Genomic DNA, 144,179 nt, shown 5'->3' with positions numbered 1-144,179 from the left:
AGTGTCATTCAATGTGTTGTGATAAATATGTACACCTATGGTGTACCATTTTAAAACTTAAGCCTGTAGAATAAGGAATTATTACCATTTCCTAAAATGTGTGTGACTCTTTCGTACTTCTGCACAAAGTGCCAATGTCTTTTCTCCTTTGACCTGGAACATTTTTTCTCTTGTCACCTGTCAGAAGACACCTCCCAAAATTACTTTCTGGGCAATGTATCCATTCTCTCTTTTTGCTTTTATAACTAATACATAAGTGTCATGGTACCCATAAATCTTTATTGTCCTTATAAATCTCACGTTTATATTCTCCACCAGATTGTACACCTGCCCGAGGGAGGTTCATTTTTAAAATTTTCTGTGAATATTCAATACTTAACACCAAGTAGGTACTCAATATTTATTTGTGGAATAAAGGTACAAAATTAATACTGAATGCATAATTTTTTTAAAATAGGGCAGTTCAGGTGCATGGTGAAATGGTTAAGGGAAGCAGCTGAAGAATCTGACTGCCTTTACAAATCAGGGCCCAGCTTCATATTACCTGTGGGATTTGGGGAAACCTAAATATGACTCAGCTTTTGAATATGTAAAATGGGAACATTCATTGCACTTATTTCATAGGTTGTTAAAAATTTTTTGAAAAACTAACCTTTTCCATAATGCTAGGAACACTTTCTAGCACCAAGTAAACACTCAATGTTATTCTGCTTACTATTTACCTGATTAATTATTAAGCAATAATTAATTTACATAAATTAATGTTACAGTAAAGATATTTAAAATTCCAGCTAATCTAATGGATGATCAAATATTCTGTCTTATAAAAGTCATTTACTTTTATTAACTGGGAATCTCTTTCACAACATCTCTTATAGAAGGTAAGAAGAAACCACTGAAATATCAAAATCCTTTTATGACTGGAGTGAGAATGTATTAGTCTGCTCTCACACTGCTAATAAAGACATACCTGAGACTGGGTAATTTATAAAGGAAAGAATTTTAATGGACTCACAGTTCCACATGGTTGGCCTCACAATCATGGCCTCACAATCATGGCAGAAAACAAAGGAGAAACAAAGGCACATCTTACATGGTGGCAGGCAAGAGAGAGCTTGTGCAAGGGAATGCCTATTTATAAAACCATTAGATCTCATGAGACTTATTCACTACCACGAGAACAGTATGGGGGGAACTACCCCCATGATTCAATTATTTCCACCTAGCCCCGCCCTTGACACGTGGCGTTTATTACAATTCAAGGTGAGATTTGTGTGGGGACACAGCCAAATCATACCAGAGAATAATTGCGGATTCCTAGAATCAAAGTTGTTAATATATGTTATGTGGGCATTTACTTTTTATTGTTATCATTATTATTTTTATGATTATTTCATCACTACCTAATACATAAAAATCACTGTAACAAACCGAATTTAAACTATATTGCCAGTATTCAAGATCACAAGAAGCCATATCAGCATATGTAACAGGATGATGTAAGCAAACCCCACCATCTAGAGCAGTTCAGGGAAGCATGGGCAACTGATCAGTTTTTGAAAAATGAAGAAGGATAAAACGTTGGAAAGTAGAGCAAGGAGAGTGTGCACAGTTGAGAACAGGTGGGATTGATTTAGAATGCCTTCCAAAGGAGATGTTGATTAGAAAGGAAATTCTTTTAATGTCCAAATCTGGTGGTAGCTTGTTTTTAAAAATGATTCTTTTAGAAGGCAGCATAATCTAACTGATGGAAAAATAATGAGTTGTCAGCCCATTCAAATGAAAAAATTTTGTTAATCAAAAGTTTTTTTCTTATTTAACACATAGCAAAATTTTGCTGCAATGTATTTTTCTGTCTGTTCAACTAAAAATAAAATCAGGATGGAGACTGCAGTTAGTTTTTTCTGTGTATAATTTGAATCTTTAGATTCTAAAATACTGTAGCTTTATTTCTGCCATCTGGTGGTAGAAAATATTGATGTTCTTGCAGTCTGTGAGGCTATATTAATTCTACATACACATGTATTAATATACATTGCTTCCCAAGGAATAATTTGTCTTAACTGAAATTGGCATGCATTTTAGTATAGTGCACATGGAAAAATTGAATATATTTTCTGTCTGAATTCTTCCATCAAAATGTAGGATGACCTATTAAATTATTTGCACACAATTATGTTTTATTGTATCAAATCCTATAAATAGGATTTTTTCTGTAGGGGGGGTGGATACAGCTTAAAAAATAATTCAACATGCTCTAAGGCAGTGGTCCCCAACCTTTTTGGCACCAGGGACTAGTTTCGGGGAAGACAGTTTTTTCCACGGATTGGGGTGGGGGTGAGGGGGATGGTTTCAGGATGAAACTCTTCCACCACAGATCATCAGGCATTAGTTAGATTTTAACAAGGAGCACACAACCTAGATCCCTCACATGCACAGTTCACAGTAGGGTTCACACTCCTATGAGAATCTGATGCCACCGCTGATCTCACGGGAGGCAGAGTTCAGGCAGTAACACTCCCTAGCCTGCTGCTCACCTCCTGCTGTGCAGCCCAGTTTCTAACAGGCCGTGGACTGGTACCAGGGTTTGGGGATCCCTGTTCTAAATATGTTTTTCTCCACATTCTTCTACTCAATGCATTTTCAGAACATCAATACATTTTTAAGTAGCTTTAGGATAAATTATTAATTTTGGCTAATATCTATTCAAGAATGGGCAAGTAAAATTGAACCCAAGATGTAAAAGCAAAGTGTAGTTATCAGTGGAGTAAAAGACAAATAGCTGGAAGATCGCTTTTGAGCATTTGGTACTTACTTCACTTCTGCAAAGTCCAGTTTATTGTATGCCTTCCTAATTATACAAAATAGGTAATGCAGCAGAAGTACATGTAGTAGCAACGTGGGGAGTGGGAGACTATAGACATTAAAGTCATTGCAGTAGAAATAAACTTTGGATAGCTCAGGCTATATAGTCAAGGATCTCTTCTTCCCAGTTTCAGGGTGAAACCTAATTGCTTACCTCTTCTAAGAACCTGACTCTGCACTCATGACTCCCCTTAAAATATTTTTCTCTTAGGCTGAAGCAGGAGAATTGCTTGAACCCAGGAGGTGGAGGTTGCAGTGAGCCAAGATCATGCCATTGCACTCCAGCCTGGGAAAAAACAGCAAAACTCTGTCTCATATATATATATACATATATATATATATGAAATATATATATATATGAAATATATAAAATATATAAAAATATATATAAATATATATAAAAATATAAAATATATATAAATATAAATATAAATAAAAAAAATATATAAAAAATATAAAAATATATATATGATATATATATATATATGAAATATATAAAAAAGAAATACATAAAAAAGAGAACCCCTACTGTTCTTTGGCTACCAAGAGGACTTTTCAACGCTGTGGAAAGCTCCTCCTCTTAGAATAGTGTTAGTCCTGTGTGGCTTATTTCTTTGTTTAAACCTTTGCAGCTGCACGTGCAAGAGAAGTGGTTCAGCCTAGACAAAAGCATGTTCAATATTGACTGAAGATTTATTTGCTGCTTCCTTTGAGGTCTCTTGATCTTTTTTCTTTATTTATTTTGTTTTATTTTTTGGAAGGGTGGGGAAGAACATGGAATTCGGAAGCAAACTACGTAGATTCTAGGCCTAGTTCCTTCTCTTAACTGACTTCATTGAAAGATTTGAATCTCAGTAGATTCATCTGTGAAATGGGAATAATGGCCACACACACCCTACCTGCATCAGATATTTTTTGGTGATCCATAAATACCCTGTTTCTTAAAGATTTTTAAAATTAGATTGTTAAAAAATGTAAACAATATTCCATGTCAACATTTGTTCTTTTCTACTTGCTTTTTTCTATCACTGGCACTAGCCAGTTCAAAACAAAGGAAGGAATATTTAATAGAGAAAGAGAATATTGTTTGAAAGAGAAAAATTTTCCACAAAGGCCAATTTACGATGTAGCCTAAGTGTATGAGGAGCTCCAGAATGTGCTTTAAGAATAGCAGGCCGGGCACGGTGGCTCACGCTTATAATCCCAGCACTTTGGGAGGCCGAGGCCAGCAGATTACGAGGTCAGGAGATCGAGACCACCCTGGCTAACACCGTGAAACGCCGTCTCTACTAAAAATACAAAAAAAAAAAAAAAAAAAAAATTAGCCGGGTGTGGTGGTGGGTGCCTGTAGTCACAGCTACTCGGGAGGCTGAGGCAGGAGAATGGTGTGAACCCGGGAGGCAGAGCCTACAGTGAGCCGAGATCGCACCACTGCATTCCAGACTGGGCGACAGAGTTAGACTGTGTCTCAAAAAAAAAAAAAAAAAAAAAAGAATAACAATGACTCCCTTTCCAAATAGCAACCCCATCTATAGCTGCCAAACTCAAGTGAAAACATGCAATTAATGATGTATCCTTTTTACATCTTCATGACACCTTTTCTTCAAAACATCTCTACCACAGTGAAAACACTTTGAAGGGGTCCAGAATTATTAGTTATCAAAAGCATCTTGACAGAAATAGACATTGGATTCTATGGGTCAGAGGCCAAGCAATGTGTGTTGGTAAGAAAAGGAGAAGAGATGCTTTTCCTTCACTTTCAACTTCTTAATAAATTTTCCCAAGCCCAAGCCCTATTTCCATGATTTTTTTTTTCCAAAAAATTACACAGGTTCACTAGAAGATAATTAAAATAACTCTTCACCAGAGATATAAATACTTAGGTTTCCTTTCCTTCAATATTTTCTAAACTTTCTCTGAGTTTAAGTTTGTTTTTTAAAAACATAGTTTTGAATTTGTACTGTGTGTAATTATCACTGTGGTAACCTTAGAAATAAAAATATCCCTAGCACATACAATATATCCAAAAACATTTCTGTAGATAACCTTGATATGTTGGTGATAGCACAGAAAATTTTCCATTCTCATTTAAGAAATCAGGGTGATAATTTTTGTCTTCCTAAAATTATTCCCCACCAAATATATTGTGTTCACAATCATAAAAATGGTGTTTAGTATGGTGACAGGTTGTGATCACAATTTTCTCTGTGCCAAGGATAAATTTTTTAAAATACCAGTCTTGCAAGATTGCCAATTATCATTTTATATTCCTTTCTCAATATGTTTTTGAGAACTGGTTCTCTGAAATAGATAGAAAGGAAACAATTACACCTCAGATGATATTCTCAATGTAGTAAAATCCTCTTAGACCTTGGAATTAGAAGGGCATAGAATTACAAATGTGATTCTTCATTAAATATCATCAGAATATCTGTACATTCATTTATTGCTAGACCTAAGCCAAGAATTGTGCTGGGTGCTAAATATACAAAATGAAGTAAGTGGTAAGTCCAGAGATGCCTAAATTGCTACATGCTTGGATATATGTGTAAATATTCAACATGGACCCTGCCTTCAAGAAGCTCATAATTTCAAGAGAATGTAAGGGAGATAATATACTATGCAGCATAATAAGAGTAATATGGCAGATACTCAAAGGGAAAGATAAAATCAGAAAGAATGACAAATTCTTCTGGAGAATAAGAATGAAGAAGGCCGTAAAGAATAGAAAAAAAGATAATTCCTGCATGGAATAGATAAAAAAGGAACAGAGACTTTAATGAGGAAGAGCATATATATTTTATTCACCAGGTAAATTTGGTGAGTGGAAATGTGGGTAAGAATTGGCATTCTGAATACATAGGGTAACATATATAAGAACTATATATTACATAAACTAATATTTAAATAATAGATTCCAAAAGAACAGAAAATTAATAACATGACATTATACATCTAATGACCCATTAGTTATTTTTAAAATTCCCTCATCGGAGTAATAGCTACAAAAAGAATGAAGTTATTGTAAAACTTAATCTTTAGCCATTTTACCTATTTTTTCAGATCTAATATTTTAAGATGTCAGTAAATTATATATGGTATAGGCATATGCAAGAATGTGTTTGAATGCTAAGGAAGCATGTGAGAATTTATAAATCTTATATTCTCTCCTCAAGATATGTTACCATGTTATAAAATTAACTTTGATATTTTTCCATCAAAACATGAGACTGTTTTAGTATTTCAATAATTTTGAAGTGTATTTTTTCAAATTTTATTTAGGTGAATATGAAGACTATGATGAATAAAAATTTTGTAGATGAATAGAATGACTACCAAATACTTATAAATCTGATTGCACACAGGACTAAAAAGGGCTATTTTATTATTAAAGAATTATTTATAATAGTAAAATACTAAAACTACCCTAAATATTCAATAGTAGTGGAATTACTATATCAATTAAGGTATATCCATAAGTTGTAAATACTATGCAGTTATTAAATGTTGATTTTTAACGACAATTTTTGGGAAAATTGTCAGAGTTAAATATTAAGTATGAAAACTGAACAAAACAGTTTTAAAATTTATTTTTAACAATTACTTTTTTGGCCAGGTGTGGTGGCTCATGCCTGTAATCCCAGCACTTTGGGAGGCCGAGGCTGGCATATTACCTTGGGTCAGGAGTTTGAGACCAGCCTGGCCAACGTGGTGAAACTCCTTCCCTACTAAAAATACAAAAATTAGCCAGATGTGGTGGTGGGCACCTGTAATCCCAACTACTCAGGAGGCTGAGGCAGGAGAATTGCTTGAACCCAGGAGATGGAGATTGCAGTGACCTGAGATCACACCGCTGCACTCCAGCCTGGGTGACAGAGAGAGACTCTGTCTCAAAAAAAAAAAAAAAAAAAAGAAAGAAAGAAAGAAAGAAAGAAAGAAAGAAAGAAAGAAAGAAAGAAAGAAAGAAAGAAAGAAAGAAAGAAAGAAAGGAAAAGAACTATTTTTTTGTTGCTGTTGCAGACACCAAATCACAAAAGAAGAAGGCTGAAATAGTATTTTGTAGAGCTGGAACTCTGCTGACAGGTTGGCTCCAGGGAGATGCTCTTAGCCACTATCCAATACTGTCTCCCTAGCAAGTTACTACAATGTTAGTGATCATACTCTCTTAATGTGCAATTACAGTTGCTTTTAATTTTTCTTTTTGCTTCATATATTGGCTCAACTCTTAGTAATCAATATGTATTAACAGTTCTACTATAATATACCTCATTATTTTTTGGATAAACAAAAGTATGACAAAGGAGTTAGTACTGAATTTATCAACTAGACTAACTGGAAATTTTTCTTTGTCTTTCTCACCTATATTAGTTACTCTTGAAATAAACATGAGTGTTTATTGCTTCTATTCAGATAATAGATGAATATAGATGAAAGACATCTCATTTATTCATTCATTTATTCATGTGATAGCTAAAATTGTAACCACCGCATTTCCTATCGTTGTCTATTAAATGATATAATTAGATTCTACTTTCAATGTATATTTTGTGAAGGAAACATTCCCATTGTTCTTGGTAGTATCCTTTAGAAGTGACACCATTTTCTAACATACTGAGTTTAATATCTAAATAAGCAGCTACATTTGGAATAGCTAACTGCAAAGTTAATCTAGGTATAAACCACCAATCAATGATTGAGAGTGATAACACTACACCAACTTATGGAATGCTAGTTGCACCTTAGAGATAATATAATTTAACTTTATTCAAAACTCTCATTTTTACAGATAAATAAATTACAACCCAAAGGCTTCTGTAAAACAATTATTCTGGCTAATCAGTAACAAAATTAAAATGAAATTCATTCATATTTAACAGCTTCCATGTCAAATTCATTCCATTCTATAATATTGCCTCCAATTATTCTGATGTTTTACATATTTGTTTGCAAGTATTTTAATAATTTTTTTTCAGTCTTCTAATGAAGACATTACAAATCTAAATGCAAATGTATTTGTTAAATGAAAAAGAAATCCTAATGAATCCTGTACTGCTTTGCGTCATTTTGAGGGAGTATAATGTTTTTACACTGTCTATTTTGTACTACAATGATGAGTGAATTTACAAAGTTTCTCTGTGTTGTTAACATAAGTTATTTGAGGTGCTTATGTGATAAAATATACACAACTATATACATAATTCTTAAATATATATCAGTTTAAGGCCATTAACGGGAGACATCAAATGGACAATGTATTTCATGGGAAAATTTTTATAAAAAGGAAACTTGGTAGCTATTATGTAAAATAGGTATGTATAACTTTTGAAAATAAACCACATATTTTTCTTCTTAATAATTTGAAGAGTCTATGTAAGGTTATAATCTGTCTCACTTTTTAAAACTGTTTCTCACCCACAGCATCCTTAAATTTAAAACTGTAATAAGTATGCTGGAACTATTTCTTACACTATGTCTCAATACAGACCAACCTATTATGCAAAAGAATGGTTCACTAAAAGCAATTTGGGAAAAGGGGGAAATAATAAGCAATTCAGGAAACTATCAGAATCATATGGCCTGACTTAATCCATAATTAAATTTTTGAGAATCTGTAAGAATACTGCATATCCCCTGGGTAATACTCCATAGTTATTGTTTTGTTCAACTGAACATTGAAAAATATTAAACAGTAACGAATTTTATTTTTTCTTCCTTACTGGCATGTACATTAATAATTTTCCAGCTGCCAGTTATTTAAGTGCAGTCATGTTGTAGATTGCTGGCTATAGAAAACAGTTGCGTAATGCAGGATTGACTTCTGATATGGCTTGGGTCTGTGCTCCCACCCAAGTCTCATATCAAATTGTAATCCTCAATGTTGGCAGTGGGGCCTGGTCGAGGTGATTGGATCATAAGGGCAGATTTCCCCTTTGGTGCTGTTCTTGTGATAGCCAGTGAGTTATTGCTAGATCTGGTTCTCTAAAAGTGTGTAGCTCCCTCTTCTCTTATTCCTGCTCTGGTCAGGTGAAGGTGTGCCTGCTTGCCCTTTGCCTTCAGCCATGATTGTAAGTCTCCTGAGGCCTCCCCAGCCCTGCTTTCTGTACAGCCTGTGGAATCTTGAGCCAATTAAACCTCTTTTCTTTGTAAGTTACCCAGTCTCCGATATTTCTTTATAGCAGTGAAAGAATGGACTAATACAACTTCTTATGGAAATTAAATTCCTAACAAGGTTGTTTCTAAATAAAGGTTACCCCATTTCTCCTAACAGTTGAGCCAGGTAGAGAAGCGAGATAGAGATAAAGAACTGACACTCATTGATTCACAGGTGCTATTAGAACAGAGTTGATGGGATTTATTCAGAGAAAGTCTGAAAAAAAAAAAAAAAAAACCCAGAGAAGTACTACATGAAGTGTATTTAGAAGCTAGAAGTCATATAAACAGCTTGAACATCAGAAAAATATAGTGCTTTGGTAATCAAGGATGAAAATATTTCAATAATAAATTGGAGGCTGGGTGCAGTGTCTCATGCCTGTAATCCCAGTACTTTGGGAGGCTGAGGCAGGCGGATCACTTGAGGTCAGGAGTTCAAGACCAGCCTGGCCAACATGGTAAAACCCATGTCTACTAAAAATACAAAAATTAGCTGGGCATGGTGGTGGGTGCCTGCAGTCCCAGCTACTTGGGAGACTGAGACAGGTGAATTCCTTGGACCTGGTGGGGGCATAGGTTGCCGTGAATCGAGACCACACCACTGCACAACAACCTGGGTGACAGAGCAAGATTCTGTCTCAAAAAAATAAAAAAAGAGAATAAATTAGCCTCAAATATAAAATACAAAATGTCAAAGAGGAGCCAAATGAGATTAAACCGAAAGTTAGCTGTTATTTAGGCAATTAGGATATTACTGTTGACATTGTCTTTGTCAAATGTCTCTGACAAGACAGATTATCCTGAACTTAGCACTACATGAGATATCAGAAGGTTCCCAGTCTTCAGAGAAGTTTGGCTAGCAGATGTTTGTTTGATCGTGATCTAGGGTAGATTTAGGACATAGGAACAGAGACTATTTGTAGTCTTAAGAGGGGAGGGTTTTATAAAGGCACAAAAGGTAGAGGAGATGCTTGATGGAGCGAGTCCTGGGAAGGTGGAGGTATAGACAGTATACCTACTAGAGAGAAAACAGAGATTCTAACTACCAGATAAGGTAATTGTAGTGAGCATAAAATAAATATATACAGATAGTGTTCAAGATTTTATTTTATTATTTTTTATTTTATTATTTTTTATTATACTTTAAGTTCTAAGGTACATGTGCACAACGTACAGGTTGGTTACATATGTATACATGTGCCATGTTGGTGTGCTGCACCCATTAACTCGTCATTTACATCAGGTATATCTCCTAATGCTATCCTTCCCCCTACCCCCCTCCCCATGACAGGCCCTGGTGTATGATGTTCCCCATCCTGTGTCCATGTGTTCTCATCATTCAATTCCCACCTATGAGTCAGAATATGCAGTGTTTGATTTTCTGTCCTTGCAATAGTTTGCTCAGAATGATGGTTTCCAGCTTCATCCATGTCCCTACAAAGGGCATGAACTCATCCTTATTAATGGCTGCATAGTATTCCATGGTGTATATGTGCCACGTTTTCTTAGTCCAGTCTATCATTGATGGACATTTGGGTTGGCTCCAGGTCTTTGCTATTGTGAAGAGTGCCACAATAAACATACATGTGCATGTGTCTTTATAGTAGCATGATTTATAATCCTTTGGGTATATACCCAGTAATGGGACGGCTGGGTCAAATGGTATTTCTAGTTCTAGATCCTTGAGGAATCACAACACTGTCTTCCACAATGGTTGAACTAATTTACACTCCCACCAACAGTATAAGAGGATTCCTATTTCTCCGCATCTTCTCCAGCATCTGTGGTTTCCTGACTTTTTAATGATCACCATTCTAACTGGTGTGAGATGGTATCTCATTGTGGTTTTGATTTGCATTTCTCTGATGGCCAGTGAGGATGAACATTTTTTCATGTGTCTGTTGGCTGCATAAATGTCTTCTTTTGAGAAATTTCTGTTCATATCCTTCACCCATTTTTTGTTGGGGTTGTTTGATTTTTTTCCTGTACATTGTTTTTAAGTTCTTTGTAGATTCTGGATATTAGCCCTTTGTCAGATGGGCAGATACTAAAATTTTCTCCCATTCTGTAGGTTTCCTGTTCACTCTGATTGTGGTTTCTTTTGCTGTGCAGAAGCTTTTTAGTTTAATTAGATTCCATTTGTCAATTTTGGCTTTTGTTGCCATTGCTTTTGGTGTTTTAGTCATGAAGTCCTTGCCCATGCCTATGTCCTGAATGGTATTGCCTAGGTTTTCTTCTAGGGTTTTTATGGTTTTAGGTGTGACATTTAAGTCTTTAATCCATCTTGAATTAATTTTTGTATACTGTATAAGGAAGGGATCCAGTTTCAGTTTTCTACATCTGGCTAGCTGGTTTTCCCAGGACCATGTATTAAATAGGGAATCCTTTCCCCATTTCTTGTTTCTCTCAGGTTTGTCAAAGATCAGATGGTTATAGATGTGTGGTATTATTTTTGAGGGTTCTGTTCTATTCCATTGGTCTATATCTCTGTTTTGGTACCAGCACCATGCTGTTTTGGTTACTGTAGCCTTGTAGTATAGTTTGAAGTCAGGTAGCGTGATGCTGCCAGCTTTGTTCTTTTGGCTTAGGATTGTCTTGGCAATGTGGGCTCTTTTTTGGTTCCATATGAACTTTAAAGTAGTTTTTTCCATTTCTGTGAGGAAAGTCATTGGTAGCTTGATGGGGATGACATTGAATCCATAAATTACCTTGGGCAGTATGGCCATTTTCACAATATTGATTCTTCCTATCCATAAGCATGGAATGTTCTTCCATTTGTTTGGTCCTCTTTTATTTCATTGAGCAGTGGTTTGTAGTTCTCCTTGAAGAGGTCCTTCGCATCCCTTGTAAGTCGGATTCCTCGGTATTTTATTCTCTTTGAAGCAATTGTGAATGGGAGTTTACTCATGATCTGGCTCTCTGTTTGTCTGTTATTGGTGTATAGGAATGCTTGTGATTTTTGCACATTGATTCTGTCTCCTGAGACTTTGCTGAAGTTATCAGCCTAAGGAGATTTTGGGCTGAGAAGATGGGGTTTTCTAAATATACAATCATGTCATCTGCAAACAGGGACAATTTGACTTCCTCTGTTCCTAATTGAATACCCTTTATTTCTTTCTTCTGCCTGATTGCCCTGGGCAGAACTTCCAACACTATGTGCAATAGTAGTGGTGAGAGAGGGCATCCCTGTCTTGTGCCACTTTTCAAAGGGAATGCTTCCAGTTTTGCCCATTCAGTATGATATTGCCTGTGGGTTTGTCATAAATAGCTCTTCTTATTTTGAGATGTTGAGAGTTTATTTTGAGTTTATTGAGAGTTTTTAGCGTAAAGTGCTGTTGAATTTTGTCGAAGGCCTTTTCTGCATCTATTGAGATAATAATGTGGTTTTTGTCTTTGCTTCCATTTGTATGATGGATTACATTTATTGATTTGTGTATGTTGAACCAGCCTTGCATCCCAGGGATGAAGCCAACTTGATCGTGGTGGATAAGCTTTTTGATATGCTGCTGGATTCGGTTTGCCAGTACTTTATTGAGGATTTTTGCATCAGTGTTCATCAGGGATATTGGTCTAAAATTCTCTTTTTATTGTGTCTCTACCAGGCTTTGGTATCAGGATGATGCTGACCTCATACAATGCGTTAGGGAGGATTCCCTGTTTTTCTGTTGATTGGAATAGTTTCAGAAGGAATGGTACCAGCTCCTCTTTGCACCTCTGGTAGAATTCGACTGGGAATCCGTCTGGTCCTGGACTTCTTTTGGTTGGTAGACTATTAATTATTGCCTCAATTTCACAGCCTGTTATTTGTCTATTCAGGGATTCAACTTCTTCCTGGCTTAGTCTTTGGAGGATGTATGTGTTCAGGAATTTATCCATTTCTTCTAGATTTTCTAGTTTATTTGCATAGAGGTCTTTATAGAATTCTCTCATGGTAGTTTCGATTTCTGTGGGATCAGTGGTGATAGCCCTTTTATCATTTGTGTGTGTGTGTGTGTGTGTGTGTCTGTTTGATTCTTCTCTCTTTTCTTCTTTATTAATCTTGCTAGTGGTCTATCAGTTTTGTTGATCTTTTCAGAAAAGCAGATCCTGGATTCATTGACTTTTTGAAGGTTTTTTTTGTATCTCTAACTCCTTCAGTTCTGCTCTGATCTTATTTATTTCTTGCCTTCTGCTAGCTTTTTAATGTGTTTGCTCTTGCTTCTCTAGTTCTTTGAATTGTGATGTTACGGTGTCAATTTTAGATCTTTCCTGCTTTCTCTTATGGGCATTTAGTGCTATAAATTTCCCTCTACACACTTCTTTAAATGTGTCCCAGAGATTCTGGTATGTTGTGTTTTTGTTCTCATTGGTTTCAAAGAACATCTTTATTTCTGCCTTCATTTCGTTAAGTAGCCAGTAGTCATTCGGGAGCAGGTTGTTCAGTTTCCAAGTAGTTGTGCAATTTTGAGTGAGTTTCTTAATCCTGAGTTCTAATTTGATTGCACTGTGGTCTGAGAGACAGTTGGTTATAATTTCTGTTCTTTTACATTTGCTGAGGAGTGCTTTACTGCCAACTATGTGGTCAATTTTGGAATAAGTGCAATGTGGTGCTGAAATGAATGTATATTCTGTTGATTTGGGGTGGAGAGTTCTATTGGTGTCTATTAGGTCTGTTTCATGCAGAGTTGAGTTCAAGTCCTGGATATCCTTGTTAACGTTCTGTCTCTTTGATCTGTCTAATGTTGACAGTGGGGTGTTAATGTCTCTCATTATTATTGTGTGGGAGTCTAAGTCTCTTTGTAGGTCTCTAAGGACTTGCTTTATGAATCTGGGTGCTCCTGTATTACGTGCATATATATTTAGGATAGTTAGCTCTTCTTGTTGAATTGATCCCTTTACCATTATGTAATGACCTTCTTTGTTTCTTTTGATCTTTGTTGGTTTAGAGTCCGTTTTATCAGAGACTAGGATTGCAACCCCTCCTTTTTTTGTTTTCCATTTGCTTGTAGATCTTCTTCCATCCCTTGATTTTGAGCCTCTGTGTGTCTCTGCATGTGAGATTGGTCTCCTAAATACAGCACACTGATGGGTCTTGACTCCTTATCCAATTTGCTAGTCTGTGTCTTTTAATTGGAGCATTGAGCCCATTTACATTTAAGGTTAATATCATTATGTGTGAATTTGATCCTGTCATTATGATGTTAGCTAGTTATTTTGCTCATTAGTTGATGCAGTTTCTTCCTAGCATTGATGGTCTTTACAATTTGGCATGTTTTTGCAGTGGCTGGTACCAGTTGTTCCTTTCCATGTTTAGTGCTTCCTTCAGGAGCTCTTGTAAGGCAGGGCTGGTGGTGACAAAATCTCTCAGCATTTGCTTGTCTGTAAAGGGTTTTATTTCTCCTTCACTTATGAAGCTTAGTTTGGCTGGATATGAAATTCTGGGTTGAAAATTCTTTTCTTTAAGAATGTTGAATATTGGCCCCCACTCTCTTCTGGCTTATAGAGTTTCTGCCAAGAGATCTGCTGTTAGTCTGATGGGCTTCCCAATGTGAGTAACCCAACCTTTCTCTCTGGCTTCCCTTAACATTTTTTCCTTAATTTTAACTTCGGCGAATCTGACAATTATGTGTCTTGGAGTTGCTCTTCTTGAGGAGTATCTTTGCAGCGTTCTCTGTATTTCCTGAATGTGAATGTTGGCCTGCCTTGCTAGGCTGAGGAAGTTCTCCTGGATACTATCCTGAAGAGTGTCTTCCAGCTTGGTTCCATTCTCCCCATCACTTTTAGGTACACCAATCAGACATAGATTTGGTCTTTTCACATAGTCCCATATTTCTTGGAAGCTTTGTTCATTTCTTTTTACTCTTTTTTTCTCTAAACTTCTCTTCTCGCTTCATTTCATTCATTTGATCTTCAATCACTGATACCCTTTCTTCCACTTGATCGAAAATCGGCTACTGAAGCTTGTTCCATGCATCATGTAGTTCTTGTGCCATGGTTTTCAGCTCCTTCAGTTCATTTAACGTCTTCTCCATGCTGTTTATTCTAGTTAGCCATTCGTCTAATCTTTTTTCAAGTTTTTTAGTTTCTTTGCAATGGGTTCGAACATCCTCCTTTAGCTCGGAGAAGTTTGTTATTACCAATCATCTGAAGCCTACTTCTGTCAACTCATCAAAGTCATTCTGTGTCCAGCTTTGTTCCATTGCTGGCAAGAAGCTGCCTTCCTTTGGAGGAGAAGAGGTGCTCTGATTTTTAGAATTTTCAGCTCTTCTGCTCTGGTTTCTCCCCATCTTTGTGGTTTTATCTACCTTTGGTCTTTGATGATGGTGACATACACATGCAGTTTTGGTGTAGATGTCCTTTCTGTTTGTTAGTTTTCCTTCTCACAGTCAGGAACCTCAGCTGCAGGTCTGTTGGAGTTTGCTGGAGGTCTACCCCAGACCTTGTTTGCCTGGGTATCACCAGCGGAGGCTGCAGAACAGCAAATATTGCAGAACAGCAAATGTTGCTGCCTGATCCTTCCTCTGGAAGCTTCATCTCAGAGGGGCACCCGGCTGTATGAGGTGTCAGTCGGCCCCTGCTGGGAGATGTCTCACAGTTAGGCTACTTGGGAGTCAGGGACCCACTTGAGGAGGCACTCTGTTTATTCTCCTATCTCAAACTCTGTGCTGGGAGAACCACTACTCTCTTCAAAGCTGTCAGACAGGGATGTTTAAGTCTGCAGAAGTTTCTGCTGCCTTTTGTTCAGCTATACCCTGCCCCCAAAGGTGGAGTCTACAAAGGCAGGCAGGTCTCCTTGAGCTGTGATAGGCTCCACCCAGTTCGAGCTTCCTGATCGCTTTGTAATGGTGGATGCCCCTCCCGCAGCCTCGCTGCTGCCTTGCATTTGGATCTCAGATTGCTGTGCTAGCAGTGAGTGAGGCTCCGTGGGTGTGGGACCCTCCAAGCCAGGTAGGGATATAGTCTCCTGGTGTACCGTTTGCTAAGACCATTGGAAAAGTGCAGTATTAGGGTGGGAGTGTCCTGATTTTCCAGGTACCATCTGTCAACGGCTTCCCTTGGTTAGGAAAGGGAATTCCTCGACCCCTTGTGCTTCCCAGATGAGGCGATGCCCTGCCCTGCTTCAGCTCACACTTCATGGGCCACATCCACTGTCCAACAAGCCCCAGTGAGATGAAACTGGTACCTCAGCTGGCAATGCAGAAATCGCCCATCTTCTGCATCATTCACGCTGGGAGCTGCAGACTGGAGCTGTTCCTATTCAGCCATGTTGGAACCCCAAAATTAGTGCTCAAGATTTTAAATAACTACTTAGAGATCAGAGTCTTGGGTAAAGAACTAGTAAGATCTAGTAAATAACTAGAATTCTAAACAGAGTATGGGCTCATTCAAAAGAAAAACGTTACTTAGTAATCATGAGGAGATGGAAGGCTTCCTGATTCCCCCTAGCAATGCTTGGCAACCAAAGATTTGGAGTAGAGGAAGGAGATAGATTTTTCTAGAAATGGGATTATTAGGATAGTTGTGGTCAAAAGACAAATAGACCAAAGAGATAATTGAACTGAAGAACAAAGGCTCTTTGGATGATCTGAATGAAACTACAAGCATTGGGGTGCCAAACTAAAGGTGGATTCAGGAAACCTTTGAGGTTTAGGCTGTTGCTTCCAGTTTATTTTCTATATAGCTTTATCTCTAATTTTTTGTCAAAATTTGTATCAGGACTTGAATGATTTGACTACAATTACTGCAACTCTAATTATTTATTTTCTATAAACACAGGCCAAAGAGAGTGGAAAAATATCAAGCACAAAATGGCATCCAGCAGTTCAAAATTTTTGCTAATCTATACATGTGGTTGATATAAAGTAATGATGCAGGAGGCAAGTTTATTATATAAATATTCACCATGCAGTTAAGCTTAATGATGTAACAATGAAACTTTATTAGAAAGTATAGTTTAAATCCTAATTACCCCCCAAAATGACAAGAGCCAAGGTCATTGTTGGTTAAAAATACAAAATTATGTTTGATTCATTTTGCTTGTTCACAGTAGATTTCTTTCTACTCAGGAAGGCAAAGAAGAAGTGATGATATAAGATGACTATTTAATATATTCAGCACATTTTACCCTTAAATGTGGCCTAAAGCCAGCTGGAAATGTTAATTTCTAGCTTTAGGCATTCCTGTATGTTTAGTCAATGACACTTATAAATATATTTCTCCGATAATAGGAACACTTTTACACTGTTGGTGGGATTGTAAACTGGTTCAACCATTGTGGAAAACAGTATGGCAATTCCTCAAGGATCTCGAACTAGAAATACCATATGACCCAGCCATCCCATTACTGGGTATATACCCAAAGGATTATAAATCATGCTGCTATAAAGACACATGCACACGTATGTTTATTGCGGCACTATTCACAATAGCAAAGAGTTGGAGTCAACCCAAATGTCCATCAGTGACAGACTGGATTAAGAAAATGTGGCACATGTACACCATGGAATACTGTGCAGTCATAAAAAAGGATGAGTTCGTGTCTTTTGTAGGGACATGGATGCAGCTGGAAACCATCATTCTCAGCAATCTAGCACAAGAACAGAAATCCAAACACCACATGTTCTCACTCATAGGTGGGAACTGAACAATGAGATTACCTGGACTCTGTAAGGGGAACATCACACACCGGGGCCTATTATGGGGAGGGGGGAGGGGGGAGGGATGGCATTGGGAGTTATACCTGATGTAAATGACGAGTTGATGGGTGCTGACGAGTTGATGGGTGCAGCACACCAACATGGCACAAGTATACATATGTAACAAACCTGCACGTTGTGCACATATACCCTAGAACTTAAAGCGTAATAAAAAAGAAAAATATATATATATATTTCTCCAAATAGGTCAGTATTATACATATCTCATTGAGAAAAATTACTAATTAATTTACTTCTTGCTTATCTCGGATTTATTCTAAAATGTATTATGTTATTACGATAGATTGCAAATAGAAAAACATATCTTTTTCTCTCCTTAAACGGCTAACATTTTCTGGACACAGTGGCTTATCCCTATAATCCCAGCACTTTGGGAGGCCAAGAGAGGAGGATGGCTTAAGCCCAAGATTACGAGACCAGCCTGAGCAACATAGTGAGACCTTGTCTCTATGAAAAAGTTTTAAAATTAGCCATGTGTGGTGGTGCATGCCTGTAGTCACAGCTACTCTGGAGGCTGACGTGAAAGGATCACTTGAGCCCAGGAAGTTGAGGCTGCAGTGAATCATGTTCATGCCTCTGCCCTCCAGCCTGGGTGACAGAATGTGACACTGTCTCAAAATAAGTCAATAAATACATAGCAGTTGAGAGTTTGGATTTTTGACCTATGGAGCTGTTGTGAGGACTGAAGTTCAGTCAAGAGGGTGAGGATAGGCTTTGAACTTTAAGTATTAATCTTTATCAATTTTATCTTAAATGTGTGCATGAGGTGTTCTGAAAAGAATACAGATTATTACTATTGACTTAAAAAGCAAGTAATGATTGTGTAATTCTCTTTACTCTGAATGGTACCCCTGGTCAATGGGATGAAACCTAATTACAGTGTCCTAGAAAGACAAACTTCTATCATAAGAGAAAAAGGGAGAAAAATTGATTTTCTCTGCTTGTGTACAGGAGAAAGACATAGCTGCCTCCTCCTACCCTCCCAAAATAAAGGAGAAAAATCTTTCCTTCTTAGACATGGATGAAAAAGAACCCATGTTCTCACTGTAATCTTTTGGAATGTAAATACATCTCTCCAACGCCACTGGATTTTATGACAGAAATATGTGTACATAGTTTCAGGCCTTTTTTTCCCTTGAAATATAAATTCATACCTTTCGAATTAGGTCCATCTCTGGAGTTTTTTTTACTGTCTGTACAGTTGTAAATAAACTTCCCAAGTCTTGCTCTCACGTGAGGATCCCAACTTTCAGAAAAATTTATTTAGAAGGCCCCGCTCCCCAGAAACACAAAAACGTTTCCTCTTTCTCCACAGTAGATTATCTAGGGCAATTTTGGAAAGAAGTGATAGGAAAATTGGAAAATAAGTTACAGGCAATATGCAGAGGCCCATGAACACTTAGCCAGGATGTCAGCTAGAGTGACTACTTGACATGTGACATGTTTAGAACACAACCCCAGAGCAGTCCAGGGACAGCTTCTAGGCAAAAGTTCTCACGTGAAAGAGGTCAGCATCAGGTATAAAAGCTTATAAGATAAACTTTGTTTCAGGATGCAGAAAGATTCTTTGAAAATGTAAAAATTGTAAGGGAGTAAAATCAAAAACAAAGTAGAGAAATAGGATAGTGTTCTGTGTTGAGCAGGTATGTACAAACCTGTCCCCAAAGGCGACTGGGGCTAAGAAGCCAAAGAAAGAGGCTGACAAATCCAGTTTCTCAGAAAGAAATATTTAATAGGGACTTAGGAACAGAGCAATATCCAGGTCAGCCATGAGATGGTGGATCCCTGCACCCACTCGCCATTAAGTACCCTTTACTTAGCAAGCTTTTATGGTAAAGACATGTGCAGTTGGGCAAGGGGGGCAGTTAGATAAGCATCCTTATGTGGTGTTATTTATGCTCCAGGCATTGTTTAGAGACCTTGCTGCAGAACAGCTTATTATGCAGGAGTGAAATATCGGTTATCATAGCAGTTTCGCTTTAAGATGGCGTCACTCTTGCCATGCAGCAGGCTGTTTCCCAATAGATAAGAACTTGGTTCTTTATGTTAGGAAATTTCTAAATTATATACCTAGATGGGTCATTTTAAAATTCATTCTTTCACACTTGTATGCCCTTTCCTTTTGAAGACTCATGTCTCTTCCCTTCAGTCCTGGAAAGTTTTCCTTTATGATTTTTTTTGATAATTTCTTTCCTTCTCTGTTTTCTATTCTTATTTTTAAAAATTTCTGTTAATTAGGTCCCAGATTTATTGGATTAATATTCTGCCTCCTCTTATATTTTCTGTGTTTTTTTCTTGACTTTTGTCCTATATTCTGGAAGATTTCCTTGACTATTGTTCCCTCTTTCTAATATTATTAATTTACGCAAATATATATTTAAGTTCTAAAATCTCATTATTATTCTGTTTGTCATAACTTTATATTTTGTTTTATGAATGGAATATCTTCATACATATCTGAGGGTAATATTCAGAATATTTCATTTATTATTTTTTAAATCATCTTTTTTCCCTACAGTTATTTTTTCCTGTGAGGAGAAAAAAAAGGAACTCAGAGCTGTCTGAAGAATATAAAGTGTGAAAAACTTACCAAACTCAGAGAGAAATGAGAATGAGCCTTCAGTCATGAGGCTGGGGGACACCCACCTGCACATACCTCATATGGGGAATTGTTTAAAGGCAATTTGTTCTTTCTTTCCTCCCTTGTAGTTTCCACACTCACTGATAAATTTCCTAAAATGCTATCACAAGTTGCACAATGTGACCCTCACCCATTATCTTCATGTTCCTGGAATCTGCAATGCAAAGAACACCGTACACTTAATCAATAGCTTATGTTCAACTTAGAAGCTGCCCCTTCATTTTTCCTTTAAAAGCTCATTTTCAACTGTTGCTAATCAAAGCATATGATCAGGGCAATTTGAATCTGTCTCTCAAGTTGAAGGCCTCAAATTTGGCCCAAAGCAACTCTCTACTTATAATAATATTGCCCCAGTTTCTTTCTTTAAGTTGATACCTGTTTGGCTATGCTTTTACAATAAAGCTTTTTTCAAATGTCACATGATCCATTATTATCTGTCCGTATTTAACAATAAAAAGTGTGACTAGGGGCTGCAAAAAGTAGTTGGGACTTCCTAACAGACAATGTCTTCAGTTTGGTGTAAATGTTACAGAGCCAGCAGTTCTGATGGTGCACCCCAAATGCCAAAAGGAAGGAGTTTCTGCTCTGTGGTGCTAACTTTCACACAAATTTTCCTGGTTCTCCTAGACACTTTTATAAAAAGAAAGATTCCTGACAATTTTTGTTAAACTTAGCAAGTGACTGTAGGTCAAGTATTGAGGTATTGGAGGACAGGATCTTCCTTATAGACTTCCAGTTAGTTCAACTCTTTGATGCACCAACCCTCACTCCAGCCCTTCTTCAATTTACACTCCTTGAGTTCTTAGTTTTTCTGGAATTCTCCTTTACTTTATGGCTTCTCCAGTTATAGCACCCATTTAGAATACTGTAGGTGAAGTTTGCTCCTCCCTTTATCAGCTGACACCCTTCTCTCTGCCTTCTGTATTCTGCATCTTTGTTGTAAACTTGCACCTGCTAAGATGCTCTTTCCTGCTGTGCGTATTGCTGTTATTGTGACAATTTTTATTAATTTTCATCAATTTTTGAGTAATCAAACATTCCGAATGTAAACACGTGTACTTGGTCACAGGCTAGGCACTAAGCCCAAGGTCTAACCTCTATAGCTAAACAAAAATATTCTATGAGGTGCTTTGTGAAAGAATTCAGAGGGAGAAAGAAATAAGGAAGCCAGATCCATGTTAGCTAAGCCTTAAACCAAATTTCATTCATCCTGAAAAACAAACAAAAACAAAATACACCCCAACAGGTAGAGGATGAGATGTAGCTGAATATAAAATCTAATATTCCATAAGCCATGTAATATATGTGACTGTTTAACAGCTAAATACAAGTGAGGCAGCCAACAAATATGCTAAAATAATCTCTACTGTAGGAATATTCCAGCTATGTGACTCTTATAGATCAATCCTGTTCCCTAGAAAGCAACTACTTTGGATTTCACAGCTGAGTTTTGGTGATTATCCCACTTACATACTTTCCTAGTAGACTAACCATTCCTTGTAAACATTTACATGCTATAGATGTTATCTCTGACAATTCCATCAAATCAAATGGAACAAAGCACAGTAATAAAAACCAGGATTGTTCTATATTTTAGGGGATCTATTTTTTCCTAGCATCTGTGGGAAATCCTTGGATTAGGATAATGCTTTCATTATAGTTTCAGAAAAAGTGAATTATTACCGATTTGAATGGACAGTAGATAGTACATTTAGGCACCTTGGTTGTCAACAATTAATGGTTTGATTCTCTGCATGGTAAATCAATATGTACTTGGGATATACAATTTGTACACAAAATAAAATATGTGGCTTAGTTATACTTTATAATTAAATTTTACACTTTTTGAAATGCTGTAATTAACACAGACCAGATTATTTTCTAATTGTGTGTATTAAGTAAAATAAAGTACTTTGCAAAATGAGCAATACTTTGAAATATATATAAGTATTATTCTAAAAAATCAAATAACCATATAATTTTAAAATCATAGTACTAAAGCAATTATAATAAAATGTTTAATGAAGTTTAAAATAACAAATACTTATGTAGTTTTAAATTTCATAATGCTTAAAAGTTTATAATAAAAAATACTGTTGCTTTGTTCCCCATCCTCCCATATAATTCCTTGGGGAAATTAACAAGCTAATACAGGTGTACATTAAGTTTTTTGTCCTAAAACACATATAGGCATATTCTTTTTAAATTAAGTGGATAGAATTCACATACCACAAAACTAACCAATATAAAGTGTACAATTCCAGATTTTTAGTCTATTCATAAGTCTATCACAGAGTTCAACAATCACCATTATCTAATTTCAGAACATTTTCATCACCCACACCACCCACTAAAAAACTCACATACTCATTAAGCAGTCATCTCTTTCTAACCTACCTGTCCCTGTGAATTTGCCCTTTCTGGACATTTCAAATATAAATGGAATAACACATATGTGACCTTTTGCATCTGGCTTCTTTCACTTACAAAAATGTTTTCAAGGTTCATCCATGTTGTAGCACATATCAATATTTCGTTCCTTTTCATAGCTCAGTAATATTCCATTGTATGGATATACCATATTTATTTATCCATTCATCAGTTCATATAATTTGTTTGGGTTGTTCTGTTGTGATTTTGATTTGTGTTTCCATAATGATTAATGATGTTGAGAAAAATTTCCATATACTTGTAGGCCATTTGTATACCTTCTTTGGAGAAATGTCTACTCAGTTTCTTTGCCCATTAAAAAAAAGAAATGAATTATTTGTCTTCTTGAGTTGTAAACACTCTTTATATATTCTAGATGCTAGACCATTATCAGATATAGGATATACAAATATTTCACCCATCTTGTGGGTTGTCTTTTATCTTTTTTTTTTTTTTTTAAAGTTACCTTAAATTATGGGATACATGTACATACAGAATGAGCAGGTTTGTTTCACAGGTATACATATGCCATGGTAGTTTGCTGCACCTATCAACCCGTCATCTGGGTTTTAAGCCCCACATGCATTAGGTATTTGTCCACATGCTCTCCCTCCTCCTTGCCCCCAACACCCCCCCCAACAGGCCCCCACGTGTGATGTTCCCCTCCTTGTGTCCATGCATTCTTCTTGTTCAACTCCCACTTATGAGTGAGAGCATAAGCTTTTTGGTTTTCTGTTCCTGTGTTAGTTGGCTGAGAATAATGGTTTCCAGCTTCATCCATGTCCTGCAAATGCCATGATCTCATTCTAATTAACGGCTTCATAATATTCCATAGTATTCCACATTTTCTTTATCCAGTCTATCATTGATGGGCTGGTTCCAAGTCCTTGCTATTGTAAATAGTGCTGCAATAAACATACATGTCCATGTGTCTGTAGAGTAGAATGATTCAAAATCCTTTGGGTATACACCCAGTAATGGGATTGCAGAGTCAAATGGTATTTCTGTTTCTAGATCCTTGAGGAATTGCCACACTGTCTTCCACAATGGTTGAAATAATTTACACTCTCACCAACAGTGTAAAAGCCTTCCTATTTCTCCATGTCCTCTCCAGCATCTGTTGTTTCCTGACTTTTTAATGATCACCATTCTAACTGGCGTGAGATGGCATCTCATTGTGGTTTTGATTTGCATTTCTCTGATGACCAGTGATGATGAGCATTTTTTCATATGTTTGTTGGTGGCGTAAATGTTCTCTTTTGAGAAGTGTCTGTTCATATCCTTCACCCATTTTTTGTTGGGGTTGTTTGATTTTTTTCCTGTACATTGTTTTTAAGTTCTTTGTAGATTCTGGATATTAGCCCTTTGTCAGATGGGTAGATACTAAAATTTTCTCCCATTCTGTAGGTTGCCTGTTCACTCTGATTGTGGTTTCTTTTGCTGTGCAGAAGCTTTTTAGTTTAATTAGATCCCATTTGTCAATTTTGGCTTTTGTTGCCATTGCTTTTGGTGTTTTAGTCTTGAAATCTTTGCCCATGCCTATATCTTGAATGTATTGCCTAGGTTTTCTTCTAGGGCTTTTTGGTTTTGGGTTTTACATTTAAATATTTAACCCATATTAAGTTAATTTTTGTATAAAATGTCAGGAAGGGGTCCAGTTTCTGTTTTCTGCATATGGCTAGCCAGTTCTTTTATCTTTCTTGATAGTGTTCTTTGATGCACAAAATCTTTTAATTTTGATAAAGTGTAATTTATTTATTTTTTATTTTATTGTGTGAACTTTAGGTGCCATATTTGAGAAACTATTGTTTAATTCAAGCTCATAAACATTTACACTTATTTTTGCTAAGAGTTTAATGATTTTACATCTTACATTAAAGCATTTGATCCATTTTGAGTTAATTTTTATACATGGTATGAGACAGGGGTACAACTTTATACTTTGCTCATGCATAACTAGTCCTCCTAGCACCATTTGTTTAAAAAATTATTTTCCTCCACTTAATTTTCTTGGCCCCATTGTCAAAAGTTAATTAATTATGTCTAATATTGAAGGCAATGATGTAGTATCTTAGATTCTAGTAAAAAACTTCAGAAAGCCTATGTCACTTTTATCCTCTATCTTTTATGTTTGATTATTTTTCACCTTCTAGAAACTTTTAGAAGTGTCTATTAATTCCAAATATTTTGATATTTTACTATCAATTCATTGATGTAGGAAATTTTCAAATTCTCTATGCTAGACCTTTATTCCAACATTCAAACTGCAGCAGTTTTGAAACATGTCTACAAATCTTTGACACTCCCCCACTCAACAGGTGGGGTCTCTGTTCCATCTGCTTAAATCTGAGCTGAATATAACAACTTCTTTATAACTAAGAGGATTAATTGGTGAGAATATTATGTGACCTTCCAAGGTTAGGTCATTAAATATAATGAAGCTTCCATGTTGCATTTCTGGGACACTCACACTGGCTGCTTGAGCTACCAAGTAAGAAATTTGCCTACCTTGTAATCTCCATTTTGTGTGGAAGGCCAGGTCACATGAAGAGTTCAGACACAGTCCATATGGCTTTAGCTAAGGTCAAAGATGAAAGTCAGCATTGACCAGGCTCAGTGGCTCACGCCTGTAAACCCAGCACTTTGGTAGGCCGAGGCAGACTGATCACTAGAGCCCAGGAGTTCGAGGCCACCCTGAGCAACATGGCACAACCCAGTCTCTACAAAAAAATTAGCCAGGCATAGTGATGCCCACGTTTTGTGGAAGGCTGAAGTGGGGGGATGGGAAGTGGAGGTTGCAGTGAGCTGTGATCACACCACTGCACTCCAGCCTGGGTGATACGTTAAAACCCTGTCTCAATAAACAAAACAAAAAATCTCAGCATCAATTTCCAGGTAGATGAGTGAGGATGACTCTAGATGATTTCAGGACCCTATCATTGAGTAACCTATAGCCATTGTTTCCAGCTCAGGGCCCTGAAACCGTGTAGCAGAAACAAGCCATTCTTCCTGGGTCCTGTCCAAATTCTCAACTCCTTTAACCATGAGCATGATAAAATGAATGTTTAAAGAGCTAGATTTTAGAGTATCTTGTTACTTGGCTATAGTGACCAGAGCACCAATCTTTCAATTTTGGACAATAATAACTTCCTCCCTCTCATCTCTTTTTCTGAAACTCCTTTTAGTTGGATGTTGGTCCACCTAGAATGATCCTCTAATGGTCTTACCTTTTGTTCTCCCGTGACATGTTACTTTGTCTTTTTGTTTTTTTTGTGTGTGTCTGTATTTATCTGTGTGTGTGTGTGTGTGTGTGTGTGTGTGTGTAGGGGAAAGATTTTCCTTAATTTTTTCAAATTCTTTTGTTGAATTTTAAAATTTTTATCATAGTATTAACTTATAATAATTTTTATTCTTGTGGTCTGCTACTTTTTATTAAATCCTACTTTTTTTGACATGCATACAATATCATATGCTTCTTCCCTGAAGATATTAATTTTGGAGTTCTGTGTTATATTTTCTCTGACTGCTCTAGTTCCTTTTCTTCTGTTACTTCACCTTAGTCTTTTCCATCTCGAAGGCATTTCTTAAATGCCTGGTGATCCTTGGCTATCTCTTCACGTTTGAGTAAATTTGTAACTACACGCGCATGATAAGTATTTGCTGACTTCCAGGCTTCACGTTAAATAACGTTTTTATTTGTGTACTACCGAATCCCAATGTTTTAAAGTTATATTTTGTGAGGCCATTTCATTTTCCTAGGGAAGAATCTATGATCTCCTGCCTGTGCAAGCCATTCAGGTAATATCCACTTGGCCATAGTTCATACTAGCACTGGAATGGGGGCAGGCCCTGAGAGTTTCAACATTCATTTAATTCCCCAATCTTAGCCTCTTGCCTCCTGCTACTCTGCTGCTTCTCCTATACTAGTCTGGGACCAGTCTGACTCATCTATTCCAAACAATGAAACCTTAGACTCTTTAGGGGTCAGGAGTAATGTAATGATTCAGGGAGCAGATCTGGAGGCTAACTATAATTAATGTAGACCTTCAATAATCCTCCTATATCTGCCCTATATTTGAAGTTGCCTTCTCCAAGACTTTGAACTCCCAGGCTTTCTTAAGAAATCATGCTTTTTTTTGTTTGTTTTTTCCATCAGAATCTTACTCTGATTGTAATTTTCTTTGCTCCTAAAGGTCAGGTATTACTCATTTTACTCATTTGTATGTTTTCAGTCTTCTAAAAACATGTTGTAATGTTTTATCTGCTCTTATCTCTTTTTCTTTCTGCTTTGTGATGGTGGTTTTATACTTTCTTTTAAAAATCTTTTCTGTTTTTTTAGTGGAGTTTGGGAAAAATAGTTTTAGCCATGTTGAACTGATATTTTGCAATTAGTTTAAAAAACTCTGCAAGTAAATTATCAGTTTTTATGAAGGAATATCTTTGTTTCACTTATTTATTTTTTCAAATTTATTTGCTTAAATTGACTGGTAAAATTGTGTGTATTTCTTCTATACAACATGATGTTTGAAGTATATACACGTTGTTACTACTGTCTAATTAACATGGTTGAATCTGTCTAATTAACATATACATACATTACCCCATGTAGTTATTATTTGTGTGGTGAGAGCACTTATTCACAATCAACATTTTTAAGAACATGATATATTATCATTAGCTATAGTCACTATGCTGTATAATAGATCCCTTGAAATTTTTCCTCCTATCTAACTGTAACTTTGTATCCTTTGACTAACATCCCTCAACTCCCCAGTCGCTCCTCAACTGACCTAGCCTCTGGTAACCACCATTCTTTTGTATATTTCTAGAAGATCAACTTTCTTAGCTGCTACATGCGTGAGATCATGAAGTATTTGTCGTGCTGTGTCTGGCTTCTTTCACTTAACACAATGCCTTCTAGGATCATCTATGTTGTATATGACAGGATTTCCATAAAATGGCTGAACATCCGTTTTTAGAACATGGTGCATACAACATAGTAGTAATAATATGATTGTTTATATTAGTATAAGTAATGATATCACAATATTTAATATAACTGAGCTTCTATGACATCTAAAATTATACTACACTGTATATGGAAACTTTTTTTGCATTATATTCTTTGGAAAAATATATATATATACTTATATATATACACACACACATACTTTATATATGTAAACATACACCACATTGTATGTTTCCAGTTACATATGTATTTATATTTCAGAATATGTGGAAGTAGTTTTTCCTAGAGAGGTTGGAGTCTGGGACTTGGTAAAGAAGGGATTGGGCAATTCTTTAACTCACAATGCTTGGTTTTGACTGATAAATTAATTACAATACTTTCCATCTACCGTACACTTGGGGAATTTACTTAAATCTACTCTCAGAGCTGACCTCCTAAGAGAATACAAGTCAATTATGGTTCGAGCTCTTCTTGTCTCATTAGCTACTTGAATAATAATACATTTGAATGATGGCCCAGGAGACTAGCATTAGGAAGTGCTTGTCTCAGTCCCAGATGAGCTTCTTGGATAATCCTAACTGTCTATTATTAGTTCAAGCTGTGCCACAAGACTGACTCAGTAGTGTTCCACTCACTTCCTGAAAAACTGGTGGGGTATAGCTTTATCTGTTTTTAATATATGAAGATCCAATTGTACTAGACATCCGTAGTTAGGGGAATTATTTTCAAGTCATCAAAGCTGCTTCAAGAAAAGAACCAAGTAATATGTGAGTTTTGCTTATTTTCCACTTGTAAAATAGAAAAGTACAGTGTTACTAAAAGGATTGAGTGTTAAAGGTTTTTTAAAATGACTATTTTCTATGTAGCCAAAAATCACACCTAGCGCAAAATTATTTTATTATTCTCATGGTCAGCCATGTTTTGATGCATGGAGTGGAAATAAGCTGTGGACCTGTCTATAAAATTTCACAAATAACTATGACTTGGGTCATTATTTAAGTAAGTTGTTTAAGATAAATTATTATTTCATAAATTATTCCCAAACATTTGAAAAAGGAGAGCCAAGTGCAACAAATACAGTATGATTGAAGTCAGAATTTGTAAAACAAAAGCAAACCATATAGTAACAATATAAACCACAGTCTCAGAAGAAATATGATTGTTCCCTTACAAGATGTATTTTTAATTATCTGTATGTGTAAAACTAGAAATAAAATCAATTGGTCTTTGAATTGATCTTTATAAGACTTTAGAGAATGTGATGTCAAAGAACAAAACCCAGCAACGTTCTCCAGTGCCTAAGGGGAAGGTGTTTCCTATTTGATTAGTGCTTCATTTTGATAATGTATTTAGCTGACCTGCAGCCATCATTTTACAGCACATCTTTCATCTTATAAAGTGCAGATCCTCACTATTTGGGACATTAACCCTTCTTCTCAGAAATCCCAGAGTTTAGAGATAACATGAATATAATTTTTCTCTAATTCTAAGTTCTATATTATCGTTAAATCTTTCCCATTGTATATTAACATAAAATCTCTTATATAGACATTATTCCTGGAAAGTTCTGGATTTCCTATAGATTTCTGCTTACACTTTTCTAGAGAATTCATGAATTTTTATATATGTTCATGCACATGTTCATACAAAGTATGTGCAACTGACTACATATTAGATTTTTTGAGTTGATAGATTGTTCTATGCATGTGAAATGACTAGATTGTAGGTGAGTCAACTTTCATATTGGCATCTTTGTTGATATATGAGAAACAACACATAAGCGGATGCCTGTGGTGACTAATATTGATCAGCAAAAGAATGATGAAATTTAGCATGCATTTTGCAAATTTACTCACCAACTGGAAACTTCATCTCCATTAACATGTTTCATTTAAGCATAAAGACCCCAACTAAAATGGAGATGAGATTATTTTAGAAGGGGTTGGTTAGCATCATCCTTCTATAATGAGATATATTTAATTCATTTTGGTGGATAGTATTTGTAAACAAATGTGGCCTAGGGTTGAAAAACTTTCTCTATTAAGTTTTAAATATTAAATAGGTCCTTAACGTTAAACATTACAACATAACAGGTAGCCCCCTCCTCCTGTCTGTTTCTTCTCATAGCTTGAAAACAAATCATCTTAGTCTGTGCAGGTGAATGTTTTCTCATGCTAATATAAGGATCTCATTGATCTCATTAAAGAAAAGAGTATGCTGAATATATTGTTATTCCTGTACTTCTGCTCAGTTGAGTACTCTGAAAGCATGCTGCGTATTCTTCAAAAGTCAGTGACAAATCTAATTGGGATTGGCAGTGACTATGGATTGAATTGTGTCACCACAAAACTCATATGTTGAAGCCTTACCCCACAATATGGCTATATCTAGACACAAAGTCTTTAGGGAATAATTAAGGTTAAATGAGGTCAAGGGTCGGGCCCTAATCTGATAGGACTGATCCCTTATAGGAAGAGATTCTCTCTCTCACTCTCTCTCTCAGTGTGTGTCTCTCTCTCTTTCTGCCATGTTGGACACAGCCATAAGCTGGCCATCTGCAAGCCAGGAAGAGGGCCCTGACCAGAAAAAGAACCCTGCTGAACCTTGATTTGGACTTCCCAGCCTCTGGAAATGTGATACAATTATTCTTTGTCGAACTGCCCCATGTATGATATTTTGTATAGCAGCCTGAGCTGGCTAGTACAACAGTTCACAATTAGGATACTTTCATAGAAGGTCTGTTGTCACATTGAACAAGATGCCTTGCTTATTGAAAAACAAACTGATTAATTATAAATTATAATGAATTAGACAACTGCTATAGAGAAAAACAACACTTTTCCTTATAATTATAGGATAAAAAATATCTTCGATAATGTCACTGCTGTATTTAACAAAAGTTTTAAAATATTATGGTTATTTTATATGTGTCTGTAAGAATCTTGAAATATTTGTAACAGTGGTTACAAATCCTTAAGTTCAATAATTGTATAATAATAACAAAGATGCATCATATTTATTGAGTATTTACTATGTTGTAAGAAACATAATTACATGATATGTTTTAAACTTAACACTATGAAGTAGATACTGTTATTTTTCCCATTTCACAGATGATGAAATTGACCACATATACGGGAACACAAGGATTTCATCAAATAGTCTTAATGTCTCATTAAACCGCAGTGCCCAGTGCTGCACCTTGGCCATGGAGATATATCTACAACGTAAATCATAGGCTGATATCCACGGGACGAGGCTGCCCTGGATAACTGGAGATAAGTTGCCAGATTTTTCACTCTTGTCTCCATTTTTGCAGATGGTATTTAGATCTTTTTTTTTCCTCATGAACAGATTTTTTTACTTTGAACAGAGAAAAAAAATTACCTAGATAAGAGCTTCCTCATTTACCATCACTTTCCAGTTTTGCATACTTAAGCTTATACTCAGGATTAGTTTGAATTTGAGGTGTTCTCAAACACTTACGACATCTCTTGAAAAAGGCTAAACTTATTCCTTACATATTGAGCCTTTCTAATTTATTCTCTGAGAGTAATCATAATTTCAATTTTTGAAATGTCTTATTTATATCCCTACTTATGGAGAAAAAGTAAAAGAGGATGGAGAGCTCTCTTTGGAGCCCAGGACATTTCCAGAGCAAATCAACTGTCTCCACTTTTCTTAGATTCTATCTCTATAGTGGGTCCAGGCCCAATAAAAGTTTCTCAAAATTTTTGAGAGCCACCAAATAAGTAAACCAATGATTCTTTTCAAGATAATGTCCTATCTCTCCCACTTCTCCTAGACCACTAAAATGAAAGGGAGAGGGAGGGGGTCAGATATACACCAGGAGAATTCTTCCATGGACCTATGGAAAAGGGAGGGGAGTGAAACTGCTAATAGATACATCAGTAGGCAGCAAATGCATGTACTTTCCTGTGCTTCCTGCTGTGAATGTCTCTTGGGAGGATCAGTACCACCTGGTCCCTCATCATCTAGATATGGGTTTCCTAGCCAAAGCAGATTGTTACCACATTTTCCCCAAAGCCAGTGTTTATTATGTCACAGAAGAGGCATTAAACAAACACCAACAAACACAAGCTCATCATGTAGTGAAATGAATATATTTTAAAATATTGCTATTTGATATCATATATATATACCAAATATTACCAAAATCTGCATTGAGGGAATAATTTTCTCTATAAGAAATAACCTCTTGTTCTTAAGGGTCAGTTAGGGACTTGTTTGGTTAAGTATTCCTTGAAAGGATAGGAAATCTATCTAGATTGTCAAACGAGTGGCTACAGAGACAGGTGAATCAGAGAAGCTTCCCAAGACTGATTTGTGGTGTAGATTTTGTCCATGTGCCTAACAAATGGCCATAATTATTGTGACCATCATAACACAATTTATGAAATGTACTGCAATAGGCAAAAATATGAAAAATTGATACAAATTAATAAATGGAATGCAGTTAAGAAAGGATTAAAATGAGAAAAAAATAAAATAGTTCAAAATAAATTAGTATATTTTTTAAAAAGTGGCTTTTTTTAAAAAGTGAAAGAATTGGAAATCAGAAAAATAAAAATTTAGGAGTAAAAAATAGTGATAAAATTACACATAAGATAAAAGATAAAATGCTAAAAGTAAAAAATTTATAACATGTAAAAAACTGCATAAAACACCTCTCATACATGCTGCAATTATAAAAGCAGGTGGATTGTACAATGAGAATAAGGATTAAAGATTTTAAAATATTGAGTACAGATTATAATACGAAACTATGGGAAATAAACAAGACCAAGAAACCAAACACGGAAACGAAAGTAATAATTATTAAACAACTAGTTAGTAAAATTAAAAAGCTATAGGGTTGGGCGTGGTGGCTCATGCCTGTAATCCCAGTACTTTGGGCTGCCGAGGCAGGCGGATCATTTGAGGTCAGGAGTCCAAGACCAGTTTTGCCAACATGGTGAAACCCCATCTCTACTAAAAAAGCCAGACATTGTAACATTTGCCTGTAATCCCAGCTACTTGGGAGGCTGAGGCAGGAGAATGGTTTGAACCCAGGAGGCAGAGGTTGCAGTGAGCCAAGATCGCCAAGATTGCACCAAGATCACGCACCAAGATGTACTCCAGCCTGGGTGACCAAAAAAAAAAAAAAAAAAAAAAAAAAAAAACTATAAAAATTAAGATGTCATAAATCAATATAATTTTTAAAACTTTTAGAAAACATATCAAGATATAAATTTGGATATTGCCGAGATGTGTGGATCAGCAAAGTTAATGGCATGACCTTAGTATGGCGATCAAAATAATTCTTTATAGTAGAAATTACTAATTCCATGAAAGAAGAAACTACTTTACACCTATCTGAATACACGTATCTGTCTATATTTTAAAGGTTAACATTTGGAACTACTTAGAAAAAAAAATCTTTATAAACTCTTGCAGTGGAGTGGAAAGAAAAACATTATTTCCATTTTAGTATAAAGTGAAATATAAACGAATGATTACCCACATCAAGATAAACTATCTCAGTTTGGAATTTTTTTTTATGATTCTGTTTTAGAAACCAAGAATAGTCTTCAAGAACTAAAATAATGAACTCTGTGAGTCAAACAAATGAACGTTTTTATTATGATATGACCTTTTTGTCTGTTTGGTCCTGATGCTGGTGTGATGTCCTTTTCTCGATAAAGAATAAATAGGCCAGCTCAGTAATTTCTGAATTCCAAATTTAGCCTTCCTTTTGTTTTTAGTTCAGCAGAGGAGAATGATATGGCAAACAGCCTTGAGAAGGTAGGAGAATGAGTCTGTGTGTGCTATTAATACCTACATTATTTTGTCCACACAAGAGTCAAACCTAAAGAGACAGCAGAAGGAATAGTAGGTTGAGTCACAGGTGAAGAGGCTCTGGGTTTAGCTGGGGACACAGAATGAGCAGATGTCTGAAGGATGAGAGGTGGGGATCCAGGAACTGGTAATTGGGAAACTTCAGTGTTGCTCTATAGAAGATGAAGAATTGTAGATGAAAATGCCTATTTTACACTTCGGTTGTCCCCCCAAGGACCTGTCCCCTAGAGAGACATCAGGAGGGGACAGAGTGGCTTTGGCTTTATCCTGCTTTTCCGTAGCCAAGTTCTGTTTATAACACTCTCCACTCCCTGTCTTGGTGCTCCATGTCTTTTTACTGTCCCAGCCTCCTAATGCACCAGGAACCCACACACACACAACCAACTTCTCTGCTCCCTTCAAAGCACCATGTGCTGAATATTTGATCTCTGCTCAGATTCCCAGTCTTAAACTGAATCTGATGTCAACTGGATTGAAAAGAAAAGCAATTAGATTATACTAATTCATACCAGACGTGTGAATAACTGATAACCCCACCCACTTCCAATCACTTTAAGAAAAATTTGCATTGTAAAATAAGACATGTTAATCCTAATAAATATTCAATTAATAGTTCAGTCAATATGAGAAAGTAAGAAAAAGATTTTTGAAAAGTCTGGGATTGTGAAAAAATTTGTGGGGAGAAGGAACATATTTAATGACTTCCAAGTGTTTATATACTTTATTTCCAAATTCTATTCTTGAATCCTGGGATATACTTTTTAGTGCCTGGTCAAATATGGTCTGTGATTTTTCCACCTTTCTGTGTATTAATTAGTGTAATGTTTTAGGTACCAGATCCATCTTGGTTACTTCTTTGATGAAAGTTTTAGTGCTTTTTGACAACACAAACTATTAGTATAATCCTTGTCCTGCTCCAGTTTCTTTCTAAGTCATAAGAATTGAATTCTTACATATGTATACATGTGCCATGTTGGTGTGCTGCACCCATTAACTTGTCATTTACATTAGGTATATCTCCTAATGCTATCCCTCCTCCTTACCCCCTCCCCACAATAGGACCCAGTGTGTGATGTTCCCCTTCCTGTGTCCAAGTGATCTCATTGTTCAATTCCCACCTATGAGTGAGAACATGTGGTGTTTGGTTTTCTGTTCTTGCAATAGTTTGCTGAGAATGATGGTTTCCAGCTGCATCCATGTCCCTACAAAGGACACGAACTCATCCTTTTTTATGGCTGCATAGTATTCCATGGTATATATGTGCCACATTTTCTTAATCCAGTCTGTCACTGATGGACATTGCGGTTGATTCCAAGTCTTTGCTATTGTGAATAGTGCCGCAATAAACACGTGTGTGCATGTGTCTTATAGCAGCATGACATATAATCCTTTGGGTATATACCCAGTAATGGGATGGCTGGGTTAAATGGTATTTCTAGTTCTAGATCCCTGAGGAATCGCCACACTGTTTTCCACAATGGTTGAACTAGTTTACATGTACCCTAGAACTTAAAGTATAAATAAATAAATAAATAAATAAATAAATAAATAAGCAGCCAGAAGTACCGACTGAGAGTTGGGGAATAATGAATCTGCAAATAATTATTGATTAAGCTGTGAATTCAAGATTGCTTCTTAACCTAAGAAAATTTCTGGACCCATACTTTTTTCTTTTATTTTGTCAAATGAATTCAATTCAATTAGTAGTTATTGAACACTTATTCAATGCATGATACTCTAGGAAGGTGAAAAATATTCAGATTCAATCTTTGACCTGTTTGTTAGGGAATACAGCTTCCTGAAGCAATGTTAAGGTACTCTCCCAACTCCACCTACTCTCTCTCCTCAAGGCAGAAGTCTAAGTCGTTTGCGTACAGGACATTTTATCCTATAGCAGGTGCATAAGTCGTATGTTTAGGCCTTTAGCCCAACTCCTCAGCCCACCCTGGGGAGTGGCTTTTAAGGAGTAACTATAATTTCCAGACCTGACTGCAGAGTCACTCAGAACAGTGGTGGAACCCGAAGTTCCCATTCGTAAAGCAGCTAAGATAGCTAAGAATCCAAGCCCGGCTGGGCGCGATGGCTCACGCCTGTAATCCCAGCACTTTGGGACCCCCAGGCGGGCAGATCATGGGGTCAGGAGATCGAGACCATTCTGGCTAACACGGTGAAACCCCATCTCTACTAAAAATACAAAAAATTAGCTGGGCCTGGTGGCGGGCACCTGTAGTCCCAGCAACTCGGGAGGCTGAGGCAGGAGAATGGCCTGAAGCCGGGAGGCGGAGGTTGCAGTGAGCCGAGATCGCGCCACTGCACTCCAGCCTGGGCGACAGAGCGAGACTCCGTCTCGAAAAAACAAAACAAAACAAAACAAAACTAGGCCCACCAGCAACCCTTAGACTTCCAGGATGTCAGGAGCTTAGGGAGCCAAGTGGAAGAAGACCTCCATCTTACCTCCAAGTTTCATGGAGAAGAAGCTCAGAGCAGGAGTCCTGATATTTGAATTCCAGCTTTGTCACTGAACGCACCAGTTCGACGTCCATGGGCACATTTTTACTCTTTTTTTTTTTTTCTCTATTAAAATAAAAGCAGGAATAATATTTTACATGAAAGTTGAAAGGATAAAATGAGGTAACAATCAATAAAAAGCAAATTGTATGCAAAAAAAAAAAATTGAATTCTTGCTCATTAGAGCAATTGGTCGTTTTTGACTTTTTGGTAGAACAAGTTCTATTTTGTTAAATGGACAGCTATAAACAAGGGTTAAACAACCTCTTTAGATGAAACAAACAAAACCATCAACAGAACTATCCCCCTTTTAGGAAAGATATATGTTTGTATACCTTTTATTGACTGAAGGTTATAATATGCAGATATTTAATATACATATTTATCTCTAATCTTTGAACACCCCCCACTAAATTATGAAGAAACTTTAGCACGCAGCAGAGGTGAGATGTTTCCTGCTGATATCTCTTGTTCTCCAAGTTAATCTTTTGCTAGGAATAAAGGCACAGTCGAGAGTGTCAAGTCCAAGGAAATGGACACAAAATTGGAAAGTTACTATATGTGAATTTAAAGTGCATTGGGAAAGATGCCCTGGAGAGAAGAGGTGACACTGGGCAAACAGGTATAGAAGCAGCCTGAAAAGAATTCTGGAAGTAAAAGCTCTAGGTTGCAAGTGAATAATGTACAGTTTCTACTTTACAAGCCTACCTGTTTCTTTCTTGCTTTTGTAAGTGCATCAAAGAAAGTAAAGTATTTTACCCATGACTGGGCCTGAATTTTAACTCTGTTTCTTACTTGAATGTGACTTTAGACAAGTATTTTTAACTCTCTGTGCTTTAATTTTCTAACATGTAAAAATAGGTTTAAATATGTTTACTGTGATTAATTTACATAGTCCTTGGAAGAATCAAATAATATGATAGATACAAAAGTTCTTTATATGATTAACTTATATAAGTCCAAGATTGACATTCTTTCATAGAATTTCTCTGAAGAAACATTCAATTCAAATTTAAATTGTTAAATTTTTATATCCGCTAATATATTTATATCTATAAGAACTGCCAGAACTGCCAAGTCCAGTGAATAATGATATAAGTAACAACATTTTTTGTTGTTGTTGTTTTATCAATAATTTTTTTTTTTTTTTTTTGAGACAGGGTCTTCCTCTGTCAACCAGGCTGGAGTGCAGTGGCACAATCTTGGCTCACTACAACCTCCACTTTCTGAGTTCAAGCAATTTTCCTGCCTCAGCCTCCCAAGTAGCTGGGACCACAGGCACCCGCCACCACACCCAGCTAATTTTTTTGTGCTTTAGTAGAGACGAGGTTTCACCATGTCGCCTAGGGTGGTCTCGAACTCCTGAGCTGAGGCAATCTGCCAGCCTCGGCCTCCCAAAGTGCTGGGATTACAGGCATGAGCCACTGTGCCTGGCCCATCAATATTTCAATAAATGAACTGTTTTACTGAGTCTATATGGTGAGCTAGTGGGTGGATATTCAATTAATGATATATTAGTTTTGTACTAAACAGAGAATATTTTACAAATATACTTTATAAAAATAGTTTGCAGTAAAGTATATGTTATTGTTATGGACTGAATGTTTGTTCCTCCAACTCCAATTTATATGTTGAAGTCTTAACCTCCAAAACAGTTGAATGTGGAGATGGGGTCTTTGGTAGGTAATTAGGTTTAGATAAACTCATGAGGGTAAGACCCTCATTACCAAGAGCTTGCTGTCTTTCTTTCTCTCTCTCTATACATTCACAAGGAAGTCACGTGAGCACACAGTAAGATAGAAGCTGCCTACAAGTCAAGAGAAGAGGCCTTAGAATGAAACCCACCTTGTTGGCACCTTGATTTTTGACTTTACAGGCTCCAAAACTGTGAGAAATACATTTCTGTTGTCTGTGATATTTTACTACAGCAACCTGAGCTAAGACACTTATATAACCGTATTTTGTTAAATATCCTAATATGTGTGTACTAAGAAAACAAAAGGAAGAATAGACACCAATCTTCTAACAATGTTTGGCACTAGAATATAAGAATTCAGGGTTCTTCACATTTTACACTATAAATTTGTGTATTATAGTAATATTTTAATATGCATGTAATACCCTTCTGATTTAAAAAAGAAAAAAAGATTCTTTAAGAAAAACATAAGAATAAAATCTTAGAAAGAACACAAGTTTAGAGTCAAATGACTGATATTTTTCTTGATTATTTTGCTTAAAAACTATATAGGCAAGATACTCAAGTTTCATAAACCTCAATCCCTTCATAAATTATATATAACAATATTTGCCATACCCAAGGTCTGCAAATTTTGTGGGGAAATTTTGTGAGAGATAAAACATAAGAAAAAAAAATTAAAACCATGGAAATACTTTTCATAACTTATTGTAAATATGTTAGTCCTTAAATTTCTAAAGGAAACATATTTCTGAATAAGAAAGAGGTAAAAAAAAAACCTCTAGACATGAGAACTTTAAGAACTAGCTAACAATACACAAAGATGCTTTTAAAAATCTTATTCATCCATATGAAAAGGAGTGGAAATTGAAACTGTTAACATTGCTAACCATGTCTGGGAACAAAGAGAACTGGCCTATTATTCTGAGATGTCACATATTTCCAATGATAAGGTTCTTATCTTTTTTTTTTTAATAAAAGCATTATTCTGATATTCTCCGTCTAGTAAGCTTATCTTTTTTTCTTCTTTCCAATTTCTCTGCATTTCTGTCTTTGAATGTGTATTTCACAAAATTGAGAGTTAACATCCTTAGCTCTGATCAGACTAGACTAATTCAAGGTCTATGTTTCCTCATTACTTTCAATAGTTCGGTAAGACCTATTGACCAAAAACAATACTCTGAGTTTTCATATAAAAAATAATATGTGCTATTAAAAACAAATGACTCATTTCTGTCCGCTGTCTTGATTGATGCTGAATTAACTTTAGCAGTGCCTGCAAAAACAAGCTAAGTTTGACTTTGAGCGGCTTCACTGTGTATTTGAAAGATCATTCACTTTGAAAAAAGTAGTCCCATTTTCCTGTCACTTACCTTCATTGTATTGTGGGAGTAAAAAGCTTGGTGAAACCAAGGTCATATATAGTACTAAATTAAAAGAAAATCTGACATTGCTATCTTAGAGGACAAGTTTTCTATGGAATAACTGGCAACCACAGCTAAAAGTAAATCTGTTCTTGGTGTCATCTTTTACTCAATAAGTAAATAAATCACCTTGTTAGAAGATGTATGGATTAATTTGATCCCATTTGTCAATTTTGGCTTTTGCTGCCGTTGCTTTTGGTGTTTTAGACATGAAGTCTTTGCCCACGCCTATGTCCTGAATGGTACTACCTAGGTTTTCCTCTAGGGTTTTTATGGTATTAGGTCTAACATTTAAGTCTCTAATCCATCTTGAATTAATTTTCGTATAAGGAGTAAGGAAAGGATCCAGTTTCAGCTTTCTACTTATGGCTAGCCAATTATCCCAGCACCATTTCTTAAATAGGGAATTCTTTCCCCATTTCTTGTTTCTCTCAGGTTTGTCAAAGATCACATGGCTGTAGATGTGTGGTATTATTTCTGAGGACTCTGTTCTGTTCCATTGGTCTATATCTCTGTTTTGGTACCAGTACCATGCTGTTTTGGTTACTGTAGCCTTGTAGTATAGTTTGAAGTCAGGTAGCGTGATGCCTCCAGCTTTGTTCTTTTGACTTAGGATTGTCTTGGAGATGTGGGCTCTTTTTTGGTTCCATATGAACTTTAAAGCAGTTTTTTCCAATTCTGTGAAGAAACTCATTGGTAGCTTGATGGGGATAGCATTGAATCTGTAAATAACCTTGGGCAGTATGGCCATTTTCACGATATTTATTCTTCCTATCCATGAGCATGGTATGTTCTTCCATTTGTTTCTAATTAAACTAAAGAGCTTATGCACGGCAAAGGAAACTACCATCAGAGTGAACAGGCAACCTACAGAATGGGAGAAAATTTTTGCAATCTACTCATCTGACAAAGGGCTAATTTCCAGAACCTACAAAGAACTCAAACAAATTTACAAGAAAAAAACAAACAACACCATCAAAAAGTGGGCAAAGGATATGAACAGACATTTCTCAAAAGAAGACATTCATACAGCCAACAGACACATGAAAAAATGCTCATCATCACTGGCCATCAGAGAAATGCAAATCAAAACCACAATGAGATACCATCTCACACCAGTTAGAATGGCGATCATTAACAAGTCAGGAAACAACAGGTGCTGAGAGGATGTGGAGAAATAGGAACACTTTTACACTGTTGGTGGGATTGTAAACTAGTTCAACCATTATGGAAAACAGTATGGCGATTCCTCAAGGATCTAGAACTAGATGTACCATATGACCCAGCCATCCCATTACTGGGTATATACCCAAAGGATTCTAAATCATGCTGCTATAAAGACACATGCACACATATGTTTATTGCGGCACTATTCACAATAGCAAAGACTTGGAATCAACCCAAATGTCCATCAGTGACAGACTGGATTAAGAAAATGTGGCACATATACACCATGGAATACTATGCAGCCATAAAAAAGGATGAGTTCGTGTCCTTTGTAGGGACATGGATGCAGCTGGAAACCATCATTCTTAGCAAACTATCACAAGAACAGAAAACCAAACACCGCATGTTCTCACTCATAGGTGGGAACTGAACAATGAGATCACTTGGACTTGGGAAGGGGAACATCACACACTGGGGTCTATCATGGGGAGGGAGGAGGGGGGAGGGATTGCATTGGGAGTTATACCTGATGTAGATGATGAGTTGATGGGTGCTGACGAGTTGATGGGTGCAGCACACCAACATGGCACAAGTATACATATGTAACAAACCTGCACGTTATGCACATGTACCCTAGAACTTAAAGTATAATAATAAATAAATAAATAAATAAATAAATAAATAAATAAAGAAGATGTATGGATACTCTGTCATATGTACATGATCACAAACATCTAACACTTCATATTTTCCATTTGCGGATTAGGATAGAAAATTTCCAATAAAGAAAATTTAATGTTACAGGCTTTGAGTTGTCACTACAGTTTGTTTGTTTTTTGAGACGGAATCTCACTCTGTCACCCAAGCTGGAGTGCAGTGGTGCGATCTTGGCTCACTGCAATCTCTGCCTCCAAGGTTCAAGTGATTCTCATGCCTCAGGCTCCCAAAAAACTGGGATTATAGGTGCACACCATCACGCCCAGTTAATTTTTTGTATTTTTAGTAGAAACGATGTTTCACCATATTGGCCACACTCATTTCAAACTCCTGACCTCAAGTGATCCACCTGACTCGGTCTCCCAAAGTGCTGGGATTACAGGTATGACCCACCACACCTGGCCTGCAGGTTTAAAAAGAAGCATGCAATGTTTCACATTAAAGTATAAAGTAGATCTGGTATTCTATGAAATTTCTTTAGTCTATGCTTCTTTTAGAAAAAAGTAAATAAGGGCAGAATTCTCTCTCTAGGTTCTCTACATTCCGGATTAACTGACAGTGCCAAATTAACTAGACAAGAAGTAAATATATAAAACACAGGTTCCGTTTGAAATTTAAAGTAGTTTTTTCTAATTCTGTGAAGGAAGTCAAGGGTACCTTGTTGGGGATAGCAGTGAATCTATAAATTACACAATAGCAAAAACTTGGAACCAACCCAAATGCCCATCAATGATAGACTGGATGAAGAAAATGTGGCATATACATACCATGGAATACTATGCATTCATAAAAAAGATGAGTTCAGGTCCTTTGCAGGGACATGGAAAAGGCTGGAAACCATAATTCTCAGCAAACTGTCACGGGGACAGAAAACCAAACACTGCATGTTCTCACTTATAAGTGGGAGTTGAAAAATGAGAACACATGGACCCAGAGAGGGAAACATCACACACCAGGGCCTGTTGAGGGGTGGGGACTAGGGGAGGGATAGCATTAGGAGAAATACCTAATGTAGATGACAGGTTGATGGGTGCAGCAAACCACCATGGCACTTGTATACCTATGTAACAAAGCTGCACGTTCCGCACATGTATCCCAAAACTTAAAGTATAATAATAATAAAAAAGAGAATGGTTCTACTACCATACAAATTTCCTGAGTGTGATGTATTAATTAACCTTATTCAGTAAAATGCAACATCATACGGGACTTCTGTAAAACAAGGATCTGTGCCAAGAATAGTTTTCAGGAAAAAAAAAAAAGGAAGATGTGAAAGTCTAAACTGATAATTTAGAAATGAAAATGGAGTTAAACCAGAGTGTTATACTTTCAAAATAAAAATTCTTTAAGAAAAAACAATTTTTGAAAAGGTTATTTGAATGCTTAGTGGATTTATTTATTTAAGTGTGTTTAATTTTATTTTGATATTTGTATTAAGATATAATTCACATATCATATAATTCACCCATTTAAAGTGCACCATAGCAAGCCGAGCCTGGTGGCTCATGCCTGTAATCTCAACACTTAGGGAGGCTGAGGCAGGAGAATCATCTGAGGTCAGCGGTTCAAGACCAGCCTAGGCAACACAGTGAGACCCTACAAAAAATTTAAAAATAAACCAGGTGTGATGTTGTGTACCTATACTCCCAGATACTCAGGAAACTGAAGTGGGAGGATAGCTCGAGCCCAGGAGGTTGAGGTTGCAGTGAGCCAAGTTCATGCCACTGCACTCCAGCCTGGGCAACAAAGTGAGACCCTGTCTCAAAATAAAATAAAATAAAATAAAATTTAAAAGTATGCAGTATTTTTTCATATATTCATGCTTTCACAACCATCATCACAATCTAATTTTAGAACAATTTCTTTACTGCTAAAAGAAACCTTGCATGGATTAGCAGTCAATCAGCATTATCACACACTCCTATTGTCCAACAAGATAAATTGTTAATCTGCATTCTATCTCCATAGATTTGCCTATTGTGGATATTTTATGTATATGAATCATACAATATGTGGCCTTTTGTGATTGGCTTCTTTATTTACCATAATGTTTTTCAAGGTTCATACATTGAACACAAAAGTCATTCCATGTACCAATATGCCATTTCTTTCATTGTTAAATAATAGTTCATTGTATGGATGTGCCACATTTTACTGATCTATTCATCAGTTGATGGACATTTGCATTGCTTCTACTTTTTGGCTACTGGGAATAATGCTGCTGTAAACAGCTACCTATCTCCACAATAGGCAAATCTATGGAGACAGAATGCACATTTACAATTGATCCTGCTGGAAGATGGGAGTGGGTGATAATGCTGATTGACTGCTGATCAGTGTAGGTTTTATTTAAGCAGGGAAGAAAATGTTTTAATATTAGATTGTGTTGCTACTGTAAACATTTATGCACACGTTTTTGTGTTTTCTGTTCTCTTGAGTATGTAAATAGGAGTGGAATTGCTGCATCATGTAGTAACTCTATGTTTAATTCCCAGGAAGGATGTAGTAACGTTATTGTTATGGGATCAAGTCACAAATTGACTCTTGGATTCAACTGGCGAGTCCATTCTATACCAAGCTCACATGATGGTTACTTTTACGTGTCAACCTGGCTAGGCTCTGGTCAAACAAAAGTCTAAATGTTTCTATATTGTACTTGTTAGATGTGATGAACATGTTAATCGGTTGACTTTGAGTAAAGCGGATTGCCCTTCGTACTATGAATGGGTCTCATGTAATCAGTTGAAGACTTTAAGAGCAAAGACCGAGGTTGCCCAAATAGGAAGGAATTCTGTGTGAGTTTCCAGCCTTTGGACTCAAGACTGCAACACTGACTCTCAGACTTTTCAGCCTACCAGCCTACTCGCAGATTTTCGACTTGCCAGGTCCCACACTCATATAAACCAATTTCTTAAAATAAATATCTCTGGATATATATCCATCCTCCTGACCTGTTTCTCTAAAGAGTCCTGTCTAATATACCACATGATTTAAGATTGAGGGAGACATGGTTTCACACAAGACATCAAGGTTCTGGTAAGAAGGACAAGAGGTACAAAATATGTGTTGGATGATAAAATCAATGTGGATACTACTAAAAATCTTCTAATGTTTTAATCTAATATCCAACTTGCTCTGAAAAGTTCGCTTGCAATGTCACTTTCTATATTAATACACACAATAATAACACAAATATTTTATTTTTTTGAGATGAGGTCTCACTCTGTCACCCAGGCTGGAGTGCAGTGGAGTGATTTCAGCTCACTGCAACCTCCACCTCCAGGGTTCAAGTGATTTTCCTGACTCAGCCTCCCTAGTAGCTAGGATTACAGGCACCTGCCACCACCCCTGGCTAACTTTTATATTTTTAGTAGAGATGGACTTTCACCATGTTGGTCAGGTTGGTTTCAAACTCCTGACCTCAGGTGATCTGCCCACCTCAGCCTCCCAAAGTGCTGGATTACAGGTGTGAGACCCCATGCCTGGCCAACACAAGTATCTTTTAGAAGGTGGAGGAGAGCTCTGATTAATATGTTATGTTTTCTTTCTCTGCTCTATTAAGATATTATTAGCATATGTTACTTATTTTCCATCTTGGACATTTTTGAAGAAACGAAGTCATTGGATGGCATAGAACAAACAAGTTTTAATGTATAAAATGATTATGGTATATGTCAGATCTATGAGTTTGGGTATAAGCACTTCATAGATGTTGCCAGAGCGAGAAGTCTGGGGTGAAAGTAAATATAGGCATACAGAGAGAAGTAGCGACAAGGAGCAGTCAAATACTTCTCTAATACCAATCTCACAAAGGTTTCCATTTATTTTATAGTTGTACAGATTCCCAGTGAATCCCAAGATTTGAATTTATTAGACATTGCAATAGTTATCTCTAAAAATAACTAGGAGCTTATCTACTAAGTATCAGTATATATATGTACACATAAACATATACACACATTTGGTCTGAGTCTAATGGGATCTGGCAAGTGCTAGGTGGACGTGTTCAGAAGCATTTCTAGATGATACCAAGAAATATGGAAATATAGGAATAATAAAGCATAGCATGTAAACCTATGCAAATTACAATAGATTTTATTGAATTCCTATTATGGGCAACACTTTGTGTTTGGCACTTAGGATAAAAAGGTACATGAGACTGATGACATCTCCCACAGATGTAAAAGTCTTGTTGAAACAGACAACAGAAGCATTGTTTCCATCAGTCTGCTTTACTCTGCGAGTAGTCACACATCCAAACCACTTTGAGTTAAATAAAATAAATATATCACAATGTCACATCCTAAGGTAGGGAGGATAACTTAATTGGCAAGTCCTGCCTCTGCTTCCCTTGACTTTCTTCACTTTGCTTGTTCTTATGTGGCAGTGGTGTGGACCTCATATCCAAGGTTTATGATTTTTAGAAGAAGGAGAATCCTATAATTCTAAGTTTTAGCCTTCCATGTCAGAGTCTTGGATAGTACCTGTCATTGAAACTAAAAACAATCTCTGAAACCACAAGGTTGCTGTACAATAAGAAGGGAGAAGAATGAGTTACTATGGAAAAAGCATCAATTTTCTTAATAAATATAAAAACACAAATCATGTGTGCCAAATTTAAGAAAAACACAATTATGAGTACAATAACTCAGAGAAAATAATTAACGGATTTGGAATTAATGGGAAGTCTTAACGGAAGGTGTATGTGAAACTGTTACAGTAAAGGTAAGAGGCAGAAAAGAGAGAATTTCATATATATATATCTCCTGAGCAAAGACACAGTGACAGCTTTGCACAGATGTGTTTAAGAAACAATGAATAAACCCGATTGTCTGAACACCAAGTGGGGAGCGTTTGACAGAACCCAGATTACAAAAGGTCTTATACTAGTTTGAGGAGTTAGTATTAATCTTTTGACAGCAAATTATGCAATTGTACAGAAAAATCAATTGATGCCATCTGAGGCCTAAATTCTAGTTTGCTACTAACTTTGCAACCTTTGGTAAACCACGTAAATTGCCTAGGTTTAACTTTTCTCATTAATCAAATGAGTAGGTTGGAATATGTGATTCCTACTTTACTTTCCAGACTTTATTTCCTTTTGACTCTATAAAACTCTGAAACGACATCAATGTGAAAGTTGTTCAGCAAAGAAGGAATACAGAAAGCACTGGATTAGAAAGGCAGGACTTACGAAAGTGTTTGAACCACTTTGAATGTAAAGGATGTAGCTTCAGGGGGTTCAAGTAGGAGACAATTATTGTTTGGGGTCATGTGATAAGAACCCTAACTAGAACTGAAGCTCTGTTCTAGTTAGAACAGAAGATAGAAACAAAAGAATAGAATAGAAATAGAATAGAAACAAAAGAATAGTTGATTTTGAAAAGAAAACATTTTTGGAGTTTTAAGACTTTTGACAAGCTTGATGATAGGGAATAGGAAGGTGAAATAAATCAGGATCAATCTAGGAACATTAGCCTGAGTAAAGTATAAAACGTCAAAAATAAGGAAATTAAGAGCAGGAGACGGTTTGGGGAAAAGATATCATTGAGCTCTCTAAATAAAGACGGCCATCGGACTTTAGAACACATGCTGAAATGTGGCTGAGAATGGTGGATATGAGACTCATTCACAGAGGGGCAATGAGTGATAAGATAAAAATAAAGATAAGATCAGAAACCGTACAGAACCAAATGGAAAGAGGCAACATGATGATTCAAGGGTATGTCCATTTTGAAGCAGTCAATGTGAAGGGGAAATTTAAGAAGGGAGGAAAAGAGAGCTGTGTTCTGAAACTGAAGAAAACCAAGTCGAGGCTACAAATAGCTCACGGAGAGCAAGAATAGAGACGTGGATATTAAATGTGGCAAAAAGGAGACCAAACATTGGTGACCTTGAAAATAAGAGTTTGGGTAGGGTGAGAAAAGTAGTACTATATAACAAGGAGTAAGAGACAGGAAAGGGGCCAGGGCAGACTCATATTTAGAAACTTCGGTTTCGCAAAAAAAAAAAAAAAGGCTGTGATAAGGCTACATCTCAAAACAGAAAAGCATGTTTGTGCTCAGGGAGGAAAATTCAGTACATAGGAAAAGAAGTTTAAAAGAGGGAATCATTAATAGAGAAAAGTAGCAGGTGATGTGATAGAGCTTAAGATGAAAAACACAAGTGTGGGTGGAGCCTTCAAGAGAACCTGACACCATTCTCATAGGTACACACTGAGGTAGGGAGGGAAGTTGCCTTTGGAGAAATTTTGGTTTTGGTTGCAGAAAATACCGAGTAGCTAATTGAATTTTCATTATTACTTTGACACCTATTAAGCATGTATTATATTCCAGGAACCATGGTAAGTGCTTTCTGCATGGAATTTAATGATCACAACAATCTTATGAGATAATTAAGATTTCATGGGATAACTGACATTTTATAGATGATAAAACGTAAGGCTTAATGTTTAGGCAACTTACCTAATATCACAGGACAATCAAGGTACGATGTAAAACCAGACCTGTCTAACTCTGCTTTCAACCATTATCCATGTCCTTCTGTTATGTTGGCCTCAATCTTTTTCATAAATTAAAAGAGAACATAAGCCGGGGGCAGTAGCTCCCAGCATTTTGGGAGGCTAAGGTGGGAGGATCACTTGAGCCTAAGAGTTTGAGACCAGCCTGGCCAACACGGCAAAAATTTGTCTCTACAAAAATTACAAAAATTAGGCAGGCATAATGGCATGTGCCTGTAGTTCAACTATGAGGGAGGCTAAATTGGGAGAATTTCTTGAGCTCCGGGGTTCAAGGCTGCAGCAAGCCAAGATGATGCCACTGCACTCCAGCCTGGGTGACAGTGAGAGCCCGTCTCAAAAAGAATAAATAAATACAATAAAAGAGGACATCATCTGCTCACATTCAGAGTGAGTGTGGCATATGTTTGTGGACTAGATTTGTAAACTATTTTATTACTTAGAAACATAGTCTAGGGTGGACATAAAATATGAAAGCTTAAATATTTTATAAATAGCCTTAAATATTTTTAAAAAGCTTAAATTTCTACCTTGAACAGAGCTGGGAAAACAATGATACTAAGGCTCATTTTTGCCTTACCCGTGAATTCATGGCTTTGCTATTCTCCAGTAGGGAGCAGCACACAACCACCTATGCCACCATTTACTCTGTCCCAAATAATACAAGACAAAGAAAACCTTATGAAGATTCCACTATAAGTAGTGAAGAAACTGAACCTCTGATAATTGGGTCCTGCCTTCAGAAAGCTTTTAATGAAATACGTAGATTATAGTTTTACCCTTTATTGGATTATATATGCATTAGTTAAAAGAGCTATTTTGTCACTCCTATTTGAGAATCGTAAGAGAGCTTCTTAGAAATACTCTTGATTATAGATTGATAAAGAGCAAATAAATTTTAACCTAATATCAAACATAATTCTTAAAATTCAGAGTAATGAGAAAAATATTTGTAAAATCAGTGCTTGGACACTGATGCATAAAAGATATTTCAGCATTTAAAACTTTGGAGTATAAATAAGAAAGTACTATTTGTCATTGATTAAATTAAAAAGGACATAATAATACTATAAAATGAAGGTTTTATTTATTTTTATTTATTTTTTTTTTCGTTAGAAGGCTACTGGGCCATGCCAAGTTTTTGTTATAAGTATGATACATCCTATGTTTGTGATTTTATGAATTTGGTTCATAACACTGCTATTACATTAAATACTTTGTTTCAAAAATAATTTTGGGGTGTTGAAGGTATAATTATTACCAAACAGAAGAAAAATCATGGTTGTTGCTGAAGACACAGGCCAGAAATGTAAAAATGGAAGAGAAATTCAAATCATCTAGTGACTAAGCTTTTTGGTTAAAGATAAATATTATGTTTCTGGGCAATCTTAGATTTTTTTACTCAATGAGCACAACATTTTAAAATTAAATACACTAGTTCTAGCTTTAGAACGCTCAAAATTAACCATAAGAAGTAAGCTTTGTTGTGTAGGTGTCAAGGCCTTTGGCCCTCTGGAGTTTCAAAAATCTGACATGAGGCAGATTAATAGGAGAAAAGGCGACACATTTATTTGACATGTATACAGAAGAGCCTTCAGAATGAACACTCAACCCCCACTAAGGTACTGAAGCTTATATACCATCTTGAGGTTGTAGAAAGACAGTTTGTTCAGAGCATGGGAAGAAACAGATTATGCTGTTAAATCAGGATTTTGTGGCAAGATAGGTGATGGGAGAGGCTAAATAGGAGGCTTGCCTGGCAAAGGTGGTCTTGTTATGTCGATGAAACTGTTACGGGAAAGAGGTCCGATCCAGACCCCAAGAGAGGGTTCTTGGATCTCACACAAGAAAGAAATTAGGCCAAGTCTGTAAAGTGAAAGGAAGTTTATTAAGAAAGTAAAGGAGTAAAAGAATGGCTACTCCATAGACAAAGCAGCCCCAAAGGCTGTTGGTTGCCCATTTTTTAGGGTTATTTCTTGATGATATGCTAAACAAGGGGTGGATTATTCATGCCTCCCCTTTTTAGACCATATAGGGTAACTTCCTGATGTTGCCATGGCATTTGTAAACTCTCACGGTGCTGGTGGGAGTTCAGCAGTAAGGATGACCAGAGGTCACTCTCCTAGCCATCTGGGTTTTGGCGGGTTTTGGCCGACTTCTTTACTGCAACTTGTTTTATCATCAAGGTCATAGTGCTGACCTCCTATCTCATCGTGTGACTTAGAATGCCTTAACTCTCTGGGAATGCAGCCCAGTAGGTATTAGCCTCATTTTACCCAGCTGCTATTCAAGATGGAGTTGCTCTGATTAACATGCTTCGGACAAAACCTCAGAGATAGCAGCCCTCAGAAAGATTAGGTGGTAAGTGTCTCTTTTTGGAACACTAAAGGTGTCCCATTCTTGGCTAATCTATCCTAGATCCAGGAAAGGGCCTAGAAAGGGATCTAGGAAAGATTAGCTGCATTAATGGAGATTCTCTGCAGATGCAAATTTCTGCCACAAAAGACTGCTTTGCAGGGCCACTTCAGTTGGCTAGCCCTGTGGCAACCATTTCAAAATAAATTATGATTTCCTTTAGTTTGGTAACCAAACATGAGTTTTATGTATATTATTGTTAGAGTAGGTAGCTAGTCACACATGAGCATGGCAGGAGAGGGAGCTCCCCACCCCCCACCAGGAATGTCAGGTGACCATCAGGTGATGGAGAAGTGGTTGTTAACTGTCTCTCTAAAATAATAACTGGTCACAACCAGCACCAAGAAAAGGCAGTCTCCCAATTAATACAAAAAACCTGAGACTGGGGATCAGCAACTTCCTGATAAGATCTTAGGAGTTGGGCAAGTGGGTCCAAGTATGCACATTAAGAGGAAAAATGGTGGAGTTTAACTGGTATATGGCCTTCTAGGGATATTCAGCTGGTAAGGGAAGAACGCCTCAAATGAGCATGCATGTAGTTTCACTAAACACACTGTGCATGCTCCTCTCCCAAGTACTGGCAGGACATTGTGCATGTGGACACCCCACCCCAAGGGAAGAATCAGGGGAGAAGGGACACATGACCCCAGATGTATGCCAACATATAAAACCCCAAGTCAAAAGTCATACAGGGCCCTTGACTCTCTCAAGTCACCTGCATGGCCCTCTTTCAAGTGTACTTTCATTCCTGCTCTAAACTTTTTAATAAACTTTCACTCCTATTCTAAAACTTACCTCAGTCTCTTTCTCTGTCTTATGCCCCTCAGTCAAATTCTTTCTTCTGAGGAGGCAAGAATTGAGGTTGCTGCAGACCTGTATGGATTCACTGCTGGTAACATTGTTGGTAAATACTTCTTACTACCTATGAGGTAACCACTTTCTATTGCTGAGGCTCTGACACCTCACCTGGCACCAGTGACACAGCCTCAGGAGATGTGCTCAAGGTGATTGGGCTACAGCTTGGTTTTACACATTGTAGGGAGATACGAGATATCAATTAATACATGTAAGATGTATATTGGTTCAGTCCAGGAATGCAAGACAACTAGAAGCAAGGACTTCCAGGTCATAGGTGGATTCAATAATTTTCTAATTGGCAATTGGTTGAAAGAGTTAAGTTATTGTCTAAAATCAATAGGAAGGAATGTCCGGGTTGAGATACAAGGTTGTGGAGACCAAGGTTCCCATTATGCAGATACAATCCATAGAAGGGAATGTTTCTTACCAGACTTAGGGTCTCTGTTTACATGTTAATGTTGGTCAAATATGCTTGAATTCCAAAGGGAGGAGAGTATAATGAGGCATGTCAGACCCTCACTTCCCATCACAGCCTGAACTAGTTTTTCAAATTAACTTTAGAATGCCTTTGGCTGTGAGGAGGAGTCTGTTCAGTTGGTTGGGAGGCTTACAATTTTACTTTTGGTTTACTTCTAATAAAGTTTTTGGATTTTTTATAATTTAGTTGAGGTATAATTGAATTGAAATACAATAAGTTGCATATATTTAAAGTATATAATTTAATTTGTTGTGACATCTGTGTATGTCTGTATAACCCTCACCTTAATGAGGATAACAAGAATTTTCATAACCCTGAAAAGTTTCCTTGTTCCCCTTGCAACTCGTCCCTCCTTCTACTTTGTCCCAATGCAATCACTAGCTTGATTTCAGTCATTACCACTTTCTTTACAAGAATTTTTAAGTGGACTCACACCATTTGTAGAAGGTGTAAGAATGGTGAATGAGCAGATGAAAAGTTCAATGTTTGTAGTCATCAAGGAAATGAAAACTAAAACTACAATGGTACTAATATATACTTATTTGAATTAATAAAATGTAAAAGGTTGATGACCAAACCACGTGTTGGCAGGGTGAAGCAACTGAAGTTTTCATACATGGGTGTGGGAATGTAAAATGGTACAGCCACTTTGGAAAACAGTTTGACCATTTCTTCAAAAGTTAGATACGCCTGTCATATGACCCAGTCACTCCACTCCAGGGCATTTACTCAAGATAAGTGAAAACATGTCCATGCCAATACTTTTACATGGATATTCATAGCAGCAGCTTTATTTGTAGTAGCCCCAAACTTGAAACAACTCAGATGTCCATCAGTATGTGCATGGATAAACAAATTATGACATATCAACACAGTGGAATATTACACAGTAGTAAAAAGAATGAACTATTGACACATGCAGCAACAGGGCTGAATCCCAAAGGGTGTACATTTTTAAAGCCACTTCCCTGCCTTTAAATCAGGGGTTCTCAGTGAGGGAGAGTGAGGAGGCAAAAAAGGAAGAAGGGAGATCTGGCTTATTGTAATCATGTAAAGACTTTTTCCCTAAATGTACACACAAGATCAATTCCATGGAGTATATCAGGCAGAGAAAAACAGAAAGAAGCCTAATATATTTGCAACTTCTTTCCTTGTCTCCCTTCCTCCACGGAAATGTCAAACATGGGAAAAGGAGAACTAGATATATTTAACTTTCTTGGCATGTCTTTTGTCAAACTACACAGCTTTCAGCTTTTCTTAGGCCAAATGAATCCTAGATATTGACAGCATGAAAATATCCATGACTTTTAAGTATTTCTCCAAAATAGGAGAGACTCATGATGAATGACAGATAGGAAACCCTTTTGAGCAAACAGATCTGCTAGAATTTCCAGGCCCACATAGAGACCAAGCAAAACTGAGAGCCACAGTCCATTTTCTTTTGGGTAATATCACTTTGTAGGTGTTTAATATTGCCCAAAAGAAAAAAGAAGAAACATCATGAGTTAATGCAAAATATGAGCTATCTAAGGGATAACAAAATCATTCTAGTCTTTTTATTAAGACTTTTACTTCACTAATTTCTTTATAATTGGTCATCCTGATAGTGACATGAGACAGTCAAATGCCCAGGCAGATAGGGGCAGGTATCTGGTAAAACCTCACCTCCAAGATGAAGACAGTTTAAACTTGAAAGCCAAGCTACAAGCTAAATCCTGGAATTAGACTGAGAACTTGTCCTATTGTTTGGTGTGCTTTCCTCTGATTGATCCCCACCCTTCACCTATTTTATGTACACCTACCCTTTCCTAATTGGTTTTCTATGCTATTGTGCCCACCTTTGAGTCTTTGAGTGGTGTTTTCACTTTAACCTTTGTTACATACTCACAAATCAATCAGCATACACACCCCATCCTGTGCCTATAAAGACTCCAGACTCAGTCAATAGAGGGGGAAATGAACTGACTTTGGGAAAAGACAACCTGATTTTTTGGAAGATGACCAATATACCCCTCCTGTCCCTTCTGTAGCTCCCCCTCCTCTGAGAGCCATTTTCATTGGTGAATAAAATTCTCTACCTTCACCTTCTTTCAACCATCTATGTGACTTCAATATTCTTGGATGCTGGACAAGAGCTCAGGACCCACTGAGTGTGGGTACCCAGAAAGGCTGTCACACCAGCCCTTTGCCCTCATTGGTGGAGGGCAACTGCCCCATGGGCTGAGGTAAAGAGCCAAATGGGGGTCACAGGCACCCTCACATGGGCACTGCCACATTCCCCTTGAGGTGACATGCCTGGTCCGGCTAAGGGCCCTACACGGAGCTTGTTCCTGTGTTGGCACCCTGTGCAGCCAGCCAGATCCTGCACTGACTCACTCTCATGTTCCCTCTCTCAAGGGTTGGAGTGCAGTGGGCCGAGTAGAGGAGGTGCCCCTGCCATGAGTCCAGCAAAGGGACTAAGAAAATTCCTGCATCAACTCTTTCATAAAGCTCTTCCAATTTCAGATATCCTCTTAACTATATATTCAGTCATAATTTTTCTTTTCGCTATTCATTCTGAATGAAATGATTGCTGTTCTTGTTATTATGGAAAGTTCTTGATTTGGATTTCAGTGTGGTATGTTTGTCTAGGTGCTTCCAACTGGCTCATGACTACTGTGACCTTTATTTTTTCTCCCCATTAGCAATCTCCCACTCATCTCAGGTTTTAATTACAGTCATTAAAAAACCTATGTTTTTCTTTACCCTTTTCCTTTTCCCATTTCAATTTCATCTTTCATTGTTCCAATAAACAAATCTGCTATTCTTATTTTTCAAGTTGATAATACGACACATATTCAGCGAATCCCATAGCTCTATGTATGACCTAGACAAGGGCCCCTGTCCTTCAAACTGACCTTCCACATTTGCATGCATTCCCTATGTCTTATTCCTATATTTTTGTTTTCTCCAGATGTTTTATAATTGCTTCCATTGTCTCTCTTACAAAAGAAGACCCCCCATAATAGTAATTAAAAGCAATCTTCTGCTTGGATCAACTAGACCAACATATGACAAGCAAAACCTCTTAGATAATAATAGGATCAGAATCTTCCTCCAAACTTGAAGACGGCAGATTTTTGGGAAAGTCATGATCAGCATATACATATCATAAACCGAAAGACATGTTAGCAATTGTAGAAATTTAATGAAAAGTAGAAGAAAAACAAACAGCTTCATAAACTTTGCAACAAATAGGAAGATAATTATATTTTACATTTTTTTTTAATGTGGGAAGCATTTTAATCTTATTGAAGTATTTATATCTGTAAAACATACTATCACAAATTTGTAATTTAGAGTTAAAAATTAAGCTTTTAAATATCTGTAATCAAATCCAATTAATGCAAAAAAGTCAGTAATTTTAGTGTATGAATTAATATATTTCAATTATAGTAATACATTAATTACTATTAATAGCCATAATGACTCAATCTTTCACACAATCCAAAAATACAGATTCTAGTATTATTAGAAATCTACACATAGGAGACTGAAGCTCAGAAAAGATAAAGTAAATTGGAAAATATAAACAAGATAAAGCAATAACAAAAATTCATTATGAGAGTATTATTATGCAATGAAATGCATAACAATGCAAATCCCCTCCTAGAAGGGGAGAGAAATGTCTCTAAATTATTTTTCTGGAATGTTTCTTGGAAGAAAGATTTCTCCATCCATGGAAGTAAATTAAAGTGTATAAATTTTCTTCAGAGGAAGTCTCTATCTTTCCCTGGCTCTCTGTTTATAAAAGCCTTCCTAAAAAGGTAGTTGTAGAGCAAATTGGCTGTTTTGCCTGAATGTGGAATAACATAAGAGTTTAATGGAGAATTGTCTCTCAACAAAAAGCAGTTGGACTATCCTCAATGTATCTATAAAGGTGACTAAGTTCAGAAAACTAAGGAAGTTTGTAGAGTTTGTGATATAGTTTGGATATTTGTCCCCAAACAAATCTCATGTTGAGATGTAATCTCCAGTGTTGGAGGTAGGGCTGGGTGGGAGGTGTTTGGGTCATGCAGGCAGATCCCTCATGAATGGCTTGGGATATCCCTTTGGTGATAAGTGAGATCTTGCCCTGAGTTTACATGAGATCTGGTTGTTTAAAAGTGTGTGGCATCCACCACCCCCACCTTCTCTCTTTCTTGTTCCTGCTTTTGCCATGTGGTATGTCCACTCCCTCCAGGTTTGCCTTCCACCATGATTGTAAGTTTCCTGAGGTCTCCCTAGAAGCTTAGCAGATGCCAGCACCATGCTGCTTCCTGTAAAGCTTGCAGAACCATGAGGCAATTAAACCTTTTTCTTTATAAATTACCTAGTCTGAGATACTTCTTTATAGCAATGCAAGAACCACCTAACATAGTTTCCGTTATCTGAGAGTTACCCTTAAAAATGTATAATAGGCTCAAGGTGATAGTTCTGAGAATTTAGCAGCACTGGTTGCAGGACATTGGAGTATTAAGAGATATGAAGACTAGTTCAGGTGATACTGAGGAGATTGCCAGTTTTCAAATATTACAAGAAGGGTAGGTATTTCATGAAGCCTAAAAGAAGAAAATAAATAAAAGATATGTCTTCCAAAAGAAGGAATACAAAACAAGAGAGGGAGGAGGAAGTAGAGGAAAAAGAAGGAGAAAGAGACAGAGAGGGAGAAAAGGTAGCATAAACACCCAATGGGTTAATTTTGCCCACTGCCCAGATACAACTAATTTATTAAGACAGGGAAATTGCAATAGAGAAAAAGTTTAATTCATGCAGGGCTGGCCGAACTCTTGGTGTTGTACATTCTATGAGTTTTGGTGTTGTACATTCTATGAGTTTTGACAAATGAATGACTTGTGTCCATGATTATAATATACAAAGTAGCTCTACGACCCTAAAAATCTTCTGTGTTTTGCCTGTTCATCTTTCCCTCCCCTCAACCTGGCAACCATGGATTCTTTTACTGGCTCCAGAGTTTTGCCTTTTCCAGAATGCCATATATTTGGAATCATACTGAATATAGTCTTCTTAGATTGGCTTGTTTCATTTAGTAATATGGATTTAAGTTTCCTCCATGACTTATCATAGCTTTATGGCCTTATTTTTAAGAGCTGAATAATATTCCATTGTACCTCAGTTTGCTTATTCATTCATCTACTGAAGGACATCTTGGTTGCTTTCAAGTTTTGGCAATTATGAATAAAGCTGCTATAAACACTTGTGTATGGGGCTGGGAGTGGTGATGCATGCCTGTAATCCCCGCACTTTGGGAGACCGAGGTAGACAGATCACGAGGTCAAGAGATTAAGACCATCCTGGCCAACATGGTGAAACCCTGTCTCTACCAAAAATACAAAAATTAGCTGGGTGTGGTGGCAGGCACCTATAATCCCAGCTACTTGGGAGGCTGAGGGAGGAGAATCACTTGAAACCAGAAGGCGGAGGTTGCAGCGAGCCGAGATTGTGTCACTGCACTCCAGCCTGTGCAACAAATTGAGACTCCATCTCAAAAACAAACAAGCAAACAAACAAAACACTTGTGTATAGTTACTTATGCCCACACGTAAAAGTACATTTGTGTACAGGTACTTATGTCCACACATAAGAACTCTGATGAAATAACCAAATAACTAAATAAATAATAATACATTCCATGTTCATGGATAGGTGTACTCAATATTATCAAGATGTCAGTTCTTCCTAGCTTGCTTTATAGATTAAACACGATTCCAATAAAAACCCTAGTGAGTTATTTTGTGAATAACAACAGATTCTAGAATGTATATGGAGAGGAAAAAGTCTCAGAATAGCCAACTGAAACTTTACTTCTTAGGACAGAGTGACCTCATCCAAGTTCCTTCAATGTCAGACTGGAAACTGGGAGTCTTTCAGAGGCTTTTCAGTGTACTCTTTGTCACTTCTGTATTTGTAAAAAAGCTGCAGTCACAGAAATAGCAGCTAGTACCCGTTTGATGTTTAATATGTACCAGGCATTGTGCTATGTACTTCATACACATTAGTGTACTACTTGTAATAAATCAATGGATTAGGAAACCATTATTATGATCATATTAACAATGAGGAAACTATCATGGTGGCTCACACCTGTAATCCTAGCTGCATTGGGAAGACAAGGCAGGAGGATTGCTTGAGCCCAGGAGTTTGAGACCAGCCTGGGCAACACGATGGGACCTCCTCTTTACAAAAAATTAAAACATTAGCTATGCATAGTGCTGTGTGCTTGTGGCTCCGGCTACTCAGGAGGCTGAGCCGAGATGATTGCTTGAGTCTAGAATATCAAGGCTGCAGTGTGCCATGTTTGCACCACTGCACTACAGCATGAGTGAAAGAGTGAGACCCTGTCTCAAACAATAAAGAAACTGAAGCTCAGCATTTAAGTCACAGAGTTAGCAAGCAGTAGAGCTTAGGTTTGAACTTGTAGTACAGCCTGGGTTTGAACCCAAGGAATCTGGCTTCAGATCTTATATTCCTGAGCAATAGACTTTGTTGATTCGTATCACACAATATTACTTCTTTCAAAGGTAGCAGGTGGGAGAAGGAAGGAGTAAATAACAGGATTTCTCTCACTTAATAGTGTCTATGATTCCTCTAAGGGTTTCACTGAATAAAGGCACCTCTTTTATAGGAAGTTGCAGTTTATTCATCATAAGCAGAATTTCATAATTTTTCTCCTTATTCTTATTTATATCCTGTTGTACTAATCTGCAGAGTATTAAAATCACTTTCATTTATTACTCCTGCCTCAGCAATTTTTTTTTTGAAATCATTGCTGCCATCTTAAAAAAACTTACAAATTTATAGCAAAAAATAAATGAGAGTTGGTGGCTCATGCCGGTAAGTCCAGCACTTTGGGAGGCCAAGGCGGGTAGATCACAAGGTCAGGAGATCGAGACCAGCCTGGCTAACACAGTGAAACCCTGTCTCTACTAAAAAACAAAAAATTAACTGGGTGTGGTGGTGGGCGCCTGTAGTCCCAGCTACTAGGGAGGCTGAGGCAGGAGAATGGTGAGAACCTGAGAGGCAGAGCTTGCAGTGAGCCAAGATCACACCACTGCACTCCAGCCTGGGCGACAGAGGAAGACTGCATCTCAAAAAATAAATAAATAAGAGTATAAAGAGATGTTTCTTTTGTGTCTGGAATTGGTGGGTTCTTGGTCTCACTGACTTCAAGAATGAAGCAGCGGACCCTCATGATGAGTGTTACAGTTTTTAAAGATGGTGTGTTTGGAGCTTGTTCCTTCTGATGTTCGGACGTGTTCAGAGTTTCTCCCTTCTGGTGGGTTCGTGGTCTCTCTGGCCTCAGGAGTGAGGCTGCAGACCTTCGCGGTGAGTGTTAAAGCTCATAATGGCAGTACTGACCCAAAGAGTGAGCTGCAGCAAGATTTTTTGCAAAGAGTGAAAGAACAAAGCTTCCAGAGAGTGGATGGGGACCCACCTGGGTTGCCAAGGCTGGCTTGGGCAGCCTGCTTTTATTCCATTATCTGGCCTCACCCACATCCTGCTGATTGGTCCATTTTACAGAGCGCTGATTGGTCTGTTTTGACAGGGTGTTGATTGGTGCGTTTACAATCCCTGAGCTAGACACAGAGGGCTGATTGGTGCATTTACAATCCTCCAGCTAGACATAAAAGTTCTCCAAGACCCCACTAGATTAGCTAGACACAGAGCACTGATTGGTGCATTTACAATCCTTGAGCTAGACACAAAGTGCTGATTGGTGCATTTACAATCCTCCAGCTAGACATAAAAGTTCTCCAAGTCCCCACCAGATTAGCTATATACAGAGTGCTGATTGGTGCATCCACAAACTCAGAGCTAGACACAGAGGGCTGATTGGTGCATATACAATCCTCCAGCTAGACATAAAATTTCTCCAACTCCCCATGCAACTCAGGAGCCCAGCTAGCTTGCCTAGTGGATCCCTTGCTAGTCCAGTCTGGCACAGGGCCTGCACTCCTCGGCCCTTGGGCGGTGGATGGAACCAGGCGATACAGAGCAGTGGGTGGTGCCCTTTGAGGGGCTCGGGCCACGCGGGAGCCCACGAGGCTGGGGGGATGGGCTCGGACATGGCGGGCTGAAGGTCCCAAGTCCTGCCCTACTGGGTGGCGGCTGAGGCCCAGTGAGAATTCTGAGCGCAGCGCTAGAGGGCCGGCAGTGCTGGGGGACCCTGCGCAACCTCCACAGCTGCTGGTCCGGGTACTAAACCCCTCACTGCCCAGGGAGTGCCACCAGCCTGCGACTCCGAGTGCGGGCCGCCAAGTCCACACCCACCCAGAACTCTGGGTGGCCCGCGAGCGTCAGGCACAGCCCCAGTTCCTGCCCGCGCCTCTCCCTCCACACCTTCCCACAAGCAGAGGGAGCCAGCTCCCGCCTTGGCCAGCCCAGAGAGGGGCTCCCACAGTGCAGCAGTGGTCTGAAGGGCTCCTCAGGCATGGCCAGAGTGGACACCCAGACTGAGGAGGTGCTGAGAGCGAGCGAGGGCCACAAACACATTGTTACCTCTCACTTTCATTCAATTCATTTTGACAGGTCACCTCCTTCTTGTTTAATTCTGAGATATCAAAAGTATATATTATACACAGCAATGCAAAAGGTACACACTGGGTTTTAAAATTCATTAATAAGTCTTCACCCTTCTTTGGTATAATGGCTCTTGGATTTTTATCTTCTGCCATTCATCTATCCTCCAGCTATATGCTTGTTTTTCTCTTTTAATTAGCAAACTCAAAGGAGTGAGTCACAAGTTTATCTCCTTTCCTATGAGTAGAATATTTTTGTCTATCCTTAATATAAAAAGCAGAAGTGATAAAGGCATTATAAGCTTTGTTATGCATCTCTGCTTGAAAAACTATTTTTAAACCCTTCTTAAATGAAAAATATTATTAACTAATTTAACACCGAGATTATTTTAAAGCCAGTACACTCCATCATTCAGTAAATAATGATAGGAATGTTATGGCATGTTACTTGAACTAGTGTACCTTTACTTGGGTTAAAACAGCACACCATGTATCTTTTTATAGTAATCTGATGGGGATGATTATAAAGTTTAGAGCACTATATCTTCATGATTTTGAGCTAATCTGAATTTCTATTCAAATGTTAATTCTCTCTCTGCATTTTATGTCATTCTTATTAATTTTTACATGTAGATATGGAGTCTAAAGCCATTATGCTGAGATAAGTCTCATTCAAATTTATTTGATAATCATTGAGAATTGTGATGTTCAGGAACTCTAATGAGCACTTCGGATTCACTGCTTCATTCACCTTTTATGGAAATCCATGAAGGAAGGTATACTCTTCCATTTTAGTTGAGCAAATTCTGTTTAAAAAAAGGTAAATTATTTATTGGTGGTTAAGTTTTCAACTAAGTGGGAGAACTAGGTGAATCATCTGGTGAAATTACATCACATACTTATTGAATAGAGGCGGAAGGAGAGACAACTTTAAACATGCTGCGGGAAGGGACGGGACTTCTGAAGTCTTGCTAAAGAGGGTGTGTTACAGCAGGACCACTAACTTCATTGATGGAGAGGCTCAGGGTGTATTTAACAGAAAATAAATAAACATAACAGAAATTTAAAAGGACAAGTAAGAAAGAGGTGATTGCTATTTTAAATTTGGGACATATAATAGTTGAAATGTTGAATGTCATTTGAATTCAACACTGCCTTTATCTCTCTCATCTAAAAAGGAAAAGGTGCCACTCACTGCCACCATTAGCCCCTTATTCCTTAACTTAATTAACTCATGACTATTATTTTGCCATTACTGTCAGCTGCATTGCTTTGCCAAAGCTTTGTCAGTGATATCTGCATCATCAATTACAATGGATATTTTCCAGACCTCATCTGAGTTGAGCTTTTTCCATACTTACTACAATTAATTGCTCTTCTCTGATTTCGAAAAATTCTCCCCTGTTTTGCGTCACTTCACATCCCATAGTCCAAATCTTATTTCTTTTATTGTTCTTTTCTTTTCGGTTTCCTTTGCACTATCCTCCTCTTTGCCAAGTAACTATTACAGTTCTTCAAGGTTATATCCCATGCTCTTTTTGTTTCCTATCCTTAGACAATCTCATTTGCACCAGTTTTTATTACTATCTACCCTTGATGATTCACAGATGTCTGTCTGCAGTCCAGATTTCTCCTCTGAACTCCAAACCAGAATTTCCAATTGCCTGCACAACTCCACTGGGATATATTGAAGGCCCCTCAAATTAATCATGTTCAAAACCATTCTCATGTTCTCTTCCTCCCTTCCTCAAACCTGATCCTCTTTTCCTATTCCCTACCTCAGCAAGTCACGACCATCTCCACAACAGCCCACCATCTTCTACCACATCTTATGGTAATGAACTATCAGCAAGATATGTTAATTTGGCCTCCAGAATACATCATACTTCTGTCTGCTTTTCTTATTCTCCTCCCTTAGTGCTCTCATTCAAGTTATTATTATATCCTTTAGAAGCATTTTGAATAGTTTCCCAGTACAACCATATTCTTTCTCCCTTTAGTCATTTTTCCACAGGACAAAGTTATCTTCTCAAATTTCAAATCTCATTATTCTATCTGCTAAGCACTTGTTTTTAAACTAAAGACAAAATTTCTAATATATCTTAAAAGGTCCTGCATAGTCTAATATTTCCAACTTCACCTCACTCTATTCTCTCCATTCCTCTTTGAGCTCTAGCCACCACAGATTTTTACATGTTCTGTGATTTTTCTCACCTCAGGGCCTTGGCACATGCATTTCTTAGAGCCTTGAATAGTTCTCTTCTTTGATGTCCTAACTGAAGCCTCATTCCCAATTCAAATTTACTTACTCAAAGAAAACTTCCTAACCCCTTTGACTAGATCATCATTTATTTACTATGTACATATAGGATAATATCTATTGCTTTCATAGCAGATAGTGCATTTTATATGTATTATGTTGTTAATTTATGCAAAGGCTTTCTTCCTCTTAGACTAGAAGTTCCATGAAGGGAGAACTCTTACTTGTTTTTGCTCATCATTGCAGCCCTCTAATTTGGCATGGTGCCTATTTCTGTATAGTGCATAATGTATATGAAGTCTAGAATGAATAATTGAATGACTTGACATAGTCAAAGTTGGAAACATAACTTCTACCCTACAATTCCACTTGAGATACATAGTGTATACCCCTTCCTACAGTAACTATTTTAAGAACAGACACTAGTTTTATCCACTCATATTTCCTGCAACTGCCTAAGTTTGAATATAGTAAGTGCTTTGTTCACATATAAACTGAAAAAAATATAAGTGGAAATAAAACAACACAAATCAGTGTTTTGTTTAGATATTTAGGTTTAAAGCAATGTCTCCCCTACTGCCTAATCATAAGAATCACAAATTCTTGGATGTTCTTCAGAGCAACAGAATCAGGGTAGAAACCCAGTGAATCTGAATCTGTAAATTTGAGAAACAGCAGTTTAATACTGCTATATATTTATATTAATTATAGACATAGTGATTAGAAAAAACTTGACATTGTTCACACATGCCTTAAGGAAACTATGTTCTTCTTTTCTTCTTACCTTCCTTTCTTGCTTCTATCCATTAGTTTATATTGACACAGTCCAAAAATAAAGTTTATTTATGATAGACTTATAAATGTTCTCTTCTTTTTTCCTGATTCATATATACATTTTGTATTTTATCTGGCAAATTTTTTGCTAAGGACAGAAACATGTTTGTCCTCCTGTGTGATAAGGAAATTGTTACTTACATCTTGAGGTAGGAGAGACACTAGTTAAGGTTGAATGCTAATAGTGTGGTTATACCTGATAATATATGATTTATCCTAATCCACAATGGTGCAACTGTGTCTCATATATTTGACCGCATATTCTTTTGGGAAATCTTAACCTAAGTGCTAACGTTTTTCTAGGTTCAATTGTGTGGACTAAATTGTCTGGAAAATAGCTAGGCTGAGGAAGCCAATGTTAAGATTATTACAACAGCATTTTAGTGAAAAATTAGAGTATTAAGGAAGAAATTTGCTCAGATGAATAACCTTATATTGATTTTTTTTTTATAAAGGGACAAGTGGTTACAAGTGAAAGGGAGAGAGAGAATCTTGTCTTTTGTTTGGCACGTTAAAATGCTGATAAATCAGATTAATAACATTCTAATGGTTCCAATTTTGGAACAATCAAGATTTCTGCCTGTATGGGATTTGGGTTTAAACATTACAATTTCATATTTTAAACATAGCCATCTTTATTTTTCATAACTTAAAGATAGCCATCTTTTTTTCATGCTCAATTCACCATGAAGAGTCAGGATAAAAGTCAAGTCCCTGAAAAACACTAAGGACTTCTTCTTACCCAGTGCTTTTTTTTTCCATAAAGAAAATTGCAGTACAAAATTTCTTCCTATATTATCTAAGTTCTATTCAGAAAAGAAGAGTGCTGGCTGCTGGCAGAAGCCCATTATCCAGAAGGCAGCCTTACCAGGTTCAGGACAATACTCCCTCCCTGCGAACTGGCCTTTGTCAGTCATCAAAGCTGCCCTTAACTGTGAGAAAGTCTGTTTCCAATGTATGTGATTTATCTAAAGGGACACAAGTGGTCCCCCTATTTCATTGAAATTTGCTTTGGGATCACTTTATGCTGAACAGAATTGAAAATGAGGAAGTAGAAAAAGTCATTTCCAAAAACCACTCACAAAGTCCATGCAATAATGTTATTGATGTTAACTTGCGTAGTGTTTCCCAAACTAAATTTTCTAAAATAAGAGTTGTATAAGTATGAGTTCAAAAAGAAAGCATTCTTATACTGTGTTCCTTTTTTGAAGATGCACAGCAGTAAAGAAATATGTTGAACTTTATTTAACCTTGTATGTCAAAATCTTGTTTAAAGACACTAATCCCTTGCAGATTACCATAGGCTGGGTGGTATAAGTAGCAGAGGTTGATTTCTCACAGGTTTGGAGGCTGGGAAGTCCAAGATCAAGGTACTGGCAGATTTGGTACCGCCCACCTCCTGGTTCATACTACGCTGCCTGCTCTCCGTGTCCTCACATGGTGGAAGGGATGAAGAATCTCTCTGGGGACTCTTTTATAATGGCATTAATCCCATTCGTGAAACCTCCACCCTCATGACCTCATCACCTCCCAAAGACCTCACCTCCAAATACTATCTCAGTGGGGATTAGGCTTCAGCATATGAATTTCTGGGGAACACAAGCACTCAGTCTACAGCACGTTAGGTTGAGTGTTTGTTGTCTCAATATGAGGACAGACACCGACACCTCATATTGAACCTTAATCATTACAACTTTTAAGGTGCCCATTCATATAGTTATTTGTTAAAAAACATGAATGAATAAGTGAATGGATTAGTGGATGGATGGATAGAAGTAGATGAACAAATAAATGAATAAAAATAATCCATAGACCTAATACAATGAATATAATTATCAAATATAATTATGGTAAGGATGGAAGAGTTGCTAAAGTCTTGTGTTGCTGGTAAGATGACCAACATTTGCAATAGATATAAAAAAGTTCTGTCAGATCATTCTTTTAATTAATATGTTAACCTCTTAGAGGATGTTGCTTCCGAATCTCTTTCCATTTTACCTCTACTTTCTTCAAATCCCTTCCCCTTCCCCAACCAGAGGTATACTACAAAGAGGTATACTACAAAATCTCTTTATATTTTGGCTGGGAGTGGTGGCCCATGCCTGTAATCCCAACACTTTGGGAGGCTGAGATCGGCAGATACCTGAGGTTAGGAGTTTGAGACCAGCCTGGCCAACGTGGTGAAACCCCATCTTTACTAGAAATACAAAAGATTAACTGGGTGTGGTGGTGTGCACTTGTAATCCAAGCCACTCAGGAGGCTGAGGCACAAGAATTGCTTGAACCCAGAAGAGGTTGTAGTGAGCCAAGATCACACTACTGCACTCCAGCCTGGGCAACAGAGCGAGACTCCATCTCAAAATAAACAAAAAATGAACAACATCCCCCCCCAACAAACTTCTTTATATTTTTATCATACAACATAATAATTACATGTTAACTGCCCCCTGCATTAATAATTATTCATCTTTACCACGTACCAGGGGTCAGGCACTCTTCTGAGCATTCCACACATATTATCTCATTCATTTCTCATTCATAATAACAGCAGTAGCTGTTATTATTTTCCTCATTTTATAGATGCAGATACTGAAGAGTTAAGGGCCTCACTCTAAGCTGCACAGCTAGTAAGTGAGAATGCTAAGATATCAGCCCAGATGTCTAACTGAAGAACCCTTACTTGGCACTACTCTTCTCTATTTATAATTTCTCCACACTGGGGAGGATGTTCCTCTTATTTTTTGTCTTTAAAAGCAAGTTTTTTTGCTCCTGTTGACTAACATTAGCTCCTCATATGCACAAGTTCCTATAACAGTGAATAAAATGAAACCCACATGCCTAAATTGAAACTCCGACTATTATTGTATTACATAGTAACTATTGTTCATCATAATGATTACAAGACACTAAGAAAGGGATAAACTATGTTGAAAATATTCTGCCTCAGAAGACAGAACAGTCTATAACACAGTTAAACTATTCATTATGCTTTAAGATAACAGGGTTTAAAAGGAACAAATGCCCTTATAGTCTAAAAACATTCTATTTAGTAAAAAATCCTCTATGTAGCTAGGTGTTAAAAATAAATAATGTCCTTTGAGTTCTGGATCCCAGTTTTATTATATTCTGCTCACACAACTTGCATATCTACACAGGGTTTTTACTGTCAAAATTTATACTCAGTTATACTTCCTCGCTTCATGACATCTCTTGTTGGAATCTTAATAAAATATGGTCCTACATGAGCTACTTGATGAAGTGATTTAAACTAAAACATGTTTCCCATGCAACCCTAACATCCTTCGTCAGTTGATGGTTAGAGATTAATGTCACAGTTAGCATGTGGGTATTTAATATTCCAACCTCCTGGGTTTGGAACACTCATAAAATGCTATGAGCTCAGCTGGGCATTTTGTTATCATAGGTCACAAAGGTAATATAAACAGACATCTGCTGGGCCTCTGCCGAGACACAGTTTGAAGATAGTCCTCTCATCGAGTAAGATTTTATTTAGGCTAAAAAATAGACTTTCAAAGTAGAAACATTGTTTCAGCAGGTAAACATCACAATGCATTTTGTAGACTATTACATGATCATCAGAAAGTCAAATTGTGTACATTCACCATTCATGTTCTGAGTTTAATCAATTCCAAACTGGTTGCAATTTGGTCTGGTCATTATGCATGGGAAAAAATTTCCCTCTTCAAACCTCTTTTAAAATAGAAAGTGACACTAACAACATTTTTGGAATTTAAATACAACTAAGAAATAGCATAGGCTAAGTGTAAGAACAGTAGAAATTTATTGAATCTGTGAGAAGTTTTTAATGCAATTTTTCAGTAATGAAACTCCATGAATTCTGTGCGAAAAAAGGTACGACCCTCAATCAGTTGGACTTAAATTTGTGAGCTTGAAAAGGACTAAGTAAATGCTAGGTTTCACTAGTTAATTTTTTAGAAAACACTTATATATTTGGCAAAAAAATGTTTTAGATTTTCATGAAGCATGAGCTGACGTAGTTGACTATATTCAGCAACTTGATGCTTTACAGCTAGAAGACAAAACCCTTGAAGTAGCTAGGCCTGATGAATTTATAAGTTTAAGGAAGGATAATAGAAGAAACTTGAAAATGTTATGATGACTTCCCTAAGTTACACACACAGGCATGGTGTGCACTCATACACACATATATCTATATATGTACATATATATAATGTTTTGCTTAATAAAAATGATCATACTCTTCAGATACCTACATCTAAAAAATCAGTGCACAAGAAATTCTTATTGAACTTGACTTTTTTACTTCCCTTAGTATGAAACCATGAATATTCATTCATAATTTTAGTATTAAAATCATAGTTGCTAAACTTCCCCAAGAATCTATTGAATTTCAATAGAAGTCTCTCATAAATGGCTAAGTATATTCTTGTACATTTCATTGAGGAAAACTCTTTTATACAAAAATATTTTAGGCCGGGCATGGTGGCTCATGCCTGTCTGTAATCCCAGCACTTTGAGAGGCCAAGGTGGGTGGATCATTTGAGGTCAGCAGTTCGAGACCAGCTGGCCAACATGGTGAAACCCCATCTCTACTAAAAAGAAAAAATACAAAAATTAGCCAGGCATGGTGGCACACACCTGTAGTCCCAGCTATTTGGGAGGCTGTGGCAGGAGAATCGCTTGAACCTGGGAGGCGGAGGTTGCAGCGAGCCTAGATCGCACTACTGTACTCCAGCCTGGGTGACAGAGTGAGGCTCTGTCTTAAAAAATATAGATAGATAGATGGATAGATAGATAGGTAGGTAGATAAATAGATATAAAAAATATGTAATATAAATGTGAGAAATTCAAAGGAAAAATACATTCATATTACAAAAAACTACAAATAAGAGTTCCCCTATTATCTACTTGTAATTGTAGGCATTAGAAAGTCATTAACCTATTTATTAGTTATCCAAGTTATATTGCAAGGTTTGAAGTGTAAGCATTTTCCAAAGCTCTGTGATAAAACTTTAATCAGGTATATATGCCTTGTTATCCCTTGGAATGTTACAGACAGTGGTCATTTATAGTAGAGGTTGTTACTAGCTTTAATTTAGTACTGATATTTTGGTGAAAATATGTTTTAGGTTTGTGAAGTGGTTGAGTAAACAGTTCAGAATCTGTACTGACATTAAAGAGACAAAGGCTATCCTTGGAAGGCTCAGAGATAGTAAGGGAAAAAGACTATTAAAAATATAGTGGTATATTTAAATAGGTTACACTGTACTTATTGTAAAAATATAATTTAAAAGTTATAAAACAAAATGTTTAAGGATTTTGAAGGTTGACTCCTTTACTATTGTGTTTTATTGCTCCAAGGACAGTGCTTCATATGTCATAAATCTGCTTTTGCAAGCAGTTAGACTGAAAAAATGCTCCTAAACAAAAATACTCCTAAACACATTTCAAGATTCATGTTTCTTTTCTTTTCTTTTCTTTCTTTTTTTTTTTTTTTTTTTTGAGACGGAGTCTTGCTCTGTCGCCAGGAGCTAGAGTTCAGTGGTGTGATCTTGGCGCACTGCAATCTCCACCTCCCAGGTTAAAGCGATTCCCGTGCCTCGGTCTCCCAAGTAGCTGGGACTACAGGAACTCACCAGCATGCCTGACTAATTTTTTGTGTGTTTTAGTAGAGACAGGGTTTCACCATGTTGGCCAGGATGTTCTCTATCTCCTGACCTTGTGATCCGCCCACCTTGGCCTCCCAAAGTGTTGGGATTACAGGCGTGAACCAGCACGCCCAGTCTCATGTTTCTATATATAATGGACAGATAAATAGTTACAGAACTTTCTGATGTGCTGTGCTTTGTTATCAAAAGACTAAAAATCCATTTGACTTGTATGTCTGCCCTTAGTTCAGCAATCTCACCTCAAGCCTTCTGAGACACTAAGGTGGATCTCTGTTTACAGAAACATCTATCAGGTGGCAAAGGCAAGGGTTGTGTTGCTTTCTTTAACATGACTTTAAGATTCTACCATTACTTTGAATAGTGAAGGGTCTGGTTTCCTCTCTAGAAGTATGTATAACTTTTGTTGACATCAATGAAGTTAAGTAAATGGCTTTGGGAGAACAGAGATTGCTGACCTTTATGTAGCTTTATTTGGAATATAAAATTAATGTGTAAAGCTTACCAATTGGAAATTTTACCAAATGTACTCAAGATTTAAAAGTCTGAATTGGGTAGAAAAAAAAATGATGGCCTTTTACTCATAATACCTCGTTTTCCTTAGACATTTTTTATTATTCCTCCCTTTCCCACCAAGAGCATTAATACAGAACTGGAAACCTTAACACCGAACACCGACATACATGTACATACATACACATGCTCTGTCACTCACAGAGTAACAGAGCATACACATAACTATGCTTATTTAAATGTGATTGTCTGTTTTGTGTACTATTCACAGAGATTTACTTGACTTTGTTATAGTGATGAGGGCCTAAGAAGAAGAAGTACAAGTTGGTCAGAGATTACATAGGACAGACGGGCAGCCAAGAACTGGCTGGTAAAGGGAGCACTTCTTAAAAAAGTAAAAACCTAAAGGTTGAGTTAGTTAGTTAACCAACAGGGAAAAAAAGAATGTTCTGGGAGAGAGGGTGTTTGTCATTGTATTTATAAAGGTAAAAGATTGGTCTAGCCAGGTAAAAAGATGCCAGGTCATTAAGAACATTTGAATGGTTTGGGAGCTGGACATTGTTCTTACAGGCATTAGAGAACCATGGAAGCATTCGAAGTTATGTCATGTAATTGCTCTGCATTTTAGAAAGAGCATCTGGTAGTTGGGTGAAAACACTGGAAGTGGCAAGAGTGGAGGCCGCCGGACAGTTTAAGAAGGTGTTTCAGTAATCTCTGCAAGAGAGATGAACAAGACAAGAGGCAGTGATGATGGAGAAAAGCAGATCATTTAAAAAAATTTAGAATGAGAACGCAGAATAAACAAAACATGTTGAAGAGTTTCAAATGTGAAAGAAAAGATAGGCCAGAGGCAGTGACTCATGTCTCTAATCCCAGCACTTTGGGAGGCGAAGGTGGGTGGATCACTTGAGCCCAGGAGTTCAAGACCAGCCTGAAACACAGTCTCTCCTAAAAATACAAAAAAAGAAAAAAAAAAAAAAAAAAAAAAAAAAGCCAGGTGTGGTGGTGCACACCCATAGTCCCAGCTACTTGGGAGGCTAAGGTGGATCATCTGAACTCGAGAAGTTGAGGCTGTAATGAACAGTGATTGCGCAACTGAACTCCAGCCTGGGCAACAGGAGTGAAACCGTGTCAATTAAAAAATAAAAAGAAGAAGAAGAAGAGGAAGAGGAAGGAGGAGGAGGAGGAGGAGGAGGAGGAGGAGGAGGAGGAGGACAAGAACAAGAAGAACAACAACTAATCCAGCTTGAATAACTCAGAGGAGGGATAGACTTGGTGGAGGCAATAAATCGTGGGGTTTTTTTTTTTTTTTTTTTGAAATGTTGAGTTTTATTTGTCTGTATATGTTTGAAGAGACAGTTAAGATATGCATGTAGGGATCAAGAGACTAACCTTGTCTAAAAAAAACGAAGCCATGAAAGACTTAAGATTTCTCAGAATATGTAGAATGAGAAGAGAAGATGGTCTAGTGAATATTTTTAGTAATACTAACATTTACATGATGATCAGGGAAGCTTGAGGAGAAGAAATATGAGATACAGGAGAAAAGCCAGGGAAGTACGGCATTCTGGAAGTCAAAAGTAATAAGGAAGCTCTCTAGGAGACCGTGGTAAACAATCATTGGCTAATTTGTTTATTAATTCACATTCATTCATTAAGTTTCTATTTTGTGTAAACAGCAGTAGGGGAAAAACCCGTATCTGGTCTCTGATCTCAGGGAGTGTATAGTAATATGTAGAAATAAATATAAATTGAAAAATTATTCACATAAATATCTCTTTGTAAACTTTAATAAGTATTAAAGAGTAAAATTATGGGCTAGATACGGTGGCTTATGCCTATTATCCCAGCATTTTGGGAGGCTGACAGGGACAGATCACTTGAGGCCAGGAGTTCGAGACCAGCCTGGCCATTATGGCAAAACCCTATCTCTACTAAAAATACTAAAATTAGCTGGGCATGGTGGTGTGTGCCTGTGGTTCCAGCTACTCAGGAGAGTGAGGCACAAAAATCACTTTAATCCAGGAGATAGAGGTTGCAGTGAAGCCAAGACTTCACTCCAGACTGGGTGACAGAACAAGACTCTTTTTTTTTTCTTAAAAGAAAAAAAAAATAAAGAGTAAAATTATGAAGACCTGTAGAAGTACATACAGGCGAATGAACTTCTATTCTGTGACGTTTGAGAACCCTGTCTTAAGAAGTGAACTATAACCTGAGATTTAAAGAACGAGTAGGCGCCAACAGGGCTTGTAGGGCAGAGGGCGGTCCTGGCAGATAATCCTGCAAGTGGACTTTGATCCTGCAAAGGACCAAGCATGTGACGTCAGGGCCACTTTCCTTGAGTACCTGCACTTCTGAAACTTTGTTTTAACCCAGGAATGACCTCACCTTCTAGGTGTTTTAAAAAGCAAAATTTAACTATTACTTTTAGGCAACCAGCTATGCAGGGAATGTAGACCTATATTGACAGGGATGTTGAAGTTTGGAACATTTCCATTTCAGGCTGAGAGGTCACTGTGGAAAATATGGACTCATTATTTATTAATTTATGAAATATTTTTTAATTCTCTTACATAGGTGAGACACTATGGGTATGAATGAATGCCACATTACTCCTTTAAAAATCACCTTTATTATTTTCGTTATGATTTTTGGGAGCTAACATATATTGGCCCATTTTATGTGTTCAATTCAGTGATGTTTGGTAACTTACCAAGCTTTTACATTATTCTTTAATAAAATTTTTATACATTAATTCATTTTCCCTCTCTTGGATGACAAGAGATGATCTTCCAGGCTTAATAATGAAATGTTGCCCTTGTGAAATCTTCACTAGGGGTAACATTAGATATCTGGTTCTTTTCCCCAGGAATAAATAACACTTTTAAGCCTTCAATATAAACCTGAAATGAAAAGGAAATCACAATTTTTAAACATAAAGGTCATATTTTAAATGTTCATTAAAAATCTTTTGCATACTGTTCCTCTTCCTCTTTTGTTTTCTTTTAATAAGAGTTAAGACAAGCTTACTCTGGTATCAGTTTTCAAAATAAATTGCTGAGTCAGAAGCTGAGCTTATGTTGGTCTGTGGTCTGTGGTGGTTGTTTAATCTCTCTGTTCATGGGTAAGAAAAATTACCACCTAAAATAAACAACTGTTCAATGTCTCACAGTGGGTTGTTGCTCAAACTGGGATTTAAAATTAAGTCTTCAAACATAGCCCAGGCTTCCCTACAGTGACTGTGTCACCTGTCCCAAGAGGGAAAATATAGTTCAGGGGAACTTTTTTTGTTTGTTTGTTTTTGTTTTTTGTTTTTTGAGACGGAGTCTTGCTCTGTCTCCCAGGCTGGAGTGCTGTGGCGTAATCTCGGCTCACTGCAAGCTCTGGTTCCCGGGTTCACACCATTCTCCTGCCTCAGCCTCCCAAGAAGCTGGGACTACAGGCGCCTGCCACCACACCTGGCTAATGTTTTGTATTTTTTAGTAGAGACGGGGTTTCACCATGTTAGTCAGGATGGTCTCGATCTCCTGACCTCGTGATCCACCTGCCTCGGCCTCCCAAAGTTCCGGGATTACAGGTGTGAGCCATCGTGCCCGGCCTAGTTCAGGGAAACTTTTTGCCACAAATTCACAATGAAATACCGGATTAGTGATTTGCTGTTGGAATCTAAGTTTAATGAAGACTTCCAGGAGTGCAGTCCAAAATATAACTGCATATGTGCTTCCACTACTATTTTAAGGTAAAAAAATCTTAGGAAAAACATAGCAAAGCAGCATCGCTGTGGCTTTAGATCATCAAGCAGTTGTAGGGGAGAAAAGCAGTATCTTTTCCTCATCCATGACTAGGTTCAAGGCTGAAACCCTTATAACAAAAGACAGGGTAACAAGAGAAAGGCATGCAAATTTAGTACAAGATTTATGTGACACAGGAGTCTTCAGAAATAAAGACCCAAAGAAGCAGGGAAAACTGTGTGTTTTAATGCTTACATTGAATGAAGGTTGGACAGTTGATATGGTTTGGCTGTGTCCCCACCCAAATCACCTCTTGAATTGTAGCTCCCATAATCCCTGCGGTATCATGGGAAGGACCTGGTGGGAGGTAACTGAATCATGGGGGTGGGTTTTTCCCATGCTGTTCTTCTCCTGATAGTAAATAAGTCTCATGAGATCTGATGGCTGTATAAAAAGCAGTTCCCCTGCACATGCTCTCTTGCCTGCTGCCATGTAAGACGTGCCTTTGCTCCTCCTTAACCTTCTGCCATGACTGTGAGGGCTCCCCGGCTATGTGGAACTGTGAGTCCACTAAACCTCTTTTTCTTTATAAATTACCCAGTCTTGGGTATTTCTTCATAGCAGTATGAAAAATGCACAAGTACAACAGTCATGTGGAAGTATGATTGAATGAAAGAGGGAGTGATCTAATGGTAATAAGCAAGAGTGTTAGCAAGGCCTGTTCAAATTATTCTCAGTGTTTCTGTGTCTTTATTTCTTTCCTTTTGGTGTAGGAAGTTATCTCTCTAGAATGAGGACTTTCTGATCCTACTTTAAAGGAAGGTCAGAGAATTCTTTTATGGCCTGCTTCAGGGAAGAATGGTGAGAGAAAGTCAGAGAGAGAGAGACCTTCTTATTCAATCTCTCTTCTCAAATGCCAAAGTGCTACATTTTGGGTACATGTGCTGAATGCTGTCACAGTATCATTTGTTCTTTTTTAAATATGAAAAGGAACACAATTGTGAAGATGAAATAAGCATTTGTGTCTGTTTTTTTATGCACTTTATTTATTTTTAAGACAGGGTCTCACTGTGTCTCCCAGACTGGAGAGTGGTGGCACCATCATAGCTTACTGCTACCTCAAACTCCAGGGCTCAAGCTATCCTCCCACCTCAGCCTCCCAAGTAGCTGAAGACAACAGGCACATTCCAACATGCTCTGCTAAGTTTTTATATTTTTAATAGAGACAGTGTCTTACTATGTTGCCCAGGCTGGTCTGGAACTCCTGGGCCCGTGTAGTCCTCCCGCCTCGGCCTCCCAAAGTGCTGGGATTACAGGTGTGTGCCATTGCACCTGGCCTATGTACGTTTTTTTAAATAAAATTCTCTGCCTTTTGTTTCCAAAAGTGTAGATGATTATGCTGTTCTGCCACATGTATCATTGTAGTGCACACCATATGTGGGAATAAAAATGTTAAGGGATTATTTCTTGAATAGAGGCTAAGCATTTGTGGATTCAGGTGGACTGACATACTCATAGACCTCTAACTCCTAGGGAAATGAAATTGTTTCTTTTGCTGGTAAGTTATCTCACCTACATTGTGCTTTATATAAATGTACACTTGTATACCAATATTTTAAGTATAATAGAATATTCACTTTTAATGAATAAGATGAGTATAGCCCAGATCATCTTTTTCTTTGGCATTCAGGATGGGGTGCTTTATATGACAGACTTTCTTATGCTAACTCTAAGCGCAGTCATCTAGTTCTTTTCTCCCACGTAAGGCTTTTAATGTATTCGATATAAATATTCTCCATTATTTTTGATATTGTAATGCAATTAATGCTTGATCATTTTTCTTTTTCAGAGGAGAAAACTTACAGCAGTATACTTTGAAAAAAATTTTTTCAATCATATTTGTGTGATTGGTTTTGTTCCAATCTGACCACTCTAGAAAATATAAATGTCTTTCACATAAAATACTGGCTTTGCCTGTGTCTCATATATTATTCCTTATCTGAAAGGTGTAATAATTAGAAGGCCATTACTGTCCTCCATGAATTAAATTAGAGTCTTTTTATTTCCTTTTTCTTTCATTTGACTCTATTTATTACTTAACTAGTGTGACAAATGTGGCTTAAAATAAAAATTGTATCATTATTAATGAAAAATGTGCTGGCCGCAGCAGTGGTGATAAAGAAAAATGTCATAAAGCATTCATTTTCCTCTTGATTTGGTGGAGTGGTCGTTGGGAAAAAGTTGTGATAAACAGAATAATGCAATGGTTAATGTTTTAGCAGAATGGGATTTTACTTTGATTTGCCAAAAAGATATACATTAATAAGCAGTCAATTGATTACAACTCACAAAACACAGTTGTCAGGCATCAAATTATATTTCTCCTACTAGTCCCTGTGAGCAAATCAAGATTTTAAACACAATACAGATAAATTGAAAGACACACTTTACAAAATTAATAATTACTTAGACTAAAACAGCAGTTAGAAAATGACCAAAAAAGTAACAAGATCGTGAAAAGAACTATATATCTGTGTAACACTCTACAGATTTGGAGCAGCTTCAGTAGCTTTGTTAATCATAAACATGACTAAAATGTTACACATTATGTTTTCAGAATGTTATCATATACTACTGAGTTAAAGGCAAAAAATATATTATGATTCTTAACAAGATTTTATTAATTGTTTCACTAAAGTTATTGGTCATCTAGATGTATTGTTTTTAATAGTTAGAGGGACAAACCCGTGATGTAAGTGTGCCCCCATGTGGTTATAGATTGGTTTATAAGAACGTCAGAAAGGCATTAATGGAAAGGGGGCTTCAATAGGTTATATTAATATTATCTTGTTAATATTTACTCCATCCCAAGCAGAGAGTTGTTTCTCTTTTTCTAAGATAGAGGATTCTCAGTTTCTTCCATAATTCTTACAAACATATTATTTTTAGTAGTTATACATTTTAACCAATGTGTCTACTTCTAATTCTGAAGTGTATAACATAGTAAAGACACATAAATCAACACAAAAGATGTATTTTTCTTCATGTCTAAAGTATTTGGTTAAGTCAAGCCTAAGTCATTCTCTGCAAGTGTTTAAAAATACATTTTGTAATTAAATAGGATGATACATCCGGTAGGAAATTTGTATTAGGACAGGCCTATGGCCTGAGAAAATAGTTCGCCCATTTATGTGATATTTTAATAAGACTATTATTAAGTCTATTATTAAGAGTATATTTGTTCATAATTCTTTTAACCAACAGGATATTGTATATTCATAATCACTGTCGGCGATTCCACAGAATTTGAAACCCCTTTTCTGTACAGCATCTTTGTGGAGTTGATTACTTCCATCACGTGTGTGTGTGTGTATATGTGTGTGTGTGTATATATGTGTGCATGTGTGTGTGTGTGTGTGTATGTATATATATATATTTGAGACAGAGTCTTATTCGGTCACCCAGGCTTGAGTGCAGTGGCACAATCTTGGCTTACCACAACCTCCACTTCCAGGATTCAAGCGATTTTCCTGCCTCAGCCTCCCAAGTAGCTGGAATTACAGATGTGTGTCACCATGACCAACTAATATTTTGTAATTTTAGTAGAGACAGTGTTTTGCCATATTGGCCAGGCTGGTCTGGAACTCCTGATCTCAGGTTATCTGCCCACCTCAGCCCCCACAAAGTACTGGGATTGCACGCGTGAGCCACCACTCCCAGCCACTTCTACATTTTGACACAAAAGTATATCTTTATTTAATTCTCTAGTCACTAGTCCAGGATGCAAAGCCTAACCTATTGGCCAGTTGATGCTTCTGGAAAATCACTGTGAGGGTTGGTTGGTAATGACCCCATTGTATACAAGCCCACATCTTGTTTCTGAGGTAGTGCAGTGTGTTGGCATTATAATCATGTTTGAGCGAGTTTGAGTGGCATTCATTTTGTTTGAGCATGTGACTGAGCGGCAACCACAAAAAGCAAGGGCACTGACTGCGCAGACAGAAGCCTGAGCTTCAGCTTGAAATGCATGTTTCCCTTTTAACCAACATTACTGTTCTCAGTGGAAGTTTCTTCAGGGTAGAAGCAAACTTGTCCTTATTTTATTTTGTTATATTTAAAAACTAGCCCCAAATGCTGTGTTTCTATTCTAACTTTTTATATTAAACTTTTGGAAGTGAAAACTGAAATATTAAATTTTAAAGGTTGCAATCATTAAAGAATTAATACAAACATCTATTTAATTTTTTTCTTTACTAAAAATTTTCTTTTCTTAATTAGAATTCATTGTTTAGCATGGCAATATTTGCAATGATGAAGAAAACTTCTTTAAGTTAAATCATAATATTGGGAGCAATTTAACAGTTTTCTTTTTAAAAATAATAAGTCAAGTTCCATTTTCATTTTGGTCATTTAACATACTGTTTAGTGTTCTCAGAGAATAATATTTCAGAAATAAATATTTATGCCTGTCACTTTGTGCACAGGGCAAAATGAGTTATGTACTTGGTTTGTTTGAGACGGAGTCTCACTTTCTCGCCAGGCTGGAGTGCAGTTGCATAATCTCTGCTCACTACAAGCTCCACCTTCCAGGTTCAAGTGATTCTCCTGCCTCAGCCTCCCAAGCAGCTGGGACTACGGGGCATGCACCACCACACCCAGCTAATTTTTGTATTTTTAGTAGATATGTGGTGGTTCACACCTGTAATCCCAGCACTTTGGGAGGCTGGGGTGGACAGATCACGAGGTCAAGAGTTATGTACTTTTGAAAGGCAAATTGAACCATTTCTGACCCCACCCTTTCCACCTACATTGTCTAAAAAATGAATCCTAAACTTAAGTCAGTAACATTTCAAATGATATATTTTCCTTCATGAAAGTGTCTCTTCACGCTTACAGAAGAGAACAGGTTGAAGTAGAGTGGGAAGGGAGGAAAGACAAAGCAATGAATCAAATATAGTAATATTTATTTAAAATCTCATAGTATTGAACGTCTCCAACAAACTGTTGGATGGTTGTCGTACAGATGGTGATTCTCAGCTAGAAAACTTTATGGAATGCCTGAACTAAATGATTGCTCATGCTTTTCTTCATGTGTGCTTGATATCTTGGAATTTCAAATTAATTTTTTAATATAATTTTAAAAATTTGACTGTATTTGTTGATAATTGCTTTGTGTTTTTGGGAAAAAAAAAATCACAGGCACTTTAGTGAAGATTATTCAATGAGTTATGATTATCTTTATGTGTTTAGAAGGAAAACATGTCATAGAAAAATGAAGTAGCAACACTGAGAGACAGAATTATCTAAATCCACCTAAACCACAGACTGGCAAATTGTTTAATTTATGTTCCCTGCAACTCACCTAGCTTATAAGAATTTAATTAAATATTTTAAAAGAGTCATTATAAATCTAATAAGCTGACCTAATAGTCTGACTATATATTATTTTCCAGAAGTATAGAAGGATAAATGATAGTGAGACATACTTTTTTTTTTTTTTTTTTTTTTTTTTGAGACGGAGTCTCACTCTGTTGCCCATGCTGGAGTGCAGTGGTGTGATTTCAGTTCACCGCAACCTCCGCCTCCCGGGTTCAAGTAATTCTCCTACATCAGCCTCCTGAGTAGCTGGGACTACAGGCGCATGCCACCACACCCAGCTAATTTTTGTATTTTTAGTAGAGACGGAGTTTCACCATATTGGCCAGGATGATCTTGATCTCTTGACCTCGTGATCCACCAGCCTTGGCCTCCCAAAATGCTGGGATTACAGGCATTAGCCACCGCGCCTGGCCAAGACATGTTTTAAAAGTATGTTTTGCAGGGCCAGGAATGGTGGCTCAAGCCTGTAATCCCAGCACTTTGGAAGGCCGAGGTGGGTGGATCATTTGAGGTTAGGAGTTTGAGACCAGCCTAACCAACATAGTGAAACCTTGTCTCTACTAAAAATACAAAAACTAGCCGGGCAGTAGTGGCATGTACCTATAATCCCAGCTACTCAGGAGGCTGAGGCGAGAGAATCGTTTGAGCCTGGGAGGCAGAGGTTTCAGTGAGCTGAGATTGGACCACTGCTCTCCAGTCTGAGAGAGAGAGTGAGAACCTGTCTCAAAAAAAAAAAAAAAAAAAAAAAAAAGTTTTGCAAGTGGTAGACAATTTATAAAAAGAAAAAAACACCTGTAATCTTCATAAATAATATGATTTAGTTTCTAAAGCACCAACTTGGTTTTTTAAAAAGTAGACTTTGACCATTAGGATAAAATGATAGTTAGAATGGACTATACAGTACGAGTGGAGGAGCTCAACATTTATCTTCTAAAACTCTGCTTGTTCTTCCTTCCCACTTCTTATTCACAAAATACAAAACATACGAGTGCTAAAACATTAAATTATTTTTCTCTCTTGAAGTCCAGAGTTATCATCCCAAAGCCCATGTGGTCATCAGTTGTAATAATGTTCCATGACAATCTGGAATAAAATGTGGGGAATTGGTGTTCCATTAAAAACTGTTATTCACTTATAAAGCCTTACATTGTGTATTTGACCATACACTTCCCCCTCTATTCAACCAGGCTAGTGCAAAAAAAACCAAATTATTGAAATTTTCAACTCTAAGAGTAAATTCAGCATTAATGATTTTTTTTAAAGAAACTAATGTAGGAGATAAAATTGAATATATTTATTTTGTAAATGTAATTTCCTATTAACAAAGAAATGCATACAGAACATTTCACTTGCAGCTTCCTAACAGAGGGTAGTTGACTAATAAATGTCTCATGCCCTTTTACAATAGTCTTTCCAGGCCAAGAGCCGTGGCTCAAGCCTGTAATTCCAGGGCTTTGGGAGGCCAAGAAGAGAGGATCACCTGAGGCCAGGAGTTCAAGCCAGGCTGGGCAACATAGCGAGACACTGTTACTACAAAAAAAACTCACAAAAAAACAAAAACAAAAACTTAGCTGGGCATGGTGACATGCACCTGTAGATCTAGTTACTCAGGAGGTTGTGGTGAGAGGATCGCTTGAGCCGAGGAGTTAGAAGCCATAGTGAGCTATGATTGTGGCACTGTACTCCAGTCTGGGCAACACAAGGAGACCCTGTATCTTAAAAGAAAAAAATCTCTACAGTACTGGCATGGTTACATTATCAACAAAAATGAATGCCTCTCAAAATCTGGCCAATGGAAATAATATTATTCCATATTTCTTCATTATTCTATGAGTAAAAATAGTCCACATGTAGAAGTTTATTTCCAAGAAAATTCAGTGTCATTGATATGTACTCTTACAGTTACCAAAACATATCAGTTTTTAGATATAAGGACTTTGAAGGCCCTCCCATTCCCCATGTTCCAAAGAAATTTAAACTTATCCAGATACAGATGATAATACATAAACCTTTTTGTGGGAAAACTTTTTGCTTTACAATGCAAGTTATATGTCTAAATAAGTTACTGTCTATTCAAACTAAACACATCACACAGCACCTTTTCTTTTATATTTTGAAAAGCATACATGAGCAAGAGTGGAAGAGAAAATGGTTGATTAGAAAAGCCCACAGTCTTTTAGATTCTCTTTGATTATTATATCTGTAACTGCATCAAACACAAACTTGACATTTTGGGTATCAGTAGCACAGGTCATGTGGGAATAAATTTCCTTATCTTCTTTTTTTAAATTCAGGTCTAGAAACTGGTTCTTGATGTAGTTTCCTGCATCTTCAAATGTATTTGGCCCTTGTTAAACAAAATATTTAAAGAGGTAAAGATTAATCGTATGTTACAAAGAATAGGCTATAAATAATATCAGTAAGTTTTAGGATTTTACTTTGGTATACTAAGTATTGCAAAATCATAAAGGCAAGTTTCAATTATCAGGGTGCTGGGAACTATGCTCACCCCATTGGGAGCTCCCGGTGGCTAAAACGTAAACTTTACATCAAAAAAGCTCACAATACAGGAAAAATCCCAAAATACTTCTAAAACAAAGTGAGTGATACAAACTTACATATACATCAAATACTGTGTGTGTGTTTGTGGGTATGGGTGTGGGTGTTTTTATACACACTAAAAGAGAAAACGAATGGAAAAGGTAGATGACTAGGGTACAGAAGGAGATGGTATTTGAGCTGGACTTTGAGAGGTACCTACAACAGAGAAGAGAAAAGTAAGTGCAAGCAAAAAAGTGAAAGTGAGAATTGTACCGCTAGATTTGAGGGTAGGGTCAGGAAACAGATTGAGCTTTGAAGAATCTACTTTGATAGAAATGAAAGATTTTTGTAGAGGAATTGTAGGAAATCAAGTAGAATAGATGTTACAGGATACATTATAGACTATGCTACTAACAAAACAGGAGTTAGGATGAGATATAAAAGGCTATAGAGGTACTCTTGACTGATGTGTTATATAGCAGTAGTATGATGAAGGCTCTGCTTGAGAAACTTTAGTCCAATAGCAGGATGTACAATGAATCAGTTGAGAAAAGGCAGACATAAAACAAGTAGGCTAAAAAATACAGGACAACTAAAAATGACCTGTTGATGGGCTTTATAACAGAATATGCTTTATGGGGACTTGACACAGGATAGAGCAGTAGCATAAAAACTTTCTAAAGAAATAAATCTTTGTTTCCTACTTTATTGTAACTGGAAGCAAAATTCCATGAGGGACAAGCTTTGAAGCCGTATAACATGGCTAAAATCCAAAACACTGGCAATACCAAATGCTGGTAAGTGCATGGAGTTATAGGAGTTAATTGCTTGTGGAAATGCAAAATAGTGCAGTCACTTTGAAAGGCAATTTGGCAGTTTCTTACAAAGCTAAACATAGTCTTACCATGCAATCCAGCAATCACACTTTTAGGCATTTACCTAGAAACTTATGTCTACACAGAAGCCTGCACAGGGATGTTTATAGCATCTTTTTCCATAATTGCCAAAAATTGGGAGGAACCAAGATGTCCTTCTGTAGCTGAAAGGATAAACTGTGGTTCATTTAAGGAACAGAATATTAATTTAGAAATAAAAAAGATTAGATATCAATCCATAAAAAGACATGGAGGAAACTTAAATGCATATTGCTAAGTGAAAAAAAACAGTAAGAAAATGCTACATGTTATATGATTCCAGTTATATTCCATTCTGGAAAAGGCAAAAGGATAGAAACAATAAAAAGATCAGTGATTGCCAGGAGTGTGAGGAGGGAGGAGCCATGAATGGGGGAACACAGGGAATTTTTAAGGCAGTGAAGCTGTTCTGTATAATACTGTAATGCTGGATACATGACCTGCATTTGGCAAAACACACAGAACTGTGTGACAAAAAGAGTGAACCCTAATTAAATGATGGACTTGGTCGGGCACGGTGGCTCACACCTGTAATCCTAACACTTTGGGAGGGTGGGTGGATCATGTGAGGTCAGGAGTTCAAGACCAGTCTGGTCAACATGGTGAAATCCCGTCTCTACTAAAAATACAAAAATTAGCCAGGCATGATGGTGGGCGCCTGTAGTCTCAGCTAGTTGGGAGGCTGAGGCAGAAGAATAGCTTGAGCCCAGGAGGCAGATGTAGCAGGGAGCTGAGATCGCACCACTGTACTCCAACCTGGGCGACAGAGTAAGACTCTGTCTCAAGAAAAAAAAAAAAAAAAAAGTGGACTTTAGTTAATAATGTAAAATGTGTTAATATCAATTCATCAATATAATTCATCAATTTTAACAAATGGTACCACACCAAAGCAGTTCTCTAAATAGAGACACTGTAGGAGGGGATGAGAAAGAAAGTATGTGGGAACTCTTCATACTTTCTGTTGAAACATTTCATTTCTCTATAAACTAGAAACTGCTCTAAGAAATAAGTCCTATTATATTATATAATATAAAACCTTTAATTACGAGTTTATATTAATTAGTAATATTCAATGTATTTGATTATTTGTAATATGAAAAATATATTTAATCACATGATAAATGTATGATATATTATAAATATTTATAATTATAGAAAAAAGATATAAGCCCTCATTGTAGATTGACCAATATAAGTATTTGTTTTGACAGACTGCCATGCTCCTAGTAACATCTGGGCAGTCTTACATACCTAAGTGGTAAAACTGGATTTGTATTTTGTTTAAATCATAAAAATGGCTAGGTGCAATGGTTCACACCTGTAATCCCAGCACTTTGGTAGGCCAAGGTGGACAGATCACTTGAGGTCAAGAGTTCGAGACCAGCCTTGGCAAACATGGTGAAACCTCATCACTACTGAAAATATGAAAATTAACTGGGCGTGGTGGCGTGCACCAGTGGTCCCAGCTACTCGGGAGGCTGAAGCAGGAGAATCATTTGAACCCAGGAGGCAAAGGCTACAGCCTAAGCGACAAAGCGAGACTCCATCTCAAAAAAATAAATTTTTTTAATGTAATTTTATTACCAATGGAACATCCAACTATTTACAAAAAAAGAAAAAAACTCTTTCTGAAGGAGAAACAGCCGTTCTGTGGGATTTCACATTTACAATCGCTGACTAACAGGATTAGCACTAAAATTCCAGGATCCAAGAAAACCAGAAAAAAATGAAGATGTCATTATTCATTCTCAAATTCATTCATGCTATATCTCTAGAAACAACTCAGACATTGAAGGGCCTCTGAAATTTACTATAGCATTACAAGGTTTCAGTAGGAAATACATCAAAAATGTCAATTTGGAATAAGATTTGCATTCCTGTTATAATTTTGAAGACAATTCAGATTCCAATGTCATTTGATAAATTCTATAGAGTAGCAACCTGGTCCATCTAACCCCTTCCAGTTTATTTTATTAGGGTTTTACTTTAATGTAGACAATGTAGAGAGGGTTCTTCTTTATTGTAAGATGTTTTTTTTTTTCCAGTTTGGATCATAAAGATGACTCAAAAATGATCATAAGCTTCATCCTCATAAGTGTTAAATGCCAAGATCCAGATAGGAAATATATGTTTATACAAAAATATATTACTATGAAACTAAAAGAAAAGAATCTTACCAGTATATTCTGGAAAGCAGATACTAAGATGCACCTTGGTTACCTTTTCTTGAAAGATATCTTTTTTGTTGAGGAACAGGACAATGGAGGTTGTTGAAAAATACTTGTGATTACAGATACTGTTGAACAGGTGAAGACTTTCATGCATTCTATTCTGTTAGGTATCAGAAATGAGAATGGGTAGGATTATTATTTGCAAAATGTGAATGTTGAGCATCGTGAACAAGGATGTATAACTAACATAAATCTTTGGCAAACCTTCAGGAGTTGGGCAATGTGATAGTACTACTGAAAAGCACAAAGATTACTTTTACCCCTGGCTTTGTTTTTCTTTTAGACTTACCACTTCTTCATCTTCCACGAGGACCATGTCATAGGCACTAAGTGCAGCACAAAATATAATGCATGTAACTCCTTCAAAGCAGTGAATCCACTTCTTTCTCTCAGATCTCTGTCCACCTACATCAAACATCCTTTAAGAAAACATCAAATGAATAATAAATCTTACAAATATCCTCCAAAATGTGCATTGAGATTAACATTTAGAGGTATAAATGGGTGATCCCATATATTCAAAAGGTATTCCTTTGACTTTTATTGATTAAAAAATAAAACGTATTTGGTCAAATGGCTGCTCAAGGACCACAGAGAAAAAACAGTTTTTTAAAAGTGTTCCGTGCAAACTAGAGTAAAATGATTTACACACTGACTTTGGGAAACTGGGAAATTTAAAAGAGTTTCGAGTTTTAGTAAAACATACATTAGCCATAGAAGATTTTGATCAAAGTTTAGACATATTCTCTTGAATGAAAAGAAACTGCAAGAAGATTGGAAGTTACTGTAGTTTTGATGCTATGATTCTTGCCTATTTTCTTACATCTTTCTACATTCATTTGTTTACTCAGACAGTTATTCTTTGCATTCTATGTACTAGACACTGTGCTAGGTCTACTAGCACAAAGATGAAAAGATATGGTCTGTATCTTCAAAGAACGTTCTGTCTTGTAGAGAAAAAAACAAATAAGTTACTATAATATTATGTAAAAATATTCTAATGTACAAGGTAAAATGTGAGCATACAGGAAGACTTAAGTTAGCCTGAGGGATCATGACTCTTAGAGAAAGTGTTTGAAAACTCAGCCCTTCCTCTACTTGTGTATTTTGGTGAGAGATCATTGTGGACAGAGGACTCAATTTTAAAAACTAGGAGCTAGGCAGCAAAAAGTTAGGTTTATATCAAAGGAACTGTTTAATGTTTGCTGCCTCAGGGCTTTCACACACAGTCTCTTTCCTTTTCCTGTGACAAAGATTTCTTTCTTCCTTCCATGCCTGCTTTTTTTCTCAACTATGAAGTCTTAGCATCAGTATCTCCTCCACAAAGAAGCCTCCTGGAGCGTCCATGTAAATTGCACCTCTCTCAATCCTCCATTTACCTTCTATAGCATCACTTTCTTTCCTTTATGGTAATCATCAGTATCTATCATCCCCATAGTAGAATAACAGCCTCATGAGGTCAGGAACATTATCTGTATTAGTAACTGCTGTATTCCTAGTTCCTGGCACCATGCCCAACACATAACAGGCACGCAAAAAATATTTGCTAAATAAATGAATAGATTCCATGTTAACTGAATAGACAGGCAGGAAACACAGCAAACATGCTATGTTCTCTCATGCCTTAATAACTTACACATGTTTTTTATAAATATGTATAAGTTACCAAGGCATGAGAGAACATAGCATGCTTGGGGCAAGCAAGTTATTTATAGTTTTGGGAACATAAAGAATAAGGTAAAAACACTGAGCTATATGGTCTAATAATTATCCATTTATCCACTTATTCATCTTTTATTCAACAAATAATTACTAAGCACTTATTATATGCCAGGCACCAAGGATTCAGCCTTAAGCTTTTAAACTGGTGGTGGTGGTAATAGTGATTGGTGTGTATGTTTCAAAATAGATTTCAAATATCTATATAGGATATCTGATGTGGATTCATATCCTACATGAATATCTGAAAATAGACTTAATAGGAAATATCCATATGAAAATAGACTTCAGATATCCATATAAGAAGTGTAGGGGGTGGGTTGTCATTTGAAATGGAGTGATCAGAAACTGTAGAAGATGACAGAAGTGTAAAAACCTAAGGAGATGAGGGGTTAAGCCAACTGGATATCTGGAGCAAACAATGTTACAGGCAAAAGTGGCAGAGGAAACAGCAAGAGAAAAGGACTTCAGGAGTGAGCCTCACCTGATCAGCCAGCAGTGGATTTACTGGTCCTTTCATGTTACATGAGAAATGAAGATTTAATATTACAGACCATAGAGGACTATGGGTGATTTTCAGATAGGGAATTGACATTTTTTGTCTGTTTGTTGTTGTGTTAGATCACTTTGATCTGAGTCCAGAAGTTGGACTTAATGAGGAAGAGATAAGAAGCAAAGAAATAAATTATGGGGCTATCATAATAGTTTAAACTCAAGGTGTTAAGTACCAAAAAGCATCCAAGTTGTACAGACTTCGAGGGTAATAGTTATACTTGGAGTAATAAATGTCAACCGATCTGCTTATTGAAAATAATCAGAAGTACAATATATTATACTTCATATTTCATATATGAACCCAGTAAAGATATATAGAACTAATATTCCCCAAATAATGTACCAATGCAAAATCACTCCATTAAGCAGTAGACTAAAAGGGAAGTTTCTCACAATATTGAAGATAATGGTTAAGCATTCAATAGTTAATAGTGTGGAAATTTAAATTTGGTGTTTATAAAGAATATTGTATGTGCTACTAATTACCAAATTGCAGTTTCAGGCTTGCAAAATAAATGGAGGAAGGGGACCAAATTTTGACTTTACAGTTACATTATGTGAAAATTGACCAATGCATTTAATGTTAAAAAATTAAATGACATTCTTACAGAAACAAGGATGATAAATATGCATTCAGACATTTAAATTGTTCATCAACTGTTTTGTTAATCCAAAAAATGCCTTAGTTTTTTTTCAGACTTCATAAACTGGAGTTTTATTTATTTCTTTGTTGAAATTACTTTTAAAGTATAAATTATATTTAAACTATAAAATGTGGTGGAAATAGAAATCGTTGAGATCATGACGTTCATGTTCCACATCACCAGTTGTAACGGATTAATCTTAATTTAACACACCTAATAAGAGTTTACTATTTGTCGGGCATATAAGCACCTTACAGCAGTTAACTCATTTAAACCTCTTCAGGAACTTACAAGGAGGTACATTTAGCGTTCTTGTTTTTTCAGAGGAGCCCTTAAGCAAATTGCCTAAGAATTATATTTCAACTAATATTTGTTGAGGCTGCTATGTATGTGGCACCATGATAGGTTCAATAGGTTCTGTGGCTATGACAGCTATGCTGTGAAGGTTGTTAACTTGCTAAATATAAGTCTATTTACTTAGAACAGAGGTGCACAACTAGTACTAGTGCCTGCAGTTAGCGCTCGAACCCTCACTAGTGGACGGAAATTATCTTCACTGTGCAATCTATCCTTCTCCCAGGCCGGGCAGTAGTTCTATGTTGTCAAACAGGTCACTGGGCAAAAAATTTAAACTCCCTTCCTCTGGGAGATTTCGTTCTTTTCTTTTAATGAAGATAATCACCTAATGTGTTTCAGATGTAGTACATATATGCTCCATTTGGTCATATATGAATATATTGTGGATCATTTTTTGGCAAAGAAATGTGACGCTGTGATTGAACAATGATGATTAACTTACGGATTTGGGGGACCTGAGGGTAGAGTATCCATTACTAGGTTTAAACTCCTGGTGGGCTTTTCAAAGTGAAACTACCCTTCTTAACCCCACCCATGGACTTTTTAACTCGCAAGGATTTCCATAGTCCTAATCTCTTTCACTCTAATCCCCACCTCAGGGGAAAAATCTCCCTTTCCCTTGCTTAATGACAAACCAGTCATGGAGCCAGGACAAAGAGTCATGGAATGTTTGTGCTAAGGGAGCCCAATGTGCTGTTTCCACAGCAGTGATGGCAGTGCTGTAGGAATTGAATTCTAGGATGCCTTTGGTAAGTTTTCTCCACTAAGCAGAACTTGCATTAGTCTTGTCAACCTTTGTTTGTAGTCTCCCTTTCCCTGCTTTTATGCCCAATTATGCCTTTCTGTTTCATTCCAATTGATATTTGTATTCTTTTAGTCACATTTTCAATTAGATTATATATTCAGATTATATTTACATCTTAAAAGTCTGAGAAACTCCTCTCTTTAAGGTGACTTTGTAAGTGCTCAGATTTCCTGCATAGTGACCAAATATTTTATCTCAGAGCAAAATCATCTTATTTCTCTCATGTTAATAGTTTTGTTTTGTTTTTGGTGTGTGCGGGGTTAATGACAAAAATAATAGTAGGAATTATTAAGATATGGGAACTCTAACTTGTGGGTTCTATGGGGGACATAAACTACCCAGGAGGAGGAAGAAAAAGGAACCTCATATACTTCCTACATATTTGTTTTCTACAACATAATGTCCTCAAATGGTTTTTCCCCAAATCTGAAACATCTGAAGCATCTGAGATGCAAATCAGAGTAACAGCAAACTCATTGGCTATGCCTTAATTTTCTCTGATGAGTCAGCTTCTTTGCAGCCTACTAATGATGTGTTAACAGGTGTAAGAGGTAGCAATTCTCCTCTTCTGATAAATACGTACAACTGTGATAAGTAACAATTGCGGGAAAAATAACTTACGGTAGAATAAAAGTCATATTGGAATTGTGTGCTCTCCCTGAAAAATAAATTCTAATCCATGGCTTTCTGTTTCTCATAACAATTCTTTGAAGGGAAAATAGTATTCACCCATTTCTTTACCAAAGTGAAGAAACTGGCCTTTGAAAGGCTAAGGTGGTTTGTTCCTAAACTCACAATTAGTAAAGGATAGAACTGGTACACTATGACCCTTAGCCTAGTGCTCTTTCTGCATATCACGCAGCTTCTAATAAACATGTTTTAATTGGCTTAGCTTTCTCCCAAGGAAGAGAGGACAAAGATTGCTCAGTCTTAGTATTTTGTTCATATAGATAAAATGGAAAGTCTATCTTAGGTTGAATGCATATAATCTTCTCATTTTATGATATTTTTGTGTGTGTGCAGATTGACGTAGGAGACATAGGTCCAGGGAGCGTTGATCGTTTCTCTAATGCCATCTGCTATTATTGAACTGAAATGCTCATTAGCAAATCAGACCAATAGCCGGAGTTTTGTTTTTGTATTGATTCTCTTGGACACTATGTTAGCTCTAAGAATAGTGACATTTTGTTTTGCTAATATTGTAGTCATTTATTTTTCATACTTCTCTCTTCAGTTTTAGCTTTTCCCCTGAATTTTAATTTAGTCCTTATTTTATGGAATTGTAAAGTATTACTACCTATGAAAACATTTTGAAGATCCCCAAAGTGAAGTAATTGCTTATATTTTTTGGCTGAAGAAATAGTCTCCCTTATGTATAAACATCAAAACAAAACAAAAAGCTTCATTGTGACCATTCTGTGAGAGACAAAATTAAAATCAGAAAAAACATGTATATTTGCTGCCTGGAGTTTTGGATTGGTCAAATACAGTAGATTATTAATGAGGGAAATGGACATGCTTGAATACTCTCAACTGCCTGAATAAAATAATAAATCTTAACTACCATGATGTTACATGGAACTTACAGTCCTCATTTGGGATTTTGTGTGGGGTTTTTTGGTCTTTTTAATTTAGTTTTTTTAAGGAGGGATAATATGTATTTTGTTATTAAGTCTGACATTGGTTGGAATTCTTTTTTTTTATTTTATTTTATTTTATTTATTTATTTATTTTTTTTAAATTTATTTATTATTATTATACTTTAAGTTGTAGGGTACATGTGCACAACGTGCAGGTTTGTTACATATGTATACTTGTGCCATGTTGGTGTGCTGCACCCATCAACTCGTCATTTACATCAGGTATAACTCCCAATGCAATCCCTCCCCCCTCCCCCGCCCCATGATAGGCCCCGGTGTGTGATGTTCCCCTTCCCGAGTCCAAGTGATCTCATTGTTCAGTTTCCACCTATGAGTGAGAACATGCGGTGTTTGGTTTTCTGTTCTTGTGATAGTTTGCTAAGAATGATGGTTTCCAGCTGCATCCATGTCCCTACAAAGGACACAAACTCATCCTTTTTTATGGCTGCATAGTATTCCATGGTGTATATGTGCCACATTTTCTTAATCCAATCTGTCACTGATGGACATTTGGGTTGATTCCAAGTCTTTGCTATTGTGAATAGTGCTGCAATAAACATACGTGTGCATGTGTCTTTATAGCAGCATAATTTATAATCCTTTGGGTATATACCCAGTAATGTGATGGCTGGGTCATATGGTACATCTAGTTCTAGATCCTTAAAGTTAAAAAAATTTAAATAACTAAAATTTATGATGTAGCTGAAAATTGATAGGCTAGGCTTTTAAGTGACAGTTGAATACTGATTATTTGTTAAATTGCCCAAGGCATTAATACAGGGCAAACCATCAGATTTTTATGGCTTTATATTAAACAGTTGACTAAACATTTGTGTTTTATAGTTTTAGTAAGCGGTTGGCAAAGCTTTGAGGTTTATGGTTTATGTTAAACAGTTGGGTAAATATTGGATCACATGAGATTATTCACATTTCATATCAGAATAGATTATAATATAATCTGTCCCTTATAATTCTTGTAAAATTAGTATGTAATCTAGAGTAGCTAAAAATCAACAACGCTACTGCATCTAATTTGTTAGATGTCTTTGCTTATCCTATAAGCATGTACTTATCTTTGAAAAATCACTTTCTGACATTCTCTACTATGTATTTGATTACATAAAAATAAAAACCAATCTGAGTAGGAATTTATTTAAGGTATTCTATTGAATGGGATTTATTCAAGATGTTAGTCTCTATCACAGTTGTTATAATTTCTCATCATGGTTACATATGAGACCAGGTGGATCTGTGTCTTCACTACACACCCATAGCAAATGGTCTAACCAATCTTTCCCTTATCTTGAAAATAGAGAAGGGTAGATACTTGCAGACAGGAAGGATGTGCACAGACGTCTTACTAAATCTCTTAAATCCTCACGATTAAAATTCAGAATCAAAAGGATTTATAACTGTAAGGGAGCCAAGGTCTCCAAATCATCAGAATCATTAATACCATTATATACTTTCTACTAAATGTGTGTGTGTGCATTTGAAACTTCAAATAATTCTCTGATTATTTAATAATGTAATTCATAAAGCCATTAAAATAAGTTCTGTCACTAGAATCAATTAGACATCATATTTTATAACTTATTATTTTGGTAATACTAATCATAAACATGCCTGAAACAAATATATAGTATATATGAGTTATTGCTCTATGAGATCTTATAAAGACTAGCAAAGCCAAATTGAAATGTAGCTGCTGTGTGGACAGCCAGATTCACTTGTAATCTGAGATGATGCATATGCCACACAAATAACCACAATATACACAATTCAACATCATATCTCAGGAAAACTGTAGTTTCTTTTATATCATAGATCTGCTCAAACATTCTTATAAACAGTTATGGTAATTTATGAAATCTAAAGTTCTGTATTGTAATAGTTGTTAACCCTTTTTCCTTAGCTCCCATATAGTTTCAGGTCCTTTCAATTCTGTTTTTCCATCATGGAAAAATTAGGGAGAATGTTTTTTCTCTGTAATTGTTTGCTAAATCCCTGTAAATACGTGTCTAAGTTATTTGTTCTGAGGAATTATTCTGTAACAATAGGAGGGCTTACATTTGCTCTGCATTTTCCACTTACATAGTATATTAATATCTATAAAGATAATTTATCAGTTTGACAGCTGCAGTTCTGGTTTGATAAGAACTCTACAGTAATTGCCATTGAATTAGATGATACACAATTATGTTCCAGTACATTGGCAGAGATAATTTTTCATTTTGGTGTTCCTATGTAAAAGTTTAGAGTTCTCTAATTTAATATGTAAATTGAGCCTTTGGTTTTAAATAGTCATAAGATGTCTTATGCTATGTGAATACAAATCAATGCTAATGTAATATATTTTAATACCTGGCTACTTGCTGAAATAAAGTTGGAAGGTACATTACTTTTATGCATCTTATTTTGAAATACTACAGAATTGTACACTCCAAAACCCTGTGCACTTTTGGACTATCCTATGTAGCACTTGAAAGAAAAGCTATTTAACGGTGAGAATTGATTAAAGGATTAATCTATCTTAATTGCTCTAGCTAAACTTAAAACTGTATTTAAATAATTTTAAATAGCTCCTCAAGAAAAAAATATTTTAAAATATTTTGTAACAAAATTTAAATATTTCCAAATTGTATTGTTTAAATAAAGACTTGTTTTTAGAAAAATTCCTTGCATTGGAGTAAGCAAGTACTGTATCTTCTAACCTCTTCCTCATTGAAAATGCCTTTAATAACGTTGTCTTGAATTAGAGGAAAATCAAACTCTCTTAAGAAAACAAAAAATCTTGAAACCTGTTTTAGTATACAGCAAAGAGGTGGTAGTTGCACAGTAAAGAGAATGTTCTTTTTTTTTTTCTCCTTTTTTGAGACAGAGTCTTGCTCTGTCACCCAGGCTGGAGTGCAGTGGCGTGATCTTGGCTCACTGCAACTGCCGCCTTTTGAATTCAAGTGATTCTCCTGCCTCAGCCTCCTGCAGAGCTGGGATTACCGGGGCGTGCCACCATGCCCGGCTAATGTTTGTATTTTTAGTAGAGATGGGGTTTCACCATGTTGGCCAGGCTGGTGTGAACTCCTGACCTCAAGTGATCCACCTGCCTTGGCCTCTCAAAGTGCTAGGATTACAGGTGTGAGCCACCATTCCCAGCCAAGAGAATATTATATCAAAATAATTTCTAGCTGGGTTTCACAATCCAGTTCACAAACACCTTACATTTTAGCATTGCTACTGTAATAGAGAGTTAGCAAAACCCTCCTCATTGCTTCATAAGGATCAATAATATGTGAAAGCAAAATAGCTCACCTTCGTATATGACTTAAGATAGTGCTTCACAAGATAAACCACAAAACTACAAAAGGACAGAGGAAAATGACTATGTACCAAAGGGGGTCTGGAGGTCTAAACTGAAGAGTCCTATTGTAAGAAAAAAATGTATTTTAAAATTAATATTTTATTTTAAACGTTACTGCAAATGTTATATTCTACTCTGTGATGATTAATACTGAGTGCCAACTTGACTGGATTGAAGGATACAAGGTATTGATCCTGGGTGTGTCTGTGAGGGTGTTGCCAAAGGAGACGAACATTTGAGTAAGTGAGCTGGGAAAGGCTGACCCACCCTTAATCTGGATGGGCACAAGCTAACCGGCTGCCAGCACAGTTAGAATATAAGCAAGCAGAAAAATGGGAAAAGAGAGGCTGGCCTAGCCTCCCAGCCTACATCTTTCTATCTCTGGGAGGGCGGCTGATGTGGTGGCGGTACCAGCTGAGGGGCGCTGACGCAGGAGAAAGATGTAGGCTGGGAGGCTAGGCCAGTCTATCTTTTTGCATTTTTTTGCTTGCCTATATTCTAGCCGCACTGGCAGCCGGTTAGCTTGTGCCCACCCTGATTAAGGGTGGGTCTGCCTTTCCCAGCCCACTGACTCAAATGTTAATCTCCTTTGGTAACACCCTCACAGACACACCCAGGATCAATACTTTGTATCCTTCAATCCAATTAAGTTGATAGTATTAACCATCACATTCATAATTGTTTCAAAAGTTTGATTGTTTATATTACTTGGTTCAGAGTAAAATAGATGCCTCAGAAAATGACCATGATTTTCTGAGGGTTTATGTGTTTGACAGTCGTCTTGTACCCTGCTTTTAGAAGCACTGACTTATAAAGGACCACAGGACCCTCCAACTTAAAATATATTTCCCCAAAAGGCTGTCATTTTATCCTCCCTCCACCTTCTCTCTGAAAGAGATTATAAATCAACAACACTGAAAATAACACTCTACAGAAAAAGAATGATTTTCACCCCAATTTATCTAACAACTAACTAGTGCCATATAGTGTAAGGAGTGTGGTCTTTGAAGACAGAAAGATATGCATTTTAATTCCACCTCTAGCACTTCTGTGAAAGACCTTAGGGGAAATCTTTTATCTCAGTTTAGCCTCCAGTTTTTGAGGCTATCCAGTTAGCCTCAGGATAACCAAGATTGCTTATCCTGAGTATGGATAGCAATACTCAGCTCGTGATGCTACTGTGTAAGTATAAAGATTGTGTACATACAGTGCTTGGCATAGTGCCTTTACTCATTCAGCAAAAATTCCCTGCATTCTTACTCTGTGCTAGTCACTATGATAAGCACTGGAGATACAGCTATAAATAGACGTGGCCCCTAGCATCCGGGAGCTCAGGGGCATATGAGACAGAAACAGAAACAAAAAGAGAAAACTAATACAGAAGCAAGGCAATCTCATATATTGATAATTTTTTCTTAAAAAAAGGAAAGCAGTGTGATGTATCAATATTGCAGTGACTATGGCTCACCCTGGCTTAATTAGTGAGAGCTGTTTATCTGCATTTCTCTTCAACTCTGCGTTTAGTGACATCACCTTGGTTAACTGAAATTGGCCATGGTGGGGTTATTTGCACCAGAAAAATCAAGAGCTACAAATCAGCGAGCCCTCCATTGCTTTACTGCCCCAGAAACCCTGCTGTTAAACAATTATTAGCATGCTGCAGGGTGTATAGCGACAGGGATAAGCATGGATGGTAAGTAGATAAGATGGTTACACCTCCATGAGGATATGCATTTGATTTCGGAGCTTAATGATAAGAAGGAGATGTTTCTTGCAGATTCAGGGGCAGAGCACTTTAGGCAAAGAGACTAGCAAGTGCAAAGGCTTGAAATGTTAAAGAACAGATATATAAACAAGATAACTTTTTAGAGTGATCATTTTTGGGACAATAGCACATCGGTTGGTGTTGTAGGGAGTGACTCGAGTGTTGAGCTTTTAGGTATTCAACAGGTAGCATTAATTGTCAAAACCGGTTTATGGTCCAGACAATCTAGGACCCAGAGAGTTGTACTGGCTTATGAAAGGTAAGCTACATCAAGTTATAACTCTCTGCTAGGACTTTACTTCATCTAATCTTTACAACAAACTCATTAGGTAAGCAAGTAAAGAAAAGGTTAACTGTGCTTCTTCACTCCTACTGCTAATTATTAGATACTCTGGAATTGGAACTTTGGTCAAGGCCCACACTCAGTTCTAGTCTGTTTCAGTGAGACATCTGGAGAAAAGAAAGGAAAGAAAGACAGAAAAGGGACAGTGTCAAAAATGCTTTCACTGGGGTGGGAGGGGCAGAGGGGGACAAACAACTGAACTCAAGGCCCCAGAGGAAAACCCAGAAACTGGATCAAAGATGAGGAGTCTGAAAAAGTAGTTGCCAAAAAGAACTATACAATAGTGAAGCCAGGACTGATGACAAACTTTTCCTGCATTTGCCAAGACAGGATGTTGATCCCAATCGGTGCAGTCCCTTTACCCTGGTTTAATCTTTGGCTCATCTTTCAGAAAATTAACTATTTGTAGGCCTAAAATTTAGATAGGAATTTTGAAGAGTTTTTTTTCTGTATTAGTTGAAAATATACTACCTACATAATAGGTATTCTACTTAGATATTATATATAACACATACTTTAAAATATTTGAAGCTTTTATCTTACTAAAATAAATTTATGATGTTGATTAATTACCATTTTCTTTTTCCTCACAAATGGATATGAATAATTCATGCCACTCTATCTCCAGTTTTTTACTCTTTAAGATTATTGTCATTATTCGATGTATGAATAATCTTATTAGTTATATTTTTATCGATTTTTGTCATTACTAAGCAATACAACTAGAACCTGCTATTAATGTTTAATATTCCATATTGTGCACAATCCATACAAAAAGGTATTTAAATATTAAGGGATATTTTCTAACAATATAATATGGGTTTCCATTTCTTGTATAGTAAATGAGTGATTTTGCAGTAGAATTTCTAGGAAGCTCTTGATAATATAACAGCAATGAAAATCATGATTCATTTTCATACTCAAAACATGGTTATAAAATATGCCTTGTTATTGCAGTAAATAGTATCATATTCAAATAATTCTCTTCTTGGTAATTTGCATTTTTTAAAATTAAGGAAACAGATGTAATAGGAATATTTCAAGCAAATAGGAAAATAGAAAGGCAAAGGAAATAGGATTCCTGGCACCCATTTCTTGTATAATATTTAAATACATTTTCTTTTTTTTCCCCAAAGTACAGTGCCAGTTTTAAAAATGAGGAAAGTAAAATCTAGCCCCCACCTGCTCAAGCCAGAAGCATTTTAGCCTGGAAGGAGGGATGAGGCTCAGGATGAGAGGTTGGGGTGAGAGGCTATAGGAGGACAGTAAAGGACAATGGTACTGAAGGTAAACTGGAGCTAGTGAGTACATCCAAGGATTATTGAACCTGAACATGGGCTAGAGCTTTTCTCCATGAGGGAATATTAAGCCTGATGCATACTTCTGTCCACAGTTAGAAAAGATATTTGATCATACCTGAAGTGCAAGTCTTTAAAGGAGAATTGGGTTTCAATGATTCCAGTCGTTTTCACTCGAGAATGGAGAACATCTTGTTCATTTGGCACATACCCAGATGCTGTTATTCTATCTAAATCATTAAGGTAGCTAATAAAGACAAAACAAAATTATGTACATGTATATATAATACATAAATACATACATATATAATACATACATGCATATATACACATACATATGTATATATATTACATACATATATGTGTGCGTGTGTGTATATGTGTATTTTTTAACTTTGCATTTGAAGAAACCAGGATTCGGTATAAATGAATTTTTAGTGTAGGATCTATTAAAAATGATAAATTGTAGATGTGCTTTCCAAACTCTGATCATCAGAATTACAAGTTTGGTAGCTGGAATGTTGCAGAACGCAGAGTGCTGACTGTGGTACACAGCTGACCCCCAGCGTCCTCTTCTAAAGGCACCTAAATCAACACTGCCTTAACCTGTATTTTATGTGGTTTATGTGATAAATTTGCTGGTATATAGATAGAAGTATGAAAGAAAATTTCTCTTTATAGTACCTGGATCATTACAAAGCTAAAAGCTGCCTTATAATGGTAGTGGCTAGATTATCCTCGAAATTCTGTATTTTGAATTTAGGCATTTTCAGTTTTATGAGAGTGATTGGTTTGAATGTACTAATTCAAAGGTTGGTTGTTATTTTTGCATGGATTTGCCTCATCAAAACTCAGCCATTTCCATTAAATGCCATTGCAATATCTAGTTAGCACAATAAAAGAAGCACTATTTGTCTCTCTTCCTGGTCTATACTGGAAGTGACTCATGAATTTGCAAACCCACCCTGACCTGGCTCTCCTGGGGACAGAAGGGTGAACGTACCCACTATCCCCACTCCCACCTCCTCTTCCATCAATGCATCACTGTATCTTTACCCCTTCCAGGAAGCTGTATTAAAAATTCCTAGAATTATCAGGCTGAATATGGTGTTTTTTTCTCCTCACAGGATCTAGGTGTGGTGATGAACAGGAATAAGTCTAATTAAACTGTGTATGCTATAACAGTCTGTTAAATTAGAGGAAAAAACCCTGCTCTCAGCTTCCTGCTCTCAGCTTCCTAACTCTTGAAACCAGATAATGTCTTTATACTAAAAAAAGTGTTTTATTGCTTTAAAAATAATTTGAAAACCACTGGTCTAGACTGTAGATATTAAGCTTTTAGTGGCTTAGCAATATCACTATTTCTGTACAAATTTTAGATACAAATAGTAATAGCATAGTAATGCTTTTATGACACGTTTCACCATTACACTGAACCACATTTATAGAAAGATAAGATTCGAATGCTTCCATTGAGGCAGAATGTGTGAGGTAGAATCCAGCTGAATGTTACTGTTAAAAATTGTTTGTTCAGTGATTATGCTGAGAAGCTGTTATGCCTTAGCACCTAGCACAAAGATTGAAAAAACAAAACCATTTTATTATTTTAAAAAATTCATTATTAATGTAAGTAATTTATTCTTGGAGGAGCTTTTTCCTTTTAAGCTGAAACAAATTAAGGGTGGACAAGTGTCCCAAAGGGATTTTGCCAAGAGTAAAAATCACACCTCAGAAACACATAACATATATAATATGAAAAATATTAACATATATAATATGAAAACAGCCTTGTTTTAATCTAAAAAAGCTTAAGTTTTCTTTTGAAAAAAGAGTGATACATCAAGATGTAAATGTATTAGAGAAAGTACTGGCAGAATTTGCTAGTGTATTTATTTTCTATTTTGGCAAGCAAATCCCTTTGTGAATTTTCTATTAACTAAGCCTGCATGTGTGATAGGTATATTGTTGGTCAGTTCATGCAAGAGAAACAACAAACAAAAAAACACCAAAAATATGCCTACCAAAATAAAGATTACATTCATTTCATGATAACTAAATGAAAGCCTTGGTAAAGACACATTTATTTGCATGTATAAATGATTTCAAGCAAAGCAGAAGCATTAGCAGACTGATAGATTTGCATTTAAAATGCTTGTTTAAATAAACAAATATAGAATGTGGGAGTTCAAGCCTATAATCTAAAGCTTTGACCAAATAGAGGCCCTTAACATATATGAATCTGATCATTGAAAAGTACTAAATTATTTTCCAATTATTTAAACTAGGATTTGTCCTGGTGAAGTCTATGGTAATTCTTAAAGCACGTGGAATTTTAAAGGCACACTATATGGCTTTACTGCAATTAGTAAACCATGCAGTTGACTAAAATGTTTCCTCTGATTGTCCCTGCCATACCCTTCTTCTTTCAATTTTCTGGAACTGATGAGGTTATGTTGCCAACGATGGCGTTCCTTTCCCTTATTCTGATTATATTCACTTTTTTGTTAGCCTTAACTTGAAGGATCTCTAGATTTGAGGAAACAAGAAGTATCTTACTTATACCAAAAAAAGAAAAGAAAAAAGTATTAGAGACCTTGCTCTATATAATGTATATGAAACAGACACATTGTAGTACCAATGTCATTTTATATCTAGTTTTCCAGTGTAATTCAGTGTTTGAAAAAAAATCTGCTCTTAATTGCTGGAAGAAAGCAATGAGCATTCAACGAACTTTCTCAGCAAGCTTTCCTTTTAAGGACACCTAAGAGCAGAACAAAAAATAACACTTTATTATTATTATTACTTTTTGGCTTATGTATGAAATTTCTCTGAAATAGGGAAAATCAGCTTTTCTGTTATTCTGTTGCACCTGCAGTAATCTGGGTGGTTGAAAACTATTACCATATAGGAAACATTTACAAAATGAATGCAAATTGATATTATTTAATTGTTTTTAACTTGATGAACAGATTTAAAATTTTCCTATGACTCTATAATGGAGTACATAGTCCCAGTGTAAAACATACTTTAAGTGTTTAAATAAAGGAAAAAATTAAAATTAAATACTAGAAAATACAATAAAATGCCATTTATTTGCCCATTTTAACTATGTGGTTTGTACAAGACTAAATATATTAATGAGAGCCCACTTTAATCTATCTTTCTCTCTGGCTCTCTACCCAGAGCTTTACTGAGCAAGATTTTATGGGAATATTCCACAATTCAGCTTCTTACTCATTTGTGACTACCCTTACCAATGAATAGTATAGAAAAGCAATGTTTTACTCCACTGCAGAGATCCTTTCTACTATTAAAATGTGGTAGGTGCTGAGACACTTATGAAAAGTTATTCAAGTTGATATAATCACAAAATGAGACTCATTCTCTCCTTCATCAGAGAGCTAGGAAAAACTCTTTCCTCCAAAAGCAATGTGCCCTTTGAAATTGTTATATAGCTTATTTCTCTCCATAATCATTCTGTCCATCAGTGATTAAAAATCTGAAGTGTCATGCAAGCTTCATTGTTCTGTCTTGACTGATCTTTTCTATTTGTTTCACTTTTACATTACTGTTTTGCTTTTGTTTAATTAAATGATGCTAGCAGGTTCTGTTGGTGGGAGGAGTTCATCAAAAGAAGTATATTTACACTTTTTCACACATATGCATGAACGGAAATAGAAAATGAGTAATTAGATTATATTTACATATGCACACATCTTGCAGGCATGTAGTGGCAGGGCTATCTTAGGAACCACTTGCTAAAAGAATTGTTTTTTGGGGTTATTTTGGTGACAGGGTCTTGCTCTTTTGCCCTGGCTGGAGTGCAGTGGTGCAATCTCTGCTTACTGAAGCCTTGACCTCCTGGGTTCAAGCAATCCTCCTGTCTCAGCTTCCCAAGAAGCTGGGACTACAGGCATGTGTCCCCACACCTGGCTAATTTTTTTTTTTTTTTTTTTTTTTTTTTTTTTTTTTTAAGCAACTTGGCTTTGCTATGTTGCCCAGGCTGGTTTCAAATTCCTGAGCTCAAGCAGTCTGCCTGCCATGGCCGCCCAAAGTGCTGGGATTACAGGCATGAGCCGCTGTGCCCAGCACTAAAAGAAAATTTTAAATCACTTCGATAATGAAATTATAGTGTCACAAGCCCCTAATTTCCTTATGGTTAATTCATACTAAATGGATGATATAAGCAGTGAAATTTATACAAGTTTTTGAGACGCCAGAAGAATCCCCCGGTATACAAGTGTTTTGGAAATCAATTCATTAATTTCTTCTAGAATTTTGTATCAAGGTCATCAACCCAGTGAGCCAAGGCATATGTCATTAATAAAATTAATCTAGGAGATGATTTCACTAATATGAATAGAGATGAAATGAATAGCCCAAAACCTCAGTGTGCATGCCACCAGTCTGTGTTAGTGTGAAAGGCTATGCATAATGGTTAACTCTTTTTAATCAAGAGAAGATATTTGCAACATAGTATCTTCTCGGGCAGTTTTAAGCTTAGTTATTTAAAATGCTCCCCTGCTTATATTTTCTTACATCTCATTATGTCACCTTGTTCATCTTCATTTCTCTTCGATTGCTTTTTATTTTACTCTAATAAAATGTAACACCATTTATTTTCTTCATTTGCATTTACAAATGCAAAGTATGCAGAATTATAATTCTTAATTTTAAATGTTTTACCTTCAATTCCCCTTAAAGTGAATTCACTTACTAAGCTGCTGAGTCATTGAGCTGATACTCAGATGCCCTTTCAAAGCAGGCCTGAATTCCCGGATCTCTCCATAGCCGTTTTATTACCTCAGCCAGTTGAGGCGTCATGCCACCATCTTCCAGGGTATTTGCCATTGCATAAAGTTGTCGTTGGTCTTCCTAGAACAATGTTTTGGTGAGAATAAGAATGTATTATTTGGAATCACATACTCTGTTTTCTAATAGAGTATTTTAATGGGATGATTTTAATCTTATTCCTTTAGCTAATAATTCCACCAAACATCTTTTTAAACTATATCGAGGTAAATAGAACTAAAGTTTCTCATGGCTGGTTGATGTCCAGAAGAGTTCTCCTTTGCAAAAACTATAAAATATTATGTGAAGAAATTAGCATATTTTGAAATATATCACTGACTTCTGAATATGATATCAAGAAGGATAATAATACTTTGCTGTATTCATATTGAGTTTGCAGAAGGTCTACCTATTATACCAAGGTAAAAGAAAAATTAACCTGATTTAATCTGGTATTTTCTTCTTTTTTTAATCATTGCCATGAATTTTTCTAGAAAAAAAAGCCAAGTAAAAATTAGAGTAGGCCAGGCATGGTGGCTAACACCTGTAATCCCAGCATTTTGGGAGGCTGAGGTGGCCAGATCACTTGAGTCCAGGAGTTTGAGACCAGTCTGGGCAACATGGCAAAATTTTTCCTACAAAAAAATTAGTCAGGGATATATAGTGCATATCTGTAGTCCCAGCTACTAGGGAGACTGTGGTGGGAGAATTGCTTGAGCCTGGGATGCAGAGGTTGCAGTGAGCAGAGATTGCACCACTACATTCCAGCGTAGGTGACAGAGCCAGACCCTGTCTCCAGAAAAAAAAAAAAAAAAAAAAATTAGAGTAAAAATGGGAAATGAATTCATTATTCTAAAATTGTATTTTTTCAAAAAATTAATATGTAATATTTTTTGTCATCAGGTTACCTCCTCTTAATCATACAAATAAAGCCGGGCACGGTGGCTCAAGCCTGTAATCCCAGCACTTTGGGAGGCCGAGACGGGCGGATCACGAGGTCAGGAGATCGAGACCATCCTGGCTAACACGGTGAAACCCCGTCTCTACTAAAATACAAAAAAAAAAAAATTAGCCGGGCGAGGTGGCGGGCGCCTGTACTCCCAGCTACTCGGGAGGCTGAGGCAGGAGAATGGCGTGAACTCGGGAGGCGGGGCTTGCAGTGAGCTGAGATCCGGCCACTGCACTCCAGCCTGGGCAACAGAGCCAGACTCCGTCTCAAAAACAAACAAACAAACAAAAAAAAAACAAATAAAGAATGGTAAACATTTGGATCCATATAATATTTTTGAACATTCCTGTAGCTATTGTTGGTTGCATGCCTTTGGAACAAACCAGTAGGGCAGAGGTGAGAATTTTTTATGCAAAGCAAGGGATTATTGTCTTAGTCCTGTTGGGATAAGATCTGGAGCTTACCAGGGAAGAAGGAAAGAGAAGTTTATTGAGTTTAAGTATAAATACTATAGTCAAATATATATTGAGTTTATAGTATAAATACTATAGTCTGTAATTTATTTTAACTAATAATCTAAATAGCTTTATGACAAATTTTTTTTTTTTTTTAAAGATTAAGAGGTTGAGTTTCAGAATAATTAAATTGACTGTGGTAATAGTCCAGGCAAATGGAGAAGTCTGAACTTAACCTTGTTGTCAGCCTCCAAAGCTGATATCCTTTTTAGTTCATAATCCTCTTGGTGCATATTATTACAGTTTGCAAAACTATACATAAAATATCTCACGTAATCCTCACAACTGTGAGATAGACACTATATTTTCTCCATTTTACATGTAAGGAATCTAAAATGCTCAAACTTTTAGAAACCAGTAAACCAGTATATACAATAAGCATCAGAATATGAGTCAAACACAAGCACCTTTTGTGCCATGTCAGGCTGTTACTGTGACAGGAAAGTGGTCCCAGTCCAGATCCCAAGAGTGGGTTCTTGGATCTCACACAAGAAAGAATTCAGGACGAGTCCGTAGAGTAAAGTGAAAGCAAGTTTATTCAGAAAGTAAAGGAGTGAAAGAATGACTACTCCATATACAGAGCAGCCCCGAGGGCTGCTGGTTGCTCATTTTTATGATTTCTTGATGATATGCTAAACAGGGGGTGGATTATTCATGCCTCCCCTTGATAGAGCATGTAGGGTAACTTCCTGACATTGCCATGGCATTTATAAACTGTCATGGTGCTGGTGGGAGTACAGCGGTGAGGACAAGCTGAGGTCACTCTCATGGCCATCTTGGTTTTGGTGGGTTTGGGCCAGCTTCTTTACTGCAGCCTGTTTTATCAGCAACGTCGTTACATCGGCATCTTGTGCCGACCTCCTCTCTCACCCTGTAACTTAGAATGTCTTAACTGTCTGGGAATGAAGCCCAGTGGGTCTGAGTCTCATTTTCCTCAGCTCCTATTTAAGATGAAGTTGCTCTACTTCAAATGTCTCTGACACTACCAATGAAGTATGTTCAGTAAGAACTTGCTGCTTTTCTAATACAATTCAGATTATTATTATTTTGAACTGACTACAGTTTTATTCTACCATTTTATCAAGAATCTGCTTGCTCTTTGTATAAAAAATAAGGGTATGTCACTTATTGGGTTTTTTTTTCACGTTCAATATCATAATTGATGCTAAGCAAATTTGATCACATTTTATTCACAGCCTTAAAAATGTATAATTTAAATACAGACTACGTGCTTAACAGTCTACAGATAGAAATGATTAACTCAGTACCTTATTTACTGAATAGATCACATAAGAAAAGCTAAAATATACGTTAAAAATTTGTGATACCTTTGATTTTTTCATCCACTTTAGTGAGGTGTTAATAGGAGATTCTGCTGTTACCACAGTCATTGGTCACTTATTGTTAAAGAGACACAGGTAAGGGAAAAAAAAAAAAAACAAAACACAACGTATTCTATCTTTCTTCACAATCAGCTTTTATTGTTAAAAGTAAGCTGATCAGATGATCATTGGTCCACATATTCAATGTGTAAACCCAAAACAAAATTCTGAGTCCCCCAAGCAACAGAATTCTAAGCCCTGCAACCACTAGAAATCCCTCTTGGCCAAGAGAATTCCAAGGGAAACCTGAAAAACTAGGTCAGGCCTGATAGGAAGGGTGGGGTCAGACGTGCCTCATGAGGTCCTCCTCCCTTTGGAATTCAGGCACAACTCATCAGCATTAACATTAAAACAGATATCTTAGGACTGATAAAACTGACTCTTTATAGCAATAAGGTTCCAAATTCCAACCTGACTCCAGTATAGAGCAGGCCCTGAAATAAATTATTTTATTGCCAAATATATTTTTTTGGCATATATAAAAGAATAAAAGAAAATAACAATAAAATAAAAGCTGTCTTTTGTGGGGGAAACTTACACTGTGTAGAGAATCCCCTTCCCTTTTCAAGTCCTTTTCTGATCCTTGTGAGATTAGCTGAGAGTCTAGCACTTTTTAAAGGTCTAAATAGGAAATATTTGCCATCTATTGCCTCTAAGGGTGCCACCTATGAGACTTCATCTATATAATAAGAACCTTGGTCTCCACAACCTCTTAACCCAGAGACTCCTTTCTATTCATTCTAGGCCTTTAGACAATGACTTAATTCTTTTGACCAATTACCAATCAGAAAATGTTTGAATCCACCTATGACTGGAAGGTCCTGCTTCAAGTTATCCTACCTTTCTGGTCCTTGCATGTATTGACTGATATCTGCCTGTAACTTTTATCCCCATAGAATGTATAAAATCAGGCTATGACTTAACTACCTTGGGCATATGTTCTCAGGATCTCCTGAGGCTGTGCCATGGGTCATGGCACTCACATTTGGCTCAAAATAAATCTCTTCAAGTATTTTACAGAGTTTGGCTTTTTTTGTCAACAAATGGCCAAATCAAGTCTCAACCTGGTTTTCCTGCATCAGCACAGGATAGATTTTTAAAACCCCATTTCTCTATAAAATGGATATGAAAGAATACTGCAAGTTCAGCGAAATATGCTCTGGTCACTTTTGCTAGCGTCATGCTCTCGGCTCCTTCCACTATTAAAGTGCTATTTAGAACGAATGATGCAATAAAACAACCACTACACAGTTTTATCCCTAAGAAGAAAAATTATACATCTTGTCAGCATAGCTTTACAAACCAAACACACTGTTTCATTTATTTCTTTTTTCTTTTTCTCTTCTTTTCTTTTTTCTTTTTTCTTTTTTTATTTTATTTTATTTTTTAGACAGAGTCTTGCTCTGTCACCCAGGCTAGAGTGCAGTGGCATAACCTAGGCTCACTTCAACCTCCACCTGCCACTTTCAAGCGATTCTCCTGCCTCAGACTCCCAAGTAGCTGAGACTACAGATGTCCGCCACCACACCCAGCTGATTTTTTTTTTCGTTTTTTTTTTTTTTTTTGTAGGGACAGTGTATCACCATGTTGGCCAGGATGGTCTTGATCCCTTGACCTCGTGATCAGCCCACCTCAGCCTCCCAAAGTGCTGGGATTACAGGCGTGAACCACCACATCTGGACTTCCTTTTTTTAAAAAATGTTCTATTTTAAATTTCAATATACTTTATTTGTAGAGGTATGATGAATATAGTTCTAAACACTTAAATGTTACAAAGCCTCCCTTGACCACTTCAATCCTACTACCTCCCACAAAGGCAAGTTATCCTATCAGGTTGGTTTTTGTGTCTCCAGACCTTTTAGTTTTAAATGTGTGCATGCATAGGTGGAGCCCATGGAGAGGACTTTCAATCCCGGCTGCACATCATCAGCATGTGGTGTACCCTTAACAATGCTGATAGCAGAACTGCAACCTAAACAAAATGAATCAGAATCTGCATGTCAGGCTCTGCAAAGGTAGCTTTTAAAAGCCTCAAGGTGATGCAACTGTTCTGACTGCATTAAGAATCTCTGGCAATATACAGTTGTTATTTTTTTAACCATAAATAACACTTTATTGAACATAGTGTATTTCAATTCTTGATGTTCTTCTGTGCTTATTGAAAAGCTGGTATAATTTAAATAATTCTTTAAATTTAAAATTCTTTAAAGCTTTTCAGGGATTGAGCCTACCCATCAAATGTGAATTTTTAAAATATGTAACACCAAAATGTATAGGTATTACGAAAAGTTGTCTTCCTCATAATGGCCAAACTGATTGAACACTTAAGTCCTACTATTTTATTGTTATATTTTAAAAACTCTAGTAATTTCTCACCAAACTCAAAACTCAAAACCCAAATCCCTTATCCCTTACTGTGACTCACAAGGCTTTACATGTTTTGACCCTCTCTTTCCCTCCTTTCTCCCTTTCTCTCCCTGACCCCAAGACTCAACATGCACTGAACAACTTGTTGCTTCTTGAACTCACCAAGCCCCCATTTCAGCGCATTTCAACGGTTGTTCCCTCCATGTCCTTCCTGTGGTTCACTTCCTTTTTCACTGAAGTCTCTTCCCAATACCACCTCCTCAATGAAGCCTTCTCTAATCATCCTGTCTGCCACATTTTTCAAATAACAACCTGTGGATTTGAGTGGCATCCCAAATAAGTTTTATTTCCCTATGAGGTATTTGGAAAGGCTTGGGAATTACAGTGGGCCTGGAATGGCTCATTCTCTCTCTTTCTCTCTGTTTTTTTTTTTTAAGAATATTTCTTTTATTCATTCATTTCTTATTTTACTTTAAGTTCTAGGATACATGTGCAGAACATGAAGGTTTGTTACATAAGTATACATGTGCTATGGTGGTTTGCTGCACCTGTCAACCCATCTTCATTCTCTTAAGATTGTGTAACTTTGGGACTACATTGTATAGAAAATAAAATATGTGTTTTCCCTGCAGATTACTCAGACCTTCATCATTAATATTAGGTATCCCAGGTGGTCTTAGAACTTTGTGGAACTTATTCTGAACCCTACAGTCGTATTTCCAAAGATCATGGAAAAAACATCAAAAGAAAGGAAGGCTATGTCGTTTACTTAGTAATTGTGAGAAATGCTAAGTTAAAAATGCCATGTTTTGTTGCTACTGGGTTTTCAGAATCTTTGAGTAGTAATATTGGTTGCAAATTTCCAAGTTGTTATTGTATGCATATATACCAAATGGATTTGATCACAGAACTTCAATTGTAGAACATCTTGAGGAATCAGTGCTGCTTTTTGGTTCATATTGTAGAGTTTACTTTGTAGGGTTCTATGTCCAAGATGATTACAACACCACTCAAATTATGTAGTAAAAGTGTTATAATTTTCAGCATTCTTTTATGTCAGTTGAGTGGATTCTATATGCTCCAAAATAGGATACAATAATATGCAAAATGATAAGTAGTTATTTACTAAGTGTCTTCATTATTTCTCCTTTCCTGTTTCTTCAGTTTAACCCTCTTTTCAAGTTTTATGCTTATGAAATATAAGTCTATCAAATACGAAGCCACAACCAATGAGAACAAGCCCCATTTAGCTGCTTCCCCTCTAACTACATATCCCATCTCTCTCCTACTCCTTGGCTATAGGTCCTAAAAATATTGCCCTTAACTGTTCCAATAGCCTATTCTAATTTTTCCACATACTCCACAGGAGTAGGAGTCCACCATTCTTCTAAAATCTCTCTCACTATATTCCCAATGGCTCCATATTTCTAAATCCAATAGATTCTATTTAATAGTCTCCTTTCTTGACTTCTGAAGACCTTTCAATATCAATAATTCCCTTTGGAACACTTCTCTTGAATTCTGTGATTTCATACTTCTGATTTTGATTTACTCCTCTATCCTCTCCCCTGAGGTTTTCTTTTCCTAACAAGTGAGCAGAAAATATTGTGGTGGGTTTTTTGCTTTTGTTTTTTAACACTCTTCCCTAGACTCTGTTATCCCTAATAACTTTCCCTTCTTAATCTAAGTGCTTCATCTATTCCATCCTACTTTCTTAGTATGAATTATATGCCATAGTATAATGGCATGCCAATAACACCTAGATTTAGATCTCTAGACAAAGTGTCTATTTTGGGCTTCAAATGCACATTTGTAATTGCTTACATATGTAGATATCAAATAGAACTTACAAACTCATTTCCAAAACCAAACTGATTAGTTCTTTTCTATCCACATTTAATGTTAGTGTTCCTCTTCTTAGTAATACCTTCTTTCAGCAAGAATGGAGCTCCACATTTAGTTGCACAGCCTTTTTGAAATAGCATATCATTTGTAATTATTTGTTAAACATCAAGCTCTCCTCTCCTGATGACAAATATTATTTCCATCTCAGTTACTGCTGAGCCCTCACTACATCCCCAGTATCCAACTAAATGTCTACCACATAAATAGTTTAATAAAAAATAATATTTTCAAATGATGTTGGATGCATAGATTTCACTACATAAATTTTAATGAGCCTATATTCAAAACAAGTATTGAAAAATAATAATACCTAATATTTATTGAAAATTTTCATTCTATAATACTCTGTATTATAGAGGATTTCTTATGTTTTTGCTTCCTCTTTTAATAGTGATTGTAACTCAAGGAGGAAAACCATAACATTCTGTGGAAGCAGACACTGAAGTTTAGAGAGGTTAACTTGTCCAAACTTATAGACCCAGTGACTAATAAAGCTCACATAAATTTTCTATCAGAACTTCCTCTCCTTGGCGATCTGTGTGGTGATGTGCAGATGGTTGTATAAAAGCACATGTACTTGTATAAATAATTGAGAGCTAATCAGAACTCTGAAAGTCACATGTAGGTAGTGCTTAGCAATCAATCTATTAAATAAACAATTTTAAACAGGTCATAGTATATTAATCTCAAAATCAAGTACTAGAATGCAGTTGAAACTGCTAGAGTTTACATCAGTTGAAATAAAAGTATGAACTATGTTGTGCCTGACAATTGTGATGTTCTGATAGTTGAGGACATAGGTACTCCTGGGAAGTTATGGCAATGGCTAGGTGCTGCTTAAGTTGCTCTATTTACACCATTCAATGTACAGTTTGAATGAACTGTACTTTTATTTTTAATTAGCACGATGGCAGCAATGTATAGAGTTTATTATTTTCACTTCCCCTGTATGTCAAATCACTAAGACTTTTACTAATAAATCTCACGTTTCTCTCTTTTTTTTTTTTTTTTAAAGACAGGGTCTTGCTCTGTTGCCCAGGCTGGAGTGCAGTGGCAACATCACAACTCTACTGCAACCTCGACCTCCCAAGCTCAAGTGAAACTCCCACCTCAGCCTCCCAAGTAGCTGGGACTACAGGTACACACCACCATGCCTAGCTAATTTTTTTTCTTTTTCTTCTTCTTCTTTTTTTTTTTTTTTTTTTATAGAGACAAGATCTGGTTATATTTTTCAGACTGGTCTGGAACTCCCAGGCTCAAGCAATCTTCTTGCCTCACCCTCTCAAAGTGTTGAGATTATAGGTGTGAGCCACCACACCGGTCAAAGCTCAGGTCTTTAGTGATCAGAGCATCACTGTTTCACAAACTCTGGGTCATATAAAGGATGCAGTATAATTAAATAAGTAGCAATAGGCAAGGTGATTTCCAACTTCTCTGACACAAATGCATGGAATATCATATTGCATCTACAAATTTAAACATCATTAAATCATTCTCAAAGGAATTAAGAAGGTACATCTATTTTAGTGACTATTATTGCCTAAGATAAAAAGATAAAATATTTCTAATCATTAAATCCTTTAAAAGCAAAAAGCACTATAATGGAATCCAGGAGAAGTGGGTTTTGCCATAAACTCTAGCTACTTAATGTAAACAAACTAATCCTCTTTGATCCTTGTTTTCTAGATTAAGGTGGTTATACTATGTTGTCTCTTAAGAGTCAATTTAAAATCCTAGTATCTTAGAAAAAGCCAAGGTTCAGATCCATAACTGAACTACACTTAAATAAGAACATGATCACTAAGTCATAGAGAGATAAAGAATAAAAAGATCTTGGAGTTCAGCTCCTCCAAGTTCCCTTTATTTATTTATTTATTTATTTATTTATTTAATTATACTTTGAGTTCTAGGGTACATGTGCATAACGTGCAGGTTTGTTACATATGTATACTTGTGCCATGTTGGTGTGCTGCACCCATCAACTCGTCAGCACCCATCATAGGTGGGAACTGAACAATGAGATCACTTGGACTCGGGAAGGGGAATATCAAGTTCCCCTTTTACACATGAGTGGGAAACTGTAGCCAGAGAGATAGATTGGAGCAACCTGTGGAGAAAACTAGAAATAGGAATCAGTAGAATACCTGACTCCTCGCTTTATAAACTATCTGCCTGAAGATCATACTTAGCATTTCTTTGTTCTTTGAAGAAAAGTGATAAGAAAAAGGGGGATTTCCCCTTTCTTTACATTAAGAGCATGGAAAAGCCGCCTTTGTTTGTTTGTTTTAATTGTAATGATTTCTAGTGGTCATTTACAAGATCCAGTGGCCATTTACAAGGTCCACTAAGCTGGGTGAGGGAGTTCAAATGACTCTTCTTTCTTTATCCTTACTATGCTTTTGTTCTCTATTTTTATTGTTTCTATAGCAAGGTTTCCAAGAATTACATTGGTAGGCATTCAACTGGCATCCTCTGGAGGTAACCAGATGCCCAGCTGCTCCCAGAGGGGACATATGGAAATGGGTGAGTTCTTCTTGTGGATTCTACTCAGTTACTCTTTTTTGGGTGGGGTCAACTATGGTTCTTTGGATAATACTGTAAGTTTCATTTGCCAAATATTTTTATATATTTGCCTATAAACTTTTAAAGTAAGTGGATTTCAAATACATTTTAATATAAAATAACTATATAGCAAAATATAAAGTAGGGAGAAAATAATTTTGTTGTTACCTTACAAATAGAACTATGACTACTTGAATATACTTAATATACAACCATTTGCTTGCTCCTACAATTTGAATTCTTTTTTAAAAAACTTAGCATTATAATCATTTCCCTGTTGCCATGCAGACTTTGTAATCATCATCAAACATTAATTATAATGATTGTGTTATTATTAAACATTTTTAGTCTCTTTGAAATGACATAACTAAAAAATTAATGTAGAGATATTGCAAATTGTGTTTATGCCATAAACTTTTGCATTTAGCAATAGTAAACAATATTTTTGTTTCTTATGGTGTATTATTTGATATTAAGTTTAATCCTCAGGAAAACAACTAATGTTGAATAATAGTATACAGTAAAAAAGTTTCACTTCAAGGAAAATAAGAAATCTTACACAAAACATAATTAATGTTTCAAAATTCATGTTTCATATTTTTAAATTTTGGGTATAGATTAATACTATGAACTTATTAAGTCCTCTTATTTTATGGCTCAAACTCTATTGCAGGACATACAGCTGTCATTATTTGCATACTTACTGCACTTCTGGGATTTACATAATCAATTCCAAGGGTAGTCATGGCTTTCACAATAGCTAGGATGGATTGCAATGTATTACTGTAAATTACTGCTTTGAACTCCATGCATTCTTGCTCACTGTAACCATTCTTATGGATGATCCTATAATTTAAACATGAAAAGTTTCTGTGAGTTGAATAATTGATTGTAACACTAAAGCACATCAAAATAAGTTACTTGAATACAATTATAGTGTATTTTCATTAAAAAGGAATTTTGACCATATGTATATGCTAAATCTAAACAATTTTATGCCTTTGGACTTTCATTATCATTGTCATTCATACAATATTTTCTTTCTGGGCTACCATGATAAATACAAAAGGACTTAGGATTTGTTATTTTAACATACTTTTCTGAAACGAGTAAATCATAAGCATTAAACTTAGAAAGCCTGTTTTTTGTTTTTTGTTTTTGTTTTTTTTTTTTTTAAAAAAAAAATTCTAGATTCTCAGGACAAAGATATATGCAGAGTTTTGAAACTTGGCCTTGTGTTCACAACCTGATGTCTAGAGGAAGTTAAGTCATTTAGAACATTCATGACTTTTCCTATCATGCTGGAAAATAGGAGTGCCTGCTTTCTATTTACAGCATCAACAAAGGCATCTTTTTTAGTACAGGTAATTGCCCTGTGTTAAATCTCTTGTCAGTTCTCCATCTGTGTACGTGCCACTGAGTTGTAAAAGTTGAAATGCCTGACATTTTATTTGGCTGAACTCTTCTCTACCTTCCACTCATTCAGCCAAACTCAAGATTTTACTAGTAGTTTTGGAATAATAGCTTAAAATAGATTTACCTATCAAAAGCTAAAGTCATTACATGTGACAGTTACGTATTTTTGCATCTTTATTGTAGAATTGCTTTTGTTCCTTTCTATAATTTTTTAATTGTCTTGAAGTGCTTTGTATTCGTTAGGCGTCTTTTTGGATGTCATATTACTAAATGTTTATATTGTGTCTACACGTATAAAGGCTTTAGCATGGGGGGGAAAGAGCACAAATGCCTCTTCAATGTCTTTGAAGATATTAGAACCTTCATATACAAGAAATTTCAACTGAAAGGTGTAAAAGCAGGGCCTATATTTGTTATTTGTTGTTTTTTTTTATTTGATTACAAATCATTGCTGAACTTCTCCTTTAAACATGGTCATGTTTGTCTTGCTGCATTGAATCATTAAATGATTCAATGCAGTCAATAAAATATAATATATAAATATAATATATAAATATAAAATAAAGTAAATAAAATAAAATAAAAAATAAAATAAGTAAATAAAATAGACAAAGACGGTAGAAAAAAATGCAGTAAAATATCTTTGTGGATAGATCAAGAATAAGTTTACTAAAGAAATGCCAGTTTTCTGTCAAATCGAACTTGGAAAATTATTCTAATTATTAAAATGGCAACTGTGAATGAACGTGGGGTACTTAGGTGTTCTTCATGGAACAAGTGCTGACTGCTATCAGAAGATGAATAAACATTTGTCACAAAGAAAAATGATAAAAACAGACGTTAAAATGTCCAGTTGAAGTGGGACTTTAAACAACATCATTTTTCCAGCAGCTGCATATATCAGTTTCTGTGAGACAGAGCACTCAAACTGCAGAGTTGGTTCCTAGGTCTGCTGAAATTCATAAGCTTTCACAGGGCATTTTCTGTGACATACTGTGTTATGTGGTAAAGAGAATACATTATGCAAGTCCCTCCTTCCCAAACCGTAGACTACAGCACTGCTGTGTAATACATTAGTCACTAGATGATTAATTAAAATTAAATAAAATTAAAAATTTAATTTCTCCATCACGCTATCAACATTTCAAGTGGCTACTAAAGCCACACGTGGCTAGCAGCTGCCATATTTTAAGACAAGATAGATAACTTTCCTATCATCACACAAAGTTCTGTTGAAGAGTACTGAGTTATAAGAAGGCAGAGCATATAAAGAGATTTTTGAACATTATGATAATGTATAGGACCAAACGCTGCATATAGTAAGATGCTATAGAAAATAAAAAGTGATAAACTCTACTAGGAGTTGGTGTGAGGTATCAAAGAAGACATCTTGGAAGCAGTGATAATCAGCTAATTGTTCAAGGAGAGTTATTCCTAGATGATCAAAAGGGCAGAGAATCATTCTAGGCAGAAAGATCAATATGAACAAGTAGATGCTCACAATTTTCAAGCATTCAGTATGTGCCAAGCACTGTTGTAAGCACTTCATCTGTCTTCATATTTCTTTACGAAATATGAAGGGCTTCATAATAAGCCCTTTAAAGTAGATACAATTATGTTCTACATTTTATAAATAAGAAATATCAGCATAGATAAATGAAGCAAATACCCCCAACTTATTCAGCTAGTGTGTGGTACGGCTGGACCACAAACACAATCTGATTTACAGTCCATGATCTTAGCCATGAAGCTCAGCCTTCTATAGTGTGCTAGTCTACAGACTTACAAAAGGTCAGCATTAGTGAAGCAGGAAGTAGGAGGGGAGAAATTACAGGACAGGAGGATGAAGACATCAACAAGAACTGGACTCCAGTGTCTTGTGTGCCATGGCAAGGAGATTGATCTTGATAGCATGGGTGAATTCAGGAGATACAATCAGCTTTAAATGGATCAGTTCATGGCAGTGTGGATAATATAATGAAGGGAAGGGCAGGGAGGTAGAAGCTCCTGAGGAAGATACTGAATTAATCTAGGTTAGAAATGATGACCAATGGAGATCAATGACGTGTTTGGAGACCAATTGTGTAGATGTGGCATGACTTAGTGAAAGGGTGAAGGCTTAGTATAACTACACTGAGATTTATTGCGTTGTAGGCTGGTGGTGTTGTAATCAATTTTAGGGCAAAAGAGGACTGATGGGAGATAGGTTTAATGTTTATTCTGATTTGGACCTAGCCAGACAATATAGCAGTAGATGTATCTGCCTCCCTAGTTTAGACAAAGTGTGTGAGTTTGAAAGAAATACTCTGAAACAGTCAGCTTGAAGATTCCAGTGAAAATCAGAACTCTGGAAGTTTTCGTTTGAAGGTGCAGAGTAAGTAGAGAAGTGCCAGTGTCTCCTGGTACAGTAGAGACACTAACATTTTAAGTGTAGTCAGAGATAGAGTTAGAAGAATGAAGGAGATAGAGTTAGACGAAATGGGAAAGAGTTCTAAAGAAGCTGAAGAAAAATATTAAGAGGAAAAAGTGATGTAATCTGGAACTAACATAGGACTTAAGGAGACTTCAAATAAAATTACTATTCAAAGATGACATAATAAATAATCTTCGTAAGGGCAACTTCTGCAATTTACCAGAGGTGAAAGTGTGATGAAAATGGCTGAAAATGGAAAGTGGAAAGTAAAGAGAGCAAATTTTGATTTTTTTTTTACAGAAATTCTACTGAAAAAAGGAAAGATAAAGCAGAACAAGGAAATTTGCTCTTTTTAAATAATAAAAGAAGTGCTCACTGTAGAAAATGTGAAAAGCCTAACAATATTAAAAGCAAAGGTGCTTTGAATTTTAAATTCCACTATTGAGAGAAAATTTATTTGAACACTGATATATGTTCTTTCATTTTAAAAAATTATCTATTTGATCATACTTGAGGTTAAAATGTTCATGCACCGGGCACAGTGGCTCATGCCTGTAATCCCAGCACTTTGGGAGGCTGAGGCAGGTGGATCACTTGAGGTCAGGATTTTGAGACCAGCTTGGCCAACATAGTGAAATCCCAACTCTAGTAAAAATATCAAAAAGAAAAAAAAAATTAGCCGGGCATTGTGGCAGGTGCCTGTAATCCCAGCTACTCAGAAGGCTGAGGCAGGAGAATTGCTTGAACCTGAGAGGTGGAGATTGCAGTGAGCCAAGATTGTGCCACTGCACTCCAGCCTAGGTGACAGAGCGTGACCCTTTCCCAAATAAATAAATTAAATCAATAAAATAAAATTAAAAATGTTCATGCAATTTTGTAACCTGTTTTTTTAGTTAACATAGCATTTCCACATATTTAAATGTTTTTTTTTTTTTTTTGAGAGGGAGTCTGAGTCTGGCTCTGTGGCCCAGGCTGGAGTGCAGTGGCCGGATCTCAGCTCACTGCAAGCTCCGCCTCCCGGGTTTACGCCATTCTCCTGCCTCAGCCTCCCGAGTAGCTGGGACTACAGGCGCCCGCCACCTCGCCCGGCTAGTTTTTTTGTATTTTTTAGTAGAGACGGGGTTTCACCATGTTAGCCAGGCTGGTCTCGATCTCCTGACCTCGTGATCCGCCCGTCTCGACCTCCCAAAGTGCTGGGATTACAGGCTTGAGCCACCGCGCCCGGCCCATTTCCACATATTTAAACCTTCTCATATACATGAGATTAATACATGATTTGTAATAGTTATATAATATTGCAATTGAAGAATGAATACTCCTGTAACTTTGCAACCTAATTGCTTATGTTTTATTTTAATTTGTGGTACTTTATTCTATCCCATGTTTCATTATCTTAGTGATATAAGCCTCTTATACAAGCTTTTATATTTTATATTTTTGAATTATTTTATTTTCACATTTTTGCATATTTTATCATTTTTGACAATTCTCAGAAACATATTTAGATCAATAATTTTAATTTTTCCAGCTTACTATGTATATTAAAATTATTTTTATAAATTTTCTGTAATATATAATTTTACAAGTAGCAATTAAAAATATCCATTTCTCAAAATCTCATTCTTATTGGGTAACATTATTTTTAAATTATTGTTTGTCAATTTACTGCAATGAAAAATTACCTCATTATTTATTTGATTTTTAATTTTTATAATTAATGAGGTTACACTAAAATACATTATTTATCTATTGAATTTTATCATTTCTATACTCTCTGTTCATAGCCTATCCCTATTTATATATATTGGGAGGCTTATTGTTTTACTTAGCAATCTGTGGGCCTTTATATACTAGTCATCAATTATTTATCTATCATATTTAGTGTAAATATTTTCTAGTTCTCTAATTTTGGTTTCATTTTATTTATGGTTTACTATATTGAAAAGTTTTAATTTTTACGTAACCAAATAATTGGTCTTTTTTTTTTCTTTATTTAAGCTCACAGAGAATGGAGAAATGAAAAAAGATAAGAAAGGTTCAAGCATGATCATAGCCTGGAGGCAAGAGCAGGCAGATACTGTGGTAATGTTATAAATGAATGCCAGATGACTTAGTTGCCAGGATGGTCCTAAAAACTCAAAAATTGTACGATCCCAGGGAACAGAATAAAGGAGCTCTGTTCTTCAGAGACAGTAGGAAAGATCAAACATTTGGTTGCAGATAAGTGAAGCTTAAATATTGGTTGATTTAAAACTTACATGACATTATCACATAAAAGGAAAACAGTGGCTTAGATTGGAACCAATTTCATTATTGACTGGCGGACATCACTCCCTCTTAAAATATGTCCCAAACAACAAGATCTTTTAACATATACTTTAAAAATACACTCAAACATGGTCCTCCTCCTCTTTATTCTCCTTTTTCCTCCTCTTCTTCTTTCCTCCTCCCCGCTCCTCCTCTCCACTCCTCCTCCTTCTTTCCTCCTCCTCCTCCTCCTTCCGCTGCTGTTGCTTCTGCTTCTGTTTCTTCTGCTGCTTCTTTTACTTCTTTTTAGCAACAATTATCCTTTAAAATTCTCTAGCAGTAACAAAGCCATGAGGTTTCACCCATTTACCTTTACTTGTCAATTACCATTTTATTCAGGTAGACACTGCATTCTTTTTGGTTTTTGTTATTTCCTTATTAAGGAATTCAGATCTAGTTATTTCATTATAAAAAGGAAAAAGTAGAGAAAACAAATGCAAAAATACATTAAAATTCATGGTAGTAATTAAGCATTTTATTCCCAGGTAGGAAAAATGCCAATGAGATTAAAAATACAAAAGCATCATTGATTGACATATTTTAAAATATTTACAGTTAATGATCACATTAAAAAGCCCTTGATATACCCAGATTAATATAAGTAATACATAATGCTTTAAGCATTTGTCTTGTTGAGAGGCACATTAAAAAAAAATGGAAATTATAATATTATTCAACTGCTACACTTTCTGCTAAAGGATACAAGGTATATTTGCACAGAACTGTGACCACTCTGTTATAATCCATGATTTAGAAAAGACTGTCAGTCAGCATTTACGAAAGCATGTATTTTAAGAATGGTCAAACACACGGACAGACATCAAATTTGAAACATTTGAGACAGATGTGTACCTACTTCATTTGTTTAACAATAGTACTTTTGCCAGATTCTCCTGCTCCTGCAACATAAAAAGAGGAATATTATTAACTGATACACCAAATTTGTATAGATATTAAAAACTGGTTATCACTTTTCATGGATAATCTTTAATTTTTTTCATAGGTTTAGCGGGTACAAGTGCAGTTGTTACATGGATAAACTGCATAGTGGTGAAGTCTGGTCTTTTAGTTTACCCATCATCTGAAAAGTGTACATTGTACCCAACGGGTAATTTTTTTCATTCCTCACCCCCTCCCGTGCTCCCACCTTTGCAAGTCTCCAGTGTCTATCATTCTACTCTGTATATCCATGTGTATGCACTGTTTAGCTCCCACTTGTAAGTGAGAACATGTGGTATTTGACTTTCTGTTTCTGAATTGTTTCACTTAAGATAGTGGTCTACAGTTCCATCCATTTGCTGCCAAAGACATCAAAGACATGATTTTGTTCCTTTTTATGGCTGAGTAGGATTCAATTATATATATCAGATTTTCTTTGTCCATTTTTCCATTGATGGACACTTAAATTCCATGACTTTACTATTATAAATAGTGCTGCAATAAACATACAAGTGCAAATGTCTTTTAAAAATAATAATATATTTTTCTTTGGGTACATATGCAGTAGTGAGATTGCTGGATCAAATGGTAGTCCTATTTTTAACTCTGAGAAATATCCATACTGTTTTATCATAGAGGTTGTACTAATTTACATGCCACCAACATTGTATAAGTGTTCCCTTTTCTCTACATTCCTGCCAGTATCTGTTGTTTTTTGACTTGTTAATAATAGCCATTTTGACCTGGTGTAAGGTGGTCTCTCACTGCAGTTTTGTTTTTTTTTTTTTTTTTTTTTTTTTTTGAGACTGAGTCTCACTCTGTCACCAGGCTGGAGGGCAGGGGCGCGATCTCGGCTCACTGCAACCTCCACCTCCTGGGTTCAAGCGATTCTCATGCCTCAGCCTCCTGAGTACCTGGAATTACTGGCATGTGCCACCATGCCTGGCTAATTTTTGTATTTTAGTAGAGACGGGATTCCCCATGTTGGCCAGGATGGTCTCGATCTGCTGATCTCGTGATCCGCCTGCCTCAGCCTCCCAAAGTGCTGGATTACAGGTGTGAGCCACTGCGCCCGGCCTTCACTGTAGTTTAAAATTACATTTCTTTTACAATTAGTGGTGGTGAACATTTTCTTACATGACTGTTAGCCATTTGTGTGTTGTCTTTGAAAAATGTCTGTTCATGACCTTTGCCCACTTTTTGATGGGGCTATTTGCTCTTTTCTCGTTGAGTTGTTTGAACTCCTCGTAGATTCTGGTTATTAGTCCTTTGTTTGATGCATAGCTTGCAGATGTTTTCTCCTGTTCTGTAGGTTGTCTGTTTACCCTGTTGATTATTTCTTTTTCTGTGCAGAGCTTTTTAGTTTGTCCCATTTGCCTATTTTTGTTTTTGTTACATTTACTTTTGAAGTTTTAGTCACAAATTCTTTGCCTAGGCCAATATCCAGAAGAGTTTTTCTTCTAGGATTTTTATAGTTTCAGGTCTTAAGTCTTTAATCCATCTTGAGTTAATTTTTGTATATGGTGAGAGATATAGGTCCAGTTTCATTTTTTTTCTGCATATGGCTAATTTCCTATTATGAGAAATCTTTAACAGATACCTCTCCTAGTGTACCTTCTAAAGCAAACATTATACAGTGTCAAGGAAAACATATATTATTGCATTTGAATATAATTTGGGAGGCTTGTATCTCCTAGCTTTGCAACCCAAAAAAGTGGCCCTCAACTTCACAGTCTCTAGATTACTCTCATTCTTCCAGAATGTCTCCTCATATACACTATTGATTGAATAGCAAGAAAAAAAAATACCCAACAACTAGGTAATAACTTTTGATTTTTCAGAATGGTTCAAAGCCTATTGTCACTGGAGGATGGGAGCTTGTCTCCAGCATCCCATTTACCTTGGTATATAGATATTATAATTGCTTCTGTTTTAACAAAGGAATATTGCTAATAACACTAAGCAATTCTAAGGAGGCTCCAGGTAAGAATCAATATGGGAGTATTTCAAAATGGGTTACACATGTCTGTGAAGGAGCAGGGCCTGGGCAAAGGAGGAGCTGGCAGTAATGTTATAGAGAAATGTGTTGCATTTATCTAAAACAGCTATTTTAGTTGATGATATACAATATAACACTTGATTTTGTATCTAGTAAACTTTGCAAACATCATGTGCAGGAATACAAAATGCGTAATATAAAATAAAAAGCATGAATCTTTGGGGAAAAATCAGTGGTTGCGTCATGCTATGCCTCAAGTTGTTTTGAGGACATTTTTGAATCTACTTTGTTGTTAAGATTTGTGTGTGTGTGTGTGTGTGTGTGTGTGTATGTGTTTTGAAATGAAAACTGGAAGTATTGAAGTAAAGTGTAATGACCTAGGCTTGAGGATTTTTTCCTGTCTGTGTGTGTATGTGTGTGTGCATGTGTGTGTAATATCTTCAGTAAGTCTTTTAACTCCTTAATTTCCTCACCTACAAACTAAGAACACATACTTCACAAGATTACTCTAAAGACGTAATAAGCATAAAGTTGTTTGCAGACTACAATGCAAAGTCAAACGCAAAGCAATGTTATTTGAGAATACAAGCATCCAGAACACTTTGCAGTTTTTTCATGAAGAGAAGTCTAATACGTTACTGTAGATACCCTACATTTATTCAGCAAATGATACTGGAGCAATTGAATATCTACATGAAAAAAGAATATTGACTCATATCACGACATACTAAAAGTTAATTGGAAATGGCTCATAAACTTATATATAAAAAATAATGCCAAAAAATCTCTAGAGAAATATGTAGTTGAAAAATCTTTGCAACCTTTAACCACCAAAATTTTCTTAGATAGTGTATGAAACATTGAACCAACAAAAAGTAAAAATGTAACAAATTGGACTTGATAAAAAAAAAATGTAAAAGGATAAGCCACTGACTAGGAGAAAACATAAACAACACGTGTTTATCAGACATAGGCTAGGGACCCAGCAGTATAAATGTAATAGGGCTAGGGAGGATTAATATAGGGATGTTTAAAATGATTAAGAGGGCAGGAATGTGGCCAGGCACCATGACTCAAGCCTGTAATCCCAGCACTTTGGGAGGCCAAGGTGGGCAGATCACAAGGTCAGGAGACCAAGACCATCCTGGCCAACATGGTAAAACCCCATCTCTACGAAAAATACAGGCTGCACTCCAGCACTGATGACAGAGCAAGACTCTGTCCAAAAAAAAATTTTTTAAAAAAATGGAGGTATTCCATATGAAAACACACTAAAAATGACTATGGTTCTTGATAATTAAAAAAAAGAGAATTTGAAAATTACTACAATATGTTGGGTATGGAAAGAATTAAATCTTAACATTTCAACTTATCTATGAATCTTGGGCATGTGAGGATGGGGGAGGGGAAGGAGTAAATTCAGGCAACTTGTTGAAGGTTGAAAGTTTTGGCTTTACAGTAGGAGAAAATCAGGAATTCACCAAAAGTAGATAAGGTCTGATAATAAAAATTAGTTCATAAAATTTTTAGATAAAATTAGTTGTAAATCTCTATAAAGTGTTGTTGTGGAAAAATGGAGCATTTTATAATTGATATGAAATCATGTCTTTAGAATGTGTCCTCAGGCTACAACCAAAATTTATCAGCAGAAATGTAATCTTGACCTACATAGACCAAGGATCTAATCTAAAATAATGATCTTTGAGTACTATTTTTTATGTCTCTAGGAGAGGCAAAGGTCTTCATATATTACTGGCAATTCCAAAAATTAGGTCACAGGACATCTTTGACGTCTCAAGGTATCTGTTAATTTTGGACAGATTTCAACGTAACACAAACCAATTTTTGAGATTTCCCGGGAAAATCCCAAATTCAGGAATTATAGGCATAGATATATCCTTGACTACTCATTGTAGTCAACAGGAATGTTTTACTAAAACTAGTAAGATTTTATGTAAGCAAAACTAATATGACTTTTGGTAACCCCAAATCCCCACCTTTCTTTTGTTGTTTTTGTTATTTTGGATTTTTGTTGTTGTTGTTGTTGTTTGAGATGGAGTCTTGCTCTGTTGCCCAAGCTGGAGTGCAGTGGCAAGATCTTGGCTCACTGCAAACTTTGCCTCCTGGGTTCAAGTGATTCTCCTGCCTCAGCTTCCTGAGTAGCTGGGATTACAAGCGTGAGCCACCACACCCGGCTAATTTTTGTATTTTTAGTAGATACAGGGTTTCACCATTTTGGCCAGACTAGTCTCAAACTCTTGGCCTCAAGTGATCTGCCCATCTCAGCCTCCCAAAGTTCTGGGATTAGAGGCGTGAGCTACCACACCCGACCCACCCTATTTAAATTTCTAATTTGACTCTCACCCACTCAGTCTTCATTTCCCTATTCTACCTTCACATTTTTCCTAACACTTTTCTTCTACATGCTTAGGAATAATTCATATATCATTTAAAAATGTTCCTGTCTTTCATCACTGCAAAGTAAATTTCACATTGCAAAGAATCTTTATCTGCTTCGTTCACTGATTTATCCAAAGCACCTAGAACAGTGCCTAACTCAGTAGAATCTCAATCGAAAAAAATGAATTCTTTGACTCATACTTCAGAAATGAGATTTTGTCCTTTGTACTGCATATCATTTTTTCCTCGCTGAAATGTTTCTGCATGATTTACAATGTTTTCTTAAGCCTCCGTGAACAGATATAGCTACACCTAAATTTAATTCTATTCAGGACAACTATTTTTTTTTTTGTCATAGCCATATGTAAATGTATCTAGTTTCTGCAGTTGTCTGAAACAGCTGTCCACCTTATGTGATAGTGAAGAAATAAGAGTGGTAAAGCTATGGGAAATAATATTTCATTGCTGGATATTGATATATAGATTCTTTCCCTTGAGAAATCCTCTAGAACACACCTCTCCATGATTTTGTGCTAGTTGGCTCTCCATCACAGGTAGTGAAATATGACACCAAAGTTGATAGGTGCAAAAATCAAAGTAACTTGCTAAAATTTCTTTACTTAATCAAACACAAACTGACAGATTGGGAACAACCATCCCATTTACTAGAGACTGCAGTGCCCAAGAATGAAACAGTTGAGAATAAAATCAAATCACCTTGCCCATTTTCCAAAGACAACTGACCCTATAATTTGGCATGGCTGAGAGTTATTTGTTTGTGAGAGTGACAACAGTAAATGAATGAGCTTTGCACAATAGTCTGGTTTGCTGGCTTTAAATATTTCACTATTTTGCTGTAGGAAGTGCATCACTTTGAAAAAAGAGTCATCCAATAATATTATAAAACTGTTCTTGATAGATTTTGTTTAAAAACCTCTAACAATAGAACTGAATATTAGAAATTCTAGCATCATCCTGTACAAATGACAGAATCTCAGAATATCTCATTTCTTTCTCTACACATATGTGTATATATATGTATGTGTGTGTATATATATATCTAAGTGTGTGTGTGTATATATACATATACTGTCTTAAGTCACAGAGCAGTGGGGATGTGGAAGAAAAGTCAATGGGCTTAGTAGGAACTGCAGTACTTGCTCATGCAGGTATATTTAATGTTGTATTTTGTTCAACCAAAGTGTTCAACTAGAAATGAGAAAAAAATCTCATTTCTCAATGTCAGTTAAATTTATTTAAAGGATGATATAATTTCTACAATGAAGTGAAAATAACTTAGACCACTGTCTTTTAAACGAATTGTCTATCTTGAGATATTGAGCCTAATGAGAAAAAGTGTGTCAATGATTTTCCAGAATTGTACCAGTATATGTACTATAGAGAAATATTTTATTGATTGAGAACCACCTTTGGGCAGATTAAAAAATCACAACCAAATTTTATTTTATTCACTCTATATTATTGACTAGTTAAATTTATGATAAATTTCTGAAAAAGTGACTTTTAGACTATGTCAGTTAATGTACATTCAGAATGGTCTTCTGTATTTCATAAATATGGCCATTTGGTAATGATACTGATGACACTAAGTTGTGACATTTCCAAAAGTATTTCTAAGGCTACAGGGTATGTTATTGTATTACAATTATTTGTAACTTAGCTGGTAATTCATGCTGTATGCAAGGTTAGCAGAATAATCACTTTTTAAAAAATGGCATGTACTTTTAAATGAAACTACATATTAAAAGTTGATATTTTCCCTTGAAAGTCTTTAAAAAGGTGCCTGTACCATCCTTGCTTTATGTAGTGACTTCAGTCTTCTATGTAAAGGTCCAGTATAGTCAATTACAGCATTAACAGGAAAATTCCTAAAGAAAAGCCTATCTACTTAAAATCTCATTTATTATTTGGAACTCTATTGCAAAGTTCTTTCAAAAATAAATTATTGAGCCCCATTCTCACAATGATTCTAGGTCATAGTTCACAATAGTCATTTCAGTCTTGTAAGATTAGATCATGTTACAGAGCCAAATATAGACATTGTAACAGCATGTTCACATATGCTGATGGTGTCCTGAAATAATCTCTTCCTTCCAAATTGTGGTCATCGCTAATATTAGTTTCTGGGTCAAGGGGTACCAAGAGAATTTTAACAAGATATGCATCTGTTTCTTTGAAATAGATAATGTTACAAATAATTAAATATTTACACTTATACTTAATTCATACTTAGATACTCATAAATTATTTTATTTTTAATAAGAATAAGGAATCCTGTTCCACCTTTTTAAATCTTAAAATATTAAAAACAATTTTAAATCTACCCAATATTTATACATGTAAGTGAACTTCGATTGAACACACACAAGGCTTGATTGCTCATTTCAGATAACTTGTTCAAACAGGCAAAATGAGATTACAACATTGTGACTTGTAATCACATATAAGATTTTTTTTTTTGTAGGTGATCTTAAAAATCACATAATCGTATAGTAGAAAGAAACCTTAGAAATCAACCAGCTATGTACATCTCTTCAGTCTATGCATGAGAAAAATGAATCCAATAGAGATTATGATAATCATGCAAAGTTGCAGATAGGTCTTCAAACAAAGAAACTATGTATTCTGACTCTCACTAAAGCTATGTCATATGGCTTCCTTTTTTAAGTAGGCACTGATAAATACCAAAATGGTTTCAACACTTTAGAAATTATTTTAAATGCATTTTTTTTAAGTTAGTATGAGAGCAGTGTACTTTTTTTGTTGGTTTGTTTGTTTTGAGACAGAATCTAGCTCTGTTGCCAGGCTGGAGTGCAGTAGCACGATCATGGCTCACTGCAGCCTTGGCCTCATGGGTTCGAGCAATTCTCCTGCCTCAGTCTCACAAACTGCTAGAATTACAAGCATGAGCCCCCTACACCTGGCCTTGAAAGCAGTGTACTTTCAGAGACATATTGGTATTGCTGTGTCAGCTTGTCATTCACAGGTAGACTGTTGGTATAAAAGATTTTTAGGGTAGTCTCTTTTGGGCCAACTTAATTTTGTTCCGTGTATTATTTCTCCTTTTTATGGAGTGACATCAAGATTCTCTGTCCTGTCCACATGACAGCCCCTCACATAGCTGGATTCATCGTGTTTTGGAACTAAATAGATATGAGTTTGCACTAATTTCTGACTGTGACTAAGTGTCTTGATCAAATTCAGTCTCTCTGAAAGTCAGTTTCTTCTATTACAAAATTGGGTTAAGACTTGGGAGGATTAGATTACAAATATAACTTACCTGGAACATATACTAATATATAGTGAGCTCTAAGAATTTTCTATTATTTGAAGAATGTGCTCATATCCTTTTAGAGAAATATTTCAAGTATAATATGATCCACTCCTCCTTTCTTGTGGAACATGATTTTTAGATTATTTGTCCTCTGAACCATACCCCATACAAGAGCCAATGGCCTTCTGAAATGTGGTACTGAAAATTGTGCTGTAGATACCAGATTTATGAACAGCACTGACATTCTGTCACCTAGATCTGCCTCACTCCTGGTGCTTGTTTATAAATAAGTAATTTTCTTAATAAAGACCGTGATTAGTTTGCCTCCTTTCTTTTTTTCTTTTTTTTTTTTTGCCTATATTGAGCTTGTGGTAATTAAAGTTTTTCTGTTTTATTTCACGTCTCTTACTCACCAGATTCTTCCACAAACCACGTGTATCTAATTGATTTTGAACCTCAACAAAGATACTTATTAAATTCCATTTTGCTTATTTGCGGCAAGCATTTCTGCTAGTAGAGGTCATTTGGAATTCTAACTTGGTGTTGTCACTATATCCTTTCAAACTGAATCTCAAGTTTGAAGTGCCTGCTTTATCCACCTTCACCCAAATCCCTGATAGGAGTATTGAAGAGAAGAAGGTCAAGGGAGGAAACTATGTCATACTCTAGTGTCTGTTCTGTTAATAGGAAACCCATTAATCATAAGTCCTTGTTCACTATCTATAGTCAACAATGCTAAATGTTGGCTGTTAGGTATGATAATTACTGAAGGTTTTTTTACCTAAAGTTTATCCGGCTACTAAGGAAATTCTCTTCTATTTCTAATTTAATTGGTGTTTTTAAAATCAGGAATTGATAAGGAATTTTATTTAATTATTTTTTGGCATCTCCTGCCATTGTTAATGATTTTTCTCTTTTAATTTGATAGTGTGAATAATATTAATTGATGTTCTAATCATATTCTAAAAATGCATTGTTGGGATAATCACTCTTCCCCCAAAACTCCCCCTAACCTTTTTCCTTTTTGCATTTTATGTGTTTCTGGCATCGGTTGGCTAATATTTTGCTTTGGTTTTCATATTTATGTCTGTGAGGATGATTGACCTGCCATTGTCTTTGTCAAATTTTGTTGTCAAGGTTGTCAAATAATAAATTGAAAAGAATTTTCTAAAAATGTTTATGTAATTTTGAAATGCTCTGCCCATGGACTGTTAGATAGAATTCCCTTATAAAGCAATATGAATAAATTTGCAGATAAATTTGTACATTTTCTTTTGCCAAAAATATAAGTAACACATTTATTTTTCCCCAAACTTTTTATTTTGATAATTAATTTAAAAACCTACAGAAGTTCAAGAATATAGTACTATAGAAGCCTGAATTTTATATCCTTCACTGTTCTGAATTAATTATTTGTCCTGTTTGTGTTCTCTCATATATGTATAAATTTACATATACATATATGAACATATTTTTATTTTTGTTTTGCTGAATATGAGACATTTGACCCATAAATATTTCAAAATGCATCTTCTAAGAATAAGACAATTTTTCTACAAAACCAAAATACTATTTCCATGCTTACGAAAACATATATTGTAAATGTTATCTAATACTATATCCTCCATATTCAAATTTATCTGATTGTTTCAAAAAAAAGTTTCCCATACCTTTTTTATTTCTTGTATTCATAATCCAATCAAGTTTCACACTTTCATTTGTCGTTATGCTATTTAAAGTCTTTTAATTTATAACATTTCCTTTGTAATATTTTCGTTATTTTGTTTTGTTGACATTGGCATTTTTCTAAGACAATTTTTAAAATATATTCAATTATCTGTTCTCTGATGATTAGATTTAATGTAAATATTTTAGATGAATACTATATACATAATATGGATTTTCAGTTTGTCATATCAGTAAACGTGTCAGATATACTAATATGACTTAAATACCTATTTCTGTGATACAGATAAAATAAGCATCATGAATCTGTAAAATTCCTTATCAGTCAAACTAAGCGTGTTTCATTTATGAGAAAGAATATTGTGGCTATGTACTATCTTTTGTTTTTAATGATCTTTTATTTAGATATTCCAACTTTCAATTTTATACTTATTTTTAAAATATCTGATAATATTTATAGTGCCTGTAGTTACCAATACTGTACTGTACACTTAAAAATTCGCTAAGAGGGTAGATCTTATGGTAAGTGTTCTTATATAATAATAATAGTAATAATAAATAGGAGGACAGGAAACAACTTTTATAGGTGACGGAGTTTACTGTGTGGATTGTGGTGATGATTTCATGGGTGTATACTTATTTACAAGCTCATCAAGTTGTATACATTAAATATGTATAGCTTTTGCATGTCAATCATACCTCAATAAAGTGGTTTAAAAATGTTATATGAGCTTTCTTGGATTTTGAGAAGCATTTTAACAGATATCTCATTTTTCTTTTCTTATTAACACACATTTTAGGCTAAAAAATGACAACACTAAAATACAGAATTACATGATTTTTCCCACACATGTCTGTTGTAGATAGATATTTGTCCAAGTGTCCATAAATTGTGGGAATAGTCATGTATACTATTTTTTAGTATAAATACATATTGCAACAATGATTTTAAAAAAGGCCTTGGTTAATCACGTGGTTTGCGTATACTCACAGGATATCTGGAAAAAGGAAAATATAAAATAAGGAAAATGGAGGATTGAATTTATCAAGCATGTAGTTCTTACTAGAGTTATCCCTCCTCATTTTCAGACCCATATATTGATCTAGTAGATATCTCCATTTGGTCCTGCTAAAAAAAATAGGCTTGAATATCCCAAATTATTACCCCTTTGCCTTTTCCCCAGTCTCATATTTATCCTGCATTTCACATACTAGTGAATAATATAATCAACCATACCCAATTCCACCGCAATCACTCCTTCATTTACCATCCACGTGCAGTCTGCCACCAAGTTCTGTCCCTTTGTCTCCTAACATTCTTCAAATCTTACTTTCAAACTCATAATTTCTGTATTAATTCAGAATTGCATCAAGAATTTGCACAGTAGTAACAGTTTCCTAACTGTCCTACCTAAATTTATCCGCCTCATTAAATCTTTGAGCCATAGTATAGCCAAAGTAGTCTTTGATTTTTTTTTAAAAAGCCAAGTATTATCATTTTAGTTACCTAGTTAAAAAATCTTTCAATAGCTTCTTATTGACTACAGATACAAAATAAAATTCCTATCCTATAACATATAAATGACTTTCTTCTTGCTCATTTCTACATGCAAAGGTATACTTATGGTCTAGCCACCATGAACAAATCACAAGAATATTTTAGATTCTGATTCTGTCATTCTTCCATTTGCCATACATGCATCCTTTCCTATGCTATAATTCAATAAAGAACAAAAGCAGATATGTTCTTTGTTCTCTAGAAATTAGAATGCAGACACTAGCTTAAAACTGACACATACAAATAAAAGGCTTTGCTTGGCTGTAGATAAACATTTGATATTTGGAAACCAAACTATATTCTTAAATTGTCATGTTCTTTTTATCTATATCATGAAAGTAATATCTATTTCATAAAATTTTATCCTAGATTAAAGCAATAACAGAAGAAGTAGATAAAGAGAAAAATATGAGATTTATGCCAATATAGATAAAACTAAAACTAAATCTTGTGACAACGTTGACCTTTGGCCAGTGGAGAGGGAATAGTCATAGAGGAGCTAAGGAGGATTGAAATATCAAGTGGATATAATGGGAAAGGACATAACAAGGTACCTCATGGAAAACGTAAGAATACATGGGCAGCAAAATAAACTTGGGAAATTATTTTGAGATCTCCCAAAGTGTGATCAGGTCACTGACAAATACAAGAAATTTGAGAATAAGGGTCAACAAATTGAGCAAATGAAAGAATTTTAGAGTCATGTCAATTAAGTCCTGGTATGAGGTCCTCAAAAGAGAGTATAACGGAGTATAGACTAAAACCCATCAAGGTTTAAGAAGAAACCGTGGTAGATGAATCCACTTATGGATGGAAAGAAGAAGCAAGCTTCAATGAAGAGAGGAATACAGGGTTATAAAATTGAGAACTGTTTAGGTCCAACTTAGTTTAAAAGTTATTGCTGGGGGTGGAGGCTCACACCTGTAATTCCAGCACTTTGGGAGCCTGAGACAGGCAGATGGCTTGAGCCCAGGAGTTTGACACCAGCCTGGGCAACATGCTGAAACTCTGTGTCTACAAAACATACAAGAATTAGCGAGGTGTGGTGGTGCACACCTGTAGTCCCAGCTACTGTGGATGCTGAGGTGGGAGGATCACTTGAGCCCAGGAAGTTGGGACTGCAGTGAGACGTAATTGCACCACTGCACTCCAGCCTAGGTGACAAGACCCTGTCTTTAAAAAAAAAAAAAAAAGAAAAGAAAAGAAAAGAAAGGAAAAACTGTTGAGATGTGAATTTTGTGAATTGGCCATTATCTGTACTCCGCGAGAGATAATTTTTTAGTAGAGAAGAGCATATATACAACTTACATCACAATTAATAAAAGATACTAAAGAGGATAAGAAAATAGAAGCAGTGAGCATAGCATCCTTTGAGAAGTATTTCAGTATAAAAACGTTTTAAAAGATATCTATATAAGGTGAATTCAAGGGTACGTTGAAGTCAAATAAAGTTTCTTAGACTAACGAAGGTAAACATCTGTATTTTCCATGAAGAAAAAGCCAGTAGAGAATTTTGAAGATGGCAAAATGAAAAAATAATTGATGGAACAAAGTTTTTAAGATATGAAAGGTGATAGGCTTTTTTAGCACAAAGGCTGAAACTAATCTGAAATGAAAATGGAATACTCCTTCTTTAAAAGTAGTGAAAATATAAGAGAATACATGAATATTTAGTGAGATTTGGAGATGATCATTTAGAATTGTTTTGTTGTATATTAGTGAGCATCAAAGGTGAGGTTGTGGGGAAAGTCACGATGAAAGTGATGTTGGAAATGTGGGACCAGCTGCCTTTGGAGCATTTTAGAAGAAAATGAAGAATAAGCAAAATAATTATTGGCCCAGCTAAATTTAAAACATGATATGTGTCAGCTAGGAGACTGAAAATGATACATTGTTTTATTCTACAACATCTGGGAATGAAGAAAATTAAGACTTTACAGAGGTATCAGGGTTAGATCAGCACTAAGAGCTGAAAAAGCTGTTAAACAGTATTACTTTCAAGAAAATCAGTTGGGAGAAGTGTATTAGGACAATGGTAAATGAAGAACTCTGACGGATTATCCAGGGTTGAGGGTTTGAATGTCAATTAATGTAGATTAAGGAGGTGAAATATTCCTGAATTTTAGGAGGAACACGAAACGGCTGGCCCTGTTTAAAAGGAAGTAGATTAAATCAGACGACTAATTCACTAAATAGGGAAAAGTATGAGAGATAATAGAATATAAAATTCTGGTTAGAGAGTGATATTTCTAGATATCTTTAACGAACAATTTTAAGTAGTAAATTTGTTCTATTGGAATGTAAAATACTGAGACAGGAATCAAACCCATCACGTCCCCATTTTTTTAATTATCACTGCATCTTGTAATGAACAGAATGGATATTTTTCATATCTTATGAATTCTTAAACTCAGTTTCACCTTTAATCCTACTTCTTCAGGTTCAAATTCTACATTGATATATTTGCACACCAGTATTTGGAGGGAAATTATTGAAAGTAATGGCAAAAACCGCAATTACTTTTGCACGAAACTAATAAATAGGGGTATGGATTCTGAACTCGGGTCTAATATCTTAAATGGAAGTGTATTTTATTTTATTTGAAACAGATCATGGAGTCCTTACACTATCAAATGTTTTGCTACCTTTCCTTTCTAACAGTATGGAGAGGTAAATAACTTTTTTAAACTGCTCGTGTTGCTTATATAAATATTTTTAAAGGTACAATGTTTGTCTTAAGTCAATAATTCATGCTTGAACGAAAATACATGAATATAAATATGTTCTGTAATATTACTAGAGAGCTTGTTAAACTGTAGTTAGCAAGAGTCATTGTCAGCAAGACAGAGTTTTCAACTTCCTTAGCAAATACAATCATTTGGCGAAGTGTAGAATGTTTTACTAAATGGTTTGCATCTTTTACGTGAGTGCCTTATGAGCCTGTTTTTAAGATGTGTTGATCAATTGAGACAAATACATCTAAAACAATCAGTCAAATATACACAAATTATTTGTCTATGTGCTTTTTCTTGTTTGAAAGGAGGGACATTATTGGAAACGATTTGATGCTGCCATGGGCCATTCTTATAGATAAATGCAACATTGTAAATATTTGACAACTTTTTGGTAAACTGTGAATATCTGGAACTTTCAAATTGTTGTAGTGCAAGCAGTCCCTTGCATTTTGGAGAAAAATTTAAACTCTCCAAGTAGGTCTTTTCTGTCTAAAGTTTTCTTTCCACTTCACTAAGAAGCAGTTTTAAAGATTTGCATTAAGAACATTCATGCATCCCAAAGATTGGATACCTCTAGAAACATAAAATAAATAATTGGGTGATTTAAATTGACAGAGAACATGGTATGTATTTTTTGTGTATATCGTGGCATTTTGAAATATATATACATTGAGAAATAGTTAAATCTAGCTAATTAATATATGCATTATCTTGCATGTTATTTTTGTGGCGAGAACACTTATCCACTCTCAACATTTTTCAAGAATACAATATGGTGTCATTAACTGTAGCCATTATGCTATATAAAAATGTTTTGCAATCTTTATAAATATGTTTAAAATAAAAATGTACTATTGTTGGAGGGAAGAAAGAACGGTTTTAATTCGGATACGTAAAGCAAAACAAAAAGTTGGAAACATTATTGGGAATTTGTTTTACATGTTGTTAAGAAGGTTCTTCTTTTATTACCAGTGATCAGAAGGGGACTTATTGGTTAATCCTAATACATAATTATTCCAAAGAATGTGTTTATCTTATCCTATCCAAGGACAGGCATGGACTATGTTGGTGTAATAAAATTTCAAAATAGAATTTCTTAGAGTTGATAAACTTATAGTATAACCAGTAACTCAGAAACAACTCTAGTTTCCTAGAATCTCTCCCACTCATATCTAGGGATAATTAAAAAGAATAAAGACTGATTAAAAAGCACACATAGGATAAAAACAGTCACTTTAATTTAAGCTGAGTCTTGAGTCCTCACTTCTCTTAGTTGCATGTAAAAGAAAGACAAAGGAAGAATAATGATACATATTTATTGATGTTTGATTTATTTCAGATTTGGGAATCTATTATGCCAAGGAATAAACCACATTTGTCTAGATCTTTACAAGTTACAAAACACTTTGACATCCATTATTTCTCTGAGTTTATGTGACTAGCCTAAGGTCACTCTGGGAAATACAAAACGCATTACACTTGATGAAGGTATTAATAAATCAATTTCTACCTCAGGTGGTTTAAAAATACATTCTGTTCTAGTATTAAATTGTATTCCCCTAATTCTGCTCCATGGCTAAACCTATTTAGCTAATTCTGCTGTGTAAGTTTTATTTTACTAATTATTTTGTGACAAGCCTTTAGATAGCATCAAAGTCATAATTCTCCTACTACATACCTTCCAGAATACCCATTTGTTGAATAAGCGAAACCATTTGAAAAGCTTGAAAATGTTAACTACAATAAATATATTACCTTTGAAGTAGTTTTTGATCTCTAGACCCCATCCCTATTGATGTTTCTAAAAGGCAGAGCAGTGGAATAACATTTTAAAACAGTAAACTCAGATTACATCATTAAAATAATAATAGTGTGATGCTTACAATATGGCACAAAGAAACAATAAAAATAAAGGGTTTTAGAACTAAAAGAAAAGAACATCTATGATGAGCTTCCCATGGTAATGCTGGAAATCACTAGCTAACAGTGAAAATTTGTAGAATAAATGCTAATTATATATATAAATGTCGCAGAGGGTGTTTTGAATATGAAGAAAAAAGAAAGCTATTTTTTTCCCTGTACTTTCCATGGGGCTTCCAATCTAACTAGCCCATGTGATGGAAATTTGCAAAAACACAAACAAAACTGATGCAGCAAAATAAACTCAAACCGAAATTTGATATAATAAGCATAAAGAGAGGAGAAAGGAAAAATGGAAACATGATCCATATTGAGTTTACAATTAAATAATAGGTATTACTTTGAATAAAAATACCATTGAATGAAACATTTATAAATAAAACTTTAAAAACGTACTTAGATACAAATGAGAATATTTTATCCATTAGAATTTGTTTTTCTTATTAAAATGTGCTGTTTCTGGAATATCTTTGCAAGTGAATTTTTTAAAGCATATGACATTATTTTCTTGATTGCAGTTATCAAATGTGCTCAGCAATGTGTGAGTCATCTCCAGTGTTTCCTAAAAGCCTACTTTTTGCTAAAATAAAACACAGATTTGGCATCTGTTCTGTAATTTTACTGAAGGTCTGAAAGGTGTAATAAAAAAGGCATCTGTCTGCAAGATGATCCTTTAATTGTAAAGTCGCACTTTGATAGCTCTTCAGATTCAGTGAAATCTTGTGTTCGATAATACCAAATGGTTACATCTGCTTTGCAGTACATGTTAAATGTGGAAAGTTGGTGTTATGAGTTTAAACTTCTAGAAATTCATTAGATGAAGATCAACATACAGGAAAAATATCTGTCAAAAGTGGTTTTTAGATTTCTTATTTTTGTAAATGTAGGTATTGACTCAGGATCTGGTCACTACTAAGGTTAAACTGATTAGTCCCATGTGACATGTACTCACTGATAAACTTAAAAGTGCCGCTCAGACCACACTGATAAATGAGAACATCATTTCAATTATGGGAAAAATTAAATAGATTTCACTGGTGAGGAGATTTGAGGGTGGGAGAGTAGGAAGTTTTGGTTTAGTTCAACTGAACACTTTTATAATGTCTTAATGAGGTCAAATTGAGTATGAAAATTACAGTTTCAAGATTTGAATTCAATCCAAACATGAGAATGAAGTAGAGCTGTTATAAGACTGTTATGAATTTGATAACTGTATCATCATTTGTAGAATTCAGATGGGACTCCAGAAGGGAAACTTAGTCAGATGTTTGTAATATAATTGAAATAGGAACAACTTAAGAGAATTTTATTTATTTTGTATAAATAAAATGTGACAAAGGAGTTTAGTGAACATCGTGTTGGAACCAAATAAATCCAAGTATTTTACTTAGTAATGATGAAACTGAATGTATAAAATTGTAATCACCTTGGGAAAGTAAAACATTTAATAGTCCCACTAATGATTCTTTTATGCTTCCAGTACAAATGTTGCTCTTTCTTCTTGATCTAACTACCACTTAAGTCTAAAAATAATTGATCTGATTTATTTTTCATTTAATAGCATTGTATACAATAAGTTGGGTCCCAGTCAATGGTTCTGTGGAGTTGTGAAATTTACTAATTCTGGAACTCCATATATGTCAGTAGTCTGTTGATTTTCAGTTCCAAATTAAAAAAAAAAAAAAATCTCTATTTTGTCCATTATTACACTGAACCTTTTTGACTCAATTTTCAGTGATGTATTTTCAGTCATCTATACATATTCTTTTTAAACATTTTTAATTTATTTTTTAATTGACAAATAACATTGCATGCTTGTATTGTGTACAACACAATGTATTAAAGTAAAAATACACTGTAGAAGAGTTAAATCTAGCTAAATAGCAAATATATTACTTCACAGTTATTATTTTTGTGGTAAGTGCACATAACACCCATTCTCTTTACATTTTTCAAGAATACAATATATCATCATTAACTTTAGTCACCTTGCTGTACAATAGATCTCTTGAAATTTATTCTTACTATTTAACTGTAATTTTGTATCCTTTGGCCAACAACTCCCTTTCCTCCTGTTCCCCCCAACCACCCTTGCCCCTAGAAACCACCTTTCTACCTTGTTCTTTTCCATCAGAACTGAATCTCTAGTTGACTGGCAGCTCTGATATGCTTATCTCAAGAGTCATTGCTTTTGGCATGTTTAATAGTTTTTGTCTTAGTCTAAATTGTGGTATTAGCTCTTTTATTGTTTTGGCTTTCTATTTGTATTTTTACAAAATAAGAGAATATGTAAAAAAAAAAGATAATTGGTATATTGAAAACACACATCTATTGAAATGTTATTTAAACATGGAGATTTTTAATACATTCTATCACCATTCTTATGCCATTGATCTTAGTACAAGAGGAATATAAAAATGCATTTGTAGGAATGCTTATCTTTCCCTTTTACCTTTCATTTGCTTTGCCTGTGTCCATATTACTTTCACTCTTGCTCAGAAACTAAGAGAATTATCTGATGTGTTAGGAAGCATATATTTCCTGGTGTCATTCGCACTTAACCTACATCTTTCTAAGTCACCAATCTCTGGGTGGTTACTGACAAGTGCTCTGGGCCTGTGTGCTAGCACAGAACCTGTGTGTAAGTGGCAAGAATGTTTCCTTTCCTTTAAGGAGCAAATGCTGGGAATCCCACAGTTGGCTTCTGAAACACTCTTGCCACTGGGAGCAAATGAGACACAATGAAGGAATACTTCAATAAATTTAAGTATTTAATTCATTTAATATTAAGTATTTAAGTGTTTAAATACTTACAATATGAGGAAATGTGTTATGTGAAATATGCACAATTCTGAAATAAAATGAAGTTCTTTTGTGTATAACCAAAATCAGAGAGAACATACAACTCATAATTCAATCAGAATTAAGGGCTTGTTTTGTATTCTTTACATAAGTCATCATTTTTATTTCAAAAACATATTTCTGTTTCAGTGACAACCGTACGTAAAATGTTTTATGCTTCATATAAAATGTTTTATGCTTTATAGAAAACATCTGCATACAGATTATTTTTATTCTTTCAATTAATTGCACATTTATTGAATTTATAGTCAAGGTAAAACACTGTGTTGAGTTTTGAGAGAAGGAAAAAAATAAGAGACATAAATCCTGACCTGAATGAATCTATAAATGTTCTAAAAGGATTTAGGTAGAGTGTTTATCAAGTGTACAGGCAATATTGCAGGCAGTATTCAGGAGCCTAAGTAATATTGTTAATATAATTTGAAGTACCTTATCATTATTCTCTAACTTGACTAATTGATTTTTAACTGCACAAGTAAATAACAAACATTAACTTCAATGTCAGACAACTCAATATATTTCTGTTTAAACAAAATAATATAACTCTTTATAAATTGTAACTAAAGGATTGCTTTCAGTATTAAAAAGCTGACATTCAGAAAATGATTAGGGTGCAACAAAATAATAAATGTATCTGATTTTTCTTTTAATAAGAGGAAATCATATTATTGACAGAAATAAGCTGATAAATATTTACCTCTTTGCTTAATAAAAACAGGTAATACTAAATATATTAATAAAATACTAAACAGAAAAATTATTAAATATTGATAGAGTACAAATAAAGTTTCCTTAAGTTTCCAAACACATTTTATAATAAATTTCTCATATGATAATATACTCGAAATTAAAGTTTGAGAAAAGTAAATGTATCACAACTGAAAAAAAAGTCAGGTTTTTGAAAGCAAAAGGGAAAAGAAATTACCTAATAGTAGCAGCTTTACAGTTCTTGCGTCTCGCTCAGCATCCTCCTGAAGCTTTTTCTCCAGTTCTTTTGATCTTTTGGCTGACTCCTTGCTCTCTGAACTAATTCCACTTCCCATCTTGTGGTGGTAGATACTTGTCAGTTTATATGTTCAAACTTTTCAAACGTTGAGCACAGCTCTGCTTTGGACATAGGATGCAAGAGTAATGCTCTGCTGAAGTACCCAGCAGTCCATTCCCTCATGCTCTAAAATTCTGCTTTGACTAAGGAGATGCTTTCTCATCTGTCACCTGATCAGGTGGTAAAACCATACCACCCTGATGGAGGCTAGAGGGGAAGTTCATTATGCTTTCAAATTAAATGACTGCTTTGGGTACATCTTTGAAAGCATGCTTATCTGCCTTAAAGAATAGTATAAAATAATGTAGATGTTGTAAAAATCTATACACTAGAGATGATCTACAATAAGCAATTCAAATAGAATGTTTCTCACTACTGGGCAATTTTTATTACTGTGATTAAAAGTTATTATTACTAATCAGTGATGCTTACATCTTCAGATATTTGGCTTTTCGATTTCTTTATAATCACTCCTATATCACAATCAGAATATATACATGTAAGTTATACAACTTTTATGGTCTGCCTATGCTTAGATTGTTACTTAAAGCTGTTGAGCATCTATTAGCATCTGTCAGGGAACAAAAATAACCTTTTTTTAACAATGGATACAAATACATATAGTTTTTATATTTGTACATATTGTATTGCCACAAATGTAGAATTCAACATGGTTTTCTTAAATTATTGATTTCAATCTCATAGGATCCATCTCTATAAATTGAGCTTTTACCATCTGTGAGAAAGTCAATCCATCAACACTAATTGAGGGCCCACTTGGTGTAGACACTGAACTATGTTCCATTTAGGCAGCACATTAACTCTTTAGGGCCATTAAGCAACAGCTGCTGTGCTGGAGGGACTTTTATTGATTTGGTACCAACGGAATAAAAACCAATGTTCTTTGAAAGAGCAGGTAATTTGGTTTTTCCTACAAACTAAAAACAGTAATTACACCTAAATATGTTCCATATCTTTCAACTACCCCAACAGATACCATGTACTTGAAAATCTTCAGGATTGAGGGCAGAGATTATGTTGCACAATTTTTTATTTATATGAAGCATAAAGCACTTGGTAGATAATCAATATTTTCCTTATAATCAGAGTTGGTTGCCTGTGGTAGCAGGTAAGTCTTTCAGTGTACATTTCGGGATTTGTGAATGTGCTTAACCAGAAAATGCTAGAATACAGTCAGTCCACCAACCTGTCAGTGGTGCTCTTCTTGTGGGATCATGTGCAAAGTTTGAACAGGTGAATTTTTACATATTCATACAACAAGAAAATAGGCTGCCAGATTAAATACATATTCCTGCTTTGTTTAATTTTTCCACATTAAAAATATTAGGCTGAAGATACATAAACATAGTCAAAACTTCCTGGGTTCCATTCGTGCACAGCCATATTATGATAGTATAAAGATGTGCAGTGGTGGGTAGGCAAGGATTTGTGCAAATTATGTAGTGTTGTTTTTACAATGCAAATGGCCTGTCCCAAAGGAAGGAGATTTGCACTGCCTAATGCTCACCTGTGAATACAAAGCCCACTCTGAAAACAACACTTAGCACATTTAATCTCTTTTTGCCTATTGCTTTTTATATAGAAATTGAATATAATAGCATCCTGAATAAACTGAATTCTTGCATGTTCCATGGCAGCAATGAACTGACAGGCTACATCATATAATTTACATTCAAATATAAATATACCTCATAGCTTTTGGGCAGAGACGTACCCTGCTCTTAAGAACATACGTGTTTTACTAGGGCTTCCTAATTGGATTACTAATTAAAACTGACCAACCCTTTTGGGAGTAGAAATAGACATTTTCTACACTGTATAAAATGATGAACTTCCACTTTTCTGTTGTAACCAGTAATGTTCATCAACTTTATGAGATTATCATGTTATTTTTCGTCAGTGATAAAATATTCTTGACATAAAACTCCAGGTATGTCTGTGTTACAGAGAGAGAGAGCAGGAGAGCTAGAGAGGAAAGAAAGACTCATTTCTCAACCTTCTCCTCTGGGTGCCTGTGACACAGCATCATTAATGAGCTGGGCTTACTACAGCTATTGGTTCGTAATGCTTCACTTAGGCACATAGCGTTCTGTACGCAAAGAAATGAGGAAAATCAAAACAAGAAACTCTGCTAGCATGATAATATATTACTAGCTTGAATGGCCTACATGCTATATGCCACAGTACTAGTGAAAAGAAATCAGGCACATTCCTCAGCCCCGGGCTCAAAACAAACAAGCCCAGTACAAACACATCCCATCCTCCCATCCCACCACATATCGCCATATATCTCTCAAACTTCCTGAGCCCAGTACAAACACCACCTGGAAAGTCTCCGATAAGGAGGCAGCCATTCAAAGTTTTACTGAAAGCGCGGGAACCAAAAGAACTCCTTTGTTCCCCTGTAACTTTCGGGCTATAAAAAGCAAACACTCGCATTGTTCGGGGCCCTCTTGTATGCTGTGGAATGGAGGGACCAGGTTTGAACTTATAGTAAAGATCCTTGCCGCTTGGCTTTGACTCTGGACTCTGGTGGTCTTCTTTGGGGAACAAACGGTCTGGGCATAACACTAGTTACAGTAAATGTTCAAAATTATTTCTTGCTGACAAACTGATAGAGGCTGGAGGCCCTTTCTTGCACTTAGTGACAGTATACTTAGGATTTCTTTTCTACAATTTTAGAGTGGCTCAAAAAAAATCAATAAAAAGCCCAATTTTAATTTTAAGTAGTGTCAGTACATACAATTGTAGCTATTAGTCCAACAGTCACACATTTGTTTCCTCAGTCTTTTCCTCACTGTTCTACAGTGAGAGAAAACTGATAGATGACAACAGAAAAAAAAAAAAAAAAAAAAAAACCTAAATTAGATGCTGTGACCACAAGTTTTGTTTGTTCTTGAAAACAACAAATGTGAAGCTAGCCAAACACCAACATCATGTTAGAGTTTTATACATACATACACACACGCACACAGACACACACGTGTATATAAGGTTCGTGCAAAAGTAATTGTGCTTTTGGCCATTGTAAAAGTAATTACAAAAACTGCAATGACTTTTGTACCAACTTAATGTATGTTCCAGCTAGGAGAGATGGTTGCCCCGTGTACACACACTTGCACACACAGACACAAACAAAAACGTGAATGCACAAGCCCATGAACACACACAAAAAGCCAGAGATTGTGTTGGAGTACTGTGGTGTTTTAGAATAATCATTGAGAATGACATTTAAGAACATCGTTTCTTTATTGCATCACAGTAAAATTGATTTGAGAACAAATACAGAGATTGAACCACACTTAAGCTCCAATAGCCACTGAAATACCACAAGCATGGAGGATGAGAATAAATTTTCTCTTGCTATTTTTGGTTAGGATCTCTGTGGAATCTTCAGAAAGGAACATTAGCCTTTAAAAAGCTTCAGTAACCACTATTTTACATTGATGATTAAACATATAGCTTGAGGTGACTTGCAGTTATTTGCTACCTGGTTTTAATAACCAGATTTCAATCCATGTTTTTGGAGATGTCTCTTTTGCCAGTATTACTTGTGTTTCTACAGTCATCTAGCTGAATTTCTCATGGGGATGTTACATGTGGTCGACTTCAATGACTTGGGGTTGTTACATCTTAGGGATGTCTCAATGGCTCAGCTAGTGCTGGAAATTGCTAAAACAGGCTGTGATTGGTGTTACTCTTTCTGTTGTTTCCAATCTTACAGGAGGTGTTGATTTCAGGCATTCTATCCCTAGGTGGTTTGAGTCATGGCTGCCTTAGCGATGACCTTTCTCCTTGTATATTCCCATGAAACTTGAGGCAAACCATCTCTCCTTTGCTAATGGTACTCAAAGGCACACTTCAGGGAGCTTCAAGCATGGTATTTCTTCCAGAGAGTTCCTGCCTTTTGGGGCTTCCTAAGAGCAATCTTTTGATCTTGAGGGAATAAAGCAAACCTTACTCTTTCAAGTTAGTCCATTCAGATGGTGCAATAAGTTTACACTGCCAACATTAAACAACTCTTATGTACTAATAGGTAACACAAATATGTATATTTGTATTCATTGGAGTTGATTTCTACCTTCCTATATTTTTTTATGAATTAGGATCAAATTTTATATATGATTATTGGATAAGAGTCGCAACTGTTTACCAGGATGCTCCTGTCTCAAATTCTGTCTCTTTTAAGATTTTAAAAATATTGCTCTTTAACACATTTCTATTACTAACTCCCATAATCATATTTCTCAGCAATTTCAGCCCTGATTATTGCAACAGCCTCTCACTTAGGTTTCCTTGCTGTAGGCTCCACTCTATCCCAGTCCAATCTGTCTGATTGTGCCAGGCTAAATTCCCCCAAAGGCAAGTTTAATTATTACTCCTTTCTGGCTAGAAAAAACAAATGATTCTATATTTACTACTTACTCCTGTGTTACTCCTGATACCATGTACTCAGTAATATAGTTAGCACTATCTAACTATCCAAATATATTTCCCAATCACAGGCAGACCTCAAGGATATTGCAGATTCTGTTCCAGACCTCCGCAATGAAGTAAATATTACAGTAAAGTGAGTCACACAAATGTTTTAGTTTCCCATGGCATATAAAAGTTATGTTTATACTATACCGCAGTCTATTAAGTGTGCAATAGCACTGTGTCTAGAAAAGCAATGTGCATACCTTAACAAAAAAAAAATTGCTAAAAATGCTAACAATCCTCTGAGCCTTCAGCAATTTATAATCTTTTATAAATCACTGTAAATATTAACAAAATAAATGTTTACAGATAAACATAATATATTCAACATCAAGAGGTACAATTTCATTGTCCATTGAACATGGTTTCAATACTTTTTAAAATTAAAGTATAGGAATATCGATAACTTGGAAAACAACACAAACCTGAGTTTTACATAAAGCCTAACAAGGAAATAGTTGCTACTTTTTGTTGTCCTTGTTATATAACTTCTTAGGAGTATTTATGTAGTAGTATATAAATAGTAATCTTTTTGTACTTCTTCTTCAGAGCTCTGGGTTACCATGTGCATTGTCAATTTCAATATTTCAAAAGGATATTTTGAGCAGTAAGTCTCAATAGTGGGCTTATAATATTTCGTAAACCAGGCTACTAACAAATGTGCTGTCATCCAGGCTTTGTTTTTCCATTGAAAGAGCACAGGCAGAGCAGTATCAGTTTGAAGGACCCTAGGATTTTTGGAATGGTAAATGAGCATTGGTTTTGACTTAAAGTCACCAGCCGCATTAGCCCCTAAAAAGAGTGTCAGCCTGTCCTTCAAAGCTCTGAAGCTGGATATTAACTTCCCTCTCTAGCTTTGAAAGTCCTAGGTAGCATCTTCTTGTAATATGACTACTTAATGACATTGAAAATCTGCATTTAGTGCAGCCACCTTCATCAATGATCTTAACTAGATCTTCTGGATAACTTGCCTCAGTTTCTGTATCAGCACTTGCTGTTTTGCTTTGTGCTTTTATCTTCTGGAAACGGCTTATTTTCTTAAATCTCATGAACCCACCTCTGCTAGCTTCCAAGTTTTCTTCTGCAGCTCCCTCACCTCTTTCAGCCTTCATGGAATTGAAGAGAGTTAGAACCTTACTCTGGGTTAGACTTTGTCTTAAGGGAATGTTGTGTTTGGTTTGGTCTTCTATCCATGGCCACTCAAACTTTCTCCATATCAGCAACAAGCCTGTTTCACTTTCTTATCATTCATGTGTTCACTGGAGTGGCACTTTCAATTTATTTCAAAAACTTTTTGTTTATATTCACAACTTGGCTAACTGTTCCAAGAGGCCTAGCTTTCAGCTTATCATCTCATCTTTCGACATGCCTTCTTCACTAAGCTTAATCATTTCCAGATTTTGATTTAAAGTGAGAGGCATGTGATTCTTCCTTTCACTTGAACACCTACATGCCATTGTAGGGTTATTAACTGACCTAATTTTAATATTGTTTTCTGTCAAGGACTAGGAATGCTGAAGGGAGGGAGAGAGAGTGGAATAGCCAGTTGGTGGAGCAGTCAGAATACACACATGTATTACATTTGTTGTCTTATATGGACACAGTTCATGGTGCCCCAAAGCGATTACTATAGTAATATCAAAGATCACAGATCACCATAATAGATATAACAATAATTGTAAGTATGAAATGTTGAGAGAGTTACCAAAATGTGATACACAGACACAAAGTGAGTATATGCTGTTGAAAAAATGGTGCTGATAGACTTGCTGAAATCTGGGATGCCAAAAACCTTTAATTTCTTTTTAAAAATGCCATATTTGCAAAGCACAGTAAGTGAAACACAACAAAATGAGTTATATCTGTACTTCTCATAACAGTCTCTATTACAGGTTGGCTTTTACTCTTTCTGAACTAGGAGTCCCATTTTAGTTTTCACTCATTCTCCTTTTCCTCACTAGGAATATCTTGCTCTTCCACAGATGACTTTTTTGTCATATATAGTACTCATATATTAATACTCATTCATTAAGAAAGAACCTACCATTACACTTCACATCTACTAACATCCATTGGGTGATCTTTTATATTTTCTTTTCTCTTTTCTTTTCTTTTCTTTCTTTCTT

The 144,179-nt window shown here is 36.0% G+C and overlaps 1 protein-coding gene across 1 annotated transcript; it reads right to left on the bottom strand.

Annotated features, from left to right (window-relative positions):
* Positions 1-80,457: 80,457 nt before the first annotated feature.
* GNAT3 (G protein subunit alpha transducin 3) lies at positions 80,458-137,689 on the bottom strand. The gene is made up of 8 exons (XM_007982373.3): positions 137,434-137,689; positions 117,971-118,013; positions 111,683-111,824; positions 101,225-101,382; positions 96,626-96,754; positions 84,313-84,442; positions 83,970-84,123; positions 80,458-80,684 (listed from the first exon to the last, which is right to left on the bottom strand). The coding sequence occupies exons 1-8, from the start codon at positions 137,549-137,551 to the stop codon at positions 80,494-80,496; spliced, it is 1,065 nt and encodes a 354-aa protein (XP_007980564.1). The 5' UTR covers positions 137,552-137,689; the 3' UTR covers positions 80,458-80,493.
* Positions 137,690-144,179: the final 6,490 nt, after the last annotated feature.

The sequence above is a fragment of the Chlorocebus sabaeus genome, chromosome 21 (assembly GCF_047675955.1).
Source record: "Chlorocebus sabaeus isolate Y175 chromosome 21, mChlSab1.0.hap1, whole genome shotgun sequence".
In the NCBI taxonomy this organism is placed as follows: Eukaryota; Metazoa; Chordata; class Mammalia; order Primates; family Cercopithecidae; genus Chlorocebus; species Chlorocebus sabaeus.
Note: the sequence above shows the minus strand (reverse complement) of the source record. Positions and strands in the feature narration are given on the sequence as shown.

Coding starts and splice junctions, on each gene's coding strand:
- GNAT3 (XM_007982373.3), bottom strand. CDS start 137,551: ATGGGAAGTGGAATTAGTTCAGAGAGCAAGGAGTCAGCCAAAAGATCA. Junction 101,383..111,682: donor ATGTAAATCCCAGAAGTGCA/GTAAGTATGCAA, acceptor ACATTGTTCTAG/GAAGACCAACGACAACTTTA. Junction 80,685..83,969: donor CTGCTTTCCAGAATATACTG/GTAAGATTCTTT, acceptor TTGTTTAACAAG/GGCCAAATACATTTGAAGAT.